Source organism: Marmota monax, unplaced genomic scaffold (genome assembly GCF_021218885.2).
Source record: "Marmota monax isolate L192 unplaced genomic scaffold, Marmota_monax_Labrador192_F-V1.1 WCK01_AAM20220418_F8-fsc00160, whole genome shotgun sequence".
In the NCBI taxonomy this organism is placed as follows: Eukaryota; Metazoa; Chordata; class Mammalia; order Rodentia; family Sciuridae; genus Marmota; species Marmota monax.
The window spans coordinates 3,546,153-3,663,534 of NW_026694183.1; the positions used below are offsets into that span (position 1 = coordinate 3,546,153).

The following is a 117,382-nucleotide window of genomic DNA, read 5'->3' on the forward strand; positions in this document are numbered from 1 at the left end:
CCCCCCCCCCAAAGAGGACATGCAGGGGTGTAATGGGAATGAGGTTTCCCCTAGATGTGACCCTTAAGTCTAGCCTATTTTCAATATGCCGAATTTCTAGTGGCCAGTAGTTTTGAGTTTCCTGTTCCAATTGGGGAAATGTCCAATCCTAACCCTCAGCTACTGAGGGAATTCAGAGATTTACAGACTTTTCAGTGTTGCCTGGGTTCCCTGTGCCTTTGATTCCCCCCTTCCAAAGGGCCCCCAAGGGAGACAGGAGTCTGGGGAGCTGCCAGAGACTTAGCCATTGCTGAGACCTGCTTGGGAAGGTGGCTCCCTGCATTGGACCTGGGCCAAGTAGTTGGCATGGCAGGCAGGAGCTACAACCCAGCTGAACATTGTCTTTAATAAACTGTTTTCTTTGAACTCTTGGTGTTGGTCTTTTCTTCAGCATCACTGGAAGCTTGAACCGGGTTACCCCAGTCAGTTCTGGGCATGAGTTTTCACATCTACCCCCGTGGTCACCATGTCTGCATTCTCTGTAGGGCAAAGTAGCCTTCTTACCATTTGGGCTTTACACCCCCTATAATGGGTTGCTGCTAGGGTCTGACCCAGAAGGTAACCACTGTTCCACACCCCCAATCCATGACTTTTACTGACAGGGTTTTAGAAGGTAGTTGAGTCGGGTTTGAAACTCAGTGTCCTAAGTCTCCATGTTTAGACAAGTTCCATTAAGGCTGGTCACAAATCCCAAGGTAAAAGGTCTTTTAGGACTTCTTGTCCTTGTGCGCTGGGAAATGTCCATCACTGCCCACCTGACTGCAGGGCAGAACATAGACATGAGCTATTATGCTTTTTGGGGAAAGCTGTTCTTCAGGATATTGGGGTGATCCAAGGCCCTGGGCAAAGCAGGCAAGCCCACTACCACACAGCTGCTTCCCCAGCCCAATATTGTGCACCTTAATCTGGTGAAGTAATTCCATTACCTTCTAGTGACCCTGACTCTACTAGAAAACAGGCTAGTCTATGCTCTCTGCTGCTCCCAGTGGGGTGGGGAGGGGTCTGACCTGGGCTGCTGCCCTACTCAGCCACATCTCAGCCCTGTATTTTCCCATGTGGTCTCAGAGGTCCAGGATGGCCTCCAACTGGCCATCCTCCCTCCTGGACCTCTGGGGGCTAGGCAAGCACTCTTGGCACTGAGCTACACCCCACAGTCCTTTCTAGGCTTTGATTTTTCTCCTTTTCTGCAATCATGGGGGATGAACCCAGCAGCCCTCTGCCATTTAGCCACATCTCTACCCTTTATTTAGTTACCCAGAGGCAAGGTCTAAGTTGCTGAGGCTGACTTTGGACTTCCTGTCTAGTACAGGATTGGACCCAGGGGCTCTTAACACTGAGTCACATCCCCTGCCCCTTTATTTTTTACTTGCAGATGGTCTCCCAAGTTCCTTACTTGTTTAGGGCCTTGCTAAGTGGCTGAGACTGTCTGAACTTGGGGTCCTCCTGCCTCACTCCCCCAACCCCCACCCTGCTGCCCTGACTGCAGGCTTCAGCTCCACACCTGGCTTGGCTTGGAACCTCCCATCCCCTGGGCCTCCTGAGACCTGGGGTTACAGGAGTGCACCACCCCTGGGCCTCCTCCCCATCTTATGGGCCTCAATAGTTTAATTCTGATAACCCCAGGAAGAAGCAGCTCCTTCCCTCCTTCTACTGAGTCAGGTGTGGAAGGTGCCAAGTGGTTGAATAACTTGGAAAATGTGTCACCTAGTTGCAGCCAGGGCACTTGAACCCAGGCAGAGCAGGGGTCCCGCTGAGCCTTGGTGGCTGCTCTGCTCAGGGAGTAGGGCGAGGGCTGCGCCAGCAGGGGGCGCAGGAGCGCCTCCTCTCTGCACGAGGAGCTCGGGAAGACCTCTGCAGCTCTAGAGGAGTCCTCCGCATTTTCCAAGCTGGGAGTCTGAGTTCTTAACGCGAGGCTGCCTGCTGGAAACCCGTGTCCTGCCCTCCAGAGAGCCAGGGGCCACCGCTCACCAGAGGACTCGGAACCGGCAGCGCTGGTGTCTGAGCCCCTGGCAGAGCAGCCGCACGCCCGCGTCGCCCAGGGCGTTGTTGGTCAGGTAGAGAGTTTGGTGAGAGGTGGTGGTTGGCAGGCCAGAAGGTCCCCTGAGGTGCTGAGTGCGCAGAGCAGCTGCAGCCCGGGGTTGCCCAGGGCGTTCCGGTACAAAGCCAGCTCTGTTAGGTCAGGGCTGGTGCGCAGAGCAGCTGCAAGGTGCTCACTGTAGGCATCTGGCAGCCTGTTCCTCTCGGGTCTACAGGAAGGAGACAGCCAAGGTCTTGCCTTTCTGGTCACTTGACCACTATGTTTGCAGTTTGTATGTCACTTTATAATTTTTTAAACACTTTGTCTTACTTATTTTTTGGAAGTGAGGACTGAATCCAGGGGCATGCTACACACTTAGCCACAGTCCCAGCCCCTTTTAGTTTTTGAGACAGTGTCTTGCTGGTGGTTGAGACTGAACTTGAACTTGAGATCCCCTGCTGGGATTCTAGGTGTGTCACCTGCACCCAGCCAACTTTAGTTTAAATTAGCTTCTGAATGAACTGGGTTACCTGCCCAGGTTCCCACAGCAAGTCAGCAGCCAGACAGACTCCAGACCTGGGATCAGGGATGGAAAAGAGATGTCATCTACAGACACACTCTGTATAACACAAGTCACCCTAATGGGTAGGAATTAAACTTCCCATTTTCCAAGCACAAAAACGGATCCAATAAGGAGAAAAGTCTTGCCCAAGGTCACACAGCTAGCGAACAGCAGAGCTGGGGTTCCAACCCATGTGTGGCTTGATTCCAAAGCCCAGGCGATTTGGGTGAGTGGTTGGGGGAGGAGATACTGGAGGCTGAACCCAGAAACATTTTATCTCTAGAACCAGAGTCCTTTCTATATTTTCATTCTTCCTTCCTTCCTTCCTTCCTTCCTTCCTTCCTTCCTTCCTTCCTTCCTTTCTTTCTTTTGTTTTTTGTTACCAGGAAAATTGAACTCAGGGCTACTCTACCACTGAGCCACATCCCCAGCCCTATTTTTATTTTATTTAGAGACAGGGTCTCACTGAGTTGCTTAGTGTCTTGAGATTGCTGAGCCTGGCTTTGAACTCATGATCTTCTTGCCTCAGCTTCCCAAACTGCTGGGATTATAAGCACATGCCACCTCACCCAGACTTTTTTGTTTTGTTTTGAGATAGGATGTCCCTAAGTTGCAGAGGCTGGCCTTGAACTTGCCATCCTCCTGATTTACCTCCTGAGTCTCTGGGATTGACTACAGGAGTGCTCCACTGCATCCAGCAAAGCCAGGCTATTAACCACCATTCCTACTGTCCCCTACCCAGGTTGGGCATCCCCAATCTGGAATCCAAAAAGCTCTACAATACAAAACTCTGCAGTGCCAACCTGATGCCCTAACTGGCAATTTCCACAGCTGATGTCCTGGGAGCAGTCTCAGGCAAGTGCCTTTGTACTAGTGTAGCCTCAGCAGAATGGCAGGCAGCAAGAGCGCAAACTGCAGGGTGTGGGGAGAGGTGTGGGGCACAAGGAACACTTCCTCACTGCTGTGGACTGTAAATTTGCATCCCACCATGGAAATCAGTATGCAGCTCCTCAAAAGAAGAGGCATGGAACCACCCCTGACCCAGCTGTGCCACTCCTGGGTATTTATCCTGAAGAATTAAAATCTTCAAGTTACAGCGATGCTTGCACACCCATGTTTATAATGCACAACTCCCAACAGCCAACCATGGAACCAGCCTGGTGTCCATAGAGGGAGAATGGAGAAAGAAACTGTGGCAAGGATGCACAATGGAGTCTTATACAGCGATAAAGAAGAAAGAAATTGTGGCTTTTGCAGGAAAATGGATGGAACTAGGGAACATTATGGTAGCAAAATAAGTCAAACTCAGAAAGTCAAGGGTCACGTGTCTTCCGTCATGCGGAAGCTGGGGAGGGGAAAGGGAAAAGAAAGTGAGGTGGTTTGGCATCAGATCTGCCATTTGTAGGCTGGGTGCCATTTGATTCAGGGAATCCCAGGATGGATTCAGGAGCCCTGTTATCTGGAGATCCTGAGGTAATGCTGCTTGGCCTCCTGTAAGAACTCGGGCCTGCTCAAGGGTGGACCCCCCCAGCCCATGACGCGGCCCTCAGCTGCTTGTGAAAGTCCTCTTGGGCTACACAGCTGCACTGTGAGCGCCTCAGGCTGATGCTGTCCTCAGAGGGACAGCCCTGTCAGTGAACTCCGGGCTCTGACCATGAATCTCCAGAGGGACTCTGGTGTGTGGGGTGGTCCTTGGACTTTGTGAGTGTCCTTAAAGTGGGGATCTCATGAAAATAAAGGGAGGTCAGTAGAGCAAAAGGAACAGGGAGGGAAAAGAGGGAGGGCCGAGGGAGTGCAGGGGGTGGTATTGGCCAGGTCCCTCTGTCACACCGTGTGCCTGTACAAACACGTCACAATAAACTTCATCACCCTCAACTACAACGCTCCAAATATGGAAAAAAGATTCCAGGGGCTTCCTGAGAGTGGCCCTGAGCTTTACTGAGAGGCTTCTGATGGTGAGAAAGAACAGTGCAGGACTGGGCGCAGTCAGGGGTGAGGAAGGCCAACCTGACCCATGTGAGGCCCTGGGCTCCATCACCAGCACTGAGCAACCAAGAAAAAAGTGGGGGGGGGGGCTGGGGATGTGGCTCAAGCAGTAGCGCGCCTGCCTGGCGTGCATGTGGCCCGGGTTCGATCCTCAACACCACATACAAAGATGTTGTGTCTGCCGATAACTAAAAAATAAATATTAAATCTCTCTCTCTCTCTCAAAAAAAAAAAAAGTGGGGGGAATCTTCTGGCTACATGTATAAGGTGCAGGTGATGCACAGGAGAAGTTTGTGCTTAGACTTGGACCCCACCTTTGAGCTACCTCATTACATATTTGCAAGTATTCTAGAGTCTTAAAAAATGTGAAATTTGAAAGGCTGGGATTGTGGCTCAGTGGTAGGGCTCTCGCCTAACAAGGGCGGGACCCGAGTTAGATCCTCAGCACCACATACAAATAAAGGCATTGTGTTGTGTCCATCTACACCTAAAAAAATAAATATTAAAAAAAATGTGAAATTTTAAACATTTCTGGTCCCAAGCATTTTGGTTATGGACATTCCACCTGCAGTGTAATGTAAAGTCCTGGATTTGCAACCCTGGAAAGAAAAGAAAGAAAGAAAAAAATATATGATGCACATTTATGTCCTTTCTTAGAAATGAGGGGTCTAGGGCTCGGGATGTGGCTCAAGCGGTAGCGCGCTCGTCTGGCATGCGTGCGGCCCGGGTTCGATCCTCAGCACCACATACAAACAAAGATGTTGTGTCCGCCGAAAAACTAAAAATAAATAAATAAATTCTCTCTCTCTCTCTCTCTCTCCCTCCCCCTCTCCTCTCTCTTTAAAAAAAAAAAAAAAGAAATGAGGGGTCTAGTTCCAACCGCAGTGCCAGGAGGGAGGCAGAGTCTGGTTGCTGAAAATGAGCCCCAAGTCCGGAGGCTGTGGGCATACCAACCCTCACCTGCAGCCAGGGGTGGCTCCTCCTGCCCCCTGCAAACCCTCCCTCCTCAACTTGTCTAAAGCTGTCCCCAGCTCACCCCCACTGAGGTAGTTCAGGGCTTCACCCAGTCTTCAGGGTTGCCTGGGAGGGTGGAGACTGTACCCACACAGGTTCTCATCCAGAGACTGACTTTGGACCACTTGTTCTCACCCAGTGACTGACAGGAGACCCCTGGTTCTCATCCAGTGAATGAGAAGGGACCCCTGGTTCTCATCCAGTGACTGACAGGGGACCCTCGTTCATATCCAGTGACTGACAGGGGACCTCTAGTTCTCACCCAGTGACCCCTGGTTCCCATCCAGTGACTTAGAGGGGACACCTTGTTCTCATTCAGTGACTGACAGGTGACCCCTGGTTCTAATCCAATGACTGACAGTGGACCACTGGTTCTCATCCAGTAACTGACAGGGACCCTGGTTCTCATTCAGTCACTGACAGGGACCCTGGTTCTCATTCAGTCACTGACAGGGGACTCTGGTTCTCTTCCAGTGACTGATAGGGGATCCCTGGTTCTCATCCAGTGACTGACAGGGGACCCCTGGTTCTCATCCAGTGACTGACAGGGGACGCCTGGTACTCATCTAGTGACTGACAGGGACCCCTAATTCTCATCCAGTGACTGACAGGGGACCCCTGTTTCTCATCCAGTGACTGACAGAGGATACCTAGGTCTCATGCAGTGACTTCCAGAGGACCCCTTGTTCTCATCATGTGACAGACAGGAGACTTCTGGTTCTCTTCCAGTGACTGAAAGTGGAGCCCTGGTTCTCATGCAGTGACTTACAGGGGATTCCTGGTTCTCATACAATCACTGACAGAGGACACCGGTTCTCATCCAGTGACTGATAGGGACCCCTGGTTCTCATCCAGTGACTGACAGAGGACCACTTGTTCTCATCCAGTGACTGACAGGGGACCCCTGGTTCTCATCCAGTAACTGGCATAGGACTCTGGTTGTTATACAGTGACTTACAGGGGAACCCTGGCTCTCATCCAGTGACTCACAGGGGACTCTTGGTTCTCATCCAGTGTCTGACAGGGACCCCTGGTTCTAATCAGTGACTGACAGGAGACCCCTTGTTCTCATCCAGTGACTGACTGTGACTCCTGGTTCTCATCCAGTGACTGACAGGGGACACTGGTTCTCATCCAGTACTGACAGGGGCTGGCTCCCTCGCCTGTGGGTTAGAGGAAGAGCTGGATGCTCCTTTGCTGCTGATTTCCCTCCGCTCTTCTCTTTCCTTTGCAGATGGAGCCCAGGGCCTCGCTCATGCCAGGCAGGTGCTCCACACTGAGTCAGGCCCAGACTGAATCTACGGTCGTATCCTTTTTCCCAAGACCCTGTCCCAATTAACTATTCAGTCCAAAACAAAGTCCTCCCTTTCTACCCCTGAACTGCAGATGGAACCCAGGGACACTTAACTACTGAGCGATATCTGGCTGTTTTTTTTTTGTTTGTTTGTTATTGTTTTTTGAGAGAGGGTCTCACTAAGTTGCTGAGGCTGGCCTCCAACTTACCATCTTCCTGCCTTAGCCTCTTGGGTAGCTGGGATTACACAGAACAAAGTCTTACCTCACTCACCCCTTCCTCAGGACCTCCCACCTTGATGGCCAGCTCCTGTGCCCTCCCCCCCATCACTGCCGTCCCATCATCCTGCTGGATTTTCCTCACAGCAGTGACCTCTCTGAAACTCTTAATCTTTGAGAAACTTGTTGCCCTGTTTGCCTACTTCTTTCTGTCTTTTCTTTCTCTCTCTCTGTTTTTTTTTTTTGTTTGTTTGTTTGTTTGTTTTTGTTGTTGTTGTTGTTGTTTTTGGTATCTGGGATTGAACTCAGGGGCACTTGACCAGTGAGCCACATCCCCAGCCCTATTTTGTATTTTATTTAGAGACAGGGTCTCACTGTGTTGCTCAGCACCTTGCTGTTGCTGAGGCTGGCTTTGAACTCACCATCCCCTGCCTCAGCCTAAAGAGCAGCTTCAATCACAGGCGTTCACCACTGCACCCTGCTCTCTTCTTGTGATATATACTGGGAATTGAACCCAAGGCCTTGCACGTGGTAGGTAGGTGCTCTACCACTCAGCTACACTCCCAGCCCTTTGTACTATTGTTATTATTATTATTAGTCCTTGGGAATGAACTCATGGCCTTGTGCATGTGAGACAAGCACTTTACCAACTGGACTATATCCCCAGTCTTCTGTATTATTTTGAGAAAGGCTCTAAATTTTCCAGGGTGGTCTTGAACTTGCAATTCTCCTTCCTCAGTCTCTCAAGTCCGTGTGATCACAAGTTAACACCCTATATCTGGCAGTATTCCTTGATTGAATATTCTTGTTGACATAACCCAATTTAGTCCCAGTGTGTGGGGATCAAGAGCAGGTTCTCAGCTCTGGCACTACTGGCATTTTGGGGCCAGATGAATTTGTTAGAGCTGCCTGAGCAGGCTAAGACCCATTATGTGTGGGGATAGAACAGATCCATATAATTGAGCTACAGCCAATGGCAGGTGTCATTTTTGCTGTGACTGATTCCTAGTGGAAGCCAATGGACAGAGGTCACAGGCTGTCTCTGGGTTCAGATGTCACAAAGACCAACTGTCACCAATGAGATGAGAATGAATGGCACCTGCCTGAGCGTGACCTCTAGGTCCCTAGGGCTGGGTTCATGAAGATACTCATTCAATGTTGAGTAAATGGACTAAATGAGTGCAGGAGTGGGTGAGTGGGAACTGAGTGAGTGGATCTGTGGACATTTCCTCTATGACCTCACTAACGCCTCATGCAACCATGTGTAGGGACTTTGCATTTTGACTGTTATACACTGAGAAGTAGATCTATTCTGAGATCACTTTCTCAGTGTCCCATTATCAACATAGTGAGAGGCAGGTCCAGGCTAAGCCCCTCTAAAGCTGGTGTTGGTGGTCACACTGGGTTCTTAGCTAGGAGTGCACTTTATGATCACCAAGGACATTTGCAAAGACATATGACATATGAAATGAAATATTATATTCTTGTATGTAACTATAGGCATAGTTGTGAGCATGTAGATACACAATCTGGGCTCTTCCACGGCCTCCTGAAGCAGTGTTGGTGGGGCAGGGATTGAGAGATGCTAGGCAACAAGTGCTTGTGTCCTTCCTTCCTTCCTTCCTTCCTTCCTTCCTCCATTTTCTTTTTTATTTATTTATTTTTTTCTGTACAGGGGATTGAACCCAGGAGTGGATAACATTGAGCCACATCCCCAGCCCTTTTTTATATTTAGTGTAGATAATAAGGCCTCAATAAGTTGCTTAGGGCCTCACTAAGTTGCTGAAGCTGGCTTTGAACTTGGTATTCTCCTGCCTCAGCCTCCCACTTGGCGACAATCACAGATTACAGCTGTGCACCACTGGGCCTAGCAAATGCCTGTTTTCAAAAGTCTGCCTGAGAGATTCTGCTCTGAAACACTTCTCTACATTTAAAGTATAAAGCGAAACAAAAGGCAGGAAATAAAATGTTTCTATTCCATAGACTAGAATTCCTGTTTTGTCATTTCAGAAGAGACTGGTTTCTGTTGAGGGAACACATCCAAAGGCCACCTGTGGGGGTCCTTTCTGTGGGAGGGCTGGGTGAGCTGAGGGTGCTTGTTTGCAGGTGGAGCTAAATCAGGTGGGATAAAAAATAAATCTTTGAAGTCACTTGGAGAAGGACAGAAGGAATGAGAAAAAAACAAAAACACCACCAAAAAACCAACCTCAGATGCCTGGAGGAACCCTTTGGTGGGTTTCTGGAGGGACGAGTGCATAGAGTATGAAGGGCGGGCCATCTCCCACCCCAGCTGAACCCACCGTCAGTGAGGTCTGCGCTCACTAATGGGGTGTGGAAATGGACTAGCTTTTACCCGGGATGTCACAAAATGCCCAGTTCTTGGGTGGTGCTGGCTGAGACCAGGGTTGGCCCGTGGCCGTCACGTCCCGGGATTATATCAGCATTAGTTCCCAAATCAATATGACCATAAAATCTTTGAGATGGGGATCTCCCTGGGTCTCCCAGGCTGGCCTTGGTGCGGGCCACCACCCATGGCCACTGGGAGGACTTCACAGGAGGCTTCCACTTCATAGCCAGATCTGCAGGTGCTCATTCCTGCCAGGTGGGGAGACCTGCTCACTAGCACCCCCACCTGTGACATCCCCCTTTTCAGAGGGAACCCTCCTGCATTGCAGCTGGGAGCTTGTACTGTGGTGCAGCTGCTTGAACAGAAGGCACCACCAGGATTGGGCTCATGTGTCCGCACCCCAGGCCACACTCAACCATCCTCTTAGTACTTCCCATGCAGGTTTTTTCTCCTTCTTGGCCACCATAACACGGGTAGCAATGTCCACCAGGCCCTTGAGTCCTGTACTGCCTCACCTTAGCCTAGGGCAATGCAGTCAAGGGGCCATGGATACATCTGGAACCAAGAGCCAAACACTCTCTCCAGGTTGCCGGGTGTTGTGGTCAGAGCTGCACAGAGCTGACAGTTTATTCTGTTCAAGGTTCTAGGGTCCAAAGGAAGCTCCCACATGGAAGGCCAGGGCCAGCAGCAGCAGGACTGGCTCAGGGATGCCCCTCTGTTTGTTCAAAGGGGAAAGTGCTTCTGTTTTGAGTGTCACCCTGGGACAAACACAGCCCACAGGAGCCAGCAAGGGATGTCCTGCAACCCTGGTGAACACCAAGGTCCAGGCCTTACATGTCACTCACTCCATGGTAAGGTCACATGAGACATCACCTACATCATTTCCCAACACCTTCTGCAGCCCAGATGGGGGTCCTAGTTTGAGGTCCAGCAGTAGGTGTGGTGCACAGCATCTCCTCCTAATGAAACAAAGCCTCATCGCCCATGCACACCTAGGGTTTCTTCCCCACAAACTTTCCTTTGGATTGGGGTGGGGAGTACCTATAGAACTGGTTAGTGAGGCCGGGTGTGGTGACACACACCTGTAATCCCAGCAGCTTGGGAGGCAGAGGCAGGAGAATTGCAAGTTCAAAGCCAGCCTCAGCAATTTAGCAAGGTGCTAAGCAACTCAGTGTTAGGTCAGTGGTGTCCACTTAGAACAAAGCAGCCACGGGGAAAGGAACATCAATCAGGTGCCAGCAGAAACGCCTGTCAATCAGCGAGATCTCCTGACTAATGCCTGTCAATCAGCAGGACCCCCTGGCCAATCCTGGAGTTCAGCCAACTCCCCTGACCAACTCCAATGGGACAAGGGACCCTAAAAACACCTTTTCCTGTCCCAAGCCCTACCCTTCCTGCTGTAAGGCCCATAAAATCCAGTCTGGTATAGCTCTCACGCGGTTTCTCCTCAGACCCTTCTCCTGTCCACTCTGTGGGTGTGATCGAGTTCCGTCCAGGAGTGATATCTCAATAAAGCCTTGTTCAGCGGCCTTTTTAAATCTGCCTCCTTTGGTTGCTGCCTGATCCTCGCCCTGATCTGACCCTCAGTGAGACCCACTTTCTAATAAAATACAAAATAGGGTGGGATATGGCTCAGCGGTGAAGTGCTTCTGAGTTCAATCCCTGGTCAACCCCAGCCCCCCATAAAAGAACTGGTAAGTGAAACATTTGGGGGACAGAATTGGAGGCAGCCAGTCCCTTTCATGGTGGGTGGGGGAGCATGGGTGGTGCACAGTGGCTTAGCAACACATGGGGTTGGGTTTCACTTAACTGGGTGAACACTCAAGGTGGGGAACAAGGCCATTCCAGATGGTAAATGGGCACAGCAGCACCCCCCTGTGGGTAGTGTCCACCTGACTGGGATCACACTCAGGCCTTGCACAGGCTAGGCAACTGCCCTCCCCTGGGCCACACCCCTGCTCCTGGCTCTCTTGCTGTCTTCAACCTGCACCCTGGGGTGAGTGTGTTTGCAGGATTGTGCACCTTTGTCCTGTGCTGTCCCTCTCCAGCTCTCCAGCAGGGTCACAGCGGACTCCAGCAGCAGGCCACCCTTCCTGCCTGCTCTGATTTAGCATTGCATGTTTGCTGTCCCCTGCAGAATGTCATCCCCAGGGAATGGTTGAGCTCCACAGTGAAGCAGGCCACCAGGAGAGGGCCCAAGATCTCCTGGGAACAAGGGACTTGGGCAGCCATGAACTAGAACACCCCATTTCCCTGACAGGAAAACAGGTGACAGCCCTGAGCAGTGAAGGGTGCAATCCTGGCTGGGACAGCAGGGACAGTGGGAGGGGAACCTGGGGCAGGGGGAGCTGTGGCCTCTCTGGAGGCAGTTGGGGTTGAACCAAGGGGGGTTGAGCCAGGTAGACCTGGCCACATCCCTAGCTCCTGCACTGGGAGCCTGGTGAGGTGCCACACACCTGAAATCCCAGTGCTTCAGAGACTGAGAACAGAGGAGGGCAAGTTCAAGGCCAGTGTCAGCAACTTAGCAAGACCCTGTCTCTAAATAAAAAGAGCTGTACGTGGGTGACAGTGGTGGAGCAGAGCCTGGTATGGGGGAGGCCCTGGGTTCTGTCTGCACATTGGGACCCAGGCTGCCAAGGGGAACAGGTGCTCAGCCAGGGGGCTGCCTGTGGCAGTGCTGCCAGGGAGAGCGATGACTCAGTGGTGCCCTCTGATGTTCAAGTTTGAAATCACAGTGGATAATTGTGGGAGACCAACCTTACAAGTGACTGAGTCACACTCCCTGGCTGGGTGCTGAGGCACTTAGTCACAGAAATGTGGCAGAGTTCTCCCCACTCTTCTTGGGTGCGAGGGTCAGTGTCTCCTGCATTGATGTGTCTTGCTACAGCCCCATGGGTGAAGCTATGCCCACCTGTTCCTTTGTAATATGACCCCTTGCCCTGTTTAGGACAGAATCTTCCATGGAAGTGCCTTGTGTGTGTCCCCTTCTCTTACTGTGCCCTTGGGTGTGGCCTACCCAGGTGTCAGTCAACCTGCTGACAGTGGACATCATGAAGATAGACTCAGCTCCCTGAAACCTGACCCCTTGTCTCATTTGAATAGCTTCTCCTCAATAAAAGGGGTCAGCGCGTGCTCTGGCTCTCTCTCTTCCTGTGGACCTTTAAGGTCAGAGGAGCCTTCACAGTGACCCCAAAGAAAGAAAGTATTTGTTTCTCTTGTGTGGTTATTTTGTGCAGCCCAATTAGCTTAATTTAACTGGAGTGACCCCTGAGCCTTTTAGTTGCTAACCAAAACCCAGCAGATAATTTTTTTTTTCCAGGAAAGAAAGTCCCACATAATTGCACTCCTGGACAGACTTATGCAAAGAACAGTTTGTTGTTTGGGGGAGTCCGTGTGGTGGCACACAGAGTATGGGACTTTATTTTTTGTACCTAGGACCTTGCACCTATAGGCGAGCCCTATGAACAGAGCTACAACCCTGACTGATGGTGACTTTGTTCAAACTGGGAATTGGACCCAAAGACACTTGACCACTGAGCTACATCCTTGCCCTTTTGCATGTTTTACTTTGAGACAGGGGCCCTCTAAATTGCCCCAGCTGGCCTTGCAATCCTCAGGCCTCAGCTTCCTGGAGTCCCTGGGCTTATAGGCATGGGCCACTGAGACAGGCTAGGGACATCTTTATTTATACTATGTTCACAATGTTTCTGAATTTTGAGTTTAGTTGGGTTGTATTTTATTTGACAACCCCCCTCTGGCTTCCAGTCACCCAGTGGCTTCTGATCACCCTGTGTGGCCCAACTGGCTCCCTGCCAACGCTGTGTCCAGATGATAGTAAGTCTGACAGGACAACTCAGTGTGCAATCTGCAGTGACTGGAGAAATATCTTTTTGAAGCTAGGCGTGGTGCCATGTGGACTCCCAGCCACTCTGGAGGTTGAGACAGTAGGGTTGCAGTTCCAGGCCAGCCTTAGGAAGAAACATCTTGTCTGGTCATCTCTGCCCTGATCTTCTCCCCTCTTGTCTCAAAACAAACAAGTAAACCTGGGGTTGGTGCTCACTGGTATAGCTGCCCTGAGTTTAATCCCTAGTACAGAAAAGAAAAAGGCAGGGTAAGGTCATGGGCCAGCCTGCAAGTCCTGGTAAGAAAGCAGTGGTCAGGGTCATTGAGGGCTTTTTCCTGGGTATAAGTGAGGATGATTGTGTGTGTTGGAAAGGACCCTGCAGAACAGGGTGAGCCTGGATGCCCATTAGTCATCCCAGGAGTCCTGGTGCCACCAAGGGGAAGGCACTGGGGTATGGCAAATGTTTGCCCTCAGGGCACTTTGGAGGCAGAAGCATAAAATCCCTGACTCCTCCCCAGGGCTTCCACCCTGGGTCCCCACCAATGCCCCCTCCACAGACACACACAGCTTCCTCCAGCACTGGGCATAGAACCCAAGGGGGCTCTGCCTCCGAGCTTCATCCCCAGTCCTCTTTGATTTGGGACAGGGTCTGGCCAAGTTGCCCAGGCTGGCCTCCAACTTGGAGCCCTTCTGTCTCAGCCTCACCAGGGTTAGGGACAGCAGGCCTGCACCCTGCGCCCAGCTTGGGTCCCTGGCGCTGAACAGACTCAGGATGTAGGAGACCTGAACGGTAATAATTGGTTCCTGTGCAAAGCCATAATGCACACAGAGCAGTCAACCCCAGTTTATATAACAAAGGGCCCTGGCTCCCAGGTGCTGGGCGGCCCACCCTGCTCAATAAAGGGGAGGAGCAAAGGCGCACTTTTCCCTCACGGCCAGCAGGAGGCGCGCAGCGAGGGCACGTTGGGCAAACGCTTCTCCTTCTGGCCAGCAGAGGGCGGGCCGCCAGGGCTCCCTCAGGGAAGGTCAGAGCTGGGATCCTGGGGTCCTGGTTCCTAGCCAGGCGCCCTCCCTTTATGTCTGTCTGTATTTCTCATTTGTCCCCTTGTAAAATGGGGCCAGTAGGACACAGTGAACCACAAGGAAAGTATTAGCACGTTGTCAGGAGGACATCGGTGACGTTCTTTCATTTATTTATCTTTACCTGGGGCTGAGGGTCCACCCAGTGCCTCACAGGTGCTGGGCAAGCTCTGCCCCTGGGCCACAGCCCCGGCCCCCAGAACACGGTGATTTTAAAGCAGCTCCCTGTCCCATTCCCAGGCGACCGGATGACCTGTGCTGAATGCTGCTCCTGAACCTCTGGTTCCTTTTTTGTGGCTGGTGCTGGGGATGGAACCCAGGGCCCTGTGCAGGCCAGACAAGCACCCTACCAACTGAGCTATATCCCAGACCCTGAAACTTTTATTCCTGCACTGATAACTGTGGGAATCCGGAAACCAGGGTCACATGGTGCTGAACCTGTTTATTTCCTGTTCAGCCCCTTCAGGATATGAAGATGCTGAAAAGTGAATTTCCACAGTTCATTTTCTTACCTTTTTCTTAAAAAAAAAAAAAAAGATTTTTTAGTTGTAGTTGGACACAATACCTTTATTTTATTGATTTATATGTGGTGCTGGGAATGGAACCCAGGGCTTCTCCTGTGCTGGGTTAGCATCTACCCCTGAGCCCCAGCCCTAGCCCCTTTATTTCTTTTTCTTTCTTTCTTTTCTTTCTTTCTTTCTTTTTTTTTAGTGCTTGGGATCCAATTGGGGTGCTCTAGCACAGAGCTCCACCTCTAGTTCTTTTTCTTTTGGGGAGTACTGGGGGTGAAGGCAGGCATGCTCAAGTACTGAGGAACCACCCAGGCCTGTTTTATATTTGATTTAGAGACAGGGTCTCACTGAGTTGCTTAGGGCCTCCCTTTTGCTGGGGCTGGCTCCTCCTGCCTCAGTCTCCTGGGCCCCTGGGATTACAGGCATTCGTCACAGCACCACTCTCTAGTCCTTCTTCATTTAATTTTTGGTACTGGGGATCAAACTCAGGGACACTTTACTGTTATTGAAAGCTCTGTCCTTGTCCCCGATGCCAATTCAATTAGGAGGATATGTATTTGGGAAAAAGGAAAAAGTTGATTGCTTTGCTAGCAAAAGAGAAGCCCAGGGGCTGGGGATGTGGCTCAGTTGGTGGAGTGCTCACCTCCCATGCACAAGGCCCTGGGTTCAGTCCAGAGCACCACAAAATAAATAAATAATGTTATGTCCATCTCCAGCTCAAAAAATATTAGAGAGAGAGAGAGAGAGAAGCACAGGGGTCCAGGTATGGTGGCACACACCTATAATCCCAGCGGTTTGGGAGGCTGAGACAGGAGAATCCCAAATTCAAAGCCAGCCTCAGCAACTGAGAGGCACTAAGCAACTCAGTGAGACCCTCTCCTTAAAATAAAATACAAAATACAGCTGAAAATGTGGCTCCGTGGTCAAGTATCCCCGAGTTCAATCCCCAGTACCTAAAAAAAAGAAAGAGAGAGAAGCACAGGACTCCTGTCTTAGAGGCTGTGGTTCTGCCCATGAATAGGAAAGGTGACTTGGAAGGAGGGGACTGGAAGTCTACCTCCCTGGGTTCTCTGTTGGAGGGTAATTCACTTGTTAACTTGGGAGGCAGTCACTTCTGGCTCTACAGGTGCCATTCCCTAAACCTGGATGACTTCATTCCTATGGTGGGTGTGCACTCACGGACAGATAAATCTGCCTAAAAGGGGGAAGAAAGGGAGTGCTGTTTCCCCTGAGATTAGGGAGGGGGGAGATTAGGGAGGAGCAGGGAGAGAGGAAGATGAAAAAAATGTCCATTTTAAATAGATGACAGTGGCAGAGCAGCAAGAGCTCCCTTCAGAGCGTAAAGTGGGCACTGTTGCAGGAGGACTGCATGTTTGTGGGAAATTTAGCAAGACCTTGTCTCAAAATATTGACAATCACAACATATCTAGGAACATTAGCATGATACAGATTTGTCCCTTGCTGGGTGCAGAGGTGAGCAGCTCTTCTCCCAGCAGCTGGGAGGCCCAGGCAGGATTGCAAGTTTGAAAAAAGCCCCAGCAATTGAGCCAGGCCCTAAGCAATTTAGGGAGGGAGACCTGCTTCAAACTTGTTGCTCTGTTTGCCTACTTCTTTCTCTCTCTCTGTTTTTTTTTTTTTTTTTTTTTGGTATCTGGGATTGAACTCAGGGGCACTTGACCACTGAGCCACATCCCCAGCCCTATTTTGTATTTTATTTAGAGACAGGGTCTCACTGTGTTCTCAGCACCTTGCTGTTTCTGAGGCTGGCTTTGAACTCACCATCCCCTGCCTCAGCTGATTTTAAAAATCAGTTGCAGTGGCAGAGCAGCAAGGATATTCCAAAGTAGGAATTTCCAAGAGTATGCAGTCCAACAGAAGACAAATCAGCAGGTAATTACTAACTACAGATGGTAAATTATTTTCCCCGATTTTGTGACAGTTTTGGTATTTTTCAGCTTTTTTTTAAAAAAAGTTGTAATTATCTGACTTTTTTCCCTCAATCTAAATAGTCACTTTCACCAGGTTTGGAGGCACACACCTGTCATCCCAGCAACTCGGGTGGCTGAGGCAAGAGGATCACAAGCTCAAGGCCAGCCTCAACAATTTAGGTGAGGCCTTGTCTCAAAAAATAAAAAATGGGCTGGGGGATGTAACTCAAGGTAAAGCACCCCTGGATCTAAGCCCCAGTTTTTATTAGTCTGTATTTTAAAATTTTGCTGGGTGTGGTGATGTTACCGCTGTTTACCCAGTGACAAGTCTGAATGCTGAAGTGTAACACCAGAGAAGCACATCGAGGCCAGTGGAGACTGGAAAGTGGAGGCTTTATTAAAGACTTCCTCCCAGAGGAAGAAGGGGACCTGAAAGGCGGAATCCATGGAAGGGGCAGGTCTTCCCTTTTTTTTATAGCTAAGTGCCGCAGTCTGGCTGGGCACAAATGCCGCAGTCTGGCTGGGCACACAATCACGAGCCACCACACAGCTTGTAGATTCAAACAGCAGCTCTTTATTCCCGAACTCACACCAGCCATCTACAATCACGTTCTGGGGAAATCCACGTTCTCTGCCCAAATCCACCTCCACTGGGCTTCTGTCTCCCCAAAAATACTGTCTGAATCCTGTGAGAACTCAAGGGGAACTCAGGCAGCAGGATACGCCCTATTCCCAGCAGGAATAATCTTAAACCTTAAACCTGGAACTTAAACCGGGAACGCCCTATTCCGCCTTGGTCCTTGAGCAAGGTCACCTACATTCAATGTCACTGCAAAATGTCAGCAACATGGGGTACGCTGGCAAGGAAATTGTCATACCTACTTGGCTAATGGCTCCCAGCAGCTAAGGTCTTCTTTTGGTTTCCCACATTTCTGTCCTTTGATTCCCTCTGTCCTGCAGTGATAGAAAGCAGGTGGGAAGGCCAGAAGGTGGGAGATAGGTGGGCTGGAGGAGTAATCTGGGCAGGAAGGGCCTGGGGTGCAAATGGCAAAATTTACAAAAAAAAAAAAACTAGGAAGCTGACTGGGTAAGTTTTTCTCTGCATCAACAGTTTGGACGAGATGAAGGCTGTCCTAACACCAGACCTCTTTTGCATCCTGTGAACAAGCCCCATTTCATTACAATGCATTATGCATTTGATAGGTTGTCAAATTCTACCTAGTACTATGGTTCCTTAGCTTCGTACTTCCAAGCGGGCTTGCCCTGTGGTGTTATTTGTAGTCTGTGTCATGCTGGAGTTGATGGAACACTCAGTTCTATTCCTTTTGTTTTAGATGGTGCTGGGGGTGGAACCTAGGTCCTTGCACCTGCCAGATCAGTGCTCTGAGCCACACCCCCAGGCCATTATAATGGGGCTTCCCTCCTGCTGTCTCCTTCCCCTCAGGCTGTGGCATGTGATTAGTAGAAATTAGACTATTTCACCTTTAAAGGAGAGATAGATAAGGTATGTGCTGGTGCTTTTCTTGCTTGGGGAGTTCTTTAATAATTTATTTATTTTTGGTACCAGGAATTGAATCCAGGGTAGCTTAACCACGGAGCCACACCCCAGCCCTTTTTTATTAATATTTTTTAAAAATTTGAGACAGGGTCTCCCTAAGTTACTTAGGGCCTCCTAAATTGCTGAGGCTTTGAGCTTGAGATCCTCCTGCCTCAGCCTCCTGAGCCGCTTGGGACTACTGTATACGTCACTATGCCCACTCATAATTTTACTTTAAAAAAGAGTTTTAAAGCCTTTAGAATGTACATATAAAATTATATCCATCACAGCATCCAAACGGCACTTTCTGGGAGATGATTAAATATTTTAAGCTATGTCCACAGGATACTGTGTGTTTGGAGGGCCACCAAAACAGAAGCAGTGGGGTGGCTGACCATTTTTTAAGTAGTTAATATGGGGGAAATAACACCCATGATTCAATGGGAAGTCATAATAGCAAGCGGCAAAGTGTCTAATGACCTCATTTAAATGAAATAGAGGGAAATAGGAGCCTTGGGAACACATGCAAGAATTTCCAAAAATACCTACGTCCAGGTGGTCAGGGTTCCCGAGTGGAGTGAAGCAGGGTAAAGTGAAAGCCCAATGGAGGTCCAGCTTAGATTGGTCTCAGTTGTTTCAAAGTTTGAACAACTTGGTCTGTTACATATTCAAACAAATGAAATACCCCATGAAATGCTGTTTACAGCTAAATGAATCTTACACTCAGTGAGTTTAACTTTTTATGTCATATTTTCCAGGTAAAATAGGATAAACTAGTTCAGTAAAATGACCAGGCAGTGAGGTTAGTGGCCGTTCAGCCACAGCTGGAGGGTAACCTGTGGACACCTTCCTGAGCCCCCCACCAAGGCCTGTTTCAAGTGTAAAAGACCTTGGGGCTCCCCTGGGGGAACATCCCCAACTCCTTTGTTCCAGAGTGGGGGAGGGAAGGAGGGAGGGGGTGAACCCAGAGGGAAGTTACTAGGAGGAGTGTAAGGGTAAAAGAAATTGAAGTTAAAGCGTAAAAGTTAAAGGGTAAAAGACCGGGTGTTGTAAAAGTTTCTAAGCTGCAAGGTCTGAGTTAAAATGTAAAGGAGGTATTGTTAGGTTTCTATGTTACCTGCAAAACCTGAAATTTCTGTAGCTGTTAAGACAACGCTTGGAACTGCCCAGTAAATATTTCCCCTGACTATTGGTTGTTTAATAAGGGCTCTGTGTGGTCACACGTAGGCATTGCAGGGCCTGGACCAATCAGTTTAAATGTAACCCCCTCCTTAGGAATGACCTATCACTCCAGCCTGACCTGTTCCCACCAATGAATGAACTAATCATGTTTAGGAGTTGTTGTTCAATTTTCCCGCGCCTCATGATGATTTGTTCTGATGTATGCAAAGCCCTCCGCCCTCCCCAAAAAGTGTACTTAAGCAGTGCTCAGCCCCTGCTCGGGGCTCTGGGCTGCTTTCCCTTCTTGAGTGGGCACGGAGCCCCAGCATGCTGGTTCAATAAATCCCCCCTTCTGCCAATTGCATGAGTGGTCACTTGGTGGTCTCTTTCTCCGACATTTCGCGGGATCCTTACATGACTTATGTATCAAAAAACTCAAAACTTTAGATAGGGTTCCAAGATCTCCTTGTACTGACTACCCCGGAGGCCACATAAACTTTTTTTTCACAAAACAGAAAAGCGATGGTTATGTAATTATAAAGCTATTAAGTGCTTGGGCAAACCAGAGGTTACATGCTTCGTGCTCTGGTGTGAAAATCTGCCCATCCACCACTGAGCCACATCCCCAAGCCCTTTTTATTTTTTATTTTGAGACAGGCTCTCCCTAAGTTGCTAATGCTTTTCTTGAACTTGCCACATCTTCCCTGAACCTCCCCAGTGGCTGGGATGCAGTGTGCGCCACCTCTGCGCTGTGACAGTGCTGGCGCCCCCTGGGAAAGTGGGGTAGCACGAAGGGCCTCCTTCAAAGCTCAATGCTTGGGATCAAGTAAGAAAGATTTCAGAGACATCACTCAGAGCAACAGGCATGAGTTTATCAGGGATAGGAAACGGGAAAGGGGGACATGCTCAAGGGAGAGAGTGGGTCCTCTCAGAGAGGAGAGATGACATGCCTCTTCTGCCCTCCAGTTTTATTGGGGGGGCCCAGGGAATTTTCCAGACAGTCCCCCCAGGTCCACTTCTTGACTTTTAACTGACAGCAGAGGACATCAGACTTTTAAGTCCCCATTGCCATGACAACTCTGGGTCGCTTTGGCCCATACTGCACATTTTATGGCTAGGGGGAATTATGCTTATCTCCTTGAGTTCCCCTGGTCTGTGGTAGGGTTTATAAAAGTCCCCACCTTCAGAATAACTTGTGCTCTTATCTACATTTGGGCCTGCATCTCTCCTGCAGGTAGTTTGCTGAGGAATGTTAACATCCTGTCAACTTAAGCCAGGCAGAGCTGCAGGTAAATTGCTTTTCAAAAGAGAAAGCATGTAGGACTCAGCACAGTGGGCCGTTTATAGATTTATTCCCTTAACATCACATTCCCTCCACTAAGACTATCAGTCCCCTATCAGCACCACATTGATCTTGACCTTGAAGTTTCCAAGGTCAGGACCTGATAATAACCCCATTCTACCCACCCCGGCTGTGAGCCTGTCTAAGAAGAGGAACCTATCTACACATACTTTCCCCGCTCCTCCAATAACTCCAGGTTCCCCTTCACAATTAACCAGTAGAACTGGGGCTCCCCACCCCTCCCAGGATCCCAGGTGCATTAGCTTGGGACAATAGGAAAATCAATCAATCATCATTCTGGGTCAGCTCAGGTGAGTGCGTGGAGGTGGGGGCTAGCTTTCATCTGGTTTTCTTGGAGGAAAGCAGGAAACATATGCGTCTGGCCAATGAAATAAATACAGCCACTTTTGCCCTGAGTTTCCCGTGAACTGGACCTCACATGAGTCTGTTAAAGACAAAACCGCCACTTGTCACAGTCATGGATTTGATCCTGACAACTCCGCTTAGAACTTGTCCTTTGTATTAACTTCCTTTACTGAGGTCTCAGTTCACACGAAGGAAGCATCCAGCGCTCAGTGGACCCAGCTCCAACCCCCTAAGCCCTTTCTTTAGAAGGAAACCCGGTGGGTACCTCAAGGAGAGGCTGTACCCAGGTAATTTTTCCGTTCACCCCAATCGCAGCGGGCTCCAACACTTATGGAAGCAGTAACACAATCCCTGCCAGATCTCCCCTGGCACCCAGCACCTGAGAGCTGGGAGGATGGGGGACCCTCTCAGATGCACGAGTGTTCTGCATCTGCATGAAGACCAAGCTCATGCTGGGGGGTGGAAAGCGTGCACCTTCTCTGCGGTCTCCACCCAAACTTCTGATTTTACTGTTTCACCTTCTCTCCCCTGGTCTGTGTCCCAGGAGGGGGAGCTGCAGGGTCCGCATTGCCGGATCTCCTTGCCCTCTGCAGGCTCCACACAGAGAGAGAGAGTATTTCAGTTTAACACCCCAACCTCCACGCCACTCAGGATGTGGGGAGACAGCCAGCAGCCCTGACCACTGAGGCCGGAAGCCTCCCCGGCCTCATCAGCAACAGCCGGGGAAGGACTTCTTTTCTGTTCTGCATCTTGATTCCAGAGACCTTTGGACAAACCGATTCACACTGTTTCAATGCAGGCAAGTAGAAAAGTCTAGTTCTGCAGGTCCATAGTCAGAAGACTAGCTTTGCTGGCCAGTGGGTGGAGGGAATTGGATGTGGCCTCGGGGTTACTTGGAGCTGAAAGGGTTTGGAAATCAACAGGTGCAGGAAGAGTCCTCCACCCTCCTCTCCTCTATCTGAAAGCAGGGCATTGGTTTCCTTTGTTTTTTTGTTTTTATAATTTTTTTTCCCTTTAGAACTGAGGATGGAACTCAGGGGCACTCAACCACGGAGCCCCATCCCCAGCCCTATTTTGTATTTTATTAAGAGACAGGGTCTCACTGAGTTGCTTAGTGCCTCGATGTTGCTGAGGTTGGCTTTGAACCTTCGATCCTCCTGTTTCAGCCTCCCAAGCTGCTGGGATTACTGACATGTGCCACTGTGCCCAGCGCATTGGTTTCCACGTAACAGGTATCTTTCCCCCTCTCTGGACCTGAGAGAAAAATGTCTCATCATCAAAGACAGGGAGTCAACACCAGGAGGTGTTTGCACAATCGAATCTTACTGAGATATCTTCATCTTCCATTAACAACCCCCTTATATTTCCTAGTCATTTCCCCACAATTCATCATTCTTCTGCTTAAAGAGAAAATCTTCTTTCCTTTGTTTAAAAAGCATACAAACACCCAAGTCTAATTGCTTATTTGAGTTTTCCTTCCTTTCTGGGTACACACACACATCAATATTGTTTGCCTTTTCTCTTGTTAATGGATCCTTGTTGGTTTTATTCACAGACCCCCAGGCATAGCAAGTAAGAGTGTAGAGAAAGAGATTTTTACCCCCAACATGGGAAATGGTGCCAGAAGTCACAAACGCTACCAATTGTAATTGTAATTCTGTTTGGTAATCACTGAGTTAGGGTTTTCTTTAAAAAATGGAAAATGATCTTGTGTGGCCACATGATTCTATTTCTTTATTTGAAAGTGATCCACTGTGTTGCGGGGAGGTGGGGGGAGACAACCCTGCAAAACAAGAGAGAGTTTCATTGTGATGGCTCAGCATTTTCTCCTTCATCATGACATTCAAAAGGTTTTGCTCTTTTCATGTTGGTATTAATGGATCTTGCTTTCTACACAGAATTGAGGGTTTTAATAATGATACAAAACAACAACAACACAAACACACACACATACAAACTAACAAACCACCATAAACTTAGTGACTTGAAATGACACAAATCTATCTTGTGCTTCTGGAGATCGGAAGTCTGACAGGGGTCTCTTCTGGCTGGTTCCTTCTGAAGTCTCCAGGAGAGAATTGTTTATTTGCTTTTTACGACCATGGCTCCAGCCTCTGCCTCTTCTCCTCTGACTCCAACCCCTCTGCTCCCTCTTCTGCTTTTGAAGCCCCTTGTGATTCCACTGGGCCCATCTGGGTGCTTCAGGCCAATCTTTCCCACTCAAGATCCCTAGCCTCACGATACCAGTCCCTTTGCCATGCATGATAACACAGGCACCAATTTGGGGAATTAGGACCTGGACATCTTTAGGTTTGTTATTCTGCCTGTAACAAGATAGTGGCCTTCAAGGACATTTATATTAAGTAATTTTATTTAATTTTTTCCCCTGGGGGACCTCACCCAAGCGTGGGCTCAACCACTGAGTTACTTCCCCAACCAACCCCTGAATAGAGGTTGAAAAATCTAAGAGGAAGAAACAAGCTAGGGACTCCCTTGGGAGAAGGATGTGGCCCTGGGATGAGCTTGTCACTGGGGGATGAGAGAACACCTTGGAAAGCAAGGGCAGACTTCTCTTGGTGGGTGGATCTGGTGGTGCGGAGTTCTGGATGGAGGGGGAAGTTTGGATCTTTGAAATGCAGAAAGCCCTGAGCTGACTTGACCTGGGGAAGGACAGAAGGTCCCAGAACAGAAAGGGGCAGCTGCAGGGCCAAAAGGCAGATCAGTGAGTGCATTTGGGCACCTCAAGGGGTTGTTCATTTGCATATCGATGGCCAGAAAAATCACAGAAATGGCTCTTTTATTGTTCCCCTCCCCTCCCCTCCTTTTCTCCCTCCCTCCCTCCCTTCCTCTTTCTTTCTTCTTTCACTGGGCAGGAGTGTTCTATTTGCGTTGTGTCTCCAGCCCTTTTTATTTTGTATTTTGAGACAGACAAGTTGCTGAGGCTGGCCTGGAACTTGGGATCCTCCTGCCTCAGCCTCCTGAGTAGCTGAGATCAGAGAGGTAGGCAGCCAGGCCCAGCTATTATCCTCTATTCCTTTGTCCTCTCTCTGCCCTAAAGAAGCTCTAGAAATTATTTATGTCCTAGATCCGGCAGTCATGTGCTTACCAATTGTTCATGAGTTGAAAGTTTTCTTTCCAATTTCGTCCCCAAACATGATTTTAAAATTTAAAACATTTTAACTGACATAATATTTGTGCTTATTTGTGATACAGGGTATTATAATTTAATACATGTATACAGTGGGTAATGATTAAATCAGGATAATTAATCCAGTAGAATGGCTGTGTGGGGAATTCTTCTAACTCTTCTACTCTAGTTATTTAAAATGTACAATTATTTTTGTTGTAGATGGTATTTACTTTGATGTGCTATAGAACACTAGAACTTCTTTACCTCCCTCCTCCAAAACAAGGTTTAAAATTTGTGTCGGGATATGTCGAAAGCTAACATCTCAAGAAACACCACTATTTTGTAGGATTTAGAAAGTCTCAGTGGCAGGGGAGATACTTTGGAGAAACTGTTGACTTTGCATTTATTTCATCTAGATGGGTGCTGACCAATAGAGCAGCCACGGGGCCCATGTGGCTATTTAAGCTAATTAAAGTAAAATGAAACGCATTTAAATAAAATTAAATTCAAATGCCTCAGTGGTGCGAGACACTTTTCTAATGTTCCAGAGTCACCCATGGCTGGTGGATTCCCAACTGGATAGTGCAGAGGTCAAACCTTTAAATCACTGTAGAAAAATTCGACTGTACTATTTGAGGTCCCCAGCCAGGAGCTGGCAGAGTCTTGAGGACAATCGGGCAAGTGATAGCAGTAGCAGGTGTTGCCTTTGGTGCCCCGGTCCCCCCAGAATTCCGGGAAGCTCAGTGTTCTCCAGGGCAGCCGGAGGCAGGGCCAGTGCCCAGCTGGGGTGTCCTGTGTCGGGGAACACCACCCCTGGCTCCCTTTTATAAAATTAAATATGCACCACTGTGCACAACATAATGTATCAATTAAAAATGTGGGGAAAAAAAGATATTCCCTTTATCACTGGTTTCTAGCAACTTCATTATGATGCACCCATGTATGCTTTAAAAAAAATTAGGTGTGTATTAAAGTCTTTTCAATTCATCGACTTCCCCTTCCTTCCTTTTGCCACTCTATAATTCTTTGCAAACAAAAGTTTGTTCCTAAGTGTAAAACAGGCTCCAAGACAACACCTCATTCTTGTTCTTGGTGGCCAAAGGGGCGATGGCAGGGAATCTGGATGTTCAAATAGGAATGGAATCAAGGGTCCCCTTGGCGCCAGGCGGGGAACGGCTTCCTCCTTTGCTGGATTTCTTCACTGCCCCTGTTGGCCAGGTGCCTTCCCGGCAGCCTCTGCTTTGAGCTCCTCAAAATGTTTCTTCCCCGCTTTGGTACTGGGGATTGAATCCAGGGGCAATGGACCTGAGCCCCATCCCCAGCCCCTTTTATATTTTATTTAGAGACAGGGTCTCACTGAGTTGCTGAGGGCCTCGCTGAGTTGCTGAGGCTGGCTTTGAACTCAGGATCCTCCTGCCTCGGCCTCCTGAGCTGCTGGGATTGCAGGCGTGGGCCACCACACCTGGGTCTCCTTGAGTTTTTTCTGCTACTCTTTGAGTTCTGTTTAGAGGCCTTATGTTCCCTGTCCATCTCCGTGGCCAGCTTCTGGGGCTTCTTCTTGCCACTTTTGTGGCCTGACATGATGTCTGTTGTCTCTTCCCTAGACTCTGCTCCTGAATTGCTGACTTTCTTGGCTCATCATGAATAAACAATGGCATCTGATTTATAGTTAGACTCTCTCTCTCTCTCTCTGTATCTACCTACCTACCTACCTAACCTACCTACCATCTAGCCACCCATATATCTATTCATCTATACTATACTCTGGAACAAGTAGTGATGTTTACTAGATCCTCAAAAAATAAAAATAAGAGTAAGATGATCTGTCTGTAGTTTCCTTCATGAACACCTGTCCCAAAGCCATGGACAAAGAAGAGACAGGGAGCAGTCCCAGCTGAACTCTGAAGATCTATACTGTCTTCATCGATGTCCCCCCCACCCCCATATACTTGGATAAATTCAGACAATTTCAACTCTCTCCTAGGCTCCTATTATATGCATGATCCTCAGAGATCTGCTGCACTCCTAGCACATGGCTTTAGAAACAGGAACTTGGAGACCAAAATAAACTCAAGAACCAAAGGAATTCTCCAAATGGTAAATATCCAGTTGTTGGGTAAGGGGTAAACAATAACTTTTGGAAAGGACAGTGCAGTAGCATTGAAGGTTTGAGAATCCACAGATTGACCCTTGATCACCAGACATCTCTACCGACTAACAAAATCCAGGAACCGTCTGTTAAATTGGTGTCCACTTACCTAACTGTTGTCACGGGGACAGGTGTCTGCAAAGAGAGATGGCCAGATTAATGCTTTTCTCCTACTTAAGAACTTAATGGGAAATATATTATCTGAAGTAAGGTCAATTTATATCTATCTATCTATCTATCTATATATTTTTGGGGGGATTATTGGGGATTGAACTCAGGGCCACTCGATCACTGAGCTCATCCTCAGCCCTATTTTGTATTTTATTTACAGACAGGGGACAGGGTCTCACTGAGTTGCTTAGTGCCTCACCTTTGCTGAAGGTGGCTTTGAACTCTGGGTCTCTTCCCTCACCCTCCCAAACCGCTGGGATTATAGGCGTGTGCCACCGTGCCCGGCCTCGATTTATATTTTAACATTATATTTTCTGATTTCATGAGCAATACCCTGAAAGAAAGACAGGGACTTACCCGTGTCACTGATTTTGATGATGTTTTTGAGTGGAACTTTCATTTCCTTTATGTTGTCCTCGAAACGCTTATAGTCTTCAGGGATCAGATCCTGCTCTGGGACTGGGACTTGGGAAAGGACAAAATTAAAAGGACATTTTAAAGGACAAAATCCCAAATGGTTATTTATTAGAGATGACGTGCAAAGAGGGTTCCAGGGAAAAGCATTTTCAAGAGAGTGATCCGGGCTTTTCTGAGTCCTCCTTTGCAACAGAAGGAACCCTCCCCCGTTTCCCTTTCCAGAAACTCGTCAGGTTCTTAAGGGGCTCTGAACTCCAGCCACGGGTTGAGGAAAGGGGAGGACCCCATAACTCGCGGGCGTGGAGGTCAGAACACCAAAATGGGCATCATTTCCTCTCCCTGTAGCCAAACCCAGGGGACTGATCCCTGGCTCTTTGCTCTCAGCTGGAAAAGATGAGCTGGACACTGGACAGGGTCACTGGAAACACCCCTTGAGGAGACCACTCATGGATGAAGACACCTGTGATACCAGTTCTCTCCCATTTTTTCCCCCCAAATCTGATCCTTACTACTGGAAACACTAAAGAGAATCTCTCCTCTGTCCTGTGGGTGATTTGGAGATCTGAAAGTCATTCACAGACCCAGCCATCCCACCATCAGGTTTATAGCCAAAAGAAAGCAAATCGGGATGTCAAGGAGACATCCGCACTCCCCTGCTGACGGCAGCACGATCCGTAATAGCCATGACGCAGAATCAACCAGTGTCCAAAGGTGGATGCCGGGATCAAGAAAATGTGGGGTCCATATACAGGGTGGAAGGTTATCCAGCCACAAGAAGGACAAAATCCTGCATTTCTGGCGACATGGGTGAGCTTGGAGTGCAGTAGGCCCGTGAGATGAGCCAGGCACAGAGACACAAGCACAGCTTGTTCTCACTTATATGTGGAAGCTAAAAAAACTGGTCTCATAGAAGTTGAGAGCAGAATAATGGTTGCCAGACCTGGGAAGGGGTGGAGAAGCGGGGAGATGAGGACAGAAGGGTCAGTGCGTTCGAGGATACAGCTGTACAGAAGGAATAACACGTAAGGTCTCACAGCACAGCAGGATAAAAACTGTGGTTGACAATAATTAATTGCATATTTCAAAGTAGCTGATGTGAATGTTCTCAGAAAAAGAAATGATAAAAGTTTGTGGCATCACCTCAAAATTATCCTAATTAATTAATAATTAATTAATAATAATTGGGCTGGGGTTGTGGCTCAGCGGTACAGCGCTCGCCTCGCATCTGAGACCCTGGGTTCGATCCTTGGCACCACATAAAAATAAATAAGTGAAGTAAAAGTATTGTGTCCAACTACAACTAATAAATATTAAAAATAAATATTGAAAATAATAATAATAATCAACGGTAAGCACCCTGATCTGCTCATTACATATTGTGGATGATAGTTATTGAATGATCACATTTATTGAATATGTGTACCCTGTAAATTATGTGCCAATTAAAAAGTAAAAAAATAAAAAAAAATCATTCACAATCTTGGATCTTACTATAGCTGCCTTCATTCCCATCTGCTTTTTTCCAAATGTGGATCCCTCTCTGTGGAACACTGACCGATGTCTCTCAGATGCCCTGTGGGACACTTTGGAGATCTGCTCTATGGAGTGATTGCTGAGCACTAGGGGCTTGTGTTACGATCTGCTCAGGATGCTTCCCAGACTTGAGGTTTCCAAACTTGTCCTCTCCCTAGGAAAACCTGGGTTACGCTCTGGGGGTGAGACATAGGTACCAGGTTTTCCCCAGTGAGTGAAAGTTGGAGTCACCACAGGGCCCAGCAATTCCACTCCCAGGCGTATACCCCAAGATCAAACAGCAACTCACACACCAGAACTCGCTCCTCACAATAGCCCAAAGATGGGAGCCCCTCAGAGTGTCCATCAATGGACAGGTGGATGAACAGGATGTGGTTATGGGTCAGTGAAGTATTCAGTGGTAGTTAGGAATGGACCATCCATACAGATGGATCATGGATCAACCAGGACGACATTTTGCCAAGCGAGAAACAGAAGACCACACAGCCTACGATTCCATTTATATGAAAGACAGCAGATTAGCGGTTGCCAAGACCTGGGATAGGGGGTGGCAAGGGGGAGTGACTGCGTCAGGGGTGCGAAAGGACCTGGAAGTTGTCGCTGGACAACAGAGTGTGAGAAAAGCCACCAAATTGGGTACTTTCAAATGGTCAAAATGGTAAATTTTATGTTATGTGTATTTTACCACAATTAAAAAAAAATCCTGCCCAGGAGATGCATTGTGGGGACAAGTTTGGGAACCACCGAATTAGAGAATCATGTCACTGAGTTCTTTACTCTGCTGGGAAACTCCAAAGAAATGACAAATTCTGGTTTGAGGCAATCATATGACCCTCAGGAGCCACTGGGTCTGCTGGGTCTTGTCATTTTCTCAACTTCCTTAACATTCATTTTTGAATTTACAGACGTTGAAATCCACCCTTTTGAAGATGCATTTCTACAAGTTTCAGCAAGTGTAGGGTCTGTCACTCACCAGCACCAAGACAGAAGATGCTCATGCGGATCCCAGCCCTCCCAGCTCCCACAGCTGCCCCAGGGCCGTACACTCCCCTGACACCAAGCTTTGTCAACCTCCAATCATTCTCTGTGCCTGGGGTTTTGCCTTTCCCAGACTGTCACCTGACTGGGGACCACACATGGACAGCCTTTTTGCATCTGCCTTCTTTCTGTAGGTGTGATGCATTTGAGACTTGTCCCTGTGGACAAGTCGTTCGTTTCTGGGTCATCTGGACCTCTTTGTCCCCTTTCCAGAGCTTGCTTCCCTAAGTTAAGTGGCTGTGTTAGGGGAGGGCGAGGCAGGGTGGGGAGGATGGAGGGCTTTATCTCCTCAGATGCCAGAATCTCCAGAACAGAGGAGGACTGACTGCACCTTTCCTCCTAAATCCTTTCAGAGGCCTCACCCAGATCTCCTGACACAGCGAGTTCAAGAGCTGCCTCCTCGTCACACACAGGGCTGGCAACAGCAGATGCGAGAAGGGCCCCTACTGCCACCACCTCCTTACTCCCAAGAGGTGGGGATGTCACACCTACCGAAGGCAGACAGCATAGAGGTCACGTGGCCTTCCTTGCTTATGTTGACCAGAAAAATCGCACACGCTCTCTTGAGATCTTCTAAGAAATAGAAGTAGCTTATCCCCGAGTGTGTAGTGAAACAGAGATGGACAGTCTTGCCTTAGTGATGGAGGAAGTTCATCTGCAACACTGAAGAAATCGTCATGACTCATCTTTAGCCTGTCACAGGAAGGACATCCCAGGACAGCAAGGTCATCTGCTTCTGAAGGATGCATCAGGGACCTTTCTTGGTACCCGGGGCATTCAACCATTGAGCCACATCCCCAGACCTTTTTATTTGAGACAGGGTCTCGCTAAGTTGCTGAGGCTGGCTTTCAACTTGTGATCCTCTTGCCTCAGTCTCCCAAGCCGCTGGGATTACAGGTATTTTTCTTTCTTTCTTTTTTTTTTTTTAAAAAAAAATTTTTATTAGTTGTTGATGGACCTTTATTTATTCATTTTTAGGTGATGCTGAGAATCGAACCCAGTGCTTCACATATGCCAGGCAAGTGCTCTACCACTGAGCTACAACCCTAACCTGGTATTTTTCTTAGTTTAGAAATTTATACATGTATTGGCATATGCATTACATTTTATAGTTTAAAATTCAAATTATCTATTAGAGTTTAATTAGCAGTTGAGAAGTGAGGTGGTACACCTTTGTATTGTACTCATATTGAGTATCCTAGCAACCAACAGACAAATTATTCAAATTTTCCAAATAACATTTCTGACCATACATCAGTGAAACCCTCCTTCTGTGGATTCCTAATTTAACGTGGGGGAATCAGGCTGTTTACATATCTTACTGCCAAAATTCTTTTAATCTCTCTCTCTCTCTCCTTTTTAAAGGAAAACTGAAGGTGGGTGCTGTGGCTCACACCTTAACCCCAGTTACTTGGGAGGCAGAGGCAAGATGCACAATTTAGTGAGATCCCGCCTTCAAAAAACAAAACCGGCTTGCAGGTGTGTTGGGGTGCAGCCCAGAGATAGGGTGCTTGCCCAGCAGGCATGGTGAGGCCCTGAGTTTAATCTCCAGTGCTTCAAACAAACAAACAAAACCAAACAAAAAAACCTGTGTGTGTGTGTGTGTGGGGGGGTGCAGGGCTGGGGTTGTGGTTCAGTGTACAGCGCTCCCCTAGCATGATGTGTAGGGCCCTGGGTTTGATCCTCAGCACCACATAAAATAATTAAATAAAATAAAAGTATTGTGTCCAACTACAACTAAAAGAAATTAGAACAACAACAACAACAACAACTGAGTCTCCAAGAAGGGTCACAAGTGGCTGAGGGTCTGAGAGCCATTTGCTGATAGTATGGACACAGGTGCTCTGTGCTCTTGGAAGAACCACCAATTGAGGTTGATCTTGGTGGTCCTCTCTGAAGTTGGCTCTTGTTTAAGCCTCCTAGATAAAACAGATACCTCAACCCAGCCACACCCCCACTAAATTTCTGTGGCCCAGGTCTGACCAATGTTGTACGTAAATATCAACCAATCAGGAATAGTCATGGTTGCACATCTCCCGCATTTCATGAAACCAATCAATCAGGATTGCTGTGATCATCAGACAACAGCAAAATCACCTGAAGACACCTTTCTCAGGAGAAGTGTCCTTAAGCAAGGCGCGATTGCAGAAGTATGTATAAATGTTATACTGCTTTGTTAAAACCCACAATGGTGAGGACGATGACTGCTAAAAAGAGACTGGGATTCCTAGGAGGCTCTGAAACACCTTGCACGAGTCCTTTGCATAATCAGAGGGAACAGGAACCTGGCGCATAGGGGTGGAGGGAGCATGGGAGGTGGGGGGTATATGGGGAGGGGGGCTTCCATGTGTAAACCGGCCCCTCCCTCTGTTCCTTCAATTTCCTTGGTGTTGAATACTGCCTCTTCTGTGTTAACAAACTGTTTTCTTCTTGCAATAAAGCCTTTCGTTTTCCTTGAATTCTTTTCTGTGAATTTTTCAGATTTATTTAGATATTTTGCCTGATAATCCATTTCTTGCACGTGATTGACAGCTGTACCAGAGGGCATGATGGAAGCATTCATGTCTGGTTGCTGCAGATATGATTGTGAACTCGCCGGGCTGCAGATGGCATTATACACAACACAGAGACTCAGATGCAAATCATTATTTTTATCTAAAGAAAAGCACACCCAAGGCATGAACTTGAGAACTTTTATGCTGGAAGGGTCAAGAATAGCATCATTTAGATGCTATTTCCAATTACTGGGTCCATGAATCAGAGCTGATATCCTTCTGGTCTTAAAGAATGTCAGTGTAATACAAATATTTTGGTATTACTTCTCTATAATAATGGTGATGAAAATGCTGCTTTATTGTTATTTTGTTTATTTATTTTTAATATTTATTATTTAGTTTTCGGCAGACACAACATCTTTGTTTGTATGTGGTGCTGAGGATCGAACCCAGGTCGCACGCATGCCAGGCAAGCGAGCTACCACTTGAGCCACATCCCCAGCCCCTTTATTGTTATTTTAGAATTTCAATATAAACACATATATTAAGCAAGATTGTCTAAGGAACAATGTAAACATGAATCATTTTCTCTGTAGATTGCAAAAAAAAAAAAACAAAAAAAAACACCAAAACTCTTTTGCATTGCTCATGATCCTATTTGACAATTATTCAAGGATTTTACTCTTACACAGCTTATTTTTTTTTTTCTTTTTTGGTACCAGGGATTGAACTCAGAGGCACTTAACTACTGAGTCACATTTCTAGCCCTTTTTTGTACTTTATTTAGAGACAGGGTTTTGCTGAATAGCTCAGGGCCTCGCTAAATTGCTGAGGCTTGCTTTGAACTTGTAATCCCCCTGCCTCAGCCTCTGAAGCCACTGGAATTACAGGCATGTGTCACCACACCTGACCACATATTTTATATATATATATATATATATATATATATATATATATATATATTATCAGCATAACCCAATAAATAAATGTGCTTCATACATTTTAAAAAACATAGACCCAAGCTGGATGCAGTGGTGCACACCTATAATCCCAGAGCCTTGGGAAGCTGAAGCAGGAGGATTGCAAGTTCAAAGCCAGCCTCAGCAATTTAGTGAGGCCCTAAACAACTTAGTGAGATCCCCTCAAACAAACAAACAAATAACAACAAAACCCACCAAAACAAAAACACCTCAAACCACAGACCCAATGATGAGGCTACTGTCATTGACATTAATTATTTTTTTATATGAAAAAACGAGGAGCTGAGTGATCACGAGGCTAGTTTGCTGCACAGAGCAGATGCAGACTGGCCCATCGTTGGCTACCAGTAAATACCCTGGATATTAAGGAAAACGATTTCAGAGCCAGATATTCAGGGTGGAATTCCTGCTCTGCCACCTTGTATGTCTTTGGGAAGATTTACGAACCTTTGCGTATGTGCCTGTTTCTTATTTCTCTAAACAGGGACTTGTGAGAAGCAGAGAGAGTAAGTCATGCAAACCCCTCCACAGCGCCGGGTTCCTGGGAGCCTCCTAGGAATCCAGTCTCTTTTTAGTGATCATCGTCCTCACCATTGTGGATATTAACAAAGCAGTATAACATTTATACATACTTCTGCAATCGATCCTTGCTTAAGGACACTTCTCCTGAGAAAGGTGTCTTTAGGTGATTTTGCTGTCGTCTGATGATCACAGCATGCACTTACACAAACTCATGGTTACGACATCATGGGCCAATGGAGTCTCACGGGATCTGTCATGTTTGGTCAGTCCTAGACTGAAACGCTGTTGTGCAAGCCATGACCATATTTTAAAACAAAAGCACCACAGATGACCGATCATACTCACAGGACATGCTGTACCACATATCTTCAGTTTTTGATGCTTGGAGGCTGAATTTTTGGCATGTGCAATTAACCCTTGAAAACAAAGCAATTTTGAATTAGTGAAACGGTCACAAAATTCATCAGTTAAAAGAAATACTTAATGAGTAGCTGCAAGGGTCATTCTGCCAGGACAAGCGATCCATTTATTTGGTTACATTCCCTAAGAGTTCTTTGGTCTATGAAAAACGTGTATCTGAAGAAAATGCCATTCACAATGCAGAGGTGACCGGCCCAGGCTCTGTCACTGGTACCTCAGTGCTCAAGCACAGGGTGCTTTTACTGCCTTTTTTGATTGAGACATAAGAAACATTCATTAAAGTGTGCAAATGTGAATAGAAAGATTGGTTTTTACATATGTGTACAGCCATGTGTCATCAGATTGAGAATAGAGCATTTCCAGAAATTTAGGAGACTCTTCTGCATCCTCCCAGTTTAAAGTGCAGTTTTCTCAAATTTCTAACCCGCATTCTGATTTCTACCCCCACACATTGAACCATCTGCTTTTGATATACTCAAATGGAGTGCAATGTATGAGCTCTTCTCTGTCTAGCTTCCTTTTATTTTTCCCTTCATTCCCCGCTCCCCTCCTCCACTGGGAATTAAATCCAGGGGCACTCTACCACTGAGCTACATCTCAGACCTTTATTTTTTATCTTGAGACAGGGCCTCACTAAGTTGTGGAGCCTGGCCTCAAACCTGCAATTCTCCTGACTCAGCCTCCTGAGTTGCTGGGATTGAAGGTGGGCCGACTGCACCTGGCCTCTGTCTAGCTTTTTCCACTCCATCTCGTGGTTGTGAGCTTAACCCATGTCTATATATGTAGCCTTCATTTGCTCTCTTTCATTGCTATGTCTATAAAAAACATATAAAATATGCCACCTTATGAGAACACCACCATTTATTCATGTATTTTAAAGTTGATGCACATTGGGTTGTTTCTAGTTTGTGTACTGTGGAGGATGCTATGACTTTTCTTATACATAACATATACTTGTTAAGATTTTAAAATTTTATTTCATTTTATTTATTTATTTGTATGTGGTGCTGAGAATCGTACCCAGTGCCTCACACATGCTAGGCAAGTGCTGAGCCTCAACCCCAGCCCTTCCTCTGGGTTTTTAAGATGTTAATCTTGCACTATCTGCGACTGGGCACCCACCTGAGATAAAAGGTGAGGTTGATGTCGCCGTTGAACAGCTTTTCAGTGCTATGGAGGTAAATTCTTAGTGGTCCATTTTCATTTATCATTTTCGGTTTGTTGGCCACCAAGTACACAGTATTCCATCTTTTTATAAACTAAAAAGAACATTCACAGGAGATGTGTTAGGATGCCCTTTGCTCTATGTGAGACTTTTTAAAAATGAAAAACAAAACAAAGCAAATCCAACTGTTGGATAATAAAATCTTCTGATGGGCTGGGCCAGGTGACTCACACCTGTAATCCCAGTGTCTGGGGAGGCTGAGGCCGGAGGACAGCAAGTTTAGAGCCAGCCTCAGCAACTTAGTGAGGCCCTGTCTCTAAATAAAACATAAAACGGGCTGGGGATGTGGCTCCGTGGTTAAGTGCTCCTGGGTTCAGTCCCTAGTACCAAAAAACCAAACCAAACCAAACCAAACTAAACCAAACGATACAAAAACCTTCTAATGTTGCTGCATTACTCAGAGGCAAAACTGAAAACACAGCAAGACTTGTGAAATCAGGCTCACGTCTGTGTTTGTGAACAACATGAAGAATTTCGGCTTATGGGCTTGTAGTTTGAACATGGCAACTGATTATTGTGACAAGCACTGTCATAATTTTAGTGATTTTTGTTATTGAGGCAAGTCAAGGTAAAATTCTGAATTCTGAACCCAACATCACACACACACATGCGCATACACACGCATCTGCATACATACACACACACACAAGCACAGGCTCAGGCACAGACAGTCCCACGGATAATTCGACAGCTCTGAATCAGGCCTCCACATTGGTACCTTTCTCTGCTGACCTGAAGCCATTTCTCCATTCAAATTCTGGGCAACATAGGCCAGTCCCAGAGCAAAAGTCAGAAGGAGCCCATTCATCCTAATGCAGGGCCTCACTCTTCGGCAGCTCTTGTGAGTTCTTGCTGGCTGGCAGGAGAGCTTGGCTGCTTTTATAGAGGCTGTGTGTTGATGTGGCACTTACAGATTACTTGCTCAGATTTGCTGACAATCATCTAACGCCATCAACACAGCATTGGGCACACAGGTGTGAACTTTAAAGTGGCATTTTAGAAAGGGATCAGGTTTTGGCATTTGATCCTTACGCAAACAGTGCTTTCTGATTAATCAGTGAGAGTCAAAGACAATGGTGTTTTCAGTCCCTTTCTTAATATTCAGCCTGGAAAAAGAGTAGGAAGTGCATGGCTAGCCATGCCTGCGTTCCTCCTTTGGTCTGGTCAGGGGTACGTTGCATTTCCTGTCCATGTTGGGTCTTCCTACCTCTGCCCCAACTGCTCCAAGCCTGGGTCTGCGGAAGTGTGCCTTTGGATTGCATCCAACATGAATAAAGTCATCTTCACATAGCTTTGGCGAGTTTACATGTTAAGCTTTGTAAACATTTTAGTAAAGTCAATAAATAATAATAAGAGAACGAGAGATCTGAAGGCAAAGGCTTACGACAGCTCTCTGTGGATGTTTAATGCACACCTTGGTTGTTATTTGATACATTTGGTGTTTCTCAGAGCCGAATACGACATCATTCCTCTCCACTGAAGACACAAGCCTAGTGTTAATTTTTGCAAACGTATTCCAAAGGCCATATATAAACATGATACTATAATTAATGCTTAAGGGACCCTTTCTTTTTTTGTATTTTTATTGGTTCTTTTTAGTTATACATAACATTAGGATTCATTCTTAAATAATTATAAAAACATGGAATATGATTTGTTCTAATTCAGTCCCCGGTAATTCCTCTTTCCCTCCCTCCTCTCCTCGCCCCCTTCCTTTCCCTCTGTTCTAATGATCTTTAATTATACTTTTTTTTTTTTTTTAGGGGGCTGAGGATATGGCTCAGTGGTAGAGCGCTTGCCTAGCATGTACAAGGCCCTGGATTTGATCCCTAGTATGAAAAAAAAAAAAAAAGAAAAAGAAAAAAAAAAGAAGAATTTTCTTCTTTGTAGGCTTTTTTTTTTCAATCAGTGTCTTATGGATATTCATAAGGTGAGACGCATTGTGGGATAGTCACGTATGTTCATAGGAAAGTTAGGTCAGAGTCATCCCACGGTTCTTTCTTTATCCCACCCCTCCTTCCCCGCCAGCTCTCTTCCTTTCCTTCACTGATCTTTCTTCTCTTTTGATGGAATTCTCCCCACCCCCTTAAGGGAGTCTTTTAACTCTAACTCTCTGCCTGCCATTCTGGTATTCAATGGGAATTCCCTTCACAGTGCATTCAGTAGAGTTGTAACTGAAGAATTCAGGAAAATGAAGTTGAATATCTTATAAATCAACCTAGGAGTAATCATTTTGCAAACCAGATTTTTTTATTTGTTTGTTTGTTTTAAAATTGGAATTCCCTTTGGTTCATTTGGGCTGAAGACGGGAAGCACACACAGTGGTTTCCGCCACTTAAATATTGATGCAACCATTTTCAGGTCCGTCTAATGGGAGCTCCTTTGCCTTACAAATAGAAAGTTAAGCAGATTATGATGAGTTTAATTCCACGTTATAAATCAGTGTGATGGAAGATTAAGACTACTTCTAGTTTACTGTTCAAGAAACACTTTATGATGCCTGATGCTCCATTTCCTCCCATGTTGAGCGGGTGCTGTGTTATGTCTTGTCTATATAAAAGTGTACAACTCACAGTACATATTTGTACAAATAACTATAGCAGTGGAAGTGTGACCAGTGCTGCTAGACAGACAGAGCACACACACATTTGTTGACACACAACAGTTGCACATATTTATGGGGCATCGTGATGTTTCAACACTTGTACACACTGTGTAAAACTCCAATCAGGTAAGCATGTCTATCACTCCAATGTTTGTCATTGCCTGATGGTGAAAACATTAAAAATACTTCTTTCTCTATTTTTTGAAGTATATCACACGTCATCTATAGTCACTCTATTGTGCTGTAGAATGCCTGAATGTATTTCTCCTGTTGAACTATTGCTTAGCAACCACTGACCATGTCTCCATCCCTCCCAGCTCCCATTCCTTCCAGCCTCTGGGAACCACTAATTTGCTCCTGATGTCTATGAGAAACATTGATCAAGTATCTCTAGGAGGAAAGGATGTGTTTCATAAACTAGTGGACAGCTAAATGGGCTTTAAAGATTGAACAAAAATTATGATGAAGAAATGACATGTTAAAGGTTCTTATATGAGGAGAGGATACCATTCAAGGTATGAGGCCTTGTCATATTAGAGAACTCGCCAGAGTAAGGAATTTATTACATCAAATGAAGGTGGTTCAGTTATGGATCTTAAGTTGCAGGGAAATGCATCTAAGTTTGTTTTAGAGATCATCTTCTGGTATTGTTTTATACTATGGATTGGGGTTAAAACCCAGCACCTGGAAAACACTTAGATTCAACAACAAATATTCATGTGACTCTGAAAAAAAAGCACCCACAGTGAAATTGGGGATGGAGCGCTCTGGTGTGGTGGTGCACGAAGGATGTTAAATATTTAAATTAAGAATAAGCTGTCCCTTGGAACTCTCTTGCCATCCTGTGGTTAAACAGAACCTACACTGCAATTAACTTGAAGTTCTGCAAAGCAGCTAGCAGCAGGATGCAGGTTCATGGCCTTGAAGGGCTGAATCACTCTCATGTGAAACACTAGGCTTTTCTGCATTGGGTCATGAACTCGTCCTTGAACACATGCCGTGTGTGTGCCCTCTTTGAAAATGCCTTTGAGTTATTCTACCTTCATCATGGCCATCAATGCAACAAGAATATTTCAATGAATTATCCTTGTTCCCAAATCCTGTGACACATGCAAAACAAACCATGAGTCATTCTTGGTCCATGGCACTTGAGCTACTACTCTGAAGCAATTATAATGCTTAAGACAGACAGGATCATTGATCATCTCAGGAAGATAAAGATTCTGCCTGTTGGTTGTTCACTCAACATCTACCTTCTCTTTTTGCCTTGCTATATGAAACTTGAAATTTTGGAGGTGTTTAATTCCTTTTAAGCAACATGCCAGGCTTTGAAAATGAACTCTTCTAAGTCTCCCTTAGGGGGAAAGTTTGTGTAATCTGGGCATAGCAATAATATGGGTACCCCATTGAATCTTCTGGCTCCCAAACAGTACACCATTCTTGCTTCCACTGGGACAGCAAGCCCATTTCCTCTTGGTGATCATGCTCAGGTCTCTTCACCAGTACAGTCACCTCCCTCTCTGTTATTTTAGTGGCAGACGGAGCACAAAATGGCTAGTGAGGAGCAGCTCTCTGCAATGTTTCCTTATCTACTTGACCAGATCTACCCAAAGAGGAGCCCAATCGCACTGACTCTTCCTGCTGAATTTCATTAGCCAGAGAAATCAGGCTCAGATTGCAGGAGGGGAGAGTGAGGTAGGTCAACACACCTGGACCAAGTTTTGTCCATACACCATTGTCTTTTTTTTTTTAAATGTTGCTGGGGATTGAACCCAGGGCCTTCTGCATGCAAGAAGGCAAGCACTCTACCAACTGAGCTATATCCCCAGTCCCACCATTGTCTTTTATTTCAGTCCTATCCAGTATTCCAAAGAGAACCATAAATCCAATTATAAACCGTCATCTCTTCTTTAGCCAACAGACTTTGGCCCAGGTCATTTTATGTTCTCCAGGCCTGGTGAATTCCCAGAGTCTCTTACTACCCACTAAACAGTAATCTACATTCCCTGTTCTCCTCCTCCCAGGGAACCACTGGAAGGCAAAGGGGGGAGTTTCCTTTTTGCCCCTACACTATTTTTTTCTTACTGGTTGACAAATTTAAAAATTTGCCATTTTGGGGTGGGCTGACGATGGCCTCCAAGCAGATATCTACCTAAAATTCCTGGAAGCTGTGAATATTAGTTAGCTTACAGGGAAAAAGATGTAGTTAAAGTTAGGCAGAGGAACTCACATAGATTACTCATGTGGGCCCTTATGCATTCACCTGTATCCTTAAAAGAGAGGGGGAGATTTAAAGATGGATGCAGGTTAGGAACACCTGTGGTTACTTGAAGAGGCCAGGAAGGACCCCTTCCCGGGGGTCGGCAGCTCTGCCGACACCACACTTTGACTTCAGACTTCTGGCCTCCAAATCTGTGGGAGAATAGATTTCCGTTGCCGTAAGCTTGTCACAGCAGCTGGAGGACAGGAATCCATCATTTATCTAAATACATCTGAGCCCACATTAAATATAAGGAAAGCCATCTAGAGGAGGAATAGTGGGTTCCATAGTTAAATAATCAAAGTTGCAATGTAGAAAAAGGGAAGCTGACAGCCTTTTGTAGTTAGTCGAAATGAACCCTGAAGAATGATCCCTGTTGAGCTTGCTCTTGATGGACAGTTCAGTTACAAAATTTTCACTCAACTCCCTGCGTCAGTTCTTTAGAGGGACCAGGAGTCTCTTCATTAAAATGGCTGATCAATTTATTAAGATTATATACACACACAGTTGATTGGTTTTATTTTCCTGACATTTGCATGAAAGTATATGATTTATAAAGTAGTAGATCCACTGAGCTGTTTGTTTCTCAAAATAATGCAATAAAAAGAAAATGACGCATAAAAGTTGACAGCATCTCCAGTAATGTCTCAGTAGATCAAATGACACCATTCTTCTCAGTCTCTGCATATCCCAGGTGTGAGGAAAAATTGACCTTTGGCTTGATTTATTTTTCTGTGGGTTATTCAGTTGCTCGCCTTGTAATTAAAAGAGTGAACGCCCTGAAGATATTTTCTGTTCCTCTCTGAGAAGAAAGAGCATGCATGTGGTGTAAAATTTTCACATCAGATGACTGTAATTAACCTTGGTGTGGACACAAGAGGCTCTGCTCCAGGGCTTATGCACTTTGGAACCAATTTCCTCCAGAGAGGGCTCTGACCTTTCAGACTCAGTGAAGTGTCTAACCTGATTCTCTTTTGAAGGTAGAAGTTGCTAAGAACAGAATGCTGTGGCATATTTAAAGCTGGCTATTTCCCCTCCTCCTGATGGAAGGAGGAGGGTTTTTCAGTTCTTCACTGTGAGAACCTGGCAGGGTCGCTGGAGACGGCATTCCCAAGAGTTTGGCACCGCCCCCTAAGACTGGCCCCTCACCTGGACTTCCCAACTCTCCAACTTGTCCACAGGGAGCCTCCTGCTGGTGCCCAAACTTCTGCGCCTGGGTCTCTGCTCTGTCAACTTGTGGCTCTCTGTTGTGGCTCTCTGTAGCTGCCTGTTTATCTCTCCAACTTTGGGGGCAGTGATCAGCCCTCGACCTGAGTTCTCTGATGATTCTGAGAATAATGATTGATTTTTCACTCTATTCAGTTTTGTTTTGTTTTTGTGGTGCTGGGGTTTGAACCTCAGGCCTTGTGCATGGAAGACAAGCACTCTGCCCACTGAGCTATGTCCCCAGCCCTGTTCAGCTTGTTTTTTTTTTTTTTTTCTTGTTGTATGGAAGGGACAAGCTACTTCCACATTCCTGATGTGCATGACCAGAAACCAGAAATCCAAACTGTCTGAAGAAGGGCTGGCTTGCTTTCCCTGTTTTAAAACTCAAGAAAGGGTCAGTGTAGGCTCTGGAATCAAACGGTCTCTGTCACCATTGATGGACTCTGCCCCAGAATCGCGCAGTGGGTAGAACTGGGTCCCATCCCCAAATAAAGTCCTAAGGCCTGATAGCTGTGTTACTTTGTTTGGAAATAGGGCCTCAAAGATAATGTACGAAGGTCAAGGCTCCTGTGTTTTCTCTCATCTGTGGAAGCTAGAGAGGAAAAGGGAAAAGAGAACCCTGAGGGACATCTCATGAAAATCGAAATCAGTAGAGTAGGGGAAAGAACCAGGGGAGGGGAGGAGGAGAGGGAAAGGGGCAACACTGGGGAGTGGTATTGGCCAAATTACATGGTTATACTGTGTGTAGGTATGAATATCTAACAACAGTCCCACCATTGCGTACAGCTGTGTAAGGCACCAATAAAAATATGGAAAAAAGACATTGTTTCATCATTGAATGATTTCCTCCATTTGCTCCTTTATGACCTTCTGGAATTTTCCCATTTTTGGCCTACATGGGAAGCCTCCTAGATAGCTCCCACCTCCTTTCTCTGCCCTCCGTCCCATTGTGGTTTCATCCTCTTGATAAATCAATTAAAAATTCTTTCTTTTCCCCAGTGGCTCCAGAGGCTGAGGCAGGAGGATTTCGAGTTCAAAGCCAGCCTCAGCAACTTAGTGAGGCACTTAGCAACTCAGTGAGACCCTGTCCCTAATAAAATATTTTTTAAAAAAAATATTTATTTATTTATTTTTCGGTGGACACAACATCTTTGTTTGTATGTGGTGCTGAGGATCGAACCCGGGCCGCACGCATGCCAGGCGATCGCGCTACCACTTGAGCCACATCCCCAGCCCCTAATAAAATATTTAAAAAGGGTCTGGGGATGTGGCTAAGTGGTTAAGCACCTCTGGGTTCAATACTTAGTACCAAAAAAAAAAAAAAACTAATAATTTTTTTTCCCTTAATCTTTCAAGCTCAACATTAGCCCACCTGCCCTTCAGACATAACCCATGGCTTTTTCATGGACCTTTAAAAAATAAAGCATACCAAATACACAGAAATTGATGTTGCCTCGTGAATGTTCACAGTGAACATGTCCCGGTTCAGCACCCAGATCAGGAAACAATATAAGCAGCTTCCCTGAAGTCCCCTCTCCCCCCTCACTCCCAGTGCCCCCTAAAGGTGTCCACAAACTGGACTCACAACACCACCTGTTGTCACAGGGTATTTTTCATCCACTTTAATGCCTCCTCCTAATGCAGCTTACTGAGTTTTTTCCTGTCGGGCTGCTTAGGGCAATGATTGACTTCCGTTAGACGCCAATTTTTGCATCATTATAGATATTTAAGTAGAAGGTGGCCTTTGTGAGGAACGTGATCCAGAGACTCAGGAGCCTGTAAGCAGACTTACGGCAAGCTTTCTGGGAGTTTTTAAATGTCGTGAAATCAAGTTTATGATCTTGAGTTTATATGAATAGATAAAACCTTTTACAGGGTTTTCTGCCAGATTGTCTAATGGAAGTGACGCTCCACAATTAAGAAAGGTAGAGTAAGGGGGGACCACTGAATTGTGCATAAATGACATTAAGTAGTCTTTATGCTCCTCTGACTTTTATAATTGGAGTCTCCTATTATTTGCCCCCCAGGTCTGAGAGGTGCCCATTCTCAGCACCAATATCCAGCTCCACTCTCTGGTCATGGAGCCTGTATTCCCTAGACATGAACCAAGGCCACCACCTTTCATGCTGCACATAAACTGATAGTAGCTTTCCTTCCCTCTCTGAGATGAAACAAGTAACAAATTTTCACTGAAACTCTGTGGTAGAGGCTCATGGTTTTTTCTCTCTCCAAAAATGTCAGCCTCACATTTTTATCCATGTGGTTTCACCAAAGTCTCCAGACCAAAGTCGTGTGTGTGTGTGTGTGTGTGTGTGTGTGTGTGTTCAGTAATTCAATTTATATCGATTCCTTCATCCATCCAGCATGTAATTCAGGGAAGGTCTGGATTTCACCAGGGCTCTCGTAGCACAATTTCAGCTCCTAGAGGAAACAAGCCCTTGACTTGAAGTGGTGTGGGGTGGCAAGGTCTGAGTTCCAAGTCACCTGGCCAGGAGTTCAGCCCCTGCCTTCTGCACAATCTCATGGACAGTTGAATTAAAAAAGGAGGTAGATAGTTCAGCATGTTGTTAAATTTACTATTCTAGGAAGCATGTATATTCCATGGAGAAGAGTAACCTAGGTCTCAATACCACATTGCTGGAAAAATACACAAGGCTTAGCTTCCTCTTTTTTTTTTTTTTTTTTTAATTGATACTAGGGATTGAACCCAGGGATGCTTAACTACTGAACTATATCCACAGCCTTTAAAATTTCTTGTTTTTGTTTTTGTTTTTGAGACAGGGTCTCTCTAAATTGCTTAGGGTCCCTGAAGACAGAACTAAGCCTGAGGTGGATAGAGAACCATGGTTACTTGGTTACTTGGTTACTGGAGGCTGAGTGGGTGGGGACAGGAAGTGGAGGGGGCTTGATACAGGTGCCAAAATAGTCAGGTGGAGAAATAAGTTCTGGTCGTCTGAGGCCAGGCATGACATGGTCACTATAGTTTACAGCAATTTAGAATACAATATATAAAAGACTGGAAGAGAGGAGTTCAAACATTTCCAACACAAAGACCTGATGAAGATTTAAGGAGGGGCTGGGATTGTGGCTCAGTGGTAGAGCGCTCTCTTAGCACGGGCAGGACCCGGTTCGATTCTTAGCACCACACACCACATAAAAATAAAGGCACTGTGTTGTGTCCATCTACAAAAAAGATATTCTCTCTCTCTCTCGCCTTAAAAAAAAAAAGATTTAAGGAGATGAGAATGCTAAGTATCCTGATTTGACCATTCCCTATTATACACATGTATTAAATGATCACATTGTAGCTCCTCAATATATACAATTATTATGGAAATTAACAATATGAAAAATAAAATAGGGATATTATAATTTACTAAATATGGCCATTCGAAGCATAAAGTGAGCTCATGCTTATTTTAAGAATAAAACCACTGAAAATAATTTTTATTTTTTGAACTAAACAGAATTTATTTCCAAGCTTTCTGAAGATTAGCACAAACATGAAGTATCCTTTTAAAAGTATCCCAAATTAAATCAAAGGCACATCATCTAAGTAAAACACTTGTGATGTGAAGAATTCTTTTAGGTCACGATGTTTTCACATTACTTTGTATTTAACCATTTGCAATGTTCTGTATGTAGGCCACACTTAAACATTTTTTAAAGACATAAAATAATGTAGTATCTTTTACAAAGTGCAATCACAACTATAGAGTAAAGGAACTTAAAAAAGAGATCAAATCTGCTTCATACATAAGATGGGGTAACCTAATATACTTCATAACACGAATCTTTCCAAACAAGTTTACTAAGGAATGTCTCCTGTATTTGGGGTTAAAGATAAAACAATCTTCTCATTTAGAAAAATCAAGGCATCATTTGATTAGTAAAGTCTATTCTTTTCCCCCAATTTTATACTTTCTTGTCTTCATTTAGTGATTGTCAATTTATGAAAAGAAGTATAAAAATCTTAGGAACAAAAAATTACAAATATTCCATTTTTTAATAAACAAAAGTGTTTTCCTTCCTAAAATCTAAACACCCAGCAAATCAAACATACATGATATTCTAGGTTTAGCAACATCCTTAACTCACGTATTAAAGAGGTGTAGTTAGGTATGTTTGGTGGTAAGGTGTTTGTTTATCTTAATACAAAGCACTTCACCAGGACAGCCAGGCCATTATTATTTAAAACAATTCTATTTCTTCACTCAGTTTCCTTATTTGAGTAGAAAAACATAAATTTCTGTAGAATTTTGGCTGTCAGACCAGGCCACAGGAGAGGTCTGAGATATCTCAGTCATTTGACTAAAGGAAGGTGTTTTCTTGTGACTTGGAGGCAGTCGGGCATTACTTGGTGCTCATAGGCACCGACCCGCAGAGCATCCTTGCTGGCATTCGGCAGGTGGTGCTGGGGCAGCTGAGTTGCAGCTGGAGAGACCCCATCCCCTCCACAGGCCTCCAGCTGCAGCGGCTCCCCCAGGTGCTGCAGGGACGAAGAAGCTGCAAAGAATTGAAAAAATGCCCATCTCCAGCTCCTTTAGGGAATAAGAACCACAACTCTTGGGAAATAATAATTAAAGGAATTTTAATAGGTGAGATTGTTGGTTCTAGATCTTTTTGAACGCAAGATGACTCTGAGGAGCAGTTGCACCTCATTTTACAATTGCCATTTCTTATCTCACAGTTATGGCATTCTTGTTGAAGGGGTACATTGTGCCTTATTTTCGGTATCACCCATGGTTTCCGAAGGTCCTGCCTGAAATAGCCAGGAATGGATCATGTCTGAAGGACAACAGCCTCTCGGGGAGGCCCCTTGCTGAGCATTGATTGGTTTGGAGTTGAGGAAGTGAACTGGGCACTATAAGCAGAGTAAGGCCTACACTCTGACATACTTAGAAAGAGTGCAAAATTGATATTTACAGTTGGCTTTTACATGTTATTGGTGTGATTTTGGAAAGATCCTTTTTCCTCCTTTAACCTTAGTGTCAGAATAGAGGACACAGAGACTAATCCACAAAATTACAAATATGGTATATTAGACAAAGGTGCCAAAAACATGCATTGGAGAAAAGATAGGCTCTTCAGTAAATGGTGCTGGGAAAACTGGAAAGCCATATGCAACAAAAGGAAGTTAAATCTCTATCTCTCATCATGCACAAAACTCTACTCAAAATGGATCAAGGACCTAGGAATAAAACTAGAGACCCTGCGTTTAATAGAAGAAAAAGTGGGCTCTAATCTCCATCATATGGAATTAGGCCCCCAACTTCCTTAATAAGACTCTTATAACGCAAGAATTAAAACCAAGAATCAATAAATGGGATGGATTCAAACTAAAAAGTTTCTTCTCAGCAGAAGAAACAATCTCTGAGGTGATTAGAGGGCCTACATCTTGGGAGCAAATTTTTACCCCTCACAATCAGAGCACTAATCTCTATAGAGTATATAAAGAACTCAAAAAGCTAAACACCAAAAAACAAAACAAAACAAACAAAAAACACAACCCAATCAATAAATGGGCCAATGACCTGAACAGACACTTCTCAGAAGATAATATACAATCAATCAACAAATACAAGAAAAAATGTTAATCATTGCTAGCAATTAAAGAAATGCAAATCAAAACTACTCTAAAATATCATCTCACTCCAGTCAGAATAGCAGCTATTATAAATATAAACAACAACAAGTGTTTGCAAGGATGTGGGGAAAAGGTACACTCATACACTGCTGGTGGGACTGCAAATTGGTGCAGCCAATAGGGAAAGCAGTATGGAGATTCCTTGGAAAATTGGGAATGGAACCACCATTGGACCCAGCTATCCCTCTCCTTGGTCTATCCCCAAAGGACTTAAAATAGCATACTACAGGGACACAGCCACATCAATGTTTATAGCAGCACAATTCACAATAGCCAAACTGTGGAGCCAACCTAGATGCCCTTCAGTGGATGAATGGATAAAAAAATATGTGGCATATATACACAATGGAATTTTACTCAGTAATAAAAAAGTATAAAATCATAGCATATGCAGGTAAATGGTGGAGTTAGAGAAGATAATACTAAGTGAAGTTAGCCAATCCCCAAAACCTAAATGCTGAATGATTTCTGTGATATAAGGAGGCTGATTCATAGTGGGGTAGGGAGGGGGAGCATTAAAGGAATAGATGAACTCTAGATAGGGCAGGGGGTGGGAGAGGAAGGGAGGGGGCAGGGGGTTAGAAATGATGGTGGAATGTGATGGACAGTATTATTCAAAGTACATGTATGAAGACATGAGTTGGTGTGAATATACTTTGTATACAATCAGAGATATGAAAAATTTGTGCTCTATATGTGTAATATGAATTGTAATGCATTCTGCTGTCAATATATAAATAAAAAAATTAATAAAAAAAGGAATAGAAATACTGGCACCTAAACTCCCTTGCTTTTTTCCACCTTTAGTCTTTCATTCTTGGTCTCCCTTGGCTCTCAAATAGGAAAACAAACAAAGAAACAAACAAACAAAACAAATAAACCAGATCTATCCAAACATATTAACATCACAAATCATCAACCTTGTTATTAACTACATAACTGAGAATTGAGATTTGTTTTCCCATAAATTGGAAAACAAGTTTTTATTCTTTATTCTAGAGAGAGTAAAACATGCCAGACTATCTTATTCTTTACTTTTTATTTTGCACAATGTGATTTGTGCAAAAACTTTGAAAATTAATTTGGAAACACTCTAGCTGTAAATTGGCTAATTCTCTTTGAATCAATAATTTCACGCAGGGTGCTCTAACCCCACAGGTAAAATATAAAACCATATAAATGGAAATATTTATTCAGGACCTATGAGAAATTGCCAGGAACTCTATGCTGGGTAACCATGGTGTGGTTAAAGAACCTTTAGGGTCTTGGCTACATGGCATGTTATATCCCATGCACCAAAATATACAGTAATCTCCAGTGAAAAATATGAAAAGAAACATATAAAATTATCTCTGCAACCACTTTAACAGATAGTAAATGTCTTTCTGAGGCAAGATGTCAGGCCTAGACACCACTGTCAGGAAAATGCAAAATTTCATTATTAAAAGGAAACTAAATCTTGATTTTTTTTTTTTTAGTTGTAGGTAGTCACAATATCTTTATTTTATTTATGTAGTGCTGAACCCAGGGCCCCACACATGCGAGTCGAGCGCTCTACCACTGAGCCACAGTCCCAGCCCTAAATCTTGATTTATAACCACAGATGATTACAGGAAATGCTTGAATGTTACCTCAACCTGTTAAGCATCTTGGAAATATGTAAAATGACTAATACAAATTTTCTGTATTTTTGATTTTTTTTAATAATCTCTGATTGATAAAAAAAAATGTTGCAATTTGCCAAGATTCTTCCACTTGTTTCAAAAGTACAAACTATTCTGAAATCTTTTGAGTTAGATTCAAATTCTACCAGGGCATCATTTCCAGGCGAGCAGAATATACCGGAACCAAAGTTCAGGGGTTCGGATGGGGACGAGTTCCGCAGACGCACAATATGGAGCCTAGCTTCCTCCTCACCTGTTACCTGAGGGAGAAGAGGGACGAAACTTGAAAAGCAAACGGAAAGCGAGGAAGCAGAAGTAAGGGGCTAGCAGTTTTCCACTGAGTGTGTTAATCGGCCCGCCGAAGCGGCTCCCCTGACACAGGGTGGACGTGCCCTGTCCCCGGCGCCGGGGCTCTCAGGGCGGCCGGCTCCGGCAGGCCATTCCCTGTAGGTCCCAGGGTCGTCTGATTTCTTTCTACGTGTGGGAGGATGGGCCCGGTGTTCCTGAAACCCGGGCTGAGAGGCTTCCTTCCGGTGTCTCGGGAGGGTTGGTGGCTGATTGCGTCACCAGCTAGGTTATGATGGGTGCGGTGGAGATTTCCTTTCCCTGAGTTCTTTTTCTTTTTTTTCCCCTTTGGTACCGGGAATTGAGCCTCGGGCGCTTAACCCCGACCCACATCCCGGCCTTGTTTTATAGTTTATTTTGAGACAAGGTCTCGCTGAGTTGCTGATCCTGGCTTTGAACTCGAGATCCTCCTGCCTCAGCCTCGCGAGCCTCTGGGTTTACATTCCAGCGCCACCGCGCCCGGCTGTCCTTGGGTTCTTGCGGTGTCTTCCTCCTGGGATGCTCTGCACCTGAGCACCAGCAAGCAGATAGGGAAGAGTGATGTCACCTCTGAGAGGTCCAGAAGCCAGAACTAGGACTATCTGAGCAGCCACCAGAGACACACGGTAGAACTAAACAGAACAATTAGACAGTAATAACCATTGAGAATTCCCAGATAAAAGCACAATAGAGACTTTATGAAATGAATGAGCAAGAATTTAAACTAAAAACAATAGTGATGGGGTGGTATTAGTCAGTTAGTGGATACCTTTGAGGATGGTTAGAAGGGGAAAAGAGAGAGTTTGGGGGGAAACTAGTGATGTTCTCTTTCTTTTTTTAAAAAAAATTTATTTATTTGTTCTAATAGTTATACACGACAGAGGAATGTATTTCGATTCATAGTATACATACGGAGCCTGAGTTTTCATTTCTCTGGTTGGACAGGAAGTAGAGTCACACTATTCGTGTCATCATACATGTACCTAGGGGAATGATGCCCATCTTATTCCACTATCTTTCCTACCCCCATGCCCCCTTCCTTCCTCTCCCTTCCCTTTGCCTTATCCAAAGTCCCTCCCTTCCTCCCATCCCCTTCCCCCATTATGGTTCAGCATCCACGAATCAGAGAAAACATTCCGTCTTTGTTTTTTTCGGATTGGCTTACCTAGCATGATATTCTCCAGCTCCATCCATTTATTTATATATATATATATATATATATATCACAGTTTCTTTATCTGTTCATCTATTGAAGGGCACCTAGGTTGGTTCCACAGTTTAGCTATTGTGAGTTGTGCTGCTGTAAACATTGACGTGGCTGTCCCTGTGGCATGCTGTTTTTAAGTCTTTTGGGCATAGACTGAGGAGTGGGATAGCTGGGTCAAATCGTGGTTCTATTCCAAGTTTTTTAAGGAATTTCATACTGCTGTCCAGATTGGTTGCACCAATTTGCAGTCCCACCAGCAGTGTATGAATGTGCCTTTTCCCCCACATCCGCGCCAACACTTGTTGCTTGTATTCTTGATAAATGCCATTCTGACTGGAGTGAGATGTAATCTTGGGGTAGTTTTGATTTGCATTTCTCTCACTGCTAGAAATGTTGAACATTTTCTCATATATTTTTTGATCAATTGTATATCTTCTTCTAAGATGTGTCTGTTCAGTTCCTTGGCCTATTTATTGATTGGGTTATTTGTTTTTCAGTGTTGAGTTTCTGATATATCCTAGAGATTAGTGCTCTATCTGATGTGTGTGTGGTAAAAATTTGCTCCCATTCTGTAGGCCTCTGTTCACCTCACTTATTGTTTCTTTTGCTGAGAAGAAGCGTTTTAGTTTGAATCCATCCCATTTATTGATTCTTGCTGTTTTTGTTACTGTAGCTCTGTAGTACGGTTTAAGGTCTGGTAATGCGATGACTCCTGCTTCATTCTTCTTGCTAAGGATTGCTTTGACTCTTCTGGGTCTCTTATTTTTCCAAATGAATTTCTTTCTTTCTGTTTTTTTTTTTTTTAAGAGAGAGAGAGAGAGAGAGAGAGAGAGAGAGAGAGAGAGAGAGACTTTTTTTTTTTAATATTTATTTTTTAGTTCTCGGCAGACACAACATCTTTGTTGGTATGTGGTGCTGAGGATCGAACCCGGGCCGCACGCGTGCCAGGCGAGAGGCTACTGCTTGAGCCACATCCCCAGCCCTTTCCAAATGAATTTCATCATGACTTTTTTTTTTATCTCTATGAGGAATGTCATTGGGATTTTAATTGGAATTACATTAAGTCTGTATAATGCTTTTTTGTTATGGCCATTTTGACAATATTAATTCTGCCTATCCAGGAGCATGGATATCTGTCCATCTTCTAAGGTCTTCTTCAGTTTCTTTCTTTAGTGTTCTGTAGTTTTCATCATAGAGGTCTTTCACCTCTTTTGTTGATTCCCAACTATTTTTTTTTTGAGGCTATTGTGAATGGGATAGTTTTCCTAATTTGTTTTTCAGAGGATTCATCACTGATGTATAGAAATGCATTTGATTTATGGGTGTTGGTTTTATATCCTGCTACTTTGCCAAATTCATTTATTAATTCTAGAAGTTTTCTGGTGGAATTTTTTGGATTCTTTAAGTAGAGAATCATGTTGCTGGCAAATAGTGTTAGTTTGAGTTCTTCTTTTCCTATTTGTATCCCTTTAATTTCTTTCATCTAATTGCTCTGGCTAAAGTTTTAAGGACTGGTGAATGCGTTCCTGCACCCGCTGTCTGACAGGGTCACAGCATGGGGGATGCTGCGGCAAGGCTGTACCATCTGGAAACCGGAACCATTAGGAATGTTAAGTTTATGATCCTCATGATATGGATAACAGGGCATACGTCAATCAATAATAAAAGTACCTATTGCCTGAGATTGCAGGAAAAATTCCAGAATGAGACTAAGGATACAATGGAGACATGCCATAAGGTATGCTTTAAAGTTAGAAGTGAATAATAGGTCAGGAGTCATGTAGTCTAGTTGGATCACCTAGCACTTAGTGGTTGAGGTGAAAACGTAAAAGCTTCATTGTGTTGTCTAAGGTTACAGAAAAATATTTTGAACAATGTACTTAATATCTTAAGAAATCAATATATCAGAAAAGATTGTAACTCTTGAAAATTATGTAAATCAAAAAAATTTAGGGCTTTGAAGCTATCCATTAACTACCTGAAAGAACACCTGTTAAAAAAAGTATAAAAATAAAGATCCCTCCAGGGGCAATTAGATGTCTTCTGGAGGTTGCTCATAACTTGCAACCTGTTGTCCCGACTCTTCTTCTTTCACCGACGCCACTCCTCCTTCAGGACCACACTGGACCCTCTCTCCCGCCGCAGGGGCTGGACCTCTGCAAAGGACTATGTTGAATAGAAGTGGTGAGAGAGGACACCCTGTCTTGTTCCGGTTCTTAGAGGTAATGCCTCCAGTTTTTCTCCATTTAGAATAACGGTGGCCTTGGCTTAGCATAGATAGCTTTTACAATGTTGAGTTATGTTCCTACTATCCCTAGTTTTTCTAGTGTTCTGAACATGAAATGGTGTTTGACTTTGTTTTTCCTATTTAGGGTTGTTGATATTATTCTACACTTTTTCATGGAAATTCTCTTCTTTATTTTAGAACTCATTCTGCTATTCCTGTTCTAATGCCATCACTCCTTCAACGTTCTTATGTGGTCTCCACATTTCCTTCCAGAAGACACATTCCACAATGCTTTACATAATAGAGTTTCATTCACCATTTGGTAAGTAAGGAGTGCTCGTGTTTTGAACATTTTGAGAGATCATGTTTTTCTTATTTGTCTTTTGTGAGTTGTTGAGGTCTCATCTGGGCCATTCGTGGAGTGGCAAGACAAGAATATCACTTGCACCAATACATCTCTTGAAGAGAGCTGAGTAGTGCAATTTGACTGTACAATGAGTTTGATTTCTGGCCCTATTTTAGGGTAAAGGGTTACTCTCACAGCTGGCCATAACTGTAACGTCTGTGTGGAGTCGGCTGGTAGTAGTGACGAGCCCACATGGCCGGCCCTAATGACATAGGAGTCTGTGACTCCTCTTCCCGCTTACACTGTAACCCCCTACTGTTTGAGGGGCCATGCAGGCCCCGCCCTGGTTTCCCAGCAGCAGAGAAGTAGGAAGTTAGACATAGTGGCCAGCTGCTCCCACCATATCTATCGGAGTTTTCCCACGCCAAGTGGTCATCTCTCCAGTAGCGACATCTACGCAAACCAGGAGAGGTCTCTGCCCTGTTGCGCAGGGACTCACAGTCCTGAGCCATGTGCCTAGTTCTACCACAGTTGAAACACCACCTGTGAGAATGGCTGTCCAAGACTGAGGTTGTAGCACCTGTTTCAGAGTCTCAGCAAGTGTTAAGCCCTGTATCTGTGTTGGACCCACATCTGCACAAAGGTGAATAAATTCAGAAACAGTCCCCCCTTTTCGATTGGGTTGGAGGATCTCCTGACAAAGTTTACTAGCATTTTCAAATGCTAGCTGCTTGACCAGGGACTCAGAGGCATTCCAGTCTCTTTTTGATCTGTTGGCTGCCTCGTAGAGACGTGCCACAAAATCTGAGAATGGCTCCTCTGATCCTTGTCAGATTTGACTAAAATCCAAAGCTGATTCACCTCTATTAGGCAATTCCCTCCACACCTTTTGACACATGCAGTAATTTGATCATAAATTGCTAGATTATAATTTATCTGCCTTTCCAAATCTGCAAATTCTCCACTTCCAGTTAACATCTCCAAAGGGGCATCAAAGACTTGTCTCTGGTTTCTCTCAGCCTGTTCAGTGCAATTATGAGTCCAGTGAGATCACCAAAGCAGATTATCACCCCCCAATAAATAAGTTTTGGCCAGAGAAATCCAATCATGTGGGGGCTCATTGCATAAAGAATCAAGCATGTCCCGACCGGCAGGACACATCAACATGGGCAGCGAACCTAGATGGGGAGGAATGAAGGGACAAGAGACACGAAAGGTGACAGCAAGACAGGAGTCTGATCAAGCTGCAAACTTTTATTGTTCACACAGGGGTATTTATATGCTGGGGATGGGGAAGCTCTCTTATCAGCAGTTGCTGGATGTCTTCACAAGGTGAGATAACCTCAGGATGTTTCAGGAAGACAGATGGCGGAAGGATGTCTCAGGGAGATAGATGGCTACAGGATGTCTCCCAGGGGGCTGTTTCTTTTAACTGTCAGGCTATTCTTTGAAGGAGAACTTCCTTCTAGCCCCTGGCAAAGCAGACTTTGAATGAAGGCTGATTTTGGACCATTAAGTACAGCAAGCATTTTTTAGCTCTTTTAGAGTCTGAAGAAACTGCAGCCTGCACGTGGCCACCCTGGTTTTGCTGGTTAACCTGCTCAAACTCTGGAAAAAGCTGAAAACCTGTAATATTGTCCCCGCTTCCAGTGCTGTCCTAAGGCCATATTGGAGGGGTATAAGTGTGGCTACTGGCAGGTCTGTGCTCTTATTGCACTGTATGCCCTGGGAATTAGGTATTATTCCCCTTCAATATACAGAGCACATCTGTGTTTGAAACTCTGTACTCACCTTGTGAAACTCATTACTCATTTTGTTTGTGTGGCCTGCAGATGACGATTGGCTTGAGGATCTAAGACCTGTGATTACCAGCCTGAGGCCAGCATATCTCCTTAGTTAGAGTGTTTAGGGTAAAGCTGCTGAAAGTTATTTTTATTCGTATTAAAAGGGTTTAACCTGGTCACATAATGCATTTAGAAGCTCTTATTGGCCACTATAGATTCCTTGATTAAAACCCTACATTAAATAATTATATTTGGGACAGTCTTTCAATGATAAAGTTGTCTTTAGTGAAAAGATTGAAACAATTCAACTTGATGTTTAGCGAATAGATTTTAGATTATTGTGTATATTAGTTATTGTCATTTCTTTTACATTAACTAGTAGCTATATGTCAAATAAATAACAATTTTATCAATATTAAAGAGATGTATTAAAACATCTTAGTGAATACCTCAAACCATGGGATTTCTTATGAATATTAACTTTAAAAATTTTCCTACACCATGAAGAGCCTATGTAGTCCCTTTGCTCTCAGAACCCTGGGTACATTGAAGCCCTAAAGTGGTGTCTGAAAATGAATGGTTGGAAGTGTGCATTTGTGGGATACACCGAAGCAGTTTCATAGGCCAGCACACTTTAATAGAAGTATCATGGGAACCCAAATTTGAATTTTACATTTTCCCATGGCTGTTTAAAAAAAATAAGCCTGCATATGAAATATTTTTTATTATCTTTTTTTTTCTTTTTTTAATTTTTATTATTGGTTATTCAAAACATTACATAGTTCTTGACATATCATATTTCATACATTTGATTCAAGTGGGTTATGAACTCCCATTTTTACCCCTTATACAGATTGTAGAATCACATCGGTTACACATCCACATTTTTACATACTGCCATACTAGTGTATGTTGAATTCTGCTGCCTTTCCTATCCTCTACTATCCCCCCATATGAAATATTTTGAAGAGTATAAATGAATGAATTCATTTTATTCAAATTACAATTTAAACACTAAATAAAAGTGGAAATCATCAATGTTGTCTCTGTACATTTGTTCACACTATGTCTTCTAATTCTGAGTGCACTGTACACTTATAGAATATCTGAGCTCACACTTCTGCCATTTGAAGTATTCAAGGCAGCATGGCCTTTCTTTTCCCATGTAAACATTAGGGACCCTGCCCTGCTGCAAATTGTATCTTCGGGCCTCAGATCTGCCATTATTTGCCCTTTGGAAACCTGTCACATTCGTTTTCAGAAGAATGATGTAAACTGAGAAACAATTCTATTATTTTTCATCAGCAAAAATGGGCAGATGGTGGGGTAGCATGATGATAAAGCTCCACTAATCCCCTCTGATCTTGGAATTTTATAGCGTGCATTATAGGAATAAAGAGAGAAGCAGTTGTTTGAGAAATAAAAGAACACAAAGCAACCTACAAGCAAGAGGATGGTGCGGGTGGCTTTGTGTTCAGGAGATGTCTGGGAGGAGACACGGGGGCTGTGGACGTGCTGGGCTCTCCTGCGGTGTCTGTAGAGGAGATTCACCATGTACAGGCTGGTGCCGGTCATAAGGAGCACAAACAGCAGGTCTCGAACCAGCATGGCAATAAACAATGACGGTGATTTATGTTTTCCAAAGTATTTATTTTGGCAGTAGGCATGAGCATACCCAGGACCAATCAGAGTGAAGTTGCTAATGGCTGTAATGGTTTCAATGACATGGAAGTAGACAACCATGTTGAGGACCCAGAAGAAAAGGAACAAGGGATACTTCCATTTAGGAAGCTTAAATTTAAGCCACGCCCACTTAGAGTTACTGGGACTGACAGTGATGGCTTGAAATGCACTCAGCAGAGAGGTGGTGCAGATGCAAACACCCCGTCACTCTGTATAAGAACAAAACTGTCTGACAACCAACCTTGTTCAAAAACCGCCTTACTCCAAAGGTGGATGCAATATCTGGTACCAACGTGAACATGATGGTCAAAGCATTGGCCAACACCAGGTGCATAACTATGGGATCAATGTGCTTCTTCAGATGGGGTTTAACTAAGAAGGTGTAGGCATATAACAGGAAGAGCAGTGAGTTCCCCAGGACACCAATGCACAGCTGAGAGATGAGGAAAACCCCAAAGATTGTGTCGCTTGGAATCATCATCTTGTTATTATTATTATTTTGCAGTGCTGGGGAAGGAATCCAGGTCTTCATGCATTTTGGGCAGGTGCAGTACCATTGAGCTTATACCCACAGCCCAAAAACATTATCTTGATGATGGCTTAGAAGTTGTAATGAGGTAAACTAGGCCTGCAATGAAAAATCAAATAATCACTTAAAATTATTTATAAGACACAGCTTCTGCAAGAATAGTGACATTGCAGGAGGAGAAAGGGGTGATGAAATGTCCATTTTTCTTTCATATCAGGGTCTCCTTAGACACTTCCTGGGCCTGGATTCCAAGGATTCCTGGGAACAAGATATCAAAAGAGTAGGTGGAGAAAGAAGGTGGAATTCAATCCATATCACAGTTTTAGGGTACTGAGCAGGGACAAGTGGCCTGTGTGAAAGACAAATATGCAGGTTATAAGGCAAGTTTTCTTCTGAGCCCCAGACTGGGTTTCATCTTCAACCTACATTTCAGTAGTCTGATATCTATGAAAAGCATGATCCTTCTCGTAGGCATGCTACCCTGTGTTCTCAAACTTCTGTCTTGAAGTACTCATGGCACACCTCCTTCCTCCAAGTCATTGCCTGCTAAACACTCATCCAACACAGGTTTTCACCGCTCTCCCTACCCATGGGTCAAACAGCAGTGATCTGAGACATCTGTGGCTCTCACAACTTTTGCAGAGCTGCTGACATGCAAGAGGTAGAGGTCAAGGTTGCTGCTCCATATCCCACAGTGCTCAGGAAAACACCCAGGATATGGAATTTGGGGGTCACTTTTACGACCGTGGTTGATAAGCCCAGGCTAACAAAGCATCCCTGTATCCTGAGGACTGTAACATGTGTAAAATACAACTTTTGATTGATTGTTTATAAATGTTTTCTTATGGAAAGAGAATGAATGGATTAACCAATGGTATTTCTCCAGAAATGATATATGTTTTCAGGTTAATATTGGAATTGATGTGGTTAATGTCTCAACTGCACTTCTTGGATTTTGGAGTTTATTTCACTATTTCATTTGCTTGGGAATACTTTCTCCCACGGACCCAGTTGTTCCTTTGTTCCCTCCTGGACCTTTGGTCAATTGCATGTGTGTCTCCACACTGAGCAAGTTCATGAGAACATTCTCAGGTCACTTTCACCACCCAGGCTACACTTTCACCACCATCCCTGCTTGGGCATGATCTGTACTGCAATGATCCCCCACTCATTATCCTGTTAAGGGACAAGCACTCAAATTATTTATTGATCCCCCACAGTGTTGGAGTCCTGTTCCTCCACAGGCTCGTTTGGGCCTTCCAGCAACTTTGAAATTTAGGTTTATGAGTTAGAATTGTTTGAAATCATGACTCTTAACATATTTGGCCATGGTGAACATACTGTGATTTTTGAAAGCACATATCTTTAATATGTGCTCTGATGGTTGCAGGTAAAACCTCAAATGTTTTGATCATTTGTAGTTTTCCAATTTCACTAAGGCAAGGCTAACCCCCTCCTCACTCTTAGCAGAGATCTTTCTTCAGCCATCTTCTCTCCTTCCTAGGACACCTGCCCTTAGCAATCCTGTGTCTTTCATAACTTCATCATCCAGTTATATTCCTAATATTCCTTTCAGTATCATGAAGATCAGATTCCCTCCTGCCAGGGGTAGGAGGCCAGGAATGGTTCCCAGGCTCTCATCTAGACATATCACCCCAAAGTCTGCACAGCTTGGATGGATAAGCTGGATCAGCTCCACTGCAGGGGAGCAGAGGGAAGGGGAGCCCTGCAGAGAGGAGAACATCCTGCTGGACCTGAGGAGGTCCACGCCCACTACTCTTGGTCTCTCAGGAGGGAAAATCAAGAGGGAAATGGACGAACATCAACCTAAAACCACGATAGGACACAGACATGTTGCAAAGCGTGGTAAAAGGGTGGGCAGCGTGGAAACAGCCTGAAGGCAATTTCAACACCCAGGCTGAGACGCTTCTGTCCCACCAGTTCACAGAGAGGGGATAGCAGGAACTTGTGTCAGATGTTTCAATTTAACTAAGAGCATGAAATTAAAATATTTTTGGTAGAACATTCTGTAAATAGTTGAAGTTATGGGTGTAATAATTACCTCATTTCAGCATTTCATCACTCCACACTGTGTTTATAATCATAATGCACTCTCTACACCTGCATAATCTACTCTGTACATCTGCATAATGCAATTACAATTGTCCAAATTAATAAATATCCATCCAAATAGGACCAATTATGAGAAGCACTTTCATTTCTGGGAAGTCTAGCAAGTAAAGTCAGACAGAGATTGTCATTAATCACCATTACCAGGAGCACAGTTTTAAAATTTTGAGCTCAAGTACACATATTATCAACATATGAAGTAAAAACATGGTTAATTAATAGGTCACAGTGGGAGATTTTAAATACACATTTTCAAACTAGGGAATCTAAAAAAGAATGACAGGATAGAACAAATTAATCAAATTAAATCACACTCTCTACTAATTGTTATAAAAGCATTACACCTGCAGTTACTGGAAATACTCACCAATCCCCCTGGGGCACTTGTGAAGCAAGGAGGGAGTGTTCTGAATGATACCATTCAGACAGCATAAAATAAGAGGAACCACAGATGTAATATAGAATAAAAGGATGTTAAGCTGCCAATTAGAAAAGATGTGATGAATTAATCTCAGTTTAGTATTTTAATGCAATACATGTCCATTAATATTTGAAAAGTTTTTAGAAGTTTGCTATGAAAACACATAAGACTGAGAGTAGAGTAGAAAAGAGGTGAATAAAATGAAATTGGATGTACATTATTTCAAATGTAAATAAATATCAATCGAGCCATTTAAATAGAAGATAAGAGCATGAGAAAAATCACAGTATACAGGAGACCTAGGATTGTCATGGAACTGAATGGAAATGTTATCTATATGTTAAGAGAAAAGTCAAGATTTGCACATCGAGTATGTGTGTCAGGTTCTTTAAATAAAATTCAAATGATTTATACAGGGACAGATATGCAGAGCTGTAACAGATTCTAATGTACCCAAGAAAGGAAAGAATGGAGACAGCACAGGCATAAATGAAAGAAAAGAGAATTAGAGTTAGAAACTAAAAGAGAAGAACATATAGGTACATTGTAGCAAGAATGTCAAAAAGAAAAATCAGAAATGACCCAAGTCTGTGCAGAAGCTCAGACAGGATAAAGGGAATACAGAGGAGGGCTTCCCACTCCTGCTCACCTAAAGCTGAGGGCTGCAGGGCCCCTGATCTAGGCAGTTGGCCTCCCAAACACAGTGAGGCTTCTTGGAAAGGCCACGTTTGACCTGCAGAGCCTGAATTTCAGGTACAGAATGACTGGATCTCTCCTCCCAGGGGTGGTCCATCACCTTGTCACCTGATGCCTCAAGGTCCTTGTTTACGATGAATCATTGGATGCACCCAGAGGAGCAGCAGATCTTTTCCCAGAAGCACATTGAGTCTCTGGGTGTAATGGTTAGGTTTATTAATTAGGAGTGCTAAGTCATCCCTGAGGCTGTGTTTTCCCTGGTTGAACTGCTTCAGGAAGTAAACTTGAGGAGTCTAAATAGCCACTAAACGGGCTGGGGTTGTGGCTCAGCGGTAGAGCACTCGCCTAGCACGGGCGAGGCCCTGAGTTCAATCCTCAGCACCACATAAAAATAAATAAGTAAAATAAAGGTATTGTGTCCAACTACAACCAAAAAATAAATATTTAAAAGAAAAAAAAATAAAAAGCCACTAATGGTTTCCAGGCAACTAATGTAGAAGACCATAGCCCTCAATCCAAGCTGACCCCTGAGCAGAACCCCAGAGAACATGCTGGGTGCTGCACGGGAGGCCTCTGTGCCTCTGGTACCCACAGTGTATCTGGGCTTCCTCCAGGCTCTGTGCAGTACAGGCCTGGCGCAGGGCAGAGGGCACATCTGAACTCCAAAAAACCTAATTAGTCCATCTAACTCTTCCTTATTTGTACATCTGCATTGTTTTAAATCATTAGAAAATGTTCTGAATTTCTCAAAATAGTGTCATTCTATCTTTAATTTAAAATTTGCTTCTACTGGGGCTAGGATTGTGGCTCAGGAGAACGCTCATGTTCTAGCATGTGAGGATCGAGGCCCTGGGTTTGATCCTCAGCACCACATAAAAATAAATAAATAAAAGAAAAGTATTGTGTCCAACTACTTCTTGGGCTGGGGATGTGTCTCAAACAGTAGCGCGCTTGCCCAGCATGTGCGTGGCGCTGGGTTCGATCATCAGCACCACATACAAATAAAGATGTTGTGTCCTTTGAAAACTGAAAAATAAATATTAAAAAAATTCTCTCTCTCTCTGAAAAAAAAAAATATGCTTCTCCTTCAAGATGGGATACACAAAGTCACAAAGTGCCATTGTTCCACCCTAACACTCATGGAGATGGAGGGGTTACAAATTAGGATCCCATGAAGTCCTGATGAACTCTTAACCTTAACCCTACCTGTGCATGCATGCATCTGGTTCTAAGGAACATAGGGGAACTCTCCAAAATCCCATATGTTCATTCTAGGGCTGGACCTGAATAGCTCCGCTAAGGCTATGAATCAACACTGGAACCCTGAATTCACAGATGATGTGAATAAAGAGGGAAATAAAACACATTCTCTATTGAATATAAATAGGATCCTCAGTCAGATGTGGCCTGCTACTGAGATTCCTTTGTCCCACACCAGACTTTGAATTCTGGTGAGACTGTGTTCAGAAGAGGCCACCTGCTGGGGCTCTGCAGCAGAGAGGGGCTAGTAGGCTGAATTCTGTGGTCATGGGGTTGAAGTTTGAGCTGAGAAATCTCCCCTTGCAGGGAGAACAGCAATCAATACACACCCAACAATGAGTCAACAAATAAGTTCAGATTATTACAAAAATGTTCAAAGGAGCAAACAAAACTTTCAACTTAGCAATACTGACACTTGCTGATATTTGAAAAGAGAAAGTAAGCCAAGGAATAGAAGATATAATGAATAACCAAATGGAAGTTATAGAGTTTAAAAACACAGAAACCAAAATTGAAATTGTCAGTGGAGGAATGGATAGCAGTCGAGAAAGTCAGTGTACTAGTGGATAGATCTGTAAGTAGTACCCAGTGGGAACAGCACAGAAGAAAGGGCTTGAAGAGAAATGAAGAAAGTTTCACTCCAGTGGACAAAACCAAAAGTGTCACATTTATACATCAGAGTAGGAGAAGGAAAGAGAAATAAATGTGGGGGTTAGAAAATTATGACAAAATAATAGTTGAATATTTGAAAGTTTGATGAGACATATAAATCAACTATTAAGAAGCTGAGCTGGTGAACAGGATGAAGTGAAAAACATTCATACTTAGGTATAACATTATTATTGGTGAAGTATAATTTTATGAATTGGTGGAATTCATTCTGATATATTTGCAAATGCACATAATATAATAAAAGCAAATAGGATCTTGTGTAATTGGAATGAAATCGACCCTGGACAACACTGGAGGAAACAGCCTGTCTGGTAAACACGGGTGCTTCATCTGAAGGTGAGGAAGAGGACCAGGACACCCACTCCCAGTTCTTCTACTCGCTGCTGAAAAGGAAGCTGAGGTCCTTGTAGGAAGGCCAGGAAAGCCCATGAGAGAAATGAAGTGATAGAGCAGTGAGTCCCAACCAAAGAAGCATTGTGTACAAATAAGTGTCAAGTGAGCCATCAGACTGAAAAGACTCCATACTTTCAGGCTTCAAGTAACAGAGACCAGATTTATCCTCCCAATTGACTCATCTAGAAAATGGCACCTACAGGAAACTGCTATCAACCATAGACCACGGGCAGCACAAGCACAGTGATCCTGTTAGACCACGACGCAAGGAAAGACCACTGACACCAATTAAAATCAAAGTAAAGCAAGCTTATTATTTTGGCTGGCCGGGCTGCCTCTCCCAACAAAATCCTGGGAGCCAAGGACAGTGGCTTTCTAGAAGCCCAGCTTTATAGCCCAGAAAGTTACACAGAAGGGGGTTCGAGGATCTTACAGGTAACAAAATTATGACAAGCATAACACAAAGGCTAGTTCATATTTTTTTGCTGGCCCCGACATCAGAATTTATGAAGGAAGGCCATTAGAGCCTCAGAGAGGGTCGTTATCTGGCCAGGGAAAGCCAAGATTTACGAGACACCATTAAGGTTTTGGAGAGGGTTGTTATCTGGTCAGGGAAAACCAGGCATGGGTGAGTTCAAGGCACGGGCAGGCCTTCCAAGCAGCTTTACAACATCAAATTCTGGCCAGGCTATACAGACATCCTAATATTTTTACAGAAAACAGAAATGAATCCTTCATAATTTGTGATAAGCTGGCTTCTGACCTAAATAGAAAAATAGGGTAGGTATATCAGTCCCGAGAGAAGACAACAGCAAGAGCTCCACAGTTGCCACCTTCCTGCACAGGGAAGGGCTCCAGGCCACAGTGCAGAAGGGGCAATGCCCACAGAGCCTGGAGGGCCAGAGAACTGAGGAAGTGGCTCACAGTGTGGCCGCCCAGGGAGGCTGAGCTGGGAGGTGAAACCACCAGAGATGTAACCCAGTGTGTGATCTACCTGACGGAGAGTCACCAGCAAGGGACTCATTATGTGTCTGCACGGATAGGGATGCCTGGTGTAAGGAGGACCTTTGTGACATCCACACCACCAGGGGGAGAATGGCAGTCAGGGGTCAAGGATTTGTAGGCTGTGGACACTGAGTGGTAACAACCCAAACAAAACCAGCATCAATGCAGATGCCAACTGCCACCTCCATGGTCATGGCAGAGACAATATCTAGCAGGGAATGCACAGCTGTAATTTTGTACAGCACACCCACACTCGGGCCTCGAGTATGACTTGAATAGTGGAGGACACCTGTAATCCCAGCCATGGAGGAACCTGAGTCAGGAGGGTTACAGGTTCAAGGCCAGCCTCAGTAATTAAGTGACATTCTGTCTCAAAATAAAATTTTGCAAAATGGTTGCTGATACAGCTCAGAAAAACAATGGTTTTGGGTTCATTCTCTCCCTCCTACCCCTGTTCACACACAGAGTCACAGAATGAACAATGCCAAGAGTGAACCCAGGTGCATACAACAGGATTGGATGATAATAATGTGACAATATGTGCTCTTCATGAAGTACGAAGGATTCCATCACAATGGGGGCTATTGAGAGAGGGATGATGTGCTCCCTTGTGAACAGAGGGTGAATGAAAGTGTACATTTTACAAAGGCTGTGAACCTAAAACTGGTCCTACCAATAAATCTTACTAAAAAAAGAACTAAACTAAATCCTAAATCACAACTCTGTGTGTGCACTGCCTTGAAAATATGTCATATCCTTAACCCTTTTTTTTCTTCACTCCCCAATATTAAAGGCTGTACATTAGTAAAGAAAAATATAGCAACTTACAATAATTCTTCCATCAGCTCTAAAAAACACAACATATTGTGAAATCTGCCTCTCAGATTGCGTTGTGTCACCCTTGAATATCATCAAGAGGTGCCGCAGTCCGGCTGCAGCAAAATAACCGGGGGGTGACGAACAACTTGTGAACGTTGATACAGCAGGAGTAGGAGCCGTTTATTGCAGGACAGGAGCAGTATTTATACATTCCACAGAGCTTATCTAATTAGCATAAACTAGATACATCAGTCAACCAATAAGGAATCTCCACACTTAATGGCTTGTTTTTGTTACTTCTCAAACCACTCCCTCAGGCGTTTTGCCAGGCACCATCCAGACTTGTTTACGAACTCTAACATTCCCCTGGCAAAATGCCAGGTGTTATTTTTGACTTGTTTACAGACTCTAACATTTCCCCCTTTTGTTTAATTTAAATAACGACCATAGTGGTTTTTACAGAAACACCATAAATAACCTGCTACAAACAGAAAGGGAGGATACAAAATGCCACAATACCAAGCCAATTGATGGCTCCATGCAAGAAGCCCTTGGAAAAATTATACCAGCAATGACACTGTTAGCAAAGATACCGAGTTACAATTTGTTATAGATTACAGTTTGTTGTCTCAGTCCAGGTAAAGCAGTGTCTCAATAGATTAACTCACAGTCCAGGTAAATCACAGTCCAGGTAAATTCTGCAGGCAGCTAGCTTAAATCACAGTCCAGGTAAGTTCTGCAGGCAGCTAGCTTGATCCGAAGTCTCGTCCGGTTTTCAGCAACACTGGAAATTCTTCCACCCTCGTTTTCACCTGCACTGGGATGAAGGCAGGAACTCCGGCAATGATGTTAAAGAAAATCCTGTAGTATTCCAGCAGGTGCTAAGAAAACAACCTTCTGAACAATTTAGTACATTATCTCAAGATTTTTTGCATTTGAAATAAGCATTAATAGTGCTCACTACTCATCAGCTTCCAGGTGTGGGAGAACCATTGTAGCTTAGTTATTGGCATTGAAAATGACCAAACATCAGGGACACCAGTAGTGTCTTCTGAGGCTGTAGCGTCCCGGGTAGCCCCAGATGTAAGAGGAATAAAATCAGATTCCACAAAACAAGAACCTAATTTTCAGGTTCCTCCTCATGGAGGAGGGGAAGAGATTCACAGGCACTCCATGGAAGTCAGCTTCCTGGTCACTTACTGCCTGAGAAAGGCAGACACAAGACGGAATAGAAGATAAAGAAAAAACAAGTTCCCCAAAGCACATGTGGTGGCATTTGGAAATGGGGTTGGAAATAATGAAGGTTACATAAGGCGAAGGTAAGGTCCTGTACCAGAGGGATTATTGTCCTTATAAGAAGAGACGGCAGCCTCTCTCCCCAGGGGCATGGGAGACAACAGTGAGAAGGTGGCCTTCTGTGAGCCAGAGACAGTGCTCCCTGGAGCCCCAGACAAGGACTCCTGAGCTCAGACTAGCCAGCAGAGGAGGAAAGCAAATTTCTTTCCAAGGACCCCGTTCGTGGGGTGTTTCGTGCTGGTGGCCACTGGAGAATATGTCTTTGACGTGAAGAGATGTGTTAAGATTCCGGACTCGGGTCTCTGCGGGGTGCTGTGTTCTGGTGTCTGCAGTAAATTCTCAGAGGCTGTCTCAGAACTCAGGAATGAGCTGCAGTGGAGAGACCCGCTGGAGTAGGAGCAAGTGACAAAGTGGGGCCCTGGCAACAGGCGCTGCAGGAGTCAATGGGGCACACAGAGCCCAGAAGTCCCTTGGGCCCCTGGGCCCACCTGGAGCCAGCAACTGCCAATGTTGCTGCCCCTTGGAAGCAGCCCTGAGGGCCTGGCCTGTAGATGACTCCATAGACACTTTTGCCCAACATCCCTCTGTGTGGCGTTTTAGAACTGTTTCCTGAGCATCAGTTGGTGTTAATTTTATTTCCACCTAAAATTCCCCCCACCCTTGTTTTCGTGAGTTGTGAATGACCTGGGTGCTTTATGAAGTGCCTGTAGCTGGATGAACCGACTGGTTCTCTCCTCTGCAGCCAAGGTTAGACTGTTAGTGTGATCACACAGATTCTCTCTTGGTTTTTTGACTGTTTTTAATTTTTTTTTCATTTTGTAGGACTTCATCTCTTTGTTTCTAGTTATTAGTTTGTTATGATCTAAGGGTGGGGGGGATCACCTTAGTCTGAGAATCAGGGGAGAAGGAGTTTGGGTGTGGGCCTTCCATGACAGTTACCCATCCATGCGAGTGTAGACACTGTGACATTTGCTGCTTTAGACTAGGAACTACCTCACCAAGAGGAACCTAATGCTCCAGAGCATTATGCGTGTGCATGTGTGAAACTGGGTGAGAAGAGGGCTCACCTGTGCTAGGTTAGTGTGAAGGATGCTGCTTCTGCTTGGGGTGAGTTTCTATTTGGACTGGTGTTTACTGCTTTCTGAGGGGAGCTGGGTCCGGAGCATGAAATGCTCAGTGCCCTGCAGTAGTGAGCCAGGGTGAGCCACCAAGCAGACCTGTCTGGCTAGTGTGGCAGCTGGGACACCAGGGCTGAAGCTTACTGTCTTTTTCTTTTCAGTCTTGTTTGCGTGGCTTGTATTTTTGTTTTACGTTTTGGAAAAGCCACCGTTTACATTAGGGAAGATTCTGCTCATGGATTTGAATCCAGGGACCAGGTCCTCGGGGCAGAGGGTGACCTGCAGAGTGATCCTCAGCTTCTTTATCTCCACAGGGAGCAGGTGGAGCTGCACTGGGGAAGGTGTTTTGCCCTCCTGTTGGAGGGGTTTCCCTTCTGTTCCCTGTGTCCCTGGCTGGGTTACATTTCGTCACCCAGCACCAGCCCTCCACTGTCTCCTGAGAAGTCAGTAGGTCTGTGCCTCAGTGCCTTGGTTCATTTTGTCCTCTCTGCCTGAAGATGGCTCCCATAGCGTGGCTACCCACTGCTGTTCCTGGTCTTACCTGGATGCTACCTGGTCCCTAAAGCCAGCAAATACCCTTCCCACTTCCTCCCAGGGCACAAGGCTTTTTATTTCTTCCACTGCTCTTGTTTGGTTCTTCCTCCTGGGTTCCTGAATTGTGCCTGATTCTGTGCTCTTACTGCACTGTATGCCCTGGGAATTAGGCATTATTCCCCTTCAATATACAGAGCACATCTCTGTTTGATATTCTGTTCTCACTTTGTGAAACTCATTACTCATTTTGTTTTTGTGGCCTGCGGATGATGATTGGCTTGAGGATCTAAGACCTGTAATTTCCAGCCTGAGGCCAGCATATCCCCTTAGTTAGAATATATAGGGTAAAGATGCTGAAAGTTATTTTTATTCATATTAAAAGGTTTAACCTGGTCACATCATGCTAGTTAGAAGCTCTTATTGGCCACTATAGATTTCTTGTTTAAAAACCTACATAAAATAATTAAATTTGCATCAGTCTTTTTCATTGAAAACATTGAAACAATTCTACTTGATGTTCAGTGAACATATTTTATATTAGTGTATATATTAGTTATTTTATTTTTTACATTAATTGGTAGTTATATGTCAAACAAACAACAATTTTTCAATATTAAAAAGATGTATTAAAACATTTTAGTGATTACCTCAAATCATGGGCTTTCATTTTTGGTTTTGAAAAGTTTTTAGTTGTAGATGGACACAATACCTTTATTTTTTTTGTTTATTTCTATGTGGTGCCAGGGATGGAACCCAGTGTCTCATGCCTGGTAGGCAAGCACTCTACCACTGAGCTACAACCCCAGCCCCCATGGGATTTCTTATGAATAGTAACTTTGAAAATTTTCCTACACCATGAAGAGCCTATGTAGTCTCTTTGGTTATCAAGTCTTATTGCTCTTAGGATACTGGAGTAAATCCAAGGCCCAAAGTGGTGCCTAGAAAATGTAAGGTGCGCAATGTGCATTTGTGGGTTACACAGAAGCAGTTTCTTAGGCCAGCACACTTTAACATATATGATGCGAACCCCAATTTGAATTTATGTTTTCCCATGGCTATTTTAAAACGTCCATAAGGATGCATATAAGATAATTTGAATAGTAAGTAGAAATAAATACATTTTGTCCAAAGTACAAGTAGAACACGTAATACGTTTGAAAGTTATCAGTGTGATCTTCACATACTTTATTCACAGTAAGTCTTCTGAGTGCATTTCAAACTTGTAGAATGTCTGAACTTAAACTCGTGTAGTTTGACGTGCTCAAGGCAAATGGCCTTTCTTGACCCCTCTAAATCATTATGGACCGTGCCCTGTTGCAGACTAAAGCCTGGGGCATCACACCAGGCATCAGCTGCCCTGTGGGAACCTGTCATTCTCATTAACTGAAAAGAATGAATTAGGAAACAGTTCTTTTATTTTTCATCAGCAAAAAGGGGCAGATGGTTGGGTAGCAGGATGATAAAGCTCTAGTAAACTCCCCCAGACTTGGGATTTTCTTGTGTGCATAAAAGGAATAAAGAGTCAAACAGTTGTCTGAGAAATAAAAGAACACAAAGCAACTTACAAGCAAGAGGATGGTGCGGGTGGCTTTGTGTTCATGGGATGTCTGGGAGGAGACACGGGGGCTGCGGACATGCTGGGCTCTCCTGTGGTGTCTGTAGAGGAGACTCACCATGTACAGGCTGGTGCAGATCATGAGGAACACAAACACTAGATCTCGAACCAGCAGGGGAATAAAAAATGATGATGAATTGTGTTTTCCAAAATTTCTGTTTCTACAATATGCATCAGCATAGCCATGACCATCTATGGTGAAATTTCCAATGGCTGTGATGGATTCAATGATGTGGAAGTAGATGAGCATGTTAAGGACCCAGAAGGAAAGGAACAAAGGACAAGTCCATGTAGGGAGCTTAAATTTAAGCCATGCCCACTTAGAGTTACTGGGACCAACAGTGATGGCTTGAAATGCACTCAGCAGAGAGGTGGTGCAGATAGAAACACCCCGCATCACTCTGTATAAGAACAAAACTGTCTGACAGCCAACCTCGTTCAAAAACCGCCTTACTCCCAAGGTGGATGCTATATCTGGTATCAAGGTGAACATGATGGTCAAAGCATTGGCCAACACCAGGTGCATAACCATGGGATCGATGTGCTTCTTCAGATGGGGTTTAACTAAGAAGGTGTAAGCATATAACAGGAAGAGCAGTGAGTTCCCCAGGACACCAATGCACAGCTGAGATGAGGAAAACCTCAAAGATTATGTTCCTTGGAATCATCATCTTGTTGTTATTATTATTTTGCAGTGTCTGGGATGGAATCCAGGTCTTCATATAAGCTGGGTAAGTGAAGAACAATTGAGCTACCCTCCTGCCCCAGGATCATAATGTTCCGATGTATTTGAACTTTTACGAGGGAAACTAAGGCTGCAATAAGAAATGAGTAATTACTTAGAATTATTTTCAAATAGAGCTTTGCAAGAATATTGACTGTTCAGGAGAAGAGGATGATGAAATGTCCAACTCTCTAGTGTTTCAGGGCCTGTCTTCCAGAAATTCATGGGAACAACAGAAGACAGAAGGAGGAGAGAAAGAAGGTGGATTTTGAGCCACTTCACTGCATTCTAGGATAGTGAGCAGGGGATGTGTGTCCTGTGTGAAAGGTGTGTGTGCAGCTTATCTGGCAAGTTTTGTTCTGCGCTCAGACTGTGTTTCATCTTCAGCTTGTGTTCTGTAGCCTCACCTCTCTGAAGAGCATGGTCCTTCCAACAGACAGATGACCCTGTGTACTTGAACTTCTGTCTTGGAGTTTTCACAGCACACGCCCTTCCTGCAAGTCAGTGACTGCTAAACACTCTTCCAACACAGCGTTCCCCATGTGGGGACTTTTCACCTCCCTCCCAAATCATGGGCCAAACAGCAATAATCTGAGTCATTTGTGGTTCTCACAACTTGTGCAGAGCTACTGACATGCAGGAGGTCGAGGCCAAGATTGCTGCTCAATGTCCCACAGTGCTCAGGACAAACAACATAGAAGGGAATACCCAGCAGAACCAGCATCATATCATGGTGGATAAATGCCGTCCAACAAACGTCCCTGTATCCTGAGGCCTGAAACTTGTGGAATATCCACCCTTTTATCTGAATGTTTCTTATGTTTTTTATGAAAAAAGAATTAGTAGGGGCTGGGGTTGTAGCTCAGTGGTAGAGTGTTTGCCTAACACGTGTGAGGCCCTGAGTTTGATCCTCGGCACCACATAAAGATAAATAAATAAAATAAAGGTATCCATGTACAACTACAAAAAATATTTAAAAGAGAAAAGAAAAAAGAATCTTCACAAATGTAACTGCAACAAAAATGATATGACATTCTTTCAGGTTAATATTGAAATTAATGAGGTCAACATCTCAATTTCTCTTATTGGATTCTGGAGTTTATTTCACTATTTCATTTGCTTAGGGATACTTTAGAATACTTGGTCAGTCTCACACTGATCCAGTTGTTCTTTACCTGAACCACAGTCCTTCATTCCCTCCCGGACCTCTGGTCAATCCCCCATGTGTCTCCACACTGAGCAAGTCCATGAGAACATTCTCAGGTCACTTTCACCACCCAGGCTACACAGTCCCTGCTTGGGCATGATCTGTACTGGAATGATCCCAAACTCATTATCCTGTTAAGGAAGCAGCACTCAAATTAACTATTGAGCCCCCACAGTGATGGAGTCCTGTTCCTCCACAGGCTCATTTGTGCCTCCCACCAATTATGCAATTCAGGCTTATGAGTTAGAATAATTTTAAAATCCTGACTCTTGATTTTGACTGTGGTGAACATACTCTGAGTTTTGAAAGTGCACCATATCTTTAACACATACACTGATGGTTGCAGGTGAAACCTCAAATGTATTTGCAATTTTCCAGTTTCACTAAGGCGTGGCCTACCCCCTCCTGACTCTTAGCAGAGATCTTTCTTCAGCCATCTTCTCTCCTTCCCAGGACACCTGCCCTTAGCAATCCCAAATAGTTCATAACTTCATCATCCAGATCTATTCACAACATTCCCTTCATTATCAATGAAGATCAGATTCCCCCTGCAGGGGCTAGGAGCCCAGGGATAATTCCCAGGCTGTCATCTGGACATTATGCCCCCAAGTCTGCACAGCCTGGATGGATGGGTGGGATCAGCCCCACTGCAGGGGAGCAGAGGAAAGAGGATCCCTGCAGAGAGGAGAAACCCTGGGACCTGAGGAGTCCAAGCACACTACTCTTGTCCTCCCAGGAGGGAAAATCAAGTGGGAAATGAAGGAACACAAGCTAAATCCACGATAGGACACAGAACAACAGGGTGGGCAGCTGTTTCCATGCTGTTTCCATGCTGTTTCCATGGGTATTTCAACACCCAGGCTGAGATGGTGTCTGTCCCACCAGTGCACAGAGAGGGGACAGCAGGAACTTCTGTCCAATGTTTCAATTTTAGCAAGAGCATGAAATGAAAATATTCTTGGTAGGACTGTCTGTTAAATAGTGGAAGCTATGGGTGTATTTACTACCTTATTACACCTTCCACACCATGTTTATAAATCACAAAGCACACTCTACACTACACGCATAAAGACAACTATGTGCTCAAATGAACAGATATGCATCCAAAGAGACAAAACGTGGGAAGCTCTTTCACTTCCTGGCAAGGCTAGCAACTGAAGTCAGACACGTTGAAAAGTCACCAACCACAATTCCCGGGTTTTTACATTTTATGCTTCAAAATAGATATTATCAAAGTATTTGAAGTAAAAGCATGGAAAATTAAAATACCAGAGTGGGAGATTATAAACAGTCTTTTCTAGTCAAGGAACCTGCACAACAATGTCAGGATAATAAAAGCAGAGGAGGGAGAAATGGAGAGGGGAAGCACAGGGTGGAAAGGGGAGGGAAAGGGGGTCATGAACCAAAGTCCAATTCCATGCATGGAAGATTTTGTCAGGATGAGTCCAACTACTCTGTGTAACTATAAAGTTCTAAGGAAGAAATAAAGATAAAGACAGCACCACACCCACACTCACTGCAGAATCCCAGGTTTCTCCTGAGGCACTTGAGAGCAGGGAGGAAATGTGCCAGAAGCCAGCCCTGAAGGGAGGGCCACCAAGTGCAAGTGCTCAAGTGACATGGCCTTTATGTCAAGGCCCTAACTACAAGTCACAAAAGACAAACAGGAAAACCCTGATCTCTCAATGTGTTCAAAACACAAGCACCTTTTACTTGTCACCTGGTGAATAAAAGTCTACAAGCAGTACTGGGGATTGCCTTCTGGAAGTAAATGTGCAGAGTACATTAGAACCTTCTAGAAGTGATGGCATTTGAACACAAATAGCAGAGTAAGTCCTAAAATAAAGAAAATAATTTCTATGAAGGAGAGCACACAATACCAACAACCCAGAATAGAAAGGAAAAACAAAGTCAAACTCAGTTTCTTGTAAAAAATCCTACATTTAACACCCCTGTCATGAGAATGTACTACTATTTTGAGAGCACAATAGTGTCAGGTATACAATGTTAGTGAGAGGTCAGAAGTAGTGTTGCACTCCTGTAATCCAGTGACCCCACAGTCTGGGGCAAGAGGATAGCAAGTTGAAAGCCAGTCTCTGCAAATTAATGAGACCCTGTCTCAAATTAAAAAATAGAAAGGGCTGGGAATGAATGTCAGTGGTAGGTTCAACAGGAGAGGTGGGGAGAAAGAGAGAAAGAGCAGGTGAGGGAGAGGGAAAGGGAGAAAGAAAGAGGAAGAGATATAAGAAAAAAGGAAATAAATAAAAATATGAAAGAGCAATTGGGAAATTGCAAATATTTGTGAAGATGAGACTGTGATTGATTGTGCCACCAATATGGGAATTTTGAGAGCTATCGGGAAATTCCTAGAAGACTTGAGTTACCATATATTTCGTAACTTCAGAAAGCACAGTGCAGTGCTCCCCATGATAACATCAATTAGTGGGAAAAACTCCTCCAAAAGAAATCCCAAAGAATGCTTCAACAGTGAAGGGCGCCAAACAGCAGATGCAGAAACATCTGCAAACACTTCCTAAGGGCAGGAGAGTGGATTCTGTTAATCACACTGTGGGCAGCATAGCCTTCCCAGCAGAGAGAAACACAGTTGGAACATTGATGACAAGAGTGTGGACTTCCACTTACAAATATATAACTGATTGGAGCAAATAAAAATAAAATAATAAAAAATTTAAAAATCAGTCTGCAAAAAATCATTGCAGATAGGAAACCCACATTGTGCAAAAAATTCCAGCATCTGAGCAACTGAGTTATCCAAAAATGAAGGTTCATGTGGCATTGTAAACCTCAGCTGTGTCACCAGCCACGGTTGTAGATTCTAAAGGAAAAACTCATCATCAACTTAAATAGATAGAATAGGTTTTTCCCATAAAATCATGAGATTAAATACCACATAATAAAAGTTAAAAATTTTAGGATGTAGCAATAGAGAAGATTTTACTTACCTTGAGATTATATCAGCTGAATAAACAGTATCATATTTGGGGTTAAACATGGGAAGCCTCCCTCTCAGATCAGATCTGAGTAAAAGTATCTTCTTTCCCTGTATCTTCAAAAGTATCTTCTGCTCCTCATGCCTGCAGAGGGCTTGATTGTCAGTACAGTAGGTTCAGGTTATAATCACTGGAAAGAAGGCAGCATTATCCTTCTTCATAAACAGATTAAATTTTATGGAGGCAAACTGCAGAAGTATTCACTAAATTATTTGAATTATATGAGAGATTGTTCTAGATTATTGGGAACAAAGACATAAAAAATTTTTGGATTACTATATTTTATCACAAAACTATTATTAAATCTCCATTTAAGAATGATACCATTTAGATAGACTTTTTAAAAGGAGATGAAAATCAGAAATGAGACATGATAAAAATGTTAAGCTTGCAATTGGAAAATGATGACATAAATTACTCTAAATGACTGTAGCATTTTAATAAAATTGATGTCCACTAATTTTAAAAAGGTGATAAAGGTATATATATGGAAGCATGCTGCAGAGACACATAAGACTGAGAGTAGAGTAGAAAGGCAGGCATAAAATGAAATTGGATGCAACTCTTTTGAAATATAACTGAATATCAAATGAGTCATGAAAATGAAGATGAGAACCTAAGAAAAATAATAGATTACAGGACACCTGAGACAGTGTATGGAACAGAATGGAAATTTCTCATAGGTGTTAAGAGAAAAATCAAGATCAATGTGGGACAGAGATTTTAAACACAGCTCAATTGAAATCCTGACAGAAATGCAGTGGTATGACAGCCACTAACACACACAGGAAATGAAGGAATGGAAACAGCACAGGCATATATGAAAGAAAAGAGAATTAGAGTTAGAAATTAAGAGAGAGGAACATATGGGGACATTAAGACAAATATTAGAAAGAAAAATCTGAAACGGACTCAAGTCCCTTGCAGAAGCTCAGATGTGGTAAAGGGAATTCATGTAGGATCTTCCCACCTCACTGTCTCCTGGTGCTGAGGGCTGCAGGGTCCTTCTCCAGGCAGTCAGCCTCTTTGACACAGTGAGGTGTCTTGGAAAGGCAGTGTTTGACCTGCAAAGCCTCAATTTCAGGGACAGAATGACTACACCTCTCCTCCCAGGGGTCATCCATCACCTTGTCACTTCCTGCCTCAATGACCTTGTTTACCATGAATCATTTTGATGCACCCAGAGGAGCAATGGATCCTCTCCCAGCACACAATGATCCTCTGGGAGTAACTGTTAGGTTTATTAATCAGGAGTGCTAAGTCATCACTAGAGAATGTGTTTTCTCCTGTTGGACTGCTTCAGAAAGTAAACCTGAGGATCTAGAAAGACACTGAAAGTATCCACACAGTTGATGGAAATGGCCACAGCTCTGGATCCAAGCTGACCCCTAGCAGTTCTCCAGAGAACATGCTGGCTGCTCCACGGGGGGCCACTGTTCCTTCTGCAGTCACTCTGTGATTCAATGTCCTCCACACTCCCTGAAGCACAGGCAAGGGGGAACTTTTACTTTTAATAGCCTGAATTTTTAATAGCCTAAAATTGTTAATTTAATAGCCTGAATTGCTTCATCATTTATATTTCCACACCATACTTACAACATTAGCAAAATGTTCTGCATTTGTCAAAAAAATAACATTCTGTCTTTAAAATTAAAATTTGCTTCCTCTTCAAGATGGGATACACAAACTCCCAAATCTCCATTGCTCCACCCAACAGTCATGAAGATGGAGGGGTTACAAATCAGTATCCCATGAAGTCCTGATGAACCCGTACACTCGACCCTACCTGTGCATACATGTGCTAACAAGCATAGAAAGGAGTTTGAGAACTAAGCCCAGGGGACCTCTGCCCAATCCCTTGTATACATTCTAGGACTGGATCTGAATAGCAAAGCTAAGGTTGTAAACCAACACTGGAATCCTGAGTTCACAGAAAATATCAACAAGCAGGGAAATAGAACACATTCTCTATTGAATATCAATAGGATCACAAGTTCTGAACTATAAAATCCATGTGTTCTGAAAAAAACAAAAATAAAATATCATTAAGACCACAAGTTTGAATATTATCCTAGTGTTAAAAGTGGTTTACACATAACCATTACAGTACTAAATGTGCTGTAGTTGAACATATACTTTTCACTCAGAGGCCTCCACGGTGAGATGTGGCCTGCTACTGAGGTCTATTGGGTCCCAGCCCAGACTTTGCATGGTGGTGAGACTGTGTTCAGAAGAGGCCACCTGCTGGGGCTCTGCAGCAGAGAGGGGATTGGTAGGCTGAATTTTGTGGTCATTGTTTTGAAGTTTGAGCAACAAAATCTCTCCTTGCATAGTGAACATCAATCAATACACACCCAACAATGAGTCAACAAAGAAGTTCAAAGTATTTGCCACTAAAGTGAAAGGAGAATTACAAAAATGCTCAAGCTAGCTAACTAACCTTTCAACAAAGCAATGCTGATACTTACTGATGTTTGATGTTTTATTTGGTTTGGTTTGGTACCAGGGATTGAGCCTGGGCGCTGAACCACTCAGCCACATTGCCAGCCCTTTTTTATATGTTATTTAGAGACAGGGTCTCCCTGAATTGCAGAGTGCCTTGGTCATCTGCTGAGACTAGTTTTGGACTTGGGATCCTATTGCCTCAGCCCCTTGAGTTGCTGGGATTACAGGCGTACACTGCCATGGCCAGAACTTGGTGATGTTTGAAAAGAGAATATAAAGCCAAGGAATAGAAGGTATAATGATAACCGAATGGAAGTTATAGAGTTCATAAACACAGCAACCAAAATTGAAACTCCATGAATGTCCTAAGTGAAAGAAATGATGACAATTGGGAAAGTGGGTATAGTGTCAGATAGATCAGTAAGTAGAAACCAGTAGGAACAAGACAGAGGAAAAGGGCTTGAAGGAAAATGAAGAAAGTTCACCCCTGTAGGACAAAACCAAAAGTATCACATTTATTCAGAGTAACAGAAGGAAAGAGAAATAAATGTGGGATGAGAAAAGATATGAGAAAAAATAGTTGAGGGGCTGGGGATGTGCCTCAAGCGGTAGCTCGCTCGCCTGGCTGGAACAGGGCACTGGGTTGGATCCTCAGCACCATATAAAAATAAAATAAAGATGTTGTGTCCACCAAAAACTAAAAATAAATATTAAAAAATTCTCTCTCTCTTTTCTCTCTCTCTTAAAAAAAAAGAAAAAGAAGTTGAAAGTTTGTTGAGAGACATAGAAGATCACCATTAAACAGGGATGAGATGGGGGAGGGAATGGGAGAGAAAAGGGAAATTGCATGGTAAAGGAAGGAGACCCTCATTGTTATACAAAATTACATATAAGAGGAAGTGAGGGGAAAGGGAAAAAAACAAGGGGGAGAAATGAATTACAGTAGATGGGGTAGAGAGAGAAGATGGGAGGGGAGGGGAGGGGAGGGGAGGGGAGGGGGGATAGTAGCGGATAGGAAAGGCAGCAGAATACAACATACACTAGTATGGCAGTATGTAAAAAAGTGGATGTGTAACCGATGTGATTCTGCAATATGTATATGGGGTAAAAATGGGAGTTCATAATCCGCTTGAATCAAATGTATGAAATATGATATATCAAGAGTTTTGTAATGTTTTGAGCAAGTAATAATAAAAAAAATTCTAAGAAAATAAAAATACCGCCAAAGGAGGCTTTATTTGAGACTCTCTCCTGGGGGGAACTCCATCAGACTTACAGAGTGGACAGGAGAAAGGTCTGGAGAGAAACCACATGGGACCTCGACCGGCTTGGAATTTTATGGAGCTCATGGAAGGAAGGGAAGGGCTTGGAACAGGAAGAGGGATTTTTAGGGTCCCTTATCCCGCTGGAGTTGGTCAGGGGAACTGGGAAACTATAGGATTGGCCAGGGTGTCCTGCTGATTGACAGGTGTAAGTCAGGAGATCCCGCTGATTGACAGGCATTTCCTTGGGCTTCTGATTGATGTTTCTTTCCTGTGCCCACGAGCCCTGTTTGTGTTTTGTTCCTGCTTGGTGGTTTTTTCCTAGGTCACCGCCACTGACCTGACAGTCATGTAAGCCAATCTAATAAATCCCCTTTTTGTAATTATACTTCCTGTTGATTCTGTTCCCCTAGAGAACCCTGACTTATACAGAAGTTGGTACCAAGAAGTGCGGTTGTTGCTGGACTAACCTGATAATGTGGTTCCTAAATTTTTGGAGCATTTTGGAATTGGTGGGAGGAATTTTGAGATGCTTAGCAATGCAAGCTGGAAATGCTTTAGACTGTCATCAGTGCAGCATTCTGATGGGAGTTCAAAAGACCAGAATGCCAATAGCATCATGGACAGTGAAGAGAGGGATCAAGAGAGTTTAGAGGAAAAGGAGGAACCTATGGGTAATTGGACTAGAGGCCATTGGGGTTCTCTTCTGGCTAAGAAGGTGTCTGCATTTTGTCCGTGTCCTGAGGCCTTCTGTGAGGCTGATTTTTAAAAGTGATGGACTTCTTAACTGGGCAGAAGTAATTTCTAGGCAGCATAGCATTCAGGTGGTGGCATGGATATTGCTGGTGGCTTTTAGCCAAGTTCATTGTGATATTCAGGAGCAGAAAGCAGAGCAGAAAGATTTGAACAACCTGGACTTGAAAGGCCAGAATAAAAGGAGGCTAAGGAAATTGCAGTTTTTAAAGACATTAAGGCCACTAAAGAAATGCTAAAGACTTTGCCCAGAGACAACATGAAAGATGGCCTGAAGGCATCTCTGGAATTGGCAGGACTACACCCATCTCAGACTCAAGAAAATAAAAGTAAAAATTCTCTTGAGAAAAGACCTTTGGGGCATCCTTTTTGCACAAGGGGGCCTAGGAAGTTTTTCAACATGCTCAGCTACCCAGGCACTCAGAGGCTACTACAGCCAGGGTCCCTGGAGGCTTGGCTACTGCTCCAAATGGAGAGATGGCAGTAGACCTTGGCATCAACCACGTGGTGCTACTTCTTCAGGAATGCAGGATGCTGGAGTTAGGGTGTCATGGAGGCTTCCACTAAGATTTCTAAGGAAGGCCTTGAAGGCCAGGAAAAGCATAGCAGGGCCTGAGTCCCTGCAGGGCCCCCAGAAGTCAAGTGTGGAGATATGAGGAGGAAGCCAAAGCTGCAGTGGACACCTGAGATTAAGAAATGCCAGTAATGTGAGACATCATCTTAGGAAAGCTGCAGGAATCAAGCAGAGAAGAGCCCACAGAAAGGCCTGGAGAGAACAACATGATGCCCTGTGCCCCAAGGGCTGGACAGGAGAACAGGACTTGTTTGCCCAACTGGAATTCGATCTAGCTCTGGTACCATCCCTTCTCTATGCCCCTAGTTTTGTAAATAGAAATGTTCACTCTATACCTTTATATACTGGATACTTGTAAATCGCTTTTATTTTTACAGGCGCTCACAATGTGACATTACTTTGAGCTGTAAGGGTCCGGCGAAGTGTCGGAGGAAGAGACTACCAAGAGACTGACTCATGCAATTGCAGAAGGGGATTTACTGGGGAACCATTCCAGCGCGCTGGGGCTCCGTGCTCACTCAAGAAGGGAGAGCAGCCCAGAGCCCCAAGCAGGGGCTGAGCACTGCTTAAGTACACTTTTTGGGGAGGGCGGTGACTTTACATACATCACAGTCTCCTTTAACAAATCATCATACACCGCGGGAAAGTCAAACAACAACTCCTAAACATGATTAGTTCATTCTTTGGCGGGAACAGGTTGGGCGGGAGTGATAGGTCAGTTCTAAGGAGGGAGGTACATTCAAACTGATTGGTTCAGGCCCTGCGATGTCTACGTGCAAGGTCACACAGAGTCCTAGGTTATCAAACAACCAGGCGATCAGGGGAAATGTTTACTGGGCGGTTCCAAGTATTGTCTTAACATCTACAGGAATTTCAGGTTTTGCTGTAGCCTAGGAACTTAACAATATCTGGTCCTTTACATTTTAACTCAGGCCTTGCAGCTTAGAAACTTTACAATGCCCGGTCTTTTACATTTTAACTTCAATATCTTTTACCCTTACAGAGCCTCAAGGCACTTGAACTGTGAGCAATCTTGGAACTGTTGAGACTATGGGGACTCTTGGGAAAGGACTATATGTATTTTGCATGGTCAGATGAGTATGAGCTTTTGGGGGCCAGGCGCAGAATCTTATGGTTTGGATGTGAGGTGTCCCCCAAAAGCTCATGTGTGAGACAATGCAAGAAGGTTCAGAGGAGAAATTTTTACTGCTGTTTACCGATGACGAGTCCTTGCTTCCCCAAATGCTGAAGCATAACACCAGAGAAGCACGTTGAGGCAAGTGTAGAGTGGAAAGTGGAGGCTTTATTAAGGACAGCAGAAAAGACTTCCTCCCAGAGGAAGAAGGGGGCCTGAAAGGTGGAAAGGGGAGGTCGTCCCTTTTTTATGACTAAGGTCTTCTTTTAGTCTCCCACGTTCCTGTCCTTTGTTTCCTTCTATCCTGCAGTGATAGAAAGCAGGTGGGAAGGCCAAAAAGTGGGAGACAGGGGGACTGATGGGGCTGGAGGGAGTAATCTGGGCAGGAAGGGCCTGGGGTGGTCTGATTAGCACCTCCCTGTTTGCTGGGAGCTGTTTCATTAGTTCCTTAGGATGGGTTCCAGGCCTTGAGGACATTCACATTTCAATTTCCCCAGGTGTTGTTCTGGTTTCCTGGACTCCATTCTCGATAATGGTCTCCATTTTCTTTATCCTACTCGATATTAGACCCGATTTACCTAACTACACTAACTACCCATCTTTAAATCTGGCTTCAAAATGACTAGGTTATAAGAGTTTAACCCAATCAGTGAATTAAGTGACGTGGTGGGGTGTGCCTGCAGGAGGTGAGAATTAGGGGCACAGTGTTGGGGTATGTATATTTGTATCTGGCAAGTGGAAAGCGCTCTCTCTGCTTCCTGATCACCAGGATGGAAGCTGCTTCCCTCTGCCACAGTCTCCCACCATGATGTTGTCTCTAATGTGCCTGAGGATTGGAGCCAGCCTATAGACTAAGACCTCTGAAACAATGAGCCCTCAGATAATCCTGTCCTCCTTGAAAGTGGTTCTGGTCCAGTCCTTTAGTCAAAGTAGCAAAATAGCTCCCTAACACAGATACATAGAAGCAGTTTCTTAGGCCAGCACATTTTAATAGAAGTATGAAATCCACAAATGTAATTTTATATTTTCTGTAGCTGTGTTTAAAAAAGCCAAAGCAAACAGATAAATCATTTTAATGTCATATAGAAAATGCACTCACTTTAAAAAGAATAATAATTTAAGGATGTAATCAATATGAAAATTGTTGCAGTGATACACACATACACTTACTCAAACTAAGTCTCCTAATTGTGAGAGCACAATAGATTTGTATAGTATATGAATTCAGACTAGTGCCATTTGAAGTGGTCAAGTTAACAAGAAAAAACCTTTTCCCAGAGGAATCATGAGGGACTCTCTTCTTTATAAGCATGGTGGGTCATTTCAGCCATCAAATGCTCTTTGGAAACCTGTAATTCTTATTGTGAAAAGGATGAAGTAAATTGGGAAACAATTTTATTATTTTTCATCAGCAAAAATGGGCAGATGGTTGGGTAGCATGAAGATAAAGCTCCACTCAGCCCTGCCAGCCTTGGGATTTTCTTGTGTGCATAAAAGGAATAAAGAGTCAAATAGTTGTTTGAGAAGTAAAAGGCCACGAAGCAACTTACAAGCAGGAGGATGGTGCGGGTGGCTTTGTGTTCAGGAGATGTGTGGGAGGAGATGCAGGAGCTGTGGAGGTGCTGGGCTCTCCTGTGGTGTCTGTAGAGGAGATTCACCATGTACAGGCTGGTGCCAATCATGAGGGACACAAACACCAGGTCATGAATCAAGATGACACTTAGAAATCTCCCTGCGTTTTGGTTTCCAAACTGCCTGGTTTGGCAGTATGGATGAACATAGCCACGACCAACCAGAGTCAAATTTCTAGTGGCTGTTATGGTTTCTATGGTGTGGATGTAGATGAGCATGTTGATGACCCAGAAGAAAAGAAAGAATGGACAAGTCCATGTAGGGAGCTTAAATTTAAGCCACGCCCACTTAGAGTTCCTGGGACTGACAGTGATGGCTTGAAAGGCACTCAGGAGACAGGTGGTGCAGATGGAAACACCCTGCGTCACTCTGTACATATACAGGACTGCTTTGCAACCAACATCGTCCAGAAATTGTCTTACTCCGAAGGATGATGCTATATGTGGTGTCAATGTGAACGTGATTGTCAAAGTATTGGCCAAGGTGAGGTGGGAAAAAACGGGATATATTAGCCTCTTCACATGATGCTGGACTGAGAAGGTGTGCATGTACAACAGGAAGAGGAACAAGTTGCCTGGGACACCAGTGCACAGCTGAGAGATGAGGAAAACACCGAACATGGTGTCACTTGGGAACATCATCTCGTTATTATGACCTTGCTGTGCTCAGGAAGGAATCCAGGTCTTCATGAATGCTGGGCAGGTGCAGTACATTGAGCTACACCCCCAGCCCAGGAACATTATCCTAATGATGGCTGCGAAGTTTTAATGAGGGAAACTAGGCCCACAATGAAAAATAAATAATTACTCGGAATTATTTTTAACACAAATTTGCATTAATAGTCACTGTTCAGTAGGAGAATAAGATGATGAAGTATCTACTTCTCTGTGTTTCAGGGCCTGGTGAGACCCTTCCAGAGCCTGGATTCCAGGGATTCCTGGGAACAACAGATCACAGAGGTAGGTGACAAAGAAGGTGAAATTCAAGCCACATCACTGAATTCTAGGACACTGAGCAGGGGACCTGGGGCTTGTGTGAAAGACAAATGTACAGGTTATAAGGGACATTTTCTTTAGAGCCCAGGCTGTTTCATCTTCAGCCTGTGTTGCTGTGGTCTCGCTCTGCAGAGCATAATCCCTCTAGGACACAGACTACCTGTGTGCTGATGTCTTGGATTTTCATGACACATACACTTCAGCCAAATAAATGATGGTTAAACACTCATGGGACACAGCGTTTCCCACCTGGGGACTTTTTATCTCCCTCCCTATCCATGGGTCAAACTGTGATGATCTGAGACATCTGTGGTTCTCACACCTTGTGCAGGGCTACTGACATGCAGAAGGTTGAGGCCAGGATTGCTGCTCAGCATCCCACAGTGCTCCACACAAATCCCATAACATGGAATATCCAGCAGAACTGGCTCTCATCATGGTTGATAACCCAGGATAACAAAGGGTCCCTATATCCTGAGGACTACAACACGGATAAATGCTACCCTTTGGTCTGATGTTTGTGTCTGCTTCTTATGGGAACAGAATTACTTTTACAATGGTAGTTGCAGAAGAAATAATATGATGTTTGAATAGGTTGACAATGAAATTAACGAGGATTACATCTCAACTGCACTTCTTGGATTTTCGAGTTTATTTCACTATTTCATTTGCTTGGGGATACTTTCTCCCACTGACCCAGTTGTTCCTTCACCTGAACCATAGTCCTGCATTCCTTCCTGGACCTCTGGTCAATTCCACATGTGTCTCCACACTGAGCAAGTGCATGAGAACATTCACAGGTCATCTCAGGCTGCACTTTCACCACCATCCCTGCTTGGGCATGATCTGTACTTCAATGATCCCACACTTATCCTGTTAAGGGAGCAGCACTCAAATTATTTTCTGAGCTCCCCCCTGTGGAGGAACAGGACTGCAACATGCTCATTTGTGCCTTCCACCTACTATGCAGTTTATGTTTTGTGAGTTTGAATGATTTGAATTTGTGAACTAGTCACAGATTACCATGGCGACCACACTCTCATTATTTAAAATGCATCTTGTCTTTAATCACGTTATGATGATTTCAGGCTCAACCTCAAATGTTTTGATCATTTTATTTTCCCTAGTTCCACTAAGGCATGGCCTCTCTCCCTCCTCACCCTAGCCAGAAATCTTTCTTCTCTCCTTGCTTGGGACATTTGCCATTTCCTCATTTTATCATCCAGATCTATTCACAATATTCCCTTCTATATTGATGTAGTCCACACTCCCTCCGGCCAGGGGCAGGAGGCCAGGGATGACATTCCAGGCTCTCATCCGGACATCTCATACACAAGCTGCATAGTCTGGGTGGATGAATGGGATAAGCCCCACTTACTGAGTAGAGGGAAAGTGAACAATACAAAGAATCAGAGAGACTCTCATGATCAACTGTAGTCTAAGCAATGTAATGATTTATAAAAATTGAATAAATTTTTAGAAACTTGCCAACTACCTTTTTTAGAAACATGCCGTGCTACCTTTGTTCTGACGTTTGTGTCTGCTTCTTATGGGAACAGAATTAGTTTCACAATGGTAATTGCAGAGAAAACGATATGATGTTTGATTCTTATGAGTCATGAAGAAACAGAAAATCTGGGTTAATTCAAATGAGTAAGATGGAATCTGTATTTTAAAATTCTAGATTGATGATAAATCTGGGACAGGAGTGCTTCAATCTGAGTTTTATCAAACATTTAAAAAATAATACTAATTCTCTCATACATTCAAAAATAATAATAAAGCACAAAGAATTGTTCCAAACTCATTTCGCAGAAATACTGTATCCTGAATCAAAAGCTTGACAAGGACACTATGGGGAAAGAAAATTCCTGCCCAATATCTCTGAAGGACATTGTTGCCAGCAACCTGAAAATTCATAGCAAGCAGAATCTAACAGCACAGTAAAAAGATCATTCACCCTGATGGACTGGGATTTACACCTGGGATGAAGGATGGGTCAGCACACACAAATGAGTAAGTGGGATGCTCACATGAGCAGAATGAAAGGTGAAGACCAGTGATCCTCTCCATGAATGCAGAAACAGCATCCGCAATTGATGGGAAATAGCATCAATCATGATAAAAACTTTCAAGCAATTAGGCATGGAAGGAATGTACCCAGACATAGTGAAGACCATGAGTGACAAGCCCCCCCAACATCATACTCAATATGACAGGCCAAAGCCTTTTCCTCTAACGAGCACATACTTCTCTCTTCTGTTCAGCTTTGGACTGGAAGTCCTAGCCACAGCAAATAGCAGGAAAAAGAAATGATTAATATTGTAATGATGCACATACTACTGAAATTGAACCATGGATTCAGTGAAATTCCAATGAAAATTCTAACAGCAGTTTTCACAGAGTTGGAAAAACCAGTCCTCAAAGTCACATGGAATATATATCAAAATACTGTTGAGCTGCAAAAATGGTTGGGGTCATCACACTTGGTGATTTCAAATATTATCAAAGGGCTATAGTAATCTAATTGGCACATTAGTGGCATAAAAATAATATCATTAATCACTGAAAGAGAATGAGGATCCTGAAGTTAACCCAAACACATACAGTGACCTAACCTTTGACAGGGCATCGAAAATTCGCAATGATGAAACGATGGCTCTGCAATTGCCCATGAAGGGAACTCTGGATCTTCATATGCAAAAAAGGATGTTGGGCCTTTTCCTATCACCATACAAAGACATCCCTTCAAATAGAATTAAGGATGTACAGGTAAGATTGTCTCCATATAATTTCTTGGATAAAATCTTAACAAAAAACTCTTTGACTTATTTTTTTTTTTGGATATACCACAAAATTATGGATGACAGAAAAATAAACAAGTAGGACAATTTCAAACTAAAGAGTTACTGAATGACAAGAAAAGAATAAATTGAAAAGGAAGCAGAATCAGAGAAGGTTTCACAAATACTGTATCAGATGCTGGGGGCACATCCATCATGCAACTCAAGAACTAAAGAAAACACGTGTCATGAATAGACAGTTATTCTAAACGAGTTCTTTCGATGGCCAAAGGCAAATGAAGTGGTGCTCTACCTCACAGACCATGAGAGAAACGAAAGTCAAAATCACCATGAGATGTAACTTCATCAAATGGCCATTATGATAAAGCAAGAGGAACAAGCAGCAGTGGAGACAGGAATTAAAGCAGACTCCTGGACACTGCTGGTGGGAGTTCAGTGGAACAACCTTGATGGAAATTGGGTGGAGTTGGCTCAAAACTTTGCAACTCCATCAACCATGTGCCCTGGCAATCCTGCCTCAACACACACAGAGGAATTGACATCAGTCTCTCAAAGGTGTCTGCCTCCTGTGTTCACTGCACCATGTTCATAAAACCAAGATATAGATACAACCTGCGTGTCCACCAATGAACACGAGGATGCAATGATTGTGTTGTATGGATGGATACACGACACACACACACACACACACACATACACTCAATGAAATAGTATTCCTTCACGAGCAGGAAGAAATGCTCTCAATTATAACAAGATGGATGAACCTGGAACATACTGTATTACTAAGACCAGACAAAAAAGGAAATATTCTATGATCTCACCTGTATGAGACCCCTGAAAATGTTGCACTTAGAGAAAGGGAAAGAGTGAGAGGTGGATGCCAGGAGCTTGAAGCAGGAAACTATGGACATGTTATTGACAGGTACAAACTTTCATGCACTTGAGGAAAATGTTCAGTGTATCCAAGGTAATGTTTGATGAGAAGATGGTATTAAGGTCTGGTGTACTTATGGTTGGCTGAAAAGTGATCTAAAATACTCTCAACTCACAAAAACACATACTGATTGGTCAACCATGTTGATTTTGGGGGTCATTTCAGAGCACACAGCAGATGAATAATTCTTTACCTAAGTATTTATTGGAAATATTTTAATTAGACCTCAATAAAGTTAAAATAAATCTGTAAAATTAAAATGAATAAAACAGATTAAACTGAAGGCAGATTGCAAGACTGTAAAATACCACATCCCACGTGTGTACTAATAGAGTCACACTGTACATACAAAAGCACATGGGTCAAAAGCAACAGCATGGACAAGTCTTGGGCACGAGCTCCTCAGCAGATCCCGGAGGGTCCCAGTCAGAGCAGATGAACTGGCCTGCAGCACCAGCACACGAGCTGAGTAACACCCACCCAGTGAAGGACATATGGGGACTTCCAAGGAACAATGATGATCACAAACTGCACTCGGACTTACCTAAAGGTGTCGCCCTCCATATGTTGGGAAATGTGCTTTAGGGGACAGAACCCCTGGGTATAAAAAGCCCACTGCATTGAAATGCACCCCTTAAATGGCTGTCCTCAAATACACAAGGCGTCAATATTTATGGTGTAAACACACACATCCTTAGTGGACCACAGTGGGCGGAACACACCAGGTCAGGACACAACAGACCCACAGGTCAATTCACATTCCACCTAACTGCTATAAAAGCACCACCCCCACAGTCACTGTGAGATCCCAGCTTTCTCCCCAGGCACTTGAGAAGCAGGGGGGAAATGCACCCAGCAGCCAGCCCTGAAGTGAGGGCCACAAGTGCAAGGGCTCATGTGACATGGCAATTCATCTGGAGTCACAAAAGAGAAACAGGAAAACCCTGATCTTCAGTATGTTCAAAACACAAAGCACCTTTTACTTACCACCTGGTGACTCAAACTATTATGCAAAGCACTGTGGATGTGCCTTTCGGAAGTAAACGAAGACTGGATGAGAGCCCATGGAAGAATGATGGCATTAGAACAGGAAGAGCAGAAGGAGCCCTAGAAAAGGAGGGAGAGAGAATTTCTGTGAAGGCAGCAGAAAAATATCAAACAACCTCAATAGAAAGGAAAAGCAAAGGCAAACACAGTTCCTTGGACAGACTGCTGCATTTATCCCCTCCTGTGAGACTGTCCCACTGCCCCATGTGAAGGCGCCACAGTGTCAGGTGCACAGTGTGAGAAAGAGACACTGAGAAACCGCAGACGTGTGTGAAAAGGTGATGTTGGGATGGACTATGTCAGTGAATTCAGAGGTATGAGACTTGAGAAAACCCTAGGAGACTCGACTTACCATAGATTTCAGACCCGCAGGCAGCACAGTGCAGTGCTCCCCAGCATGACATCGAATATTGGGAAAAAGGGCTTCCTAAGGATTCCCAAGGAATGCTTCAACAGGGAAGGATGCCAACCACCAGATGCAGAAACATCTGCAAACACTTCCTAAGGGCAGGAAAGTGGATTCTCTTAATCACACTGTGAGGGCCGCATAGCCTTCACAACAGAAGGAAATGTAGTTGAAACATTGATGACAAGAGTGTGTCCTTCCACTTCCAGATGAAAAGCAATCTGCACAAAATCATGGCTGACAGGAATCCCACACTGTGCAAAAGGATTCCAGCAAATGAGCAAGTGAGTTGCCCATAAGTGCAAGGAGGCTCAGCATTAGAAAGGTCAGCTGTGTGACCACCCCCAGGAGTAGACTCAAGGAGAAATCTCCTCATCAACCTCAATAGACACAGAAAATCATGGGATTAAATGCCACACATATAAAGTTAAAAGTTTTAGAGATAAAAATAAAAAGGATTTGTTTCTGTGAAAAAATATCAATAATATCAACAATACCCTGTTTGGGGTTAAATGTGGAAAGCTTCCCTCTCATATCAGATACCAGTGCAGATAACTTCTCTCTCTGCTTTTGCCCCTTATGACAGTAGAGGGCTTTATTGTAAATACAGAAGGAATAATCTATAATCACTGGGAAAAAGTCAATATTTTGTTTCTTCATACATGCATCAAATTCTGTGGACAAAATTCTGAAAACAAAGTACTAAATTATATAAATCATTTGAGAGATGATGAAGTCTGTTGGGAACAGCTCAGTATAAAAATCACTTGAGGTCTGTATTCCACCATAAAACTATGATTCAAACACCATTCAAGAATCACACAGTTAAGTTGCATCAAATAAAATGAACCTCCAAATTATTACATGATAAACTTAGGCTATAAATTTTATAAATAAATTTATAAATAAAAATGGGCATATCATGAGAGGAAGGACATTCAGGGGGAAACCAGACATCAAATGCAGTCCTTACCGGGCATGGACTGGGCAAGGGGAATAGAGCCCCAGGTTCCCCTCCTCTCTCTCCAGGCCCAGGGCTGCAGGGCCCTGCTCCAGGCAGTCGGCCTCCCTGACACGGTGAGGAGTCTTGGAAAGGCTGCGCCTGGCCCTGTATTTCAGGGGCAGAATGACAGGACCTCTCCTCCCAGGGCACATCACTCACCTGTCCCCTGTTGCCCCAAGGACCTTGTTTACTGTGCCTCATTTTGAAGCCAAGGAGGAGCAACGGGTCCTCTCCCAGGGGCACGGGGGATCTCCTGGTGGACTGCCAGGTGGAGTGAGTGCAGTTACTACCTGAGAACGTGGTTTTCCCAAGATGAATCCAGAAAGTGAACTTCAGCATCCAGGAAGTCATTAAAGACTAGTTTCCACACAACTGGTGGAAATGACCACAAGCCTGGATCCAAGCTGACCCTGAGCAGGACCCTGAGATCATGCTGGCTGCTCCACAGGAGGCCACTGTGTCTCCTCCGCCCACCATGGGTTTTACCTTCCTTCAGGCTCCATGCAGCACAGGCTGGTGCAGGGCACAGGGTGAACTGCCACCACAGCACAGGGAGCAGCCATGTGTGGAGCACGCGTGGCCTGTGTGGACCTGTCTCTCCTTTCAGAATTGTGGAGACGTGGGAAGTGCTCCAGAACTGAGCTCTGAAATGTTTCCCATGCAACCTGTGATAGAAGCTCAATAAATGTAGTTAAGGCACATTCCTAACGTGATGAATTGTGAAATAAAGTCAGTGACTCTCAACACCTAAAATACATGCTCCCAAGACTAATGAAATGTCAGTTCTCCTAAGGCCCCAAATCCCCGCATTGCCCATATATCCTTCACCTTCTAAAACCTGTGCAGATTTAAATTTACCAGTACAATCTTAGGGTTGTTATGGTCTTGTGCTTTTGCAGAAGGCATATGCTGCATGAATTGTTCTCAAGTTGACATTTTTATCTTCTAGAGGGATTTTCTATTTTCTGGAGCTTAAACTTGAAGTTGCTGGTTACTTTTTTTCCTGCTGCCCTGCATTCCTTCTATGAGTATGCTAGAAAAAACATTAATTCTATGTAGAAAATACCTAGCATGAAAATGCACAATAGGAAATGAAAAGGAAATCAAAGGGTACAATCAAAAAAAAAAAAAAAAAAAAAAAGAAGAAGAAGAAGAAGAAGAATCCACCAAACAAGAAAAGAAGGCAGCAGTAGGGATAGTGAGGGTCTAGAAGAGCTGAATGACCCTGAAAGAGCAAAGGGGTAGTAGTCACTCCTTTCCTACCAGGAATTATTTGAAAATTGATAGGATTAAAGTTGCCAATCAAACCCCAAGTTTCCAGAAGCTGGAAAATCCACAGTTCAACTGTGTGCTGCCCAGAGAGCTTCACCAAACACCAAGGACACAGGTGAATATAATGGAGTGGGAAGGATTTCATGCACGTGAGAGCCTAAGGAGGGCAGATTTTCTTTGGCAGAATCAGACAAATAGACATTAAGTCACATGATCACAAGATAGCAGGACATTATGTGTTGATCAAAGGATGAATACTCTGAAGAATGTATAATACCCATTATAAACCTGTGCACACTGAAAAACAGGGAGTAGAGGGGGAACAGGTACAGATATGGAGTTTAGGGCAGAGTTTGCCCTTCCTCTGACACTCTGTGGGTACACGTGCCATCACATGTATCAAAAGCCATGAATGGCTGGCTGGTGCTGAGACCTGTAATCCCAGCTACTCAGAAGCCTGAGTCAGGGGGATTGCAAGTTCAGGGCCCGCCTCAGTAGTTAGGAAAATTCTGCCTCAAAGTTGGAAGAGTTGCTGCTCTAGGCCATAGGTACAATGCTCTGGGGTACAATAACCAATACCCCCCAAAAACACACATAAACACAAAACCAGAGAAGGAACATCATTGAGAGTGAACCCTGTTATGAACTATGGGTTTGGATCATGATGATATGTCAGTCTATGTTCTTCAGTTCCAAGAAGTGTTTCACTATGCTGAGATACTGAGAGAGGGAGGCTGTGCTTCTGGATGAACAGAGGGAAGGGGGGAGGTGACATTCAGTCCTTGTATGAACCTAAAACTGGTCCAGAAAATTAATTTGCCAAAAAGAAAAGAAACGAAAAGAAAAACCACTAAACTAAACCCTAGATTACAACTCTGCCTCTGTTCTGCCTTGAAAATATGCAGTGAACTTAAGCCTTTTTCAGCAATGTCCCATATCATATGATGCCATAAGAGTGGTCAAAATGTTTCAGATTTCAGGTGTTTGGACTGGGGATGCTGAACCTCTTATAGCCTGAGAAGTCTCAGGTACAGCTCTTGGGACTCTGTGAAATCCATGATCTCGGGTTTAAGCGAAGTGACAGCGGGTACTGTTTAGAGCCCAGTGGTGTACATCTAAGGGGACAGGGGCTGGGAGGGCCCTGCTGGGGCTTCAGGAAGCTGCTGATGCTGTTTCCTGATTCAGGTGGGGAACCTGAGTGTGTCCACAGTGAAAATTCAGAGAGCAGTAACATTTCAGGACGTGCGTTGCAATTCCTTAGAAGAGACAGAAAAATAACCAGCTGGAGTGTGCTAAACCAGATGGAGTAGAGAAGATGAAGGAGAAGAGAAATTTGAGGTTTCATTCCTCAAGGGGATCATGAAGGGAGGAAGGCAGAGAGGGCTGGGGAGCTTCCAGGAGGCATCTCCGACATGCCAACAAGGAGTGACAATGCCCGGGGACACCCAAGAGCTGTTGGAAGGAATCACTCACTGAGGGACCGTGCTAAGCTGGAGGTAGTTGAACTGCACGTCCACATGGCACTGTGACTGACGCAGCAGAAGGAGGAAGCAGACATTGTGAAAATTGTGGAAAAAATAAGTTTATTCAAAGGAAAAACCTCATTCTGGTGTTAGGAGTCATGTTTGAACCACAGAAAGCTACAGACAGTAAATGGGAGCTATTTCACGAGCGATCAAAGCCCAAGAATCGCATAGCCCTGGGGGAGGATCCTGAGCCACAGTGGTGGAAAAGCAGGCAAGGATCCTCCTAACTATCACCTTGTGACCACCACAGAAAACCTGAGTGAAACCCTGACTGCAATAGGAGGAGGACTTCAGGTAGGGGAGGTGGAAGTGAAGGAAAGGGGTGTGGGGCAAGGAGCTTGCAAAGTCCGTGATGACAGCACATGAAAGGGTCTCGCTGCCTCTCATGGAGAATGACTGAGAGAAGATATACGTCAGCCCAGACATGAGAGACTGCATCCATTAGGAAGCCCTCCATCCCAATGTGAGTGAGCGTCACTGTGGAGAGGTTTCTGCAGACGTCAGAGATGCCCCAGGGCGGCTCACTGCAGGCTCAGAGTGAGTCAATCTCTCAAGCCTCCCAGTTCTCCTCCCCAGCTCTATTTGTAGAGCTCTCCTCATTTCACAAATATGATCCCTGCACCCTGAAGAGCCTGTGTAGTCCCCTGGGTTATGATGTCTCATGCTCTGAGGACACTGGAGTACGTCCAAGCCCTACAGTTGTGCCTAGAATTTATAAGGTGATCAATCAGCATTGGTGGGATTCACAGCAGTTTCTTAGGCCAGCACACTCTAATAGAAGTAGAATACAAACTCTAAACCTAATTTTGCATTTTCTCATAGATGTATTTTTAAAAGACTAAATGGAAGCATACAAAATAGTTTGAATAGTAGGTGTATTATGTATATACTTTTTTTCAAATATAAATTAAAGCATGTAAACAAAGTGAAAATTATCAGTGTAATCTCTTTACATTGGTTCAAATTGAGCCTTTTAATTCTGAGTGCATTTTAATTTGTAGACTATTGAACTCAACCTGATGCCACTTGAAGTGCTGAAAGGCAATGTGGCCTTGCTTTTCCCCTATAAGTCATTAGGGACTCTGCCCTGTTGCAGACTAAATCCTGGGGCATCAGATTAGCCATCAAATGCCCTTTGCGAACCTCTCAATCCCATCACTGAAAAGGATGAAGTGAATTGGGAAACAATTTTATTATTTTTCATCAGCAAAAATGGGCAGACGGTTGGGTAGCATGAAGATAAAACTCCACTGAGCCCCTCTAGGCTTAGGATTTTCTTGTGTGTGTAAATGGAATAAAGTGTCAAACAGTTGTTTGCAAAATAAAAGACCACAAAGCAACCTACAAGCAGGAGGATGGTGTGGGTGGCTTTGTGTTCAGGAGATGTCTGGGAGGAGACGTGGGGGCTGTGGAGGTGCTGGGCTCTCCTGTGGTGTCTGTGGAGGAGACTCACCATGTACAGGCTGGTGCAGAGCATGAGGAACACAAATACCAGATCTCGAACCAGTATGACAATAACATATGATGATGAACTGTGTTTTCCAAACGGTCCCGTTTGACAGTATGCATGAACATAGCCATAACCTACCAGAGTGGAATTTCTAATGGCTGTGATGGATCTAATGGCGTGGATGTATATAAGCATGTTGATGATCCAGAAGAAAAGGAATGAGGGACAAATCTGTGTATGGAGCTTAAATTTAAGCCACGCCCACTTAGAGTTCCTGGGACTGACAGTGATGGCTTGAAAGGCACTCAGGAGACAGGTGGTGCAGATGGAAACACCCCGCGTCACTCTGTACATATACAGGACTACTTTGCAACCAACATCGTCCAAAAATTGTCTTACTCCGAAGGATGACGCTATATGTGGTGTCAACGTGAACGTGATTGTCAAAGTATTGGCCAAGGTGAGGTGGGAAAAAACAGGATCCATAAGCTTCATGTGACGCTGGACTGAGAAGGTGTGCATGTACAACAGGAAGAGGAACAAGTTTCCCGCGACTCCCACGCACAGCTGCGAGACTAGAAAAACACCAAACATTGTGTCACTTGGGAACATTTTCTCCTTATTATGACCTTGCTGTGCCTAGGACAGAATCCAGCTCTTCATGAATGCTGGGCAGGTGCAGAGAATTGAGTTACAGCAGCCCAGGAACATTATCTTAATGATGGCTTAGAAGATTTTATTGAGGGAAATAAGGCCCCAAATGGAAAATAATTATTTAGAATTATTTTTAAGACATAGATTTGCAATAGTATTAGGTTTCAGGAGGAGAAGAAGATGATGGAATGTGCAGTTCTGTGTTTCAGGGCCTGGTGAGACACTTCCAGAGCCTGGATTCCAGGGATTCCTGGGAACAACAGATCACAGCAGGAGGTGGACAAAGAAGGTGGAAATCAAGGCACATCAAGCATTTAGGACTCTGATCAGGGGACAGGCTGCCTGTGTGAAAGACAAATGTGCAGGTTATAAGGCACATTTTCCTCTGAGCCCCAGGCTATGTTTTATCTTCAACCTACATTTCAGTACTCTCAACTCTCTAAAGAGCATGATCGTTATAACAGGCAGACTACCCTGTGCACTTGTGTCTTGGATTTTCATGACACACACACTCTTCTGCCAAGTCGATAACTGTCAAAACTCATCAGAGACAGTGTTTTCAACCTCCCTTCATACCCATGGGTCAAACTACAATGATGTGAGACATTTGTGGTGCTCACATCTTGGGCCGGGCTACTGTAATGCAGAAGGCTGAGGCCAAAATTGCTGCTCAATATTCCCCAGTGATCCACACAAACTCCATAACATGGAATGTCCAGCAGAACCAGCACTCACATCATGGTTGATAACCCAGGATAACAAAGGACCCTGCGTCCTGAGGACTGCAGCATGAATAAAAGCTACTCTTTGGTCTGGCATTTTTGTCTGATTCTTATAGGAACAGAATTAGTTTCAGAAATGTAATTGCAGAGGAAACGATAAGATGTTCATTTAGGTTAACAATGAAATGGATGAGGTCAATATCTCAACCATACTTCTTGGATTTTGGAGTTTATTTCACTATTTAATTTGCTTGGGGATACTTTCTCCGTGACATAGTTCTTCCTTCACCTGAACCATAGTCCTTCTTGGACCTCTGGTCAATTCCACATGTGTCTCCACACTGAGCAAGTCCATGAGAACATTGTCAGGTCATCTCAGGCTACACTTTCACCACAATCCACGCTTGGGCATGATCTGTACTGCAGGGATCCTACTGTCATTATCCTGTTAAGGGGTCACTATTCAAATTATTCTTTGAACTCGCACAGTGTTGGAGTCCTGTTCCTCTACAGGTTCTTTTGTGCCTTCCACCAACTATGCAGTTTATGTTTTGTGAGTTTGAATGGTTTGAATTTGTGAACTAGTCACGGATTACCATGGCGACCACACAGCTGTGAGCCAATCATCAGCCGGCAAACTTCCAGCTGCCGGCTGATGATTGGCTCACAGCACCACACTCTCATTTTTTAAAATGCATCTTGTCTTTAATCATGATATGATGATTTCAGGCTCACCCTCAAATGTTTTGATCATTTTATTTTCCCTAGTTTCACTAAGGCATGGCCTCTCTCCCTCCTCACCCTAGCCAGAGGTTTTCCTTCACACAACTTCTCTCCTTGCTTGGGACATTTGCCATTTCCTCATTTTATCATCCAGATCTATTCACGGTATTCCCTTCTATATTAATGTAGTCCACGCTCCCTCTGGCCAGGGGCAGGAGGCCAGGCATGACATCTCAGGCTCTCATCTGGACATATCATACACAAGCTGCATAATCTTTGTGGATGAATGGGATCAGCCCCACTTACATGAGCAGAGGGAAAATGTACAACCAAAAAGGATCAGAGATTCTTATGAACAGTTGTATTCTAAGCAATTAAATTAATTACAAAAAATGAATAAACTTTTAGAAACCTGCCAACTACCAAGAATGAATCATAAAGAAATAGGTAATCTGGGTTAACTCAAATGAGAAAGATGGAATCTGAATTTTTAAATTGTAGATTGATGGGAGGTCTGGGACAGGAGTTCTTCACTGCTGAGTTTTAACAAACATTTGAAAAATAATACTAATTCTCTCATACATCAAAAAATATATATAAGCACAAAAATGAGTACCAAACTCATTTTGCAGAAATGGTATTATCCCAAATCAAAGGCTTGACAGGAATCCCACACTGTGCAAAAGGATTCCAGCAACTGAGCAAGTGAGTTGTCATAAGTGCAAGGAGGTTCAGCATTAGAAAGGTCAGCTGTGTGACCACCCCCAGGAGTAGACTAAAGGAGAAATCTCCTCATCAACCTCAATAGACACAGAAAATCATGGGATTAAATGCCACACATATAAAGTTAAAGTTGTTATGAGCTAGGAATAAAAATGATGTTGTTACTATAATAAAATATCAATAATGTCAACAATACCATTTTGGGGTTGAATATAGAAAGCTTCTGTCATATCAGATACCAATGCAGATAACTTCTCTCTCTGCTTTTGCCCCTCATGACAGTAGAGGGCTTTATTGTCAATACAGAAGGAATAATTTATAATCACTGGGAAGAAGGCAACATTATTTTTTTTACCTACACAGATTAAATTGTAGACAATAATGTTGGCTAAATCATATGAATCATTTGAGAGATTATTAAGGCTACTGGGAGAAAATCAGCATGAAAATCACTTGAGGTCTGTATTCCACCATAAAACTATTATTCAAACACCATTGAAGTATGACACAGTTAAGCCGCATGCAATAAAATGAACCTACCAATTGTTACATGATAAAATTAGGCTACGCCTCCAACTGGACATGTATGAAAAGTAAAAGGAATCTGGGAAGAGAAACTAAAACTAGCTACAGAGCAGAAAAAGGAATAATGAAGTGACCCTGGAGCTAAACTGCTCCAGAATAACCCCGCATCAATGGAGGCACTGAGATGGAGACAGAGCCTCACAGAGACCAGGGCACAGGAGACCCTGAGGTCAAAGGCGGGACTGGAGGGAACTCTCACCTGTGCTCTAATCAGGAAGGAGAGGACCCAGAACAGAGGAAACCAAGTGCTCTCAGTGTTAAAGGAAAACTCAGTTGAAGACAGGATGGATTTGTAGAGCTAAGAAGTACAAACGACTTAAACACAGGCCAGATCAGAAAGGGAAACCATGTCTGCAGAAAAGAACAGAAGAGTTGAAGGAACTAAGAGAGAAGAAGATATGGGCATATCATGAGAGGAAGAACATTCAGGAGGAAACCAGACATCAAATGCAGTCCTTACTGGGCGTGGACTGGGCAGGGGGAAAAGAGCCCCGGGCTCCCCTCCTCTCTCTCCAGGCCTAGGGCTGCAGGGCCCTGCTCCAGGCAGTCGGCCTCCCTGACACGGTGAGGAGTCTTGGAAAGGTTGCGCCTGGCCCTGTATTTCAGGGGCAGAATGACAGGACCTCTCCTCCCAGGGCACATCACTCACCTGTCCCCTGTTGCCCCAAGGACCTTGTTTACTGTGCCTCATTTTGAAGCCAAGGAGGAGCAACGGGTCCTCTCCCAGGGGCACCGGGAATCTCCTGGTGGACTTCCAGGTGGAGTGAGTGCAGTCACTGCCTGAGAATGTGGTTTTCCCAAGATGAATCCAGAAAGTGAACTTCAGCATCCAGGAAGTCATTAAAGACTAGTTTCCACACAGCTGGTGGAAATGACCACAAGCCTGGATCCAAGCTGACCCTGAGCAGGACCCTGAGGACTCAGGAGGCCACTGTGCCTCCTCTGCCTACAGTGGGTTTTACCTTCCTCCAGGCTCCATGCAGCACAGGCTGGTGCAGGGCACAGGGTGAACTGCCACCACAGCACAGGGAGCAGCCATGTGTGGAGCACGCGTGGCCTGTGTGGACCTGTCTCGCCTTTCAGAATTGTGGAGACGTGGGAAGTGCTCCAGAACTGAGCTCTGAAATGTTTCCCATGCAACCTGTGATAGAAGCTCAATAAATGTAGTTAAAGCACATTTCTAACGCGATGAATTGTGAAATGAAGTCCGTGACTCTCAACACCTAAAATACATGCTCCCAAGACTAATGAAATGTCAGTTCTCCTAAGGCCCCAAATCCCCGCATTGCCCATATATCCTTCACCTTCTAAAACCTGTGCAGATTTAAATTTACCAGTACAATCTTTGGGTTGTTATGGGCTTATGCTTTTGCAGAAGGCTTATGCTGCATGAATTCTTCTCAAGTTGACATTTTTATCTTCTAGAGGGATTTTCTATTTTCTGGAGCTTAAACTTGAAGTTGCTGGTTACTCGTTTTCCTGCTGCCCTGCATTCCTTCTGTGAATATGCCCTAAATCCTTCCTCCCTGAATTGATAGATGTTATCTCTATGAACTTTCCTTGGCCTGCACCCCTGCATGAAAGGCTCTCTGTGATTATTGGAGAGTTTCTTGCATTTCTTTGGGGAACATATAAAAGAGAGGAGTTAATGACACTAGGTATGTGTGTCATTAATTGTGATTTCCCATCCATTCCAACAACATCTTTATAGACGCTGACAGTATTTAAATGGCTTGGCTCTACCAATCATATGAGGTTCAGGAGGCTGTGGGATTTGGCAATTTGATGAGTATACTGTGGTCCTGATTACTAATGGTCCTGAATACTAGACATTCAAAAATCTTAGTTGGCTCGTAGTTCATGTGATTCACATTTTGTGAAGTAATAATCTTAATTTTGACCCGTATACATAATTATATACATAATGAGTTATCTTTCTCTTTTTGCTTTCAATATTTTTCTACATCTTTGCCTATAAATAATGCAGTCTGAACAGTCTTTTTGTAGATCTCTCCAGATTCAATGTCATTATCAACCATGATGTTTGCTTCCTTAGCATATTTTGGAGGTTTCGATGTTCTTTCCTGCCATGGCCCCTCTGTCCATTTGTCTCTTTTCCTTCCTCCTCATGATGCACATCTTTCTGTATGGCAACATTCCGCCCCCGTCCAGCACAGGCAGCTGAAGTAAAGTTACTCGTGTGAATTTGGGGTGACACAAAATACCACACGGACACAAAATACCTTTTATATGAGCTTCAGGACAGCTTTCCTGTCTCCTGGCCTCAGGCTCCCCAAAGGGGGCAAGAGAAGGTCACCAGAGGCTGAGGAGAGAGAGCAAGCATGTTTGGAAGTGGGCTTTTATTTTTGGAAGTGGGCTTTTATTTGGGGGGGTGTCACTGTTTCTTAGAACATTCTATCCAAAAAGGCAGAAGGGGTAGGATTACAAAAGAACAGGTGAGTGTAACTCAACCCCAGTGGGTGATGCCTACACCTGGACAAGTACTTTTGGTCAGACTCTGGGGTGAGGATAGTAGCTGAGCCAGGCAGATATCCTGTTGCTTCGGCTCTCATGCTTGCAGTTAATCTCACTGCCAAAAATACTGCATTAAACACTGGCACAAACCTGTAATCCCAGTGGTTCAGGAAGCTAAAACAAGAGAATCGCAAGTTCAAAGCCAGCTTCTGCAACTGCAAAGTGCATTGAGACCCTGTCTCTAAATAAAATACAAAATAGGGCTGGAGATGTGGCCATGGTTGAGTGCCCCTGGGTTCAATCCCTGGTACAAAAAAAAGGAAAAAAAATTGTATTAAAAGCACAGACAGGCTCTGACCTTGAAGATGAGTCACGTGAACAGTCCTTTGTTACCATGTGAATGACGGGGTTACAGAAGAGACCTCAACCAGATGAGAAGTGTTATTCATCCAGCATATGGGGACCAACCTCTGGTGGCTTTGATTGGAGTGTCGAGAGCTATGACCTGCCCAGAATGCATGTGGGTGATTGGATGCTTTTGGAAAACACGGGCACATACACTGTTGCCACTGCTGCTACTTTCAGTGGATTCCAGAGGCCATCTATCATGTGATGTCATGACCAACACGGCAATGCAGGCAGCAAAGTCAGAACCATGGCTTCCCACCCGAAGTGGAAGAGCAGGACGTGGGCACTCTGCCTGTGCCTTGTGCTCAGGAAAGCAGCATGAAATGTCACCCGGCTGTGAGCACCTCCACTAGTATCAGAGTGTAGGTGTCACTCTGAAGCTGTTCACTGCAGGGATCTGGGGGACCACTGGACTTAATTACTGCTAGTTTTGAAAGTTCTCCATAAGAGTAGGTTGGCCCAGATGCAGTAGTGTGTAAGATTAGAAGGTGGGGTCACACTTACCCATCTTCCTACAGAAACTATTGAATATTTGTTTGGTATGGATTTTTATTCACTTTTCAAACAAGCTACTAGAGAATGTCCCCTCAGCTGCCCAGCTGGCATTGGTAGCTTGTACAATGTCAGGATAGGTCAAAAGGTTAATGTTGTGACCTGTTTTGAAAATAAAGTATCTTGAGGGCTGGGGATGTGGCTCAAGCGGTAGCACGCTCGCCTGGTATGTGTGTGGCCCGGGTTCGATCCTCAGCACCACATAAAAACAAAGATGTTGTGTCCGCCAAAAACTAAAAAAAAAAAAAAAAAAAAATTCTCTCTCTCTAAAAAAGGGTAAATAAAGTATCTTGAAATAAATAAATTAATTAAAAAATAAAATTTTGTAAAATGGTCGCTGGTATAGCTTAGAGAAGGAATGGTCCTGGGTTCAGTCCCCAGTTTTTTTTTCTCTCTCTCTCTCTCTCACACACACACACACACACACGCACGCACGCACACAGTCATAGAATGAACAAAACCAAGAGGCAACTATGGTTTTGGATAATAATGTGTTAACATAGGTTCCGTCATTTTAAGAAGTGTTGAATTCTGGTCGGTAGATTGAGAGAGGGGAGGCTGTAAACCCTTATGAACAGGGTAAAAGGGAGGGCCTGAACCTAAAAGTGGTCCAAGAAACACATTTTACAACAACAACAAAAGCTGAACCAACTTCCTGAGTTACAACTCTGCCTGTGTACTGCCTTGGAAATACGTGGAGCGTCCTTAGCCCTTTTGTCTTCACTGTCAGTTATTAAGATGGGCTTCCATTAATAAAGAAAATACTGCATTTTGCAGTGTCTTCCATTTGTTTTGAAAGCACACCATGTTGTGAAATCTGCCTCTAAGTTTGGATTCTGTCACCCTTGAATATTATCAAGATGAACAAAATCAGATATAATAAAACAGGAACTGAGTTTCCAGGGGTTCATGGAAGAGGGAAAGAGGCACTCAATGGAAACAGCTTCCTGGCCACCTACTGCAGACATAAGATAGAATGGCAGGGAAAGAAAAAGCAACCCAGGAACCCTCACAAAAAATCGTGGTGAAAGGAGTTATCCACAGCTTTGTAACATATCACTTAAGTCAGATAAGTTCTCCACAGAGGTAAGGTATATGCACACAAACACAGGTACCTTCACATACACGTGTTTATATGTAAAATACGAGGCTGGGTAGATTAGGGACCCTCTTCTGAGGCCCTATTGAACTAGAGTTTTAAGATGAAACTCAATGCACTGCTTGTGCTGACAGGTGGGTCTGCGCAAGCAGCAGGCCTATTAGCCAGGAAGTGTGGCAGCAGACCCAGCAGCTCATCTTCAATTTCTTCTTCTTTCTGGGTTCTTGACTCATTAATCAGAGAATGAAACCCACAGACCGGGATGAGTGAGTGTGGAGTTTATTGAAGAACAGAACTCTTATAGCACAAGGGGGAAACCAACAGCAGGTTTACGGGCCCAGTGTGCTGATCTAGGGGTTTAAATAGCACTTGGTCCAAATTTATGATAATGAGGGCTTGGAAATGTACTGACGCTCTTGCTCTTGATCAGTTCTGGAGTCCCATCTTTTGTTAGGTCTGCCCCACTTATATTTTCTCTTGGCAGGTAAGGAAGCAGGAGGTTGATGTCATCAGATGGCGCTGCTGTGCTATCTGAAGGGCACTTACCGCCCACATCTGCACACGAGGGCACAAGTTACCCTTCAGTGGGATGGGCTGGCTGAGAAATAAAAGCTAAGAAAAGCAATACCATGAAATAACCACAGAACACAGAAAGTAGTGTCAAAGTGAGGGCAGCAATGGGCAAAGCTGACCAGAGGGGTCCGGCTTCTAACAGAGAAAAGGGCCCGCGCTTGCTTTATTTATATTGGAATACATCAAAGGCTTCCTGTAGAAAGTTCTTCACCAAAACAGGATAAAGGTCAGGGCAGGTAGGCTGCTCGGTTTCTAGGGGGTCACTCCCATTTCCGGTGCTGCAGGAGACCTCTGCAGAGCTGAGGGGGAGTTCACTTGTGTTTGGGCCCTCTATCCCGGTGGGACTGGCATGGGAGGTTCCCTGTACCAGATCTACCCCTTCACTGGCTGTGATGCTGAAAAAGGTCCCCACACATTTCACAAATGGCTTCAGGCAGGAGCTTCTGCAATGGGCATGCCCACTGTGTGCAGGCCACCTTCCTGGGGATGATGGGTCAGTTTGCCCTGCCTCGGTGCTGGCCCACCACACCGGCATGGCAAGTTCCACACTGCCACAAGCGACCAACGCTCCAACCCACCAGGGCTGCCACTCTGTAGCTCCACAGCTCCACTGTAGCCTCCCAGCCAGCACCAGTAGGCAGGCTGTGCGGTTGGCAGCAGGGATCCATGTCACTTTCTCACCTTGATCAGTAGAAATGGTGAGGCTGAGGGCCTCCCCACGCAGGAAAGGAAATATGAGCCATGGTGGTGGACAAAGCAGGAAAGGATTCAATCTACAAATCCCTGTGTGACATTCTGAGGATCTGAGTGAAGCACTGGCTTCTACAGAACAAGGACTTCAAGTCGGGGAGGTGGGAGTAAAGAAAGGGGGTGTGGGGCAAAGATTCCGCAAAGTCCGTGATGACAGCAATGGAAAGGGGCTCTCTGCCTCTCATGGAGAATGACTGAGAGAAGACACACGTCAGCTTAGACATGAGAGACTGCATCCAGATAGGAAGCCCTCCATCCCAATGTGAGTGGGCGTCACTGTGGAGAGGTTTCTGCAGACGTCAGAGATGCCCCAGGGCAGCTCACTGCAGGCTCAGAGTGAATCTCTAGGCCTCCCAGTTCTCCTCCCCAGCTCTATTTGTAGAGCTCTCCTCATATCACAGATATGATCCCTGCACCATGAAGAATCTATTAAGTCCCTTGGTTATCATGTCTTATGCTCTCAGGACACTGGAGTACATCCAAGCCCTAATATCTTGCCTGGAAGATGTAAGGAGGGCAATGGGCATTGGTGGGATACACAGGCAGTTTCTTAGGCCAGCACACTGTAGTAGAAGCATGATGCAAACTCCAAGTCAATTTTACATTTTCTTGTTGCTGCATTTCAAGAGAGGAAAAGCAAACAGAAGAGTTTTAATAGCATATAGAAAATATACTCATTTTACTCAAAATGTCTTAATTCAGACATGTAATCAATGTGAAAGCTATTCCAGTGATATATATATATATATATATATATATATATATATATATATATATATATTCAAACTAAGCCTTCTATTTTGAGTGCATTTTAGATTTATAGAATAAATGAACTCAAACTAGTGGCATCTTAAGTGCTCAAGTACTACATGGATCTGCTTTTCCCATACACATCATTAAGAACTCTCTTCTGTTAAAGCTTGGGAAGTCAGTTCAGCCATTAAATATTCCATGGGAACCTGTTATTCTTATCAAGGAAAAGGATGAAATAAGTTGAGAAACAATTTTATTATTTTTCATCAGCAAAAACGGGCAGATGGTTGGGTAGCATGATGATAAAACTGCGCTAATCCCCTCCAGGCTTGGAATTTTCTCATGTGCATAAAATAAATAAAGAGTCAGACAGTTGTTTGAGAAATAAAAGAACACAAACCAACCTACAAGCAGGAGGATGGTGCGGGTGGCTTTGTGTTCAGGAGATGTCTGGGAGGAGACGTGGGATCTGTGGAGGTGCAGGGCTCTCCTGCGGTGTCTGTAGAGGAGATTCACCATGTATAGGCTGGTGCCGATCATGAGGAGCACCGACACCAGATCTCGAATCACCAGCAGACTCATAATATATGTCCCTGAGTTCTGATTCCCAAACTGCCTGGTTTGACAGTAGGCATCAACATAGCCATGACCAACCAGAGTGAAATTGCTCCTGGCTGTGACAGTTTCAATGATGCGTAAGTAGATGAGCATGTTGAAGATCCAGAAGAAAAGGAATGAGGGACAAGTCCATGTAGAGAGCTTACATTTAAGCCACGCCCACTTTGAGTTACTGGGACTGACAGTGATGGCTTGAAAGGCACTCAGGAGAGAGGTGGTGCACAGGGAAACACCCCGCGTCACTCTGTATGTATAAAGACTACTTTGCAACCAACACTGTCCCCAAACCATCTTACTCCAAAGGATGACATGATATGTGGTATCGATGTGAATGTGATTGTCAAAGCGTTGGCCAACATGAGAAGAGAGAAAATGGGTTCCATAATCTTCTTCACATGATGCTGAAATAAGAAGGTGTGCATATACAGCAGGAAGAGGAATGAGTTACCAGGGACTCCAATGCACAGCTGAAAGATGAGGAAAACCCCAAAGACTGTGTTCCTTGGAAACATTATTTTATGATTATTTTGCTGGTGATGGAATCCAGGTCTTCAAGCATGCTGGGCAGGCGCAGTACCATTGAGCTACCCCGCCCCCAGCACAGAAATATTACCTTAATGATGGCTTAAAAGTTGTAATGAGGTAAACTAGGCCTACAATGAAAAAAAAATTACTTACAATTGTTTTTAAGACATAACTTCTGCAAGAACACCAACATTGCAGGAGGAAAAAAGGTGGTGAAATGTACAGTTTTCTTGCATGTGAGGGTGTAGTTAGACAGTTCCAGAGCCTGGATTCCAGGGATTCCTGGGAGCAACAGATCACAGAAGTAGGCAGAGAGAGAAGGGGAACTCAAGCCACATCACTACATTCCTGGATAGTGAGCAGGGGCCATGCAGCCTGTGTGAACGGCATGTGTACAGGTTATCTGGCATGAGCCTCAGACTGTGTTTCATCCTCAGCCTGTGTTTCCGTAGTCTCGCCTCTCTGAAGAATATGATCCTTCTAACAGACAGACTACACTGTGTACTTGAACTTCTGCCTTGGAGTTTTCATGGCACACACCCTTCCTCCAGGTCAGTGACTGCTAAACAATCATGCAATACAGCGTGTTCCATGTGGAAACTTTTCACCTCCCTCCCAACACATGGGTCAAACAGCAGTGATCTGAGACACCTGACCACAACTTGTGCACAACTTGTGCAGAGCTACTGACATGCAGAAAATTGAGGCCAAGACTGCTGCTCAATATCCCACAGGGCTCTGGACAAACCCCAGAACATGGAATGTCCCGCACAACCAGCACTCATACCATGGTTGATAATCCAAACAAGGTCCCTGTGTCCTGAGGACTATGATATTTGTAACATCTACCCTTTGGTCTGATTGTTTCTGAGTGCTTATGGAAACAGAATGAGTAGATTCAACAATGTTATTGCAGCAGAAATGACTGGACATTTTTTCAGGTTAATATGCAATTGAAGAGGTCAATATCTCAACCACATTTCTTGGAATTTGGAGTTTATTTCACTATTTCATTTGCTTACGGATACTTTCTCCCACTGACCCAGTTGTTCCTTCACCTGAACCACTGTCTTTCATTTCTTCCTGGACCTGTGTTCAGTTCCCCATGTGTCTCTACACTGAGCAAGTCCATGAGAACATTCTCAGATCATCTCAGGCTGCGTTTCCACCACCATTCCTGCTTGGGCATGATCTGTACTGCAATGATCCCACACTCATTATCCTGTTAAGGGAGCAGCACTCAAATTATTTACTGAGCCCCCACAGTGTTGGAGTCCTGTTCCTCCACAGGCTATTTAGTGCCTTCCACCAACTATGCAGTTTATGTTTTATGAGTTTGACTTAGTTGAAATTGTGATACTTGGGCTGGGGCTGGAGCTCAGCGGTAGAGCATTGGTCTTGCATGTGTGAGGCCTTGGGATCAATCCTCAGCACCACTTAAATAAAATAAAGATATTGTGTCCACCTACAATTTAAAAAATATTAAAAAAAAAAAAAAAGAAATTGTGATACTTGCCATGATTGACTATGGTGACCATATTGTTGTTTTTGAAAATGCACCTTGTCTTTAATATGTGATAATGGTTTCAGGTTCAAACTTGACTACTGTGATCACCCATAATAGTAGATTCAAAGACATAAATCCATCATCAACCTCAATAGATATATAAAACCAGTGATAAAATGCAACATATATAAAAATTAAAATTTTTATGCTATAGGTATAGAAAAAATTATTTACTATGGTAAAAATATGAACCAAGTCCATGATATCATACGTGTGGTTTAACATGGAAAGCTTTGCCTTCCAGATCACATATGAGTGAAGATCTGTTCTCATTACTTTTGCTCCTCATGACTGCAGAGGGCCATTATTGTCAACAGAGAAGGTACAGTTTATAACAACTGCAAATAAAGTAATATTATCTTTCTTCATATATATTAAATCTTATGGAGAATAACTGCAGGATCAATGACTAAACTATTTGAATTATTAGAGGGATTTTTCAAGGTTATGGGGAAGAAAGTCAGTATAAAAATCATTTTGATTGCTGTATTATGTCACAAAAGTATTATCAGAACACCATTTCGGAAGGATACCATTTAGATAGCATAGAATAAGACAAACCTCAGAATTAATATATGATAAAAAGTTGTTATGCACCCAGTTGGAAATGATATGATAAATTAATCTAAGTGACTATAGCATTTAATGAAATGAATGTCCTTTAATTTTTAAAAGGTAATATATGTATTATGTTTATTATATTACATATTTCATATATACATGTATATGCTCTGAAAACTAAAACTTAATCGTAGAGTAGAAAAAGGAGGAGTAAATGAAGTTGGATGTAAATCATTTGAAATATAAGCAAATGTCAATTGAGCCATTGAATATGAAGATGAGAGTGTGAGAAAGATCACACAATACAGGAGACCTAAGATTGTCATGGAACTGCATGGAAATTTCACATATATGTTAAAAGAAAATTCAAGATCTGCACATCAAGAATGTGTGTCAGATACTTTCAACAAAACTCAATTGATTTAAACAATGACAGATATGCAGAGTTATAACAGATACTAACACACACAGGAATGAAAGAATGGAGATAGCACAGGCATATATTAAAAGAGAATTAAGAGTTAGAAAGTGGGCTGGGTTTGTGGCTCAGCAGTATAGGGCTCACCTCGCACATGTGAGACCCTGGGTTTGATCCTCAGCACCACATAAAAAAATAAATAAATGAAATGAAGGTATTGTGTCCAACTACAACTGAAAAATATTTTTAAAATATTGTTTTAAAAAATGTTTAGTTTTCAGTTGTAGTTGAACACAATACCATCATGTTATTCATTTATTTTTATGTGGTGCTGAGACACAAACCTGAGCCACAAACTAAGTCCAAAATAAATATTTAAAAAAAGAGAGAGAAACTAGCCAGGTGTGGTGGTGCACACTGTAATCCCAGCAGCTAGGGAGGCTGAGGCAGGAGGATCGTGAGTTTAAAGCCAGCCTCCGCAAAAAGCGAGGCACTAAGCAACTCAGTGAGACCCTGTCTCTAAATAAAATTCAAAATAGGGCTGGGGATGTGAACTCAGTGGTCGAGTGCCCCTGAGTTCAATCTCCAGTATCCTCCTGCAAAAAAGAGTTAGAAACTAAGAGAAAGGATCATGCATGTACATTATAACGGAAGTATTAAAAATAAAAATCTAAAAATAACTGAAATCTCTGTGCAGAAGTTAGACGTGGTAATGGGAATACAGACAAGGACTTCCTACCTTACTCTCTCTTGAGGCCGAGGGCTGCAGGGTCCCTGCTCCAGGCAGTCAGCCTCCCCAACACAATGAGCCATCTTGGAAAGGCTGCATGTGGCCAGTAGAGACTGTATTTCAGAGACAGAATGATAGGAACTCTACTCCCAGGGGTCATTGATCACCTTGTCACCTGTTGCCTCAATGACCTTGTTTACCAGGAATCATTTTGATGCACCCAGAGGAGCAACAGATCCTCTCCCAGAGGCACAGTGAGTCTCTGGGTGTAACTGTTAGGTTTATTAATTAGGAGTGCTGCGTCATCCCTGAGGCTGTGTTTTCCCTCGTTGGACTGCCTCAGAAAGTAAACTTGAGAACCTAGAAAGCCACCAAAAGTTTCCAAGCAGCTGATGGAAATGAGCACAGCCCTTGATCCAAGCTGACCCTGAGCAGGACCCCAGAGGACACGCTGGCTGCCTCAGGGGAGGCCGCTGTGCCCCCTGCTCCTCCACCCTCCGTGCAGCACAGGCCTGACAGGGCAGCAGGGTATACTGTAGCCCTGACACTACTGAGGATTGTTACACACTTGGTTTGTTATGGAATCTGTTTGCTGTTTTAAAATTGTTTGCCATAATATAAAATTGAAATTTCCCTCCAAATTCCACTGTTAAATATTTCCTACACAATATATGATGCAATGTAAATGAAAATAACCCATGTACATATTCAAAACAGCTTAATTAATACAATAGCCATTACTATGAACACCTAATATGTGTATAATATATTCCTTATTTCCTCTAGGGGTTAACATTTCTAAATGTTTTATATATTATCCTTTATTTTTTAAATTTAATGTTGGTATAAGTTTGATTTCGAAAGTATGTATGTTTGGAGGGTTTATGGACTTTCACTTTAAAAAAATTATTTAATTTTTAGTTATAGGTGGACACAATATCTTTATTTTGTGTGGTGCCAAGGGTGGAACCCAGTGCCTCACGCATGGTAGGCAGGTGGTCTACCCCAACCCTAGACTTTCACTTTTTATTGATGGCATCATACTGCAAATTTTTTTTTTTTTTGCACTCTGTTGTATAATGATCAGTCAGGGATAGCTACAGGAAGAGAGAGAAGGGGCTCAGTAGAACAACGTTCATTTTACTCAGAGGTCCTAGAGACAGGATGTTAATTAAGTAGGTGTTCAGGGCCACCAAGATGGGTGTAAGAAAGATGCTGCTGGAGGACCAAACGGAGCTGGATCTACATGCTGTGCACTGCTTGCCCTTGGGCTACAGCACAGCCCCAAAGAAGCCTCTTTCAGATGGTTTTAGCTTGCCTATTTGTGAATTCTATCCCAATTACAGCAGACAGGTTTGGTAGCACCAAAAGCTGGTAACACTAAAAGCTACTGAGAACATGTAGCAGCAGAGAGCTGTTGAAGAATTCCAGAATGACCAAGAGCTCCGGGAGAGCTGCTGGGAGCCATTAGCTCTGGCTGTGGAGAGCTGCTAACAATAAGAACCAAGAGCTACTGGCTCTCGGAGTTCAGAGCTGTTAGCAGCACTGAGGGAGCTGCATTTTGCTTTTCTACAATTTCTATCCAAATTGAGCAAAAGAACCCTCAGCCAACTGGTAACAATAGTATACAAATACTTAAACAATCATTGACACTATTTCATATATATGAAAACATAATGTAAGCCAAGAAATAGAAATAAAATCTAGTTACACACACGGAACCTTCAAAACTATCCCATTTTTGAAAAATCAAATATATACAATAAATTCCTCTGGTTGATCAAAAATTCTAGAACTTCTTGCTCATTTATGTACAAATAACTGGAAAAAGTAAAACACTTTATGAACACTTATTTTAAGACTTGGTGGACACTGAAGAAGAAAAAGGATCTCATTTGAATTCCTGAACGGTAATGACAGATTTGGAATGAGGTGCAAACCGGCTTCTGAAGATGAATTTCAAAGTGTTACCTACTAAGTTTGTTTTTTTCCATCTGTCCAAATGAATTTGAAAGAAAATTCAGATGGATTCATTAACCATGTGATACAGCAGCTGCAAAATCTTTAGTCTACAATTGACTTGTCTGCAGTGACGTTCCTTCCAGCTGATTAAATTCCAGGAACTTTTAATGAGTTGCAGCTTTATGTGTCTGAATAAGCCAGCAAAGTTACAGACAGGTTGGAAAAGAATTACAACCACAAAAGGATAAGAAGACACAAAATGGTGTTGCTGCTTGACCACAGTATTATTTCTGCCATTGTAGTGGTGTGTAGATGAGTGCGTGGGCAACGGGTTTCCATGTGCCCAAGACAGCATGGAGCCTTGCACAGAAGATGGGAATGCTGAATAGGCAGCACTTATGTTGGTGTGTATTGAAGCATAGAATTCCAAGGAGAGCAGTGCCACATAGAAAATGAAGGTGAACATATCCTTCAAGAAAAGTTATACTTCAAATGAAAAAAGCAGATATTCATCATAATGCAATACTTCAAAATCTGATTAAGGATTGTGAATGTTGGCCGGCTTTATGGACCACCTCCACGCAACTGCCCATAATCTATCCCCGTAATACACTTTATCATGTCAGATTTTCATTTTTGTTTTGTTTTACTTTGGTTTTTAGTCCCCCCGGACTATGTAAAATTATCAACATTAACTTTTTACAGTTTATTTATTTCACTTTCATATAATTTCTCAGAGGTATAAATTGTGTAGAATCTCTTAGAGGGTTCTAATTTGTTTTACAGATTTTATTCCAAATTTGACTCTCTAGAAGCACATTCTCACAACACTGACTGCGGATAATCATTATGCACGTACATTAAACCACTGATACTTGCTCAGAAAATGGAGAGAAGTCTTTTTTGTTTGCTTCCATGTGTGAAAGATGACATTTCTCAAAATCATGGCTCTTTGGGTGACTGCGTGTTGTGTGGTGACTCCTCATGGTTCTTGACCAATCTCATCAAAAGACTTAGGTTTCCATCATGGTAATTCAGATGACAGTTATAAAGTTGAGTGCATAGAAATACTAACTGCAGTGATATGTTTATATCTTTTGGGATTATCAACGGAACCAGAAACATGGAGATGGAGTAAGCAGGTTTCCTGCCATTGGGCATGTTTAATTTCCACATATCTGTAAAAAATCCAAAACTGTTCTTGTCACTGATTTCTTACTTTATTGCATTTTGATCAGAAAAGACCCTCAACATCAATATATCTAAGATACCCAAAAACTTGGAGTTCAAAAGTAGACAAGTGTTCATGGCCATAGAGCTAAGATAACATCTGGAAATGAGAGGTTGGGAAGTCAGCACAGCCTTCAAAGCCTCTGGTCAATGGGGACACTGAGAAGCCAGGGCCAAGAAAAACAAGGTCATTAAGAAATCCACTGAGACAGGACAGTGTCTTCCCTGTTCTGAAAATAATATCAGGGACTCTCCCAGATGATAAGAGGCAAATTTATGTTGGTAAGAGACAAATGATGCATAGAATAGTCACTCACATTGTGGTAGTAGGAGCAAATGTGACTCCATTTTGTTTTATGACTTCATCCTGAAAAACAACCATGCCAAGTAGAAGAGTCAGGACTGGAGCAAGATATTCTTTTCCTTTTGCTATAGAAACCTTTAAGAACATAAAACTACCTAATGGAGTACTGTTTCTGTAACTAGGGTAACGAGGCTCTGTTTCTGTAACTGGGGTGACTGGGCTAACTGGGATTGGTTAGGCTTCCCTCCGCTTGACTGCACTCTCCCACTTCTGTAACCTGGCTTGCTTGCATTGGCTAGACGCCCCCCCCCCCCAACATCCCTTTTGTGGTTTTCAGGCTTATAAGGAGTGCCCTCGCAATTGTTTGGGGCTGATCAGGAAAACAGCTTTATGTTCTGGTCAGCCGCCATCGGTGTGCTTCAATAAAGGCTTGATTCGATTATACGTGAGTGGTCTGGAAGTCAGGTTATGAAACCCTGGGACGAAGCTTTAACTATAACACGTGATTACCTCTATTACCAAAATAAAAGTCACACTCTTGAGTGGGGTCTTAAGATGATGATGAGATTTGTGTCCTGCAAAGACGCATGATGTAGCACCTGGGTGTAACTAACACTCCATGTGACATCAAGAGATGGGGTCCCTGCCAACCCTGGATGCCAAAAAAGCTGTATTCCTTTGTCCTTCAATTCAGCCCAAGATTTCTGTCCACTGTGTGCTGCCTCTTTTGGCACAAGCATAAAAATAAAGAGTCAGTCTCATTCCTCAATTGTGCTTTATTGATTGATTGATTGTAGTGCTGAGATTCCAGTTGTGCTTTTATTTTTCTGATAGCATAAGAGCCCATGAGGTCAGTAGCACTATGATTACAATTTTTAAATTTTGTTGAGACTTGTTTTGTGGCCTACATTGTGATCTATCCTAGATAATGTTCCATGCGCTGGGGAGAAGAATGCTTTCTGTAGCTGTCGGATGAAACATTCTGTAGCTGTGTGTTAGATCCATTTGGTCTAGGGTGCTGCTTAATTCTGCTGGCTGTTTGTTGATTTTATGTCTGGATGATCAGCCCCTTGCTGAAAGTGCAGTGTTGAAGTCCCGTTATGGTGTTGGAGTCTATGTCTCCACTAAGGTCTATTAATATTTGCTTTTTATATTTGGGTGCTCTAATATTGGAGAGATATATACTTGTTTAGAATTGCTTTTCTCTCTTGCTGAACTGACCCCTTTGTGATTGTCTGGTTTGGACCTAGAATGTCCCCAAGGTCTCTCCTGTTCAGAGGTGGGGCTTTGGGGAAGTGACTGCATCCCGAGGGCTCTGGCTTCACTGCTGGATTAATCCAGGGATGGCTGAGGGGATTACTGGGAGGTGGGACCTAGCTGGAGCCCACAGGCCAACGGAGGTGTGCCCTGGAAGGCTTTTCTTGTCCCCAGCCCCTCTGTTCTTCTTTTTGCTGAGAAGTCTCCTGTCAGCTTCTCTTCCAACCAGTGACACCCCCTCGCTACACCGTCATGAACTCGCCCACTCCATCTCTGACTCCACCTAGTGGTCTTCTGCCTGCCACCTCTTTTCCCCACCCCACCCTTCAAGCCAGAGTCCTCAGGAGCTCCTGCTGCTCCTCTTGCAGCAGTTTGGTCCCCTTTCCCTCAGTGCTCCCTCCGGCCTCCATGACAAGTATTCTGCCACCCAGATGGCCCCTTCACACCCACTCCCTTCCTCCCTTTCCTGGAGTGGCACAAGAAAACAGGCAGCAGGTAAGGCTGGGACTCAGGTGTGTGAGGGGTAGAGGGGCCACCCGACCACGGCTCCCAGAGCTCTTCAGGTTCGGCCAGGGTCTCCTCACACTTTGCTGCCTCCCTCTTGCTTCCCACGCGCCTCGGTGCCATGCTCTGCCCCGTATGTCCAGGAGAACGTTCGGTTCACAGGACCCCCTCCCCCCCCACTGGAGCACTCGCAGCAGAACTTCAGGCTGCCCCAGTGCACCACACGGTGTATTTCTGGTGTAGGGCTGGTGTTTAAGAGATTGACTTGGTCTGACAAATAGCAGAAGCCCCTCTCCATGCTGCATCACCGAACTCCACTCAAGTATCAGCCCAAAGCTTCAGTCTTTCAAAAAAAAACGAGAGCTGGGCATGTTGGTGCATTCCTGTAATCTCAGCCACCTGGGAGGCTGAGGCGGGAGAATTGCAAGTGAAAAACCAGCCTCTACCTCAGAGCAAAGCCTGTCCAAGGAAGGGACATGACCTTTGTTCTTGGAAAGACCCACAGAGCACTCCTAGGCACATTCCCACCCTGCTGAGTTGTTTATCTACAAATAATAGGTGTCCCTGACTCAGTCAGGCTAGGTGGGGACCCAGAGTAATCCCCCTAGCAGCCACCAATCAGCATGAGACAGGTAAATACTTGGGATGCCAGATGACCCTCCCAGTAGTTTATGGTGTTGGGAAACCATGTAATTCAGCATGAACACCCCTCTTGGCTTAAATCAATCAGTTCAAATGAATCCCCCTCTTGTAGTAACCGATCACCCCTACCCGACTTGTTCCCGCCAGTGAATGTGCTAATCATGTTTTAGAGTTGTTATTTGATTTTCCCGCGGTGTGTGATGATTTGCTAAGAGATGCTATGATGTATGTGGAGATCCCTGCCTTCCCCAAAGAGTGTATAAAACTGCTGCAAACCCTGGGCTCGGGGCCTCTCAGTGTCACCAGTTGCTGTGTGTGCACGCGGAGGACCGAGCTAGCTCGCAATAAACACCTCTTTGCTGCTTACATCGATCTTGGTCTCTGGTGGTCTTTTGGGGGTCCCGAATTCGAGCACCCAACACAAGTTTGTGGTCATCCTCAGCAATTTAGCAAGGCTCTAAGCAACTTGGCAAGACCCTATCTCAAAATAAAGATAAAAAAGGGCTGAGGATGTAGCTCAGCGGTAAAACACCCCTGGGTTCCATCCTTTGTTTTTTTTTTTAAAAAAAAGAAAAAAAAGAAAGGCAGGGAGGTGGGCTAATCTAGAATAACAACCAATCACTGATGTATCAGCCTGTTTACTAGATGGTTTAAAGATATTATTTTCAATTTTCAAAGCAATCTTGGAGGGTTATCATTACCATTTCCACAGGATGAATTCATGTTCAGAGCAAAAGAACCTTAGCACGTGGGTGACAGAAACTGTGACTCCATCAGACACTCTTTCTGCTAAATGAGAGTGAGTGACAACATAGGTGAAAGTTGGGGGCACAGGGATGACTTTCCTTTCTGCTGTATATCCTTAAGCAAGTCACAGAGCCTATCTTATTTAGTCACCCCAGCTGGAAAAGAGGCAGCACGCCACCTCCTGGCAGTCTGGGTGAGCATGTACATAAATGTGGCTCAGAGCAAATCACATGTCATCATGGGGCAAGCAGACAACATGGATGAGTGAAAGAGGACAGGAGGGGACAGTGGGGACAGAGCTGCTGCTACATATCTGCAAACCACTGTCACAAAGCACACCAGCCCAGTGTTGCCAGACAGTCTGAGATGATCTGCTTCAAAGGGGTGGATTTCAAACCATTTTGTGGAAACTCAGGGTTCTTCCCAGGTGTAATGAGGCAGAATTTAGGAACAGGATGAGACATGGAAGGCAGGACTTTGGGTCCCTCCCAGCTTTAACATCAGTGTTTTGCATTCCAACTGTGATTGCAGTTCTTCCTCAAAGGAAGTGATGAGATGGCTACTATTATTATTCCCATTCCACAGATAAGGAGACTGAGGCACAGAGTTAATCACCTGCCCAAGGTCACAGAGCAATTAATAATCAAACTGGAATCAGAATCCAGATTGTCTGCAGTTAATACCTTGCTAAGTGGTTCCCTACTTACTTCCTTAACCCATTTAGTTAAAGCTTATCTTTCCCCATCAGGTTCCTGTTTCTCAAAGTGCCCTTGTTCATTCTATTTCCGAGACTCTCTTGAATCCAGGTGGCTCTCTGTCTATCAGTGCTCCCTGCCCACTTCAGGGCATCTTCATCCTGACACCTCTCCTAAGGATGCCTGCAAAAGCCTCCTGACTGGTCTGCTTCCATCCTTGCCTCCTAGGCTATTCTCAGAGCAGCCAGAAGAACGTTTTAAAAAACATGTTACTCTTTCAGGAAGGCATCCAATAGTTTCACAAAACATTCGGAATAAAGGTCAAACTTCTAACCTTGACATGCAGGGTCCTGCACAATCCATCTCGTTCAGTTCTCACCCTCTCACTCAGGTTCAGGCAGGCTGGCCCCAGTCGCTCCCGCAGCGCACAGGAGCCACCATTCCTATACCGCTCTAACTTCTCCACAAAACCCAAGTCCCTCTAAAGTCACCACGGGATTCTGACATCTGGCAGTGCCTGCACTTCCTAGGAGCGTTACAGATTGCTGTGAGATGATGAGTTTAGCGCCCCAACTTTCCTTCCTGCATTTCCACCCACCCCCAAAACATCCCAGTTACCTACTCAGGTACCGATTTCTCGGCGATCTCCCTAAATCCCCTCATTATATACGAATTTATCAAAACATTCCCACTTCTTCAAAATACCCGAACCCCCCTAATATCAGCTCAGCTCTCTTATTTCAAACCGATTCCTCCATCACGCTCTCCATTCCTCGAGAACACCCCGGTTCCCGGTCTGGTACTCTCATTCTTGGCAAAATGTCCTTATCCCCAGCTCCTCGCCCCCCACAACTAACCCGCCCCAGGGTTACTACGGCAACGCCAATCTGTGGCTCCACCCCCTTCTGCGCCAGCCAAGACCGCCCGTTACCATGGAGACCAGAAAATGCCCCTCCCCCTCCCAATGGCCCTCATCCATAGACCCGGCACCCTGGGCCCAAACCTCTCGGACCCTGAGATGCATAGGGGACCCAAAATGGGAGGAGTGCTCGGCACTCCTCCGCAGGCACCCGACTAAGCCCCAAGCAGCCCGCACAGCTCAGACGGAGCGCCGACAGCGGCTCCTACCGCGCGCGCACTCTCCGTGCGACCGCCGTGGGCGCGGAGATGGGGCGGCGCTCCGCCTCCTGGGAGTTGTAGTTTAGTGTTTGCCGCCGCAGCAGGGACCAGTGGCCCGCCAATGGTGAGCCGGAAGGGGGCAGGAACAAGGTTACTGAAGCCAGGCATCTCAGAGCCGGCGCGATCCCCACCCTAGCAACGAAGAAATGATGACGCGCCAGCCCTCCTAGCCAGTCTGCCATTTTATTCTATGATCTTTCTAAACCAGAGTTTACTTTGCACAGGCACTGGGGTACAGTGGAGCATAAAATCGATCTCTCACTTTGGTGTGTGGGACGATTGTTAATAATTGCAAACACAGGTCAATGGAAAACACAATATGTGTTAACAGGTAATTGGGGTGGTTTGGGGGTTGCGGAAATGCAGGCAACATTAAAACATTGGTACATATACTAATCCATTTATCCCCAAGCCCCGAGGTAGGTTCTATTACTATTCCCAAACCTTAATACAGAGAGGTCAGGCAACTGAAGGCCACAAGGTTGGAGCTGGGATTTCATACTTGATAAACTTAACCACAATGCTAAACTGGTAAATAGCCCTATGGTATGATTTCAGGAAGTAGTGCTAAGAATAAAGTAGAAAGAGGGTAAAGTGACTTTAGAAAAAATGCTCAGGGATGGCTTTCAGGAAGATACGATACTTCAGCAGAGACCTGAAGGGACTGATTTCACTTGTGGGATGAGCATGTGGGATATTAAGGTGGACTATATAGAGAGGAGTAAAGGCCACTAGCCTTGTTTTTTCTTTTTTCCCTTCTTCTTGCATTTCCCAAGGGCAAAATACCACTGTACATGCTGCTACCTCTGCCAAGAATGTACTTCTTCATCCTCTTTTCTTAGCCAACATGTCTTTCAAGTTTCAGTTCTAGAAGAATCATCTACCCTGGCCTGTTCTGCTGACCATACATCTCTTCCTCCTCTGTATTTCTAATGGAGCTCCCAGGAAACCTCAATGATGCTGCTCTGTGGACCATACTTTGAAAAGCAAAAGTCTAGCCAACCCCCTCGATGACCCAAGGCACATAAGCCATAAGGGCTCATTGTTATATATCTTTGAGGTGCTGTTGTTGTTTACACAGCATTAATGTACCCAGAGATATCAGATAACTTTATTAAGTCCAGTTTCTTCCTTGAGATTTACTATATGGGTGCTGGTAGAAAAGTCTTTTTGCCATGGAGCCATGAAGTTACCAGAACTTCAAGTAGCTATATTTCTCAGCCAAGAGAGGGCCTTCTTTGGAAGGAATCCACAAAGAACAGGAGAAATGAGAGGCAAAACCTGACATTGTTACAGCATTAAGCAGCAGTTGAAGCCCTTGACTTCTCACAACTTGAACCTCTGAATTGTCTTTTACCTCAAATCTCCTTTGTTGCTGTTCATCGGCAACTGCATTATCAGAGTTTGCTTGAATTGCAGGCCCCACTCCAGACCTACTGAATCCAACTGCATCTCAACACAATTTTGAGAAGTGCTCA

The 117,382-nt window shown here is 44.2% G+C and overlaps 2 protein-coding genes, 1 long non-coding RNA gene and 2 pseudogenes across 4 annotated transcripts; 1 reads left to right on the top strand and 4 right to left on the bottom strand.

Annotated features, from left to right (window-relative positions):
- Positions 1–48,915: 48,915 nt before the first annotated feature.
- Positions 48,916–83,134, top strand: LOC124107757 (uncharacterized). Of its 2 annotated transcripts, XR_009228797.1 has the most exons (5): positions 48,916–49,024; positions 52,666–52,789; positions 69,464–69,499; positions 82,408–82,470; positions 82,838–83,134. It is a non-coding gene; the product is annotated as an uncharacterized LOC124107757 (long non-coding RNA). The 2 variants fall into 2 exon arrangements; XR_006856532.1 differs by lacking the exons at positions 82,408–82,470; positions 82,838–83,134 and adding an exon at positions 69,688–69,929.
- LOC131425016 (vomeronasal type-1 receptor 4-like) lies at positions 55,335–57,471 on the bottom strand (annotated as a pseudogene).
- On the bottom strand, positions 81,068–82,152 carry LOC124107815 (vomeronasal type-1 receptor 4-like). Its single transcript, XM_046466009.2, has one exon. It carries the CDS (start codon positions 82,150–82,152, stop codon positions 81,238–81,240), a length of 915 nt encoding a protein of 304 aa, XP_046321965.1. The 3' UTR covers positions 81,068–81,237.
- A 9,481-nt stretch (positions 83,135–92,615) lies between the features above and the next one.
- LOC124107816 (vomeronasal type-1 receptor 4-like) lies at positions 92,616–93,633 on the bottom strand. Its single transcript, XM_046466010.2, has one exon. The coding sequence runs from the start codon at positions 93,558–93,560 to the stop codon at positions 92,616–92,618; it is 945 nt and encodes a 314-aa protein (XP_046321966.1). The 5' UTR covers positions 93,561–93,633.
- Positions 93,634–103,065: 9,432 nt separating this feature from the next.
- Positions 103,066–104,247, bottom strand: LOC124107756 (vomeronasal type-1 receptor 4-like; annotated as a pseudogene).
- Positions 104,248–117,382: the final 13,135 nt, after the last annotated feature.

Bases quoted from the DNA above. Each gene is read 5' to 3' on its own strand.
- LOC124107816 (XM_046466010.2), bottom strand. From the start codon at position 93,560: ATGTTCCCAAGTGACACAATGTTTGGTGTTTTTCTAGTCTCGCAGCTG.
- LOC124107815 (XM_046466009.2), bottom strand. From the start codon at position 82,152: ATGATGTTCCCAAGTGACACCATGTTCGGTGTTTTCCTCATCTCTCAG.